The 118,279-nt window shown below is 33.2% G+C and overlaps 13 protein-coding genes and 1 long non-coding RNA gene across 19 annotated transcripts; 12 read left to right on the forward strand and 2 right to left on the reverse strand.

Annotated features, from left to right (window-relative positions):
• Positions 1-1,179: 1,179 nt before the first annotated feature.
• LOC25485080 (pre-mRNA cleavage factor Im 25 kDa subunit 2) lies at positions 1,180-5,977 on the reverse strand. Its single transcript, XM_013614229.3, has 7 exons — positions 5,708-5,977; positions 4,545-4,590; positions 2,679-2,772; positions 2,516-2,589; positions 2,339-2,425; positions 2,135-2,245; positions 1,180-1,767 (listed from the first exon to the last, which is right to left on the reverse strand). The coding sequence occupies exons 1-7, from the start codon at positions 5,824-5,826 to the stop codon at positions 1,696-1,698; spliced, it is 603 nt and encodes a 200-aa protein (XP_013469683.1). The 5' UTR covers positions 5,827-5,977; the 3' UTR covers positions 1,180-1,695.
• A 5,714-nt stretch (positions 5,978-11,691) lies between these two features.
• LOC25485081 (DNA mismatch repair protein MSH3) lies at positions 11,692-21,427 on the forward strand. 3 transcript variants are annotated; one of them, XM_039829933.1, is made up of 13 exons: positions 11,692-12,828; positions 14,270-14,455; positions 15,779-15,940; positions 16,877-16,975; positions 17,091-17,339; positions 17,620-17,865; positions 17,983-18,114; positions 18,686-18,946; positions 19,019-19,090; positions 19,202-19,351; positions 19,591-20,058; positions 20,589-20,866; positions 21,186-21,427. In XM_039829933.1, exons 1-13 carry the CDS (start codon positions 11,917-11,919, stop codon positions 21,235-21,237), a joined length of 3,267 nt encoding a protein of 1,088 aa, XP_039685867.1. In that variant the 5' UTR covers positions 11,692-11,916; the 3' UTR covers positions 21,238-21,427. The 3 variants fall into 3 exon arrangements, with proteins under 3 accessions (XP_039685867.1, XP_013469685.1, XP_024625263.1); XM_013614231.3 differs by having other exon boundaries at positions 11,693-12,828; positions 21,101-21,427; XM_024769495.2 differs by having other exon boundaries at positions 11,693-12,828; positions 21,294-21,427.
• A 2,042-nt stretch (positions 21,428-23,469) lies between these two features.
• On the forward strand, positions 23,470-26,192 carry LOC112418659 (uncharacterized). Its single transcript, XM_024775119.1, has 4 exons — positions 23,470-24,571; positions 24,758-25,167; positions 25,366-25,665; positions 25,716-26,192. The coding sequence occupies exons 1-4, from the start codon at positions 23,470-23,472 to the stop codon at positions 26,190-26,192; spliced, it is 2,289 nt and encodes a 762-aa protein (XP_024630887.1).
• A 3,244-nt stretch (positions 26,193-29,436) lies between these two features.
• Positions 29,437-31,859, forward strand: LOC25485083 (F-box/LRR-repeat protein At3g48880). Its single transcript, XM_013614233.3, has 3 exons — positions 29,437-29,570; positions 30,294-30,688; positions 31,084-31,859. The coding sequence occupies exons 2-3, from the start codon at positions 30,330-30,332 to the stop codon at positions 31,640-31,642; spliced, it is 918 nt and encodes a 305-aa protein (XP_013469687.1). The 5' UTR covers positions 29,437-29,570; positions 30,294-30,329; the 3' UTR covers positions 31,643-31,859.
• Positions 31,860-35,342: 3,483 nt separating this feature from the next.
• Positions 35,343-36,704, forward strand: LOC25485084 (F-box/LRR-repeat protein At3g48880). Its single transcript, XM_013614234.3, has 2 exons — positions 35,343-35,701; positions 36,103-36,704. The coding sequence occupies exons 1-2, from the start codon at positions 35,343-35,345 to the stop codon at positions 36,659-36,661; spliced, it is 918 nt and encodes a 305-aa protein (XP_013469688.1). The 3' UTR covers positions 36,662-36,704.
• Positions 36,705-38,591: 1,887 nt separating this feature from the next.
• On the forward strand, positions 38,592-44,785 carry LOC25485085 (F-box/LRR-repeat protein At3g48880). The gene is made up of 4 exons (XM_013614235.3): positions 38,592-38,712; positions 38,814-38,876; positions 40,952-41,350; positions 44,069-44,785. The coding sequence occupies exons 3-4, from the start codon at positions 40,965-40,967 to the stop codon at positions 44,637-44,639; spliced, it is 957 nt and encodes a 318-aa protein (XP_013469689.1). The 5' UTR covers positions 38,592-38,712; positions 38,814-38,876; positions 40,952-40,964; the 3' UTR covers positions 44,640-44,785.
• A 3,131-nt stretch (positions 44,786-47,916) lies between these two features.
• On the forward strand, positions 47,917-50,583 carry LOC25485086 (membrane steroid-binding protein 1). Its single transcript, XM_013614236.3, has 2 exons — positions 47,917-48,320; positions 49,891-50,583. The coding sequence occupies exons 1-2, from the start codon at positions 48,004-48,006 to the stop codon at positions 50,234-50,236; spliced, it is 663 nt and encodes a 220-aa protein (XP_013469690.1). The 5' UTR covers positions 47,917-48,003; the 3' UTR covers positions 50,237-50,583.
• Positions 50,584-63,490: 12,907 nt separating this feature from the next.
• Positions 63,491-64,516, forward strand: LOC112418660 (uncharacterized). The gene has a single exon (XM_024775120.1). The coding sequence runs from the start codon at positions 63,491-63,493 to the stop codon at positions 64,514-64,516; it is 1,026 nt and encodes a 341-aa protein (XP_024630888.1).
• A 4,811-nt stretch (positions 64,517-69,327) lies between these two features.
• On the forward strand, positions 69,328-72,463 carry LOC25485089 (protein phosphatase inhibitor 2). Of its 4 annotated transcripts, none has more exons than XM_024769528.2 (6): positions 69,384-69,435; positions 69,606-69,666; positions 70,347-70,425; positions 71,039-71,151; positions 71,525-71,707; positions 72,102-72,463. In XM_024769528.2, exons 3-6 carry the CDS (start codon positions 70,421-70,423, stop codon positions 72,278-72,280), a joined length of 480 nt encoding a protein of 159 aa, XP_024625296.1. In that variant the 5' UTR covers positions 69,384-69,435; positions 69,606-69,666; positions 70,347-70,420; the 3' UTR covers positions 72,281-72,463. The 4 variants fall into 4 exon arrangements, with proteins under 4 accessions (XP_013469693.1, XP_024625296.1, XP_024625300.1 ...); XM_024769532.2 differs by having other exon boundaries at positions 69,418-69,435; positions 69,609-69,666; XM_013614239.3 differs by lacking the exon at positions 69,606-69,666 and having other exon boundaries at positions 69,328-69,435.
• Positions 72,464-73,162: 699 nt separating this feature from the next.
• On the forward strand, positions 73,163-73,953 carry LOC25485090 (3-hexulose-6-phosphate isomerase). Its single transcript, XM_013614241.3, has one exon. The coding sequence runs from the start codon at positions 73,236-73,238 to the stop codon at positions 73,854-73,856; it is 621 nt and encodes a 206-aa protein (XP_013469695.1). The 5' UTR covers positions 73,163-73,235; the 3' UTR covers positions 73,857-73,953.
• Positions 73,954-84,408: 10,455 nt separating this feature from the next.
• LOC25485092 (uncharacterized) lies at positions 84,409-86,102 on the forward strand. Its single transcript, XM_013614243.3, has one exon. The coding sequence runs from the start codon at positions 84,467-84,469 to the stop codon at positions 85,826-85,828; it is 1,362 nt and encodes a 453-aa protein (XP_013469697.1). The 5' UTR covers positions 84,409-84,466; the 3' UTR covers positions 85,829-86,102.
• Positions 86,103-92,234: 6,132 nt separating this feature from the next.
• On the forward strand, positions 92,235-93,570 carry LOC25485094 (heat stress transcription factor B-2b). Its single transcript, XM_013614245.3, has 2 exons — positions 92,235-92,671; positions 92,764-93,570. Exons 1-2 carry the CDS (start codon positions 92,441-92,443, stop codon positions 93,442-93,444), a joined length of 912 nt encoding a protein of 303 aa, XP_013469699.1. The 5' UTR covers positions 92,235-92,440; the 3' UTR covers positions 93,445-93,570.
• Positions 93,571-93,853: 283 nt separating this feature from the next.
• LOC120577922 (uncharacterized) lies at positions 93,854-95,257 on the forward strand. The gene is made up of 2 exons (XR_005643865.1): positions 93,854-94,687; positions 94,769-95,257. It is a non-coding gene; the product is annotated as an uncharacterized lncRNA (long non-coding RNA).
• A 4,933-nt stretch (positions 95,258-100,190) lies between these two features.
• On the reverse strand, positions 100,191-104,366 carry LOC25485096 (leucine-rich repeat receptor protein kinase EMS1). The gene has a single exon (XM_013614247.3). The coding sequence runs from the start codon at positions 104,151-104,153 to the stop codon at positions 100,338-100,340; it is 3,816 nt and encodes a 1,271-aa protein (XP_013469701.1). The 5' UTR covers positions 104,154-104,366; the 3' UTR covers positions 100,191-100,337.
• Positions 104,367-118,279: the final 13,913 nt, after the last annotated feature.

Here is a 118,279-nt window from a genome sequence, read left to right on the forward strand (position 1 = left end):
GACTTGTAAGTTGTAACTTAATTACCCAACAAAATTGTAGGCGTGCCAGAATCACAAAAGGACGTATACGCAAAAACTTGAAGCACGCTGTGCACGTATAATTTTTTTATAAAATACTATTTAATTTCTGCCTAAACTCTAAAACTCATGGAACGAATGAAGAATCATTATTTGCCGACTATTATTTTATAGAGAAAAATGGAATCTTACGGTATCTGGAATGTTACTTGTTACTAATGACTTACCGTGACACTTTGGTTTTTGTTTATTTTGTATCAAAATTGGTTTTAGTTAAATGTGTGTTGAATATAAAGTGTTTTATTTTTAAATACATGCTCGTGAATGTGAGTAAAGTGATAAATTTAAGTGTCAAAATCACGTTTGGCGTAAAAAAAACTACAAATTATAGTTTCAAATTGAAATCAATTTTAAAGAAAAAATCAATTCCACTTTAAAACATTCAAAATGTCAAAAATCAATTTTACATCGTAAACCCTTAAAAAAAATCAATTTTGTCCCATTCTAAAGTGAAATCAAACATACACACACGAATAAAAGTTTTGAAGACTTGAATTGAACAGAAAATATTTTTCCAAATAAAAAGATAGCAACATATACCGTTTTGTTTGTCTATCATGATTTATCTTTTGCATCAACAATTTGTATCTAGTAGATATACGTATTGTGCCACTCTAATGTTATGAACTTTTCTAAAAAGTCTTCCCATTTTCAAGGTGAAGCCTGAAACAAGTGCAGTTGTGTTTAGAAACACGTCTGGATCTTATTTTTGCATCCCCATGATGTTTTTGACGTTAAAGCGATATAACAAGGCTTCCACATCAACTCGGTTTTTTGCCTCAATTTTGCTAAACATAGCACATATCAAACAAGTATACTATATGCCATCCCGTCATGAATGTAACCAACGCATGGCCATGTAGAAGCTGAGCCTTGGCTTCCACGTTGGAGTGCTTTGGACGCAGTTCCAAACAATTCCGATGTCTTAGCTTTCTTTTTGTCAGATACAAAGAATGGTGGTAGCCAAAAATATCACAGGAAGGAGAGGGGCTGATGGGTGTGATGGTGTGAAGGGGTGTGTTTGATGGGTGCAAGTAAAGGTAATTTAGACATTTAAGCAAAATATAAAAGACATGTTATAGAAAAGTTAAAAGTGAATGGTATAGGTGTATGTCCCATTACCCCTTTAAATTGTTGGCAAGGGAATCATACAATGTCTTTGGACTAGCAACAGCTTCCTAAGTATTGGACACGCAAAATTGTGTCTTACATTTGCTTTATACATTTTGTCATGATTAATCCATGTTCATTTCTTCATCTTACAATTCTGATGGAGTATTTGGCAACTTGAGCGGGGCAGAGAAACAGACCATGGGATCGCTATACTCATCCATCGTATTGGTTTCAACTTCAGCCTTTTCAGATCTAGCCTACAAGTTGTTTCCCATCTAGGGTTGATAACCGCAACAAATCAAACCCATAATCCAATGAATTAATACAAACAGTGTCACAAATTACAAATCTTTTTAGGAACACACTTCAAAATTCAGTTCTCTAACCAGTCTATGCAATGATAAATAGGGTTTAGGATAATGCATCAAATCAGTCCTAATTCTTAAAATAACAAATGGAAGTAGTAGTATTCTATCAGCATCTACGCTTCCAATTACGGTCAGGTCAGTTAGTGATCATTTTGAACTGGAATCTGGAAAGTTGCTGAGGAATAGTGGATATGACTGGTCCATATCTCTGCAATTAATTGATACAAAAAAATCATAAGATGGCATAAAATTACTATCATATTTTGACTGGCAAGCATAATAATGTGAATAATTTTTAAAACTAAAATCTAGACCAATCATAGGATGAAAAGTTCTAATAATCGCCAAAAGAACATTTTTTTACATTAAAAAAATGAGATTTTAGATGAGCCCAATAATCTCTCTAATCAAACTTTCTACGATTCCCTTACTTGAAAGAAAATAGTTTCCCAGTTGACGGTCACGTTTTTCCATTAATTAATGATAACCATTTTAAATCTCTACATCATAAAGAAGTTTGTTTATAATTGAGTAACATAAGACAAAAATCATAGTAATTATTACTGTAACTGTACCTGGACATTGTCATAGAGTTCGAACAATGGAACAGCAAGCAGTTTCAAGTTTTTGGGTACAGCAAAGTATTCCCTTTCAGATAAGTGAACGAGGAAAAGCTTCTTGCACTCCTGCATAAAATATATTAATGGATGTCGTAAGCATACACCAAGAGAGCTAGAAGTACAAGAATTTCAATCAATGATATTCCCATCACAAATTACCTTGGGTTTTGTTATATGCGGAGGACAGTATGGATACATTATAGTTTCAAAATTTGGCCTCCACCAGATTGCAACACATTCACCTATCTGCAAGATACCAGGGATAAGTGCATACAAACAATAAGCTTGCTAGTAAACTTTCAAGAGTTCAAACATCTAAAAGTCATGTGATCATACCTGCCAGTCAGGTACAAGGCCGGGTGAATTAGCACCAAGCTTGCTAGTCAATTTTCTCTTCAAGCCCTCAATTTCTGTAAACGTACAAAAAAGGTACATTTAGCATAATCACTAGTTGCTATTTTCAGACTATCATATTCGGAGCAATGAAGTAAGATCTTACCATTCTCCCCTGGCTTGAGACGGCCGCCTGGGAGTTTGCAAAATGTGTTCCCAATTTGCAGAAGAAGGATATGAGGATGATTGTGTTCTTGTACCTACAAAATTGAAGCATAAAGCTGAGAAATGGCAATAAACAGAGTCTTGATGGAAAGTATTCCTCTACAGAAATAGGACAGGACAGGACATTATGGGAGCAGGTAAATAAAAAGGGTAAAAAAAACTAAATGTCCAGGACAAGTTTAGCAAGAAACTGGTAGGGTGTGTTTAAAGGGGAGTTTTCCATTATGGTGGACCCACTCTCGACAGATGGGGCTGTTTTGGTCTCGTGCAACTGGGTTCTGTTGGCATATTCTTAAAAAAGGGTGTGGGAGGGTAGTCGAGTACTAAGACTCCCATTGTTTTGGGCTGGGGGAAGATCTTATTGCTGCACCAAGACTCTCGCTCTCAAAATGAGCGGCACAGTACATAAGGCTCCCGCTACTAAGATTTGTGGAGGATTAAAGGTACTACAGTCTAACACCATCCAATCTAAATAAAGAATTATAGATGCCCATACCATCAAACTCTTCATTACTAACCAAAACAAGAACCAACGGCCAATCATAATGCCTTGTAGAATTTAACTGCAAGCCATATTTGCTCCAAAAATTTCACACAGCTCCCTTCGACAAACTAAAATATAACTCTACTAAATTTATCAATTTACCTTGTTGTGAAGGTTACCTTAAGAAATGGACTAGATGCGGTGAATGCAAATTTTAAAGATCTAGTTAACTAAGTACTACTCCGTCCGTCTCATATTATGTGTCTCATTTGCAATATTTATTTGTCTCTTTATATTACAAATGAAACATTAATAACTTTTTTATCTACTCCACTAACTACTATTAATAAGGGAATTTTAGTAAATGAAACTCCTTTTATAATTAAAATTAACACAGCTAATCATTTTCTTAAGAACTGGGCACAAATCAAATGAGACACTTGTAATATACGGAGAACATATACATTAAAGTTGCATGGTGGGAGAGGACTGGACAACAATGCAACATATGCTATGATAAAGTCGGGCATATATCATGAGCCCTTCAATTCAGACAAGTGAAGAAACCAAATACATAATACAGTATGCAAGTTTTGCAAGAGGAAGACAAATGCTAGTTTGGAGGTGAAGATTGGAGAATATAATATACCACAGCATTATGGTTTAAGAACCTTGGGTCAAATTGTACAAATGGATAGAGAGATAGAGGGAGATGTCAACCATAGGATTTAAACTTGTGGGTGAAATAGAGGAATATTTTGGATGTAATTTGTGATTCAAATTAACGTACAAACCTATAGATAAACTTTAGTGCACAGCTATAAGATTTGTCATGTATGAAATTGAATGTTGGGCAGTAAAAAGCCAACAAGAAAATAAGATCAACATTGCAGAGATAATAATGCTACAATGGATGAGTGATCACACTAGACAATATAGGATTAAGAATTATATCATTAAAAAAAGTAGAGGCAACTCATTATGTAGAAAATATGGTAAAATTTTGTATTGGGCGGCTTGAGCATATGTGGAGAAAGCCCATAGAAACATGTGTAGATCATATGGATGATATCACTTTAGTTGGAAGTAGAGGAAAACTAAAAGTTTAAACCATCAAGAAAGATCTGGAGTTAAATGATCTATCTTTATATATGACTCGTGACAAGATAATACGACATTATTGCATGTACCCGATTTAATGTGAAAAGACATTGATGGTTGTGTATCAGGAACAAAATTAAAGAATGAGTATAATTATATGTGATAAAGTTACATTTGAAGTTTGGGGGGAGGGGAGTGAAAGAGAGCAATCAGTTAACATACCAGTAAAATTCCTTCCACGCTGGTCCTCATTCCTTCTTTCATATAACTGAAGTTTGGAAACAAAGGAAATTGTTATATTTCAGAACCATTTGAGTATATAATGAATTTGAGCATCACATGGGACAAGGAACAAGTAAAAAGATTCTATAAGAGGAAATCATGGTCTACACAGTTTTCCCTTTTCACTATTTAATTTTGGTCCTACATTCAATCAAAAGAGTACTTGAAATTCAAAACCATGTCTATGAGACAAATTAGCATTCAAATTCAAACTAACCATTTTCATGTCTTTTGGTTGTGTTGTCATAAAAAATGTGTATATTGGCCGTTTGAGTATAACAGACAAACTCAATCTATATATGATGTACAAAAAATAAAGTCATATAACTTTTGGGGTACTTTGAACATGAAATCTACTCATTTTGAACCAGGATGAACAGAGGTTGTGTAAGAAGTGGAATGGTTGGCTGGCTAATTTGAGGGAGATCAGAGTTAATTTCAAGGAACTAAATCTGTTGATGGAAGTTTGAGGAACGACAACTGGGTGACAGTGATAGCGAAACCAGCCATGGCTAAAAGCCTAAACCAGCTGCTTCATTGAAACAAGAAAATTTCTGAATACCTATGATTGATGAATGAGTAAGAGGGAACCACAGTTTTTTCTAAGCTTGAAGGAGGAAGATATCATCAAAACAGGTTTTAGGGGCATTATGAGTTCATAGTAACACCTTGTTTTGTCAAACACATTTCTTCAAAAAAATTGCCCAACTACAACAACAACAACACATTTGAGCAGCAATTGGATCTGTTAAATGAAGGTACTGAGAAAGATAATGGAAGACTAAAAAATGAAGTTTTTAATATGTATGTATGCTACCCATATCAATTCAATTTCAAGGGTGCAAGCTTTCATTCTTGCAATTCTTGATCAGCTCATAGCAGTGAATAAAATCAATATTTCTATTAATTTTGAGGTAAACAGTATAATTTAGGAGAAAATCTATTGAAAAATCTGAACTTTAATTACGAACAGTAGAGTATAAATAAAATAGGGATTTGGGGTTTTCTAGGGTTTTAGGGTTGATTGCGATCCAATAAAATTAATCACAATGGTGATAATGAAAAACGATAAGAGAAGTAAAAGAGAGAAGAAAGATACTGACTTGACTTTCATACGAGCAAGACGATCAGCGACAGAGGTGTCTTTCTCCATCTTAGGCTCCTTAGTACCGAAGGTGTAGCTCGATAATGGGTATGTGTTTACTACCTGAGAGGGTATCATCTTTCTCTTCTCTTCTGTTCTATTCTATAGTGTTGTTTTTGAGGGAAGTGAACAAAGAAGAGAACAAGAAGAAGAAAGAGGAGGGAGGAGAGGTTGATTTGAGTTGAAGTGAATGAAAACGAATCAATGTCTGTGTGTCTGTCAACTTCGATTTTTTGTTTTGAGTCTTATGACTTACTGCTACAAACCCAACACCCAAATACGGGCCCCGACCCGGTCCACCGATTTTTTTTTTTTTAAGTGATACTAAAATGAATAATATTTGATTGTAAAAAAAGTTTAATATAAATTTTAATGGATTTGAAATTAAACAATATAGTATTTAATAGAGAGTATGTTTTCATTCAACAACCAAATATTTTCAATGTAATTGAATGGAATGATCATGGCTCTTGATCCCTTTCAATTCTTCAACATTCTCGTTATTCAATTGGTATTTATTTGTTAACTACATTTTGGAGAGTGAGGCTTCAAGACAGTTTAGTGTAGGATGATCTATGATGTTGTTTTATGATAAAGTTTTGATCATCATATAACAAACACTTTTTTTTTTTTGCATTGTAGCCTTCATTAAAGGTCGTTTTGAGAGTTTTATGAATCACACATGTAGTTGTTCCTAGATAAAAGACAATTGTAGATCCTCAAAATGGCTGTAATTGCTTAGGGGGCAGCTGCAAACATTTAAATGCTTCCCATCTTGGGCTCCCTTGGTCAACCATAACTCATTCCATGTTGAAGTTTGACATTACACCGTTATCACTGTCATATCATCCTCGTGAGGGAGAAGATCCACTCAAAACCCATAGTTGAACAAACTATGGACCGAGTCTAAATTAATGTTTGGAGGGTCTTGTATGTTCATCACATATATCACGTAACTCCTTCTTGGTGGATTGGTTTCTTCACCTTTAAAAAAACCTTCGTCAGTGGTGTTTGGAATGTGGTGCACGTCCCCAAAACACTATTGTTTACCTTTATTCTTTTCATTTATTTGTAGGGAATTTTAAACTAAGGATACAACTATTGCTGATTTGAACAGTGCTCAAAACCATGTATGTACTTCTTTAGATAATAGTTCTGAATGAATTTTTCAATTTTCAGTTTGAGCACGCGCCAAATTTTTGTTTTTGTGGCCAGATATTTTGTGGTATTCACACCATAAATTTGAGTATAGCTACATCATTCCATAAGATGGAGGGTGAAATGGGAGGAGTTTCACATTTATGGTTTCTATGTGTATGTGTTTCCTCTTAAACTCAAAAGGGTGATATCTGATAAGTGCTAGAAAGTGTTAATTTCATGATTCATATTAAGCCCTTTTGATTACTTGTTTCACAAGTTAATTGAGGAAAGGCTATGAAAAAGTAAGAAAATGCCTTATTATACTTTTTATATCTTACTTAACCCATTTGTGCAGGAAAAGAAGTGATTAAGACTTGAACCAATGAAAGATACATAAAAAGGAGCAAAAACAACAAATGTCGCCACGGCGGGAATGAAATTCCAGAACCTATATTTTTCAAGATCAAATGTCGCCATGGCCGCAGAATGTCGCGACGGCAGGAACGGATTTCCAGGGGCTATATTTTTCAGAGACCAGATGGCGCCATGGCGACAAATGTCCTGCCTGGCGAGGTAAGGCGGTTTGAGGCAAGTGGATGATGACGTGGCAGAAACCCACTGGCAAAGAAAGCTGATGTCGCCATAGCGACAAAAATCCTGTCGGGCGAGAATGTCAAATTGTGCAGAAAGTATGAAAGCTTATTTCATTCATTTCAGACAGAATTCTATTACATTTTTAGATAGACAATAGGGCGAAATTCTTCTGTTTTCATAGAGCAAGGGTGTTTGAGTGTGGATTCATCGAGATTATTTGAGAAATCAAGTTCTTGACATGGATTCTCAACCTTCCTTCCACTTTTGTAATGTTCACATGACAATGATGAACTAAATCTCCTTAGTTTGGATTAGAGGTACTTGTTTAAACTTAGAATGTAATCTTTTGATCTTGTAATATATGATTCTAGCAATTTACATGATATTGAAGTTAATTTTGCAATTCATTTCTTATCTTTGATTTAATTGTTATTGAAAAGTACTTTTGAATATAGGTTTAAAATATTCATCTATCAAAACAATGATTCTAGACATAGGATCAATGTTTTGATAATCACACAAAGTATCGGAACTTAAAGCTTTCGGATCGTTTAATAGATTGAGAAATCGTTGATTAAACGATACAATGGACTATTGGATTGTTTAATAGTCTGGGAAATCAACGATTGAACAATACAATTGATCTCACAAGATTATTTGGACACGAATAATCTTGTCGAGCGATACGTGATAATATCGGTAAAACGCTAGAATCCATATATGTGATTATTAGGTTATGTTTGAAGCTTAATCAAGGAACTCTAATTCCAACGTTTCTATGTCTTATTACTCTCAACTTTAAACTTTGCAAGTTAGTTCTTGTAGTTTTAAACAAACAACCAATTAATCTTTTAACTTAGAACGATATCAATTGTTGAACGGCTTAGAATATCGCATCAGTCCCGTGGAGATGATAACAAAAATACTTACTTTTAATACTACATCAATATCATACAAAAATGGTACTCATATTGGGGAGCAAAAATGTTCATTTCTCTAAGATGGATGACATTTTGGTTGATTATGATGTCCAGACAAGCTATCATTTCCTCTCTCGGTTGCGTCATGAAACCATTTCTAGATAATATTTTCTTCTTTTTTTATGTAACAATTTTCTCAATTGAGGATCTCTTGCATCTTCACAATCGATTTATGACTAAAGACTCATTAAAATTACCAACATTGAGCAGTTCTCAAAAGCTCCTACAAACACAGGGTTGGGGTTCAAGATAACCATGTCATTGAAACAACTCGAATATTATCGCATTATTGACGAGAGTTTATGACAAAAATTGAATAGGTTGGACTCGATCGCTTTCCAGTGTTTTCTTCTTGAGAATTGTTAAAAGAAAAATTGGGAAAAATCTGATATTGAGTGACTCAGAAGATTCATGTAGCAACACAATATATTTTTCTTGAACGTTATTGGAACCAACTTGCACTTAAAGATTCATTGGACCAATGATGGACATCTGTCTATTAAAGGTAGTGAGATGTTCACGGGGATCAAACATTTTTGGGAAAGACCCTAAGGGAGGTGATTTGAAGTTTTCAAGCACCATAACGTTTATGATCTCCAACACCAGCAATTAAGGATTATCTATTTCAATGGCATGATCGTTGTCTGGATGTTGATGAAGAGTTTTGTTTTGGCTTTGAAGCTTATCGACCATATCCTGGATTGTGGCAAGCATTGCATTCTCTCAATCTACTACTGTACTTCTAGCGGTTATCATTCTTAAAAAGGTTGATTTAATGCATGCTTGGAAATATTTTTACCTCAATCTCACAGTGGGCAGCAAATGTTCCATACAATAACTTTAAGGATTTATAGGGTCTACGACATAGCCTATGATATGTCATACTTTTTCTTAGATAGAGAATGCTTAAGTTTTTCTTTAATCTTATTTAGCTAAAAAGGCTGGACCGCATGCCATAACAAAAGTATTTTATACTTATCAGACTGACCTACTTATTTAAATAACACGCACAATATTATTTATTACTGATATATTATATTATACTTTGCATATAAATTTAACCTTATTAGTATCCATTAATTCTTTGCATATTTAAATGTATTATTACAAACTATAATTGAAATACGATCAAATATATAGTAAAATTATCTAAAAAAAATCATGTTAACTATCAAAAGGGAGTTTAATCACATTAATCTATTCGTTCGCTAGTCTATTTAAACTCATATCACACTACTTGTTTAAAGATTTAATATGAAAATATATTTTTTAAGAGGCCAAGAGACCACATATGACTTTCAAAAGGTCAGTCAGACTCAAGCCTAAAAAATAAGCTTATGACATATCGCATGCCAAACACAGACCTTAATTTTTTTTGGTAAATCAAACTTAGACCTTGCAAAACCTACCTCGACCTAGTATATTTTCACCCCTAACCACGGTGTACCTGCGACTTAATTTCTAATGAAATGCTTTAAGCAAGTTCCATATAAAAAAAGTTTAAAAATTTGATATATTTATGGACATCAACATCTTATTTAACTTTAATTTTTTTTGACAAACACATTAACGGAGAATTTTTCTTTCTTTATTTTATAAAAAAAGACTACATTATTTTTTTCACTAGAAATGAATTGATTTTAAATAAATAAATTATGTAAAATATATTCTAATTAGAAATGAATTGAAAGTAATTTATACTTGGTTGTATCAATGTATAAAAGAGTTAAATTGTAAATTTTTATATAGAAATCAATTCTATAGTCAAAGTTTTTTTTTGTTTTTGTCTGAGAGGTCTAAAATCAAAAGTTACGAATTTTAATTTCAAAGCAGTATTATCAGTTTGATCGATCATGTTTTAGATTTGGTCTTACATCATATATTTCGAGAAGCTAATCTCAATGCTGATTGGTTGGCAAAATACGGAAACTCTTCCACTATGGGTGTCACGACATGGTCATCTCCGCCTTCTGGGCTCCTAGATCAGTTGTCTAGGGTTTCTTTGGAGGGAACTTATACGTTACACTCACAAAATGAGGTGTACCGGTACTCCTACTTCTTAATTTTATAAATGAACGATCATTTTTTATATAGTAAATACCTATTTGTCAATATTTATATTTTATAGAACAACATTTCATAAGAAAAAACATCATTTAATTGTTTATAAGAATCATAGTAACTTTTTTTTTTACATATTATCGTAAAAAATAATGAATGTTCTCAATTATGAGTGATAAAAATTTAAAAAAATAAAAAATTATTTCGTTGATACTTTTGATGAATAAGATTTAGTTATTATAATTATAAATGACAAAAAAATAATATTTTTCTTCAAAAAATAACTTATTTAACTATGAATTTAAAGAGTGAGTGTACTGGTACACTCAAATATAGTGGATGTACCATAGAATTTGCCTTCTTTGGACACTTAGACCATTTACAATGGCATGTTAAATTTGCCATTCAAGATGTTGAACCCTTGTTGAACCATTGTAGGTGGGGGGTGTTGAAATGGGGAAAAAGTGAGTTGGAGGAGGGAAGTGTTGAAACAATTCAACATGTTGAATGCCTGGCCCACGGAGACACTTGGCGCGCGCTGATTGGCTGCTCGGATTTTTATCTTCTTAATAATTTGGACCCAATTATTTCATTGCAAATAATTTTTTATTTATTTATTTTTTTACCAAAATTCGTAATTTTTTTTTCTCTATAAATAGAGACTTGGATCATTTGATTTGGACACAGAAAAAAAATCAAGTTTTTCACTCTCTTAATCTTATTATTAGCTTTGTATTAGCCTTTCTTTTGAAGTTTTAGTGTTTATTTAGTTTGTTGCATTGCATTTTATTTATGTTAAGAAAATAAAAATAAATTATTTAAATAAATTTTGTTTTTACAAAAAAAATAAAATTGTTAAGTGTTTCTTCATTTTAATTTAATTATAATCGATAATTGTAATTTTATGTAATTATAAAAACAAAAATATAAAATTAAATAAGAATAAGAAATAAAATGTGGTGGGATAGGGTGTTGAATGAAAAAACCATAGGAGAGATAAAAATTAAATGAGTGTTGAATTAAGAGAGAGAAAATGATGTGGAGTGTTAGGAATTGAAAAAGTAGATGTTGAGAGTTGTTGAATATATTTTGCCATTGTAAATGGTCTTAGTTTGTCTTTTGTTCTTTTCCTTTTGATTTTTTTCAATTCACCACAAAAAAAAAAAAAGCAGAATCAATTGGTGAGGAAAATCAATTATACTCGAAAAAGTGGGAACTATAGACAAAAGTGATTTTTACCCTTCCTCAAAAAAGTACTGCATTTAGCTTTACCGACGCATTTCTTCGAACACGTTTCCGACAAAAATCGAAGCGCGCCAAAACTTCGTAACTTCACAAACCCACCACCATCGGAGTAACCCCGACCATCACCACCACCACCACCGCCACTAACATGGGTAAGCAAAAGCAACAAGTACTTTCCCGTTTCTTCGCTCCAAAACCCAAAACCCCTTCATCAACCACCGACCCACCACCACCGCCACCATCTTCCTCTCCCAAAATCACCACCACCGTCAATTTCTCACCATCCAAACGCCGCTTAATCTCTCAACTCACAGCATCCCCTAACAAACAACCCAAACTCTCTTCACCTATTCCCTCTCTCCACCAACGCTTCCTCCAGAAGCTTCTAGAACCTTCTAATCCAACCCCACAACCTCCTTCATCTTCCAAACCTGTAAAATTTACTCCTTTAGAGCATCAGGTAGTGGAACTCAAAGCTAAGTACCCTGATGTTCTTTTAATGATTGAAGTTGGTTACAAGTATCGATTTTTCGGCGAAGATGCTGAGAATGCTGCAAGGGTTTTGGGTATTTATGCTCATATGGATCATAATTTTTTAACTGCTAGCATACCAACTTTTCGATTAAATGTCCATGTGAGGAGGCTTGTTAGTGCAGGGTATAAAGTTGGCGTTGTTAAGCAGACTGAAACTGCTGCTATTAAGTCCCATGGTTTGAATCGGGCCGGTCCATTTTGTCGAGGTTTGTCAGGGTTGTATACGAAGGCCACACTTGAGGCGGCGCATGATATGGGGGGAGGCGAAGATGGGGGTGGGACCGTGAATAATTATTTGCTGTGTGTTGTGGAAAAGAGTATTTTGGGAGAGAAAAAATTTAATTGTGGTGTGGAAGGTGGTTTTGATGTGAGGATTGGGATTGTTGGTGTGGAGATATCGACGGGAGATGTTGTTTATGGAGAGTTTGATGATAATTTTTTGAGGAGTGAACTTGAGGCTGTTGTTGTTAGCTTGTCTCCTGCTGAGTTGCTTCTTGGAGACCCTCTTTCAAAACAAACTGAGAAGGTAGTTTTTTTATCTGCCAAGGTGTTACTTATCTAACAAGTGATCAATCATTTAAATTTTTCTCCACACATTTCAAGAATTGTATACTTGTTTTGTTTCTTTTCTATTTTCATTGTGATTGTTGGAGTTGGATTGTTGATGCTTGATTCTGCAATTGATGATGTATCTATCATACTATATACATAGGCCATGTAAGATTGGATTTGCAGTCCAGGTTATTTCATGGCCTTAATTTAGGGTTTGCTTATTGTATGAGGAGACAATTTAGAGGACTGCGGTCAAATATGACAAGGATGTTCATTGATAATATCTTTGTTGTTGGGCCACCGACAATTTTCCACAATTCAGATGTTCAGTCCTGAGTGTGAGGCGTGTTAAATCTTATATTGACGAGATATGGGCATACAAGCATTTTAGTCCTTACAAGGCTTGACCAATCTTTCCTCACCTTTCGAGCTAAGTCAGCTAACTTTTGGGGTTGAGAGTTAAAGCTTAAATCCCATATTGTAAGATTTCTTATAAAAGGAGTGAGTAATAAAACATTATGATTATTTTTTTTTTTTTTAGAACGGCAAAACATTATGATTATCAAATGTTAAAATTGGAAGATGGTGATATATACAAATCCCTGATAGTTGGTGTGAAATTCTGAATTAGCTTGGTAAATGCTGATACAATGTAAAACTTTTCAAATAGCTGGTGTAACATTCTGATTTAGATTCACATTTGAATACAATAGATGGAATTTCAAACTATATGAAAAGAGGACAAAATTGCTAGAAAATTGAAATGGATGCTTTGATTGGAACAGCTTATGAACACAATTTAATGCACGGGTGTTTTCATTATAGTAGGTATGAATTAATCCAAACTTTGATTTAATACTTAAATTGGTCCTCCAATAATTTTGAACATCAATTTTAATCCTTCATAGTATAAATAAGCATAAGCTTAGGACTAAGCTGATGTATAAAGATCCATTTAGATTTTAAATACTAAATTAACCAACTTGTTGTCTGAAATCATTGAAGGACCAACACGATATCCCATGTATTTTTGATTACCAAATTTAGTATTTATTCCTACCTTTTATGCACTGCATATTTGTCCTCACAGCATGATTTTTCCATCTCATTTTTCTTGTAATTCAATACATATCTATTTAAATTCTTATAATTCAATACATATCTATTTAAATACTGTTGAAATTATTTAATTCTTGGAAAGCTTATTTCTTAATCCATAAGATATTCTGTTCATTTTAATTAATATTAGAAGACAAATTTATGCTCATGTTAAATCATGAAATAATCCTTACCAGCGGGCATGCTCTCATAAACACCTGATGGTTTACTTACAGTGATCAAAAGCTCAAGCTGATCAATTATCAAACTGATTTTCTAACCCTAAGATCCAATTGTGTGATTTGATCTATTATTAGTTATTACTGGCTTTTGCTGGACCCTCCTCAAATGCTCGTGTGGAGCGTGCCTCACGAGATTGCTTCACCAACGGAGGCGCTTTTGCTGAAGTTATGACATTGTATGAGAACACGCATGCTGACAGTCCAGATTCAATGCAAAACAATGAATTGGCTGAGCTTGGAAGTCAGCAGATGGTAGTGAAGGTACCATCCACCGATATTTAGCAAGCCTTAAAAAGTCTTATTATTTTGCTATTTTGAATATGCATTTTTCTACCTGTCAAAATCTGTCTTGTGCTTATAAAGCAGGTAATTGGAATTTGTTATTACAGTTCCTTGTAGTTTATAGAAAACAATACAGCGATAGGAATATGCTTAAAGACATGATCAAAATCGAAAAGCAATAAGTCTATCAAGAAGAATGTGAAAGGCAGAAAGAAATTGAGATTAGAAAGAAGTGCTTGAGATGAGTAGTGGTGCAGAGTCGTAAAGGGTTTATAGAAGAAATTGGAATCCAGAAGCATTGAACCCGTAAAGGATTTATTGCTAGAAAATGATAGGAGAAATTCCCAAGTTGGGAAGCTATTACTTACTATTACTCTATTAAAATTGCATGAGTCCCACAAAAAAAGGTTACCGTTTAGCGTTTCCCTCTTTTGCGGTCATGAAAATTGCACCACAAACTGGGTCTAAAAACCTTCGCCACCGGCGCAAGAGAAGAGTGTCGTTGCTGTGCTTTCACGATCTTCTTCGTTGTACCGGCTGTGCCGACATATTCGGCGAGTTCTCTACCGCGCCGCCACGTCGTAGGAAGATAGACGCGTTATCTCAAGTTATCGCGTGATTTTGGAAACCATGCTTGTACTATTGAATCATCACTCAAGCTTAAAGATTTTTTTTACTGCGCTACTATTAAACACACAATTCTGTATGAGACTTAATGTTAGGTGGTAAAAACATAGGCCTGCAAAGATGACAATGTTAAAATGGATAAGTGGTTCCACAAGGCATGATTAGAATTTAAATCATTAGAGAAAAAGTAAGGGTAGCTCCCATTGTAGAGGAGATGGTGAGTCTCATCTTAAGTGATTTGAGCACGTGTTACGAAAACATGTAAAAACCTTGGTATGTAATTGGCATGGATGGTTGGCTAGATGGATGATAGTATGATATTCCATTAGTCAGAGGTAGAGACGGACCAAAGAATATTATGCCAAACCATTGAGAGATTTAGAGGTAAATGATCTATCTCAAACTTAATTGACAAGTCTCTTGATCCATGTATCAGCTCCAAAAAGGGTTGGATGCTGTTATTGTTGTAGTGGATTTTAGTTTATGATAATGTAATCAAATCCTAAATTTTGAAATTCTTCTCTTTTCTAGTTAAGCTTTAGTAGGTAAATTTTTGTTCCCAAGAAATCATATGACTTCAAATTTATTTTGCTTTACAGATTATAGATATACATTTATTTTTGTTGCAATTTCTATTGATAACATACTTTGTTCTGTCTCTACTGTTTTATAAAGGAGGTGATGAACCTGCCTGAGTTGGCTGTCGAAGCTTTGGCCTTAACTATTCGCCATTTGAAGGGATTCGGTTTTGAAAGAATTCTGTGCTCAGGTGCTTTAAGGCCCTTCGTAAGCAATACAGAAATGACTCTCTCAGCTAATACACTTCAACAACTGGAGGTAATTATAAGCTGCACTTTTGTTTCTTGACAGTGGTTAGTAAAGGCAAAGCATACTTAAAAAAAATAAAAATTAAAGAGAAGCATACTATACACCTCCATGCTGGATGTGTAATTTTTTTTTTTTGTCGTCTGAAAGTGTGAAAGTTGTAACTATCACATGTGTAGTGGATGGAAATGGTTCACACGATCATTTTGTGATGAAATAAACTGCAAAGAGTTTTATCTAAAGATTATCAGAAAGGCGGTCATAACCAAGATAAGCTTAAATATCCTGTGAATTTACTCAGTGTGACAAGAGTCTCCACTAATTACTAAACTTGTTAACATGACTTGGACCAACGTATTCATTTTGACATTGTCGTGGAACATGGATAAATTTCACTACTGATCAATCTAATCATACATTTAAACTCCCTTTCCTTTTCTGGTTTAGGTATTAGTTCTTGTAGATTCATATAAAACAATTAAAGTATAGTAAATAAATATCGTGAGTTCTTGTTGATCAATCTAATCATACATTTAAACTGCCCTTTCCTTTTCTGGTTTAGGTATTAGTTCTTGTAGATTCATATAAAACAATTAAAGTATAGTAAATAAATATCGTGATTTCTTGTTGGCTGGTGAATGCAGCATGTATAAATCTCCCCCTTTTTTTCCTGGTTCAGGTATTAGTTCTTATAGATTCATATGAAAGTAGTTATAGTTTATAAATACAGCATGTTGGCTTCTTGCTGACCCGTGACAACAACATACATAGCTCTATTCTTTTACATGGGTCACAAGATCATTATATGCTATTTTATTTTTTTATAACCTATTATAATATTTATTTGATCCATGTTCTTGTTTGTATACACTATTATTAATTTGTTTTTCCTCATACCAAATTGTTTAGCATATTCTTGCAGCTAACGAATATTTCCTATGTTTTCAGGTTTTACAAAATAACAGTGATGGATCTGCGAGTGGTTCCTTGCTGCAAGTTATGAATCACACTCTTACTATATTCGGTTCCAGGCTTCTTAAGCATTGGGTATGGGATGCTTCCATTCCTGATATACCATCACTGAATGTTAAATTCTTGATTATCTTCCCTAAACCAGCCGAAAAAGTTCTCTGTTTAATTGTTTTTCATGTGCATGATACAGGTATCACACCCATTGTGTGATCAAACCTTGATTGCTGCTCGTCTTAATGCTGTATCTGAAATCGCAGAGTCCATGGGAACCTGTAATGGTATGAAGAATCTTGGACGCTTTGAGGAAGATTCTGATGTAGCAATTGTGCAGCCTGAGTTAGCACACATACTTTCATTGGTTTTGACATCCCTGGGCCGGGCACCTGATATACAGCGTGGGATTACAAGAATTTTCCATCGCACTGCTACCCCATCTGAGGTGATGAATAGCTTTTTATTGGATGTTAATGTATTTCACTATATTATGTAACTTAAATTATTTAATCAATGTTCCTATCTAGTGATATCTGTTCACATTTCACTATAGAGTTTCAATGCAGTGTGAAGCATTGGTTAAGAGTATTGCTATTTCTGAATAGTTATAGTCATTCAGATTCTTGATATATCATATTTGATTGGTATAATTCCACTTAGATATTTTTGAATTGACCATGAAGCTTCTAGCTATTGATTGTTTCAATCATGCTGTCTTTTCACAGTTTATTGCCATTATTCAAGCTATTTTATCTGCTGGAAAACGGCTTCAGCAACTTAACATAGGAGAGGGTGATAATAATAACAATAATAAATTGCGCTCTGATTTGTTAAAGAAGTTAATTTCAACTGCGTCCTCTACAAGTGTTATTGGTAATGCTGCAAAAATGCTGTCATCTTTAAATGAAGACTCTGCTTACCAAGGAGATTGGACTAATATGATCATTGCAACTGAGGAGCAATTTCCAGAGGTTTGTCTGTGTATCCTGTGTGAAAAAATTACACTTTATAATTGGCTTCCTTTTGGGCTTCATTTTATTCTCCGTTTTATTTCTGATCTATGTTGAAAATAATATTACTATGAATAGGTAATTACAGCTCGAAAGGCTTTTCAGATGGCAGTGGAACACTTAGATTCATTGATTGACTTGTACCGCAAACGGCTCGGAATGCGGAAATTGGAATATATGTCTGTTTCTGGTGTAACCCACTTGATAGAGGTAGTTTGGCCGAGACACCTAAGTTTTTCAATATTTAGACATTATAGATGCTGGAAAGATGTTTACAAATGGCCTTCTACTATTCCAGTTCTTTTTGCATTGCTGCTCTTATTTTAGTTGTTGCCTTATCGGCATTTTTTACTTTCCTATTTGATCTGAAACATCTGCTCAGATTGCATGTATGCTGTATGATATTTTTTAATGCTCCAAATGTGTGCAAATTATAAATTGAAGGATTAGTTTTAAGGGAAATTATGGTCATACTTATCTTTCCCATGCCCCACCTTTACCCCTCAAAAAAGGGGAATAAGGATGAATGGTAAATGTTTATTGTCTGTTGTCAATATCCGTCTGGTTCTTGATTGTTTGACTGCTTCTAAATATTAAGTTACTACCAAGTGTCTCAATTTTGTTTTCCTTTTGACAGTGAACTCAAAATAAATTCCAATTATTTGTTTCTTCTTGTTCACCAGTCAGGAACTCTAATTTAACAATTGAGTTAAAACGCATGCTACATTGAATTAATGGTTGGTTGCGAATAAGTTATAATTGTTATTCATTTTGGCTGCAGTTATCAACTGATGTAAAAGTGCCTTTAAATTGGGTTAAAGTAAATAGCACAAAGAAAACAATTCGGTATCACCCTCCTGAAGTAGTGACAGCATTGGATGAGTTATCATTAGCGAAAGAGAAGCTTACTGTTGCCTGCCGAGCTGCATGGGATAGCTTTCTGAGGGACTTCAGTAAACACTATGCTGAGTTCCAAGCTTCTGTTCAAGCACTAGCTTCTCTAGATTGCCTGCACTCACTTGCCATTCTTTCAAGAAATAAGGTTTATTCTTGAAGGATTTTTAAGTGTCTCCAAATTATTTGTCGCATTTCGTAACATAGTTTTCTGTGACAGGGTTATGTCCGCCCTGTTTTTGTAGATGATCATGAGCCTGTTCAGATGCAAATTTGTTCTGGTAGACATCCAGTATGTATTTAATGGTTTGAAATTTTGTATGTATTGACTTCGACTGAGTTGATTCAATTTTCTCACTGATTGGTAACAAAAGGCTCATTATCGTAAGTCATTTCTCACCAGGTTTTGGAGTCTATCTTACAAAATAATTTTGTCCCAAATGATACAAGCATGCACGCCGATAGAGAGTACTGTCAGATTGTCACTGGACCCAATATGGGGGGAAAAAGTTGCTATGTTCGCCAAGCATCTCTGATCGCTCTCATGGCTCAGGTAGGATCAATGCACTGTCTGCTACATTTATGCTTAGTCTGAAGGGAAATTATTTTTTCTGGGAAAGGTTTCTTATGCTTCAAATGTCTTGAAATTGAGTTAGATTTTTCTTCCAAATTATTTACCATACTAAATTATCGAACTATTTCCACCTCCATAATATTTAACTGACCGGTTTTATTTGACAACTGTGTCCCTTACGGCTGTTGCTTTATTGAAACATTCCCCAATCTTTCTAGGTTGGTTCCTTTGTACCAGCATCATCAGCAAAACTGCATGTACTGGACGGAATTTACACCCGGATGGGCGCTTCTGACAGTATTCAGCAAGGGAGAAGCACCTTCCTAGAAGAATTGAGCGAGACTTCACACATACTTCATAGATGTACAGGACGTTCGCTGGTTATACTTGATGAGCTTGGGAGAGGTACAAGTACGCATGATGGCATGGCAATTGCTTATGCGACATTACATTATCTTCTGAAGCAGAAGAAAAGTTTGGTCCTATTTGTCACTCATTATCCAAAGATTGCAAGCCTGGAAACTGAATTTCCAGGCTCTGTAGCAGCATATCACATGTCACATCTGACCTCACACGATGATGTGAGTAAAAACTCCAACGATCATGAAGACATCACTTATTTATATAAACTCGTACCTGGTGTTTCTGAGAGAAGTTTTGGTTTTAAGGTTGCCCAGCTTGCACAGGTAAATTGACATCATTATATATTACTTCCTCTGATTCATAAGAAGAGTCGTTTAAAGTTTTTTCACATAGCTTGAGAAAATTGATAAATGAATAACAATCTTACAAAATTAACCTTGTTTCCTATTGGTTATTAAATATTGTCATAAATTCATAGTGAAGTTAATGATTTGGAAGCGATGCACACGATACCAATTTTGGATCGAAATTGAATTAAAATAATTCATACTAACAATCTTCTTCCAAAAAATATTACATTTGAGACAAATTTCTCTATGAAAAAGACATTTATTTTGGGATGGAGGTAGTACTTTGCATTGCTCCTAAAGCAATTGGTTGATTTTGTCGGAGTTGATTTCTCTCCTAGAGCTACTTCATTCATTACAAACAAACATTATGGCAAAGAAGTTTGATGATTGTCTCGATATCTGGGTTTTACAACTGATGTCTCAACTCACTACTGATATAACTGTTCAATTTTCTAATATATTGAATCTCATTTAAGATTTATTGTAAACATCATGTTTTTCAGTTACCGTCGCATTGCATTAGCCGAGCTATTGTCATGGCTTCCAAATTAGAAGCACTAGTAAACAGCAGAATACATGGTAGATCAGGAAAAGAGTTGTTGGATGAACCTGTTATCCATCAAGAGCAAGAATTACACCACTGTCCTCATCAAGAATTTGGTAGAGCATATAAAGAATTCTATTCAAACTTAAAAGCTACAATATTAGATGATGATGACCATGCAAAAAGCTTTCAACTTTTAGAGAATGCAAGAAGCATTGCAAAGACATTAGTTAGCAGGTGAAGCACTTTTCCCTTTTTTCTTTTCTTTCCTTGTTCTTTAAAGAACCAACATTCTTCTCTAAGTTCCTATCTTACTAGTAATTACTTTCTTGCTCCCTTCATCATTACTAATATATCAGTCATTTTCCTATTATGGTGATACGCAATCTAAACCATCAACTCATTTTTTACTTGTGAGATACTATTATCTGCATAATATATTTGCCAACAAAATTATTGTCCTGGCTGCAGATGAGGGTATAATGAAGCAGTTTTTTTTTAAAAATTATGTTCTGCGCAATTGACAAGCTGGTTTGTTTGTTGATGCTGATAGCAGTTGCTTCAAAAATTTTGTCACAACTCTTGTGTTTTTGAAGAAGTCAAACTAGCCCACACCGAAATTGGCACTCATCACAACTTGTTGATTTTTCATGTGCTTTAACAGGTCAATTCGGTTTGTATAAGTGAGGTCAGATGCAGGGTTCATAAGGTCTCCTCTAGTGTGTATATTGTAGATAAAATTTTGATCAATATTCTTATATATTGTTATAGTTGAGCCTTCCAGTTTTTGCCTCTTTACCTCCTCCCTTCTGCCTTCTTTATGCTTTTTTTTTTTTTCTTTCTTCCAACGGAAATGAAATTAGTCCCGAAAAACTAAGCTCAAGAAAGCATTGCAATGGAATAACTGATAATGTGGCACCGCATTCGAGTCATTCACCCATCATGTTTTCCGGCCAACAGATTTTACTTAATCGGTTAGCTGAAATTTGCAAGTCCTTCACGAAAACATTTGTCGTGATATTTAGCACCATATGCTTCAAAACTGATTATATTTTACGCAATGCAAATGGATGTCCTAATTTGAGGCAACGAGGGTAAAAGTTTCCCAAGTATGACAGTATGGTGATCCGTACGTTTGGTAATAAACAAGAGTGACCGGAAGTTACACTATCAGTTTTTTTTTTTTAAAGCAATACAATATCAAATTATCAATCAATCTTTTTTATTTTTATTTTTTGCTTTATATTTCCTTTTAAGTGTGAAAAAGATCACGTTTTATTTGGGTTGGAAACGAAAGTGAGGGGGAAAGAAAGTAAAAGGAAAGAAAGATGACTATAAAGTGAGATATGTATTAAGTGTAAAATAATTTACTTTATCAATTAATCATTTGGTTAAATTGTCTAACTATGTATTTAATTTATATATGCTTTATCGGCATACAATTTTTATATGCATCAATCATTTGGTTTGAGGTGAAAAGTTGTGTAATTCTTTCCCAAATGTCATGTCTAGTTACATTCCTTTGCAATTTTTTTCCATGATGTTTCGTCCCAAAATAAAGAAAATATTTCTACAAGCGGATTTTTCACGTTTAATTCCTTTTCGCGTCACTTTGTATGCTATGCTATACAAGAACGTGTCATGGGATCTGTAGAAATAAATGATTGTGAAAAAGGCCTTTGGAGTTTAACAGGATTTTATGGTTATCCAAACGGTAGTCGTAGGCGTGCGTCATGGGATCTGCTTTGTCATTTATCTAGTCAATCCATGCTACCGTGGTGCATTTTTGGTGATTTCAATGATATCATGGATGCAAGTGAAAAAAGGGGACGAAATATTCGCTCGAATTGGCTTATTAACGGCTTCAGGCAAGCTGTTTTAGATTTCGGTTTATCTGATGTTCCGATCGAAGGCTATCCGTTTACTTGGTTCAAAAGCCTTGGCACCCCACGTGCGGTTGAGGAACGTCTTGATCGAGCTTTAGCAACGACTGCTTGGTTTGATTTTTTTTTTCTTCCAAATTCTTCCCTTGTAAATTTGGCTGCCCCTGCCTCCGATCACTACCCCATCTTGCTGGACTGTGTTCCTACTGCTAGAGCTACCAGAACTCGCCGTAGTTTCAAGTTTGAGAACGCCTGGAAATTGGAACCGTGTTTTAATGATGTTGTGAAAGAGAGTTGGTCCGCATACAAAACTGATCCAATTTTGGAACGTCTTCACCGTTGTGGAGAGGACATGTTTCATTGGAGTCGCGCCAATGGTGGACGGTTTCGAAAGGATTTGGAGGACTGCCGTAAACAGCTAGAATTGATGCGTAGCAGTCATGTGGGGGAATCTTAGGATCAGCTGCTGCATTTGCGCAAAAAAATGAACCAATACCTTCTGCAAGATGAAGCATACTGGTGACAACGTGCTAAAAAACATTGGTACAAAGATGGAGACAAAAACACCAAATTTTTCCATGCTTCCGCCTCCGCTAGAAAGAAGGTTAATCGTATCCTTTCTCTAGAGAATGATCAGGGTGTTAAAGTGACAAATAATTCAGATATGTGTGTTGTGGCTAAAGAGTATTTTGATGATTTGTTTCAACGGAAAGATAGTATTCTTGCCCCGGTTCTTGATTTTATTCCGCAGAACATAACACCGGAGGATAACACGCAACTTACATCTCCTTTTACACGAGAAGAGTTTCGCGTGGCTTTACTTACCAGCATTTTTGGCAACTTTGCAGCGATGATATCATTAAAGATTGCAGTGCTTGGCTAGAATCCGGACATTTCCCTCCTACTCTTAACACTACTAATATTTCCCTTATTCCCAAGGGGAATAGTCAGACAACAATGCGTGATTGGAGACCCATATCTCTCTGCAATGTTCTTTATAAATTGATTTCAAAAGTCCTCGCCAACCGTCTGCAAGTTGTTCTTCCTAAATGCATATTTGACAGTCAGTTAGCTTTTGTTTCGGGCAGGTCAATTCTAGATAATGCTTTGGTTGCAATCGAAGTTATTAATTCCATGAATACTAATACGAGAATTGTCGATGGTAGTGTGGCCTTGAAACTTGATATAAGTAAAGCTTACGATCGCATTGATTGGGATTATCTGAAAGGTGTAATGGTTAGGATGGGATTTAATTCTCAACGGGTTCAGTGGATGACGATATGTGTCGAAACGGTGGACTATTCTGTGTTGGTTAATAATGAGTTGATTGGTCCAATCATTCCGGGACGGGGATTGCGTCAAGGGGACCCCCTGTCTCCCTATTTGTTCATTATTTGCGCGGAGGGCCTTTCTTCTCTTATTAGGCGTGCAGAAGCTAGGGGTGACCTTCGTGGTACTTCCGTTTGTCGAGGGGCACCACCAGTCACCCATTTGCTTTTTGCGGATGATTGCTTCTTATTTTTTAAAACCACTGAGAACCAGGCACAAGTTATGCAGTCTATTCTAACCACTTATGAAGCAGCGTTTGGTCAGTCTATCAGTTTACCGAAATCCGAGACTTTCTATAGTCGAAAAGTTCCTGAAAACATGAAGTACTCTATAACTAACATTATGGGCGTTCGGGCTGTTTTAGGCACGGGCAAGTATTTGGGTTTACCATCGATGATTGGCAGAAACCACACGGCTGTTTTCTCTTACGTTAAAGATCGCGTGTGGCAGAAAATCAATACTTGGAGCAGCAAATGCCTCTCTAAAGCGGGTCGTGAGGTTATGATAAAATCCGTTTTGCAAGCCATTCCGTCTTATATCATGATTATCTTTATGCTGTCGTCGAATATTATTTTTACTATTGAGAAGATGATGAATGCTTTTTGGTGGGGTCACGGTGGGTCTAATAATCGAGGCATTCACTGGTTATCTTGGGAGAAGCTCTCGATGCACAAGACAAATGGAGGTATGGGTTTCAAAGACCTTACCGCTTTCAACCTAGCAATGCTTGGTAAACAAGCATGGAAGTTTATGACCGAACCTCATACTTTGGCTTCCCGCATCTTTAAGGCACGCTATTTTCCTAATAATACTTTTCCGACAACATCTTTGGGACATAATCCAAGCTACGCGTGGTGAAGTATTTTGAAAGCTCATTTCATTGTTAGAGGAGGATCCCATTGGTGTATCGAGTCAGGCAGTTCCATCCCTATTATTGATGAACCGTGGTTAAGGAATGGAACTAAACTTGCTAGTAATATTGCCAATGTGCATCTGTTGAGGAACTTTGGAGTAGATAGCTTAATTCACACTCATTCTAAGACGTGGAACGTGGAGGTCATTCATCAAGTGTTTGATGATGCATCGGCTGCATCCATTTTACAAACTTCCTTGTTTGAGCAAGTGACTGATGATGCTTTGATTTGGAAGGCGGAGAGGAATGGACTATATTCAGTCAAAAGTGCTTATAGACTTTGTGTGGAGGAGTTGATCGATACTGCTCATCTGCGGAGAGATGAATATTGGTCTGGGATTTGGCGGTTAAAAGTTCCTCAAAAGATTAAAAATCTAATCTGGCGAATGTGTAGAGGGTTCTTTCCTACCCGTGTTCGTTTACAGGATAAATGAGTTCAATGCCCCCTGAGTTGTGTTGTTTGTGATAGACCTTCTGAAGATATGCACCATATTTTCTTTGATTGTTCCTTTGCGGTGCATGTGTGGCTTAAAGCTGGGCTGTGGGAGAAAGTACAACATGCCTGTTCTAATTCTAATTGTGCAGCATACTTGATTTTCCGTTTGGTGCAGGACCTTTCACGCGATGAGAGCCAACGTTTTGCTGCCCTTTTGTGGAGCACGTGGAAACATAGAAATTTAAAGCTCTGGCAAGGCGTGTCGAAAACAGTGGCGCAGGCCGTGGACATGGCTATTCACCTTGTAGAGGACTGGAGCATGGCTAATATGCCTGCTGCAGCAGTGCAGAGCAGCAACAACATTCCTGCAGTTGCAATCAGCAGCAGTGGTATGTCAGCAGAAGCTAATGGCAGCAGACCTTTACGTGCGGCAGCGAATAACAACAACAACAACTCTGGTATGAACAGTCGTAATGTGCAGCAGCTGTGCGTGTTGTTTATGGTTCATCCTCTTTGTCATGGCAGAGGCCTAACCAAGGTAGATTCAAGTGTAACATTGATGTCGCATTTTCAAATGAGCTGAACATCACAGGTTTGGGCATGTGCATCCGCGATGAAGGGGGAGTTTTCGTGCTTGCAAAGGCTATTCCTTTACAGGTTATACATTCTGTTCATGTAGGGGAAGTTTTGGGCCTTTATTATGCTTTGGAGTGGTTAAGTGATATGAGATTCGATAATGTGGATTTTGCCTTGGATTCTAAAACTACAGTGGATGCGTTTAACAAGTCTCGCCCGGATGTTTATGAATTTGGGCTCATTATCTCCGCTTGTAGAAGTCTATTCGACTTGCATTTCACCAACTCAAAGGTTGAGTTTAATCGGAGACAAGCGAATGAGGTAGCTCACACGATAGCTGGGGTTGCCATATTATTAGCTAGTCCCATTACTTATTCTTATGTACCTCGTTGTATTGAACATCTGATTTTTAATGAAATGTTATAAGTATCTTTTATTAAAAAAATAAAAAAAAAGAATGTGTCAACCTTTACATAGTTGATTAGGGAGCAACTACAATTATTTAACACTTACATAATAAATCGAAGTGCTTGGGTGACTAAAGGCATGCAGACAATATTTTTCTTGTTCAAATAGACAACATATAATGTAAAATAATTTTACATTGTTGTCCAATAAAAAATGGTCATATTATTATGTATGTTTGTTTATTTTATAGTTTAATTTATACGCCGTCAATATACAAAAGTCTTAGTCTTATTCTTAAAAAAAAGTCTTACACTTACATATGCATCAAATTGTGTTTTACCATATCATTTAACGAGTTAAAAATATATGATTTATCATTCTTTATTAATTGATTGGCTAAAATATGGTTTTGGTCCCTGCAAATATGCTTCGTTTTGGTTTTAGTCCCTGCAAAAAAAATTTGTTGTTTTTGGTCCCTGCAAATATGTCTCATTTTGGTTTTGGTCCCTGGCTCCACTTTTGTGATAATTTGTACACGTGTCACATGATGACTGAACCATTTATTAGAGAAATAGTCCCTGCAAAATCTTTTGATTTTGAAAAAGGTCCCTGCAAAATATTTTGCAGGGACCAAAAACAACAATTTTTTTTTATAGGAATTAAAACCAAAACGAGACATATTTGCAGGGACCAAAACCATATTTTAGCCTAATTGATTTGACAACATATCATTGAATATATATGTAAAATTTTGCACACCAACAATGTATATAAATTAAATTCTATTTGATGATTGTTTCTTAAAAATAATCATCAAACTTTACATTCTTATTGAATGTCAGCGTAAAAGTTTTATACACCGACAATGCACATTTCATTTTTCTTTTATAATAATAGTAATATGCAAATGAATGAAGCCTTTATGAGGAAAATGTTATGGAACATGACCAATAGACCTGATGATAGGTGGATGTATGACAATCACTCATGAATTTTGCTATTCAGAAGTCCGTTGACATGAATTTGACCGTGAAGGATGCTCGAACAAGTTATGCAATCAGGGCATCAACTTTCTCACTCTCTATCAGAGTATATAGAGGAAAAAGGAAAGAAAGCAAAGGAACAAGATAACTTGCAGAACAAACCACCTTAGTTCTCTAGTTGCTAGACTTACTATGCACCTTCAGTTTTGTATATATAGCTATTGTAAACACCTTTTTCATCAATATTTTCCTAATACTCACACTCATCTCATCTGCCACAGCTCTTAAGGAAACCGGTGACCTTGATTCCATTGGTTGGGACGGCACCAACACTCGTCACTTTACAGTTCAAAGTACTTATAATCTTCAGCGGAAATAATTCATTAAATTAATGATGTATATGATCTTTATTATAGACCACATACAACATTTGATGAAAGAATCTATAATGCTAATTTTTGTTTATAATATGAGTGGTGATACATGTACACCCCCTTGTGGCAATACACCTCTTACACCCACACAAAATCCTAACATGTGGCAAGGAAAAGGGAGAGGAGATGAAAGAGAAAGTATGATTGTGAGATGAATTTACCAAAATATCCTTAATGTATGGGGTGTACAATAGGATGTATGATTAAAGAGTGTTCATGTAACATTTTCCTTATAATAGTGACTAGAGAGTGTATTTCTGAGGCTTATGTGTTTCAAAATGTTGGATTAATTTTGTGGGTTTTTTCCTTTTGCTTTGCCATCTTTTAATTTAAAAAAAAAAAAAGGAAGTAAATATACTTTATACTACCTGATAAGACTTTTTTCAGGGAAATAAACGTAATAGTAGTAGTGGTCGGTATGTGAATATATTTGTATAGCAAACCGTTAAGAAAATTATAACAAAAATAGAAGCAAAGCATATTCCCCTAAAAAAAGAAAGAAGCAAAGTACACTAATGTGAATATTTTAGGCTGGCGTTCCCTTAAAATGAGCAGCCAACATCAAAACCGCTTTTGTCAAAATATCTTTCTAATCCAAACCGGTAACACAGTTTGGTAACGAACGGTATCACTTTGCAGTCTTAAATAATTCGTAGCCTCGTTTCGAAATTCCCAAACGCCCCTTGTTATCCGCATCTTTGTCTTTGTTGTTTTTCACGATTTTTAATAACTTTTATGACAACTTTCTCTCTCATACTCACATTATTTTTTTTGCTTTATCTCTCTATTGCTTTGATTTTTGTGCCAATATCTCATTTCTTTGTAAAATTTTGGTTGCAACAAAAGTTGTCACATATATAGATGTTCAAATAACACAACTCTTTTTCCACACACCTCATTTGACTTACATCGAGTCTCGTTAACGAGTGTCTCCGGGACACTTTTAAAGCATCCCAAATTTAAGAACTATTCTTTCAAAAAGTCAATTATTATAATTTTCAATGCATTCATTACACAATTTTCATCAAAAACTTACTATTTAAAATGCTTAAAGAGTGTCTCGGGGACACTCGTTAACATTTCCCAATAATTAATTAATTAATTGTTAGTTATCCTTTTTTTAATTATAGAATCTTTTTAAAAAGTTTGTTTTTCCATAAATATATTCATCTCGCTGTCTATTATAAATTTACTTTTTTAGATTAATTGAATAACAAATGTATCTAATCTATAATATACACTAGATACATTACTTCTTTAATTAATCAAACATGCGATTTTTTTTTTTATATAATAATGAGTAGAGAAAGTAATATATGGTAACCAATGAAATAGGAAGAATAATGATTTTACCAATGTTTTTTTTTTGTTGTCAAGATGTTGCCGAATTATTAATTTTTTTTAAACACGATGTTACCAAATTATTTATTTTTTAAAAAGAATATTACCAAATTATTCTTATTAACTAGTATTCTTGTATTCTAATCATCATAAATTCAAAATCAGAAAATAATAAATTGAGAATGATGTTTAAAAAAGGTGAAATTAAAATTTCATGGAAAATTATAAGTGACAGTTATTTGTTGAAGGAAAAAGTAAACTTATTTTGCACAAACTATCTCTTCAAATGTGACACAAACTTTAAAATGAAAATAGTTGATATTAAATACATTATAAATAAAAAATAATAATTTAGTAATGGAGAACATTTCAAACAAATTTAATATTTTAAAATGTTTTTTTTTTATCAATTATCTAATTTAATTTGTGTAAAATGATTCAAATAATTTATTATTTAGGATAGAAGAAATATTAAATTAATTAATTAAATAATTGAATAAGAAATGAACGAAAGTACCAAACACATCAAAACCTCTGCATTTTGTGTTTCATTCATTCATTCATCAACAACTCTGTTCCTGAACAAGGACAACCACATCATTTTCCACCCCGCACTCTTCTCGTGTTTGTCTTCTAAGGTCGACTCTCTCTCTCTCTCTCTCTCGTACTGTACACACATGAATAATTACAAGACACAATCATGCATGTACTTTCATATCTTGTTTCATCTCTAATTCCTTAAAGATAGAAAATTTATGTCATAGGTATTAGATCTTCGTTTGAATTGACCAATCCATGATTTTTTTAGTCCCCAAGAGTTGTTTTGTTTGATTTTTCATTTCTTGGTTTCTTGAATTTGGTTGATCAGAGGAAGTTGGTGGTAATTGAACAAACCAGTTATTGTTTTTTTATTTTTTTTGGATATGACACTTTCAAGATCTGATGCGAGAAAATTAGAATTTTTTGTATTAGGAAGGATAATGGAATTTGGCACAAGTTACTTAGTGAAGTTAATTCTTCATTTTTCACTCATTCCAAATCCAAAATTTCATTTTTGATAATCATGTTTTGATTTTTCACTCATGATGAAATTGTCTAATCAAAGATCGATCTGAACTTTAACAGTGTTTTTTTTTTTCCTTCTTTTTCTGAGTTTATGGTTATGGAACAAAGATGTTGCTTCAGTGATATTAGATGTATCTAATTTCTTAGTTTAAATTGATCATTTGTTCATTTCTTTGGCACAAAGATGTGGAACTTTGGTGATGTTTTTAATTGATTTACCCCTTGTTAATTTCAGAAAATGTTTTCTTCTTTTTATGTTTAAACTTACTTTTTTGTTTTAAATTTGGTTTCTGTAGGCGTTCCTTTGCGCTGAAATTCTGAAAACAGGCGTAATGGAAGACGTTGTTTCGAACACGAGGAGATGGGAGGATCTGGACACAGATATTTTGGTGAAGATTTTTCAGTTGCTTGACATATTCGAGTTAACTTCTGGCATTGCTCATGTTTGTAGCGCATGGCGCATGGCTTGTTGTGATCCACTTCTTTGGAAGACACTTGATTTGTCAATGTTGAGAAGTAACTTCATCAAGATTCCATTAGAGCCTTTTGTTTACGTTGATGAACGGTCTGATAAGAAATTAACCCGATTATTGAAGATTTCCTTGAATCTGAGCAGAATGAGTATAGTGACATTAATCTTCCATTTCAACTTGTACGTGAGTGATGATCAGTTGACATACACTGCTGAAAGGTAATTTCAACTTTAAAATATATTTAGAGAGATTAATGGATATGCACCGTCAGTGGAATGTTGTTTTACACTGACAACCAATTAGAACTCACCAACATAACAAATAACTGCGTAACGACCTTTTATTTAAAAACCATCAAACATGATTCGCTAGATTGAAGAATTGTAATCGGTTCATTGGATGTCAGTATAAAATAACTTTACTCTTACAATGCATATTCAATTAATTTCCTAACTTGAATTGAACCACCTTTTCATAAGATGTTTGGTAGGATAAGTTGCTTGTATTTTTATTTTTGAAAAGAGAATGCGGCACTCCTTGCTAGTTATTAACACTTCCAAATGGAGATTGCAACGTGGATTACTTAAATAACTAATCTCGCCCCTTGTTGTAGGTGCCCACATCTCAAACGACTGGTTCTGCCGGCTTGGAACAGAATTAAAAGAACAGGAATGTGCAAGGCAATCCGTTGCTGGAAAGAGCTAGAGTCTCTAACAATGCCTAGTATAGCAAACCCGCCATATTTTCTAGAGGAAATTGCAACAAACTGCAAGAACTTCAGTGAACTCAAGATTATGGGGCCATGTGACATCTTCTTTGCTTCAACTCTTGCTGCATTTGTTCCAAAATTGAGATTCTTGAGCCTTCGGTGTTCAACGCTATATAGGGATGTTCTCATTCTCATCCTAGACAGCTTAGAACATTTAGAAGTGCTCAATATATCACATTGCATTCTAATGGAATGTCTCCCCCCTCCTCAACATAAAAAAATTATCAATGAAATTGATTCTACTATCCGCCAGAAGGCTTCTCGATTGCGCGAATTTATCACATGCATGGATGACTCGTGTATCATGTGCCAACGTACAAGAACTGATGAAGGGATAGTTAGGTGGTACAAGTATGAGGAAGGATTTTGGAAAGAAGATGAGGTGAAGTCTCTTGCACTCTAAGCAGACAATAACTGCGATCTGGTTGTTGAACATTTTCGGTTGTTAAGTTTTTCTTTTAATTGTAGATTCAAATAACAAATTTGAATGATTACAAATTGGTGTTGTTGTGCCCTTTAAAAGGAGTTTGTTAAATCTTGTAACTGTGCATAAGAATAAGTTCTATTTTGTGCTCTAAGTTTAGTTGGCTTCATTTTATAAGACTGTTTGTTTTCTTTCACCGAAAATTTATAGCAACATTTTTGAAAATTAAAGGCATAACATGCAAAGTGAGGACCGAATATTTGTGCTTGAAACTTGTATTAGTGGCACTGCTCTCAAGTTTGATTGATTTGAGGTGCTACCTTCACATACAATCCTTCTTGAGTTTTAGCATTTACAATAATCTGTGGTAAGTACATCATGTTTAAAACAAGTATTCACAATATGATTAAGTTTGCTACTGTCTTGTATAACATTGTTATTGAAGGGGTTCGTGTTTTAGGAGCATAATTGGAGTTTGTCAGTGTTGTGAATTCGGACTCAAAATCACACAAATACAAACTATGATGTGTGGAGCAAAGGAAAGTAGTAACCAATATCAAAGCAAACAACAAGCAACAACAATAATAACAACATCTAGATCTAATCTAGCAATCAAAGTGAAAAGCTCAAAACCACAAACAAAAGATAAAGAGAGAAGAGAAACAAGCACACCAAAGATTGTTGACCCAGTTCGGTCCAACTTGACCTAATCTGGGGGAGATATTGATCTCTCCAATCCACTATCAATGAGTTCTTACAAAGAGATACAAATGAGTTGCAAGAAATTAGCTTTGACAAGCTCACAAAGAACAAAACTTAATTTCTATCCATTTTCTCAATCTCACCAATGAACAAGACACTTAATGATTTTCACTCACCCAAGATGTTTACAATGTTTTCCAACCTAAGAGAACCCTAATCAAAGACCCTCAACCCTAAAGTTATCTCCTTTGATTTCCCTAGTTTTTCTCTCTTGAAGCTCTTCCCAAAAAATGAAGAATAAAGCCTTAAATAGTGTTCAGGAATACGCAACATCGTGCCACGTTTCGAGCCCATCGTGCTACGATGGAGTTGGCAGCAGTACAGTACTTACTCTTATCTCCTGCATCGTGCCACGTTTCTCCTGCATCGAGCCACGTTCCTCCTGGATCGTGCCACGTTGCCCTGCAAACGTGCCACGATTTTTCCAGGCTTCAACTTCAATTTTGAGACACATTTCAACAGTCACCAAAATGGTGGAAGGGGTGGACACGTTGAAATGCCTTTCTTTGTAAACAAGCATGGAGAATGCTTTCAACAGGGGTCAAAAGTTGCGCAATTCATCCCAAAGATTTTCATTTCTGAACTATGAGGCATGACGTATAGAGACAAACACTGGACATGGATACTAGGCAGACATTGGACATAATATGAACACAAAATATGTTACACTTCTAATGTAAAAAATAATGTAGGTCTGGCAATATATATAAATAATAGATAAAATAATATTTGACCAATTTTTTTATGGTAAATAATATATGAACATCGTTTATAAAAGATTTTTAAGAGATATAATTTGATGGTTGATATAGATAAAACAATATAAATATCTAGAACGAGTTGTTTGAGAGGAGTATGTGTTGAAACACATGCGTAAAATTATAGAGATCTATTTTTTAGATTCATTGAATAGTTGAATTATTTGGTCAATAATATAGACCATATTTCTAATTATTCAATGAATTTAAAAAATGATTTTTCACTTATAAGTTATAATAGAGGGAGTATGTTGCAATTGAGTCTTCCTACAAACCTTATTTACCATAATCACCATACCACTTTAGATGCCTCTTGCTCCAGATGTGGTGCCCCTCAAGAGTCTATTCGATCTTCATTGTCTTGGAAATATTGTTGAGTTCAAACACCTTTCTTAAAACCTGTCTTATTCTCATACTCTGCGTGAAGGCAACTCTAGTGCAAACTGATTAGCCAAATTGGATGCATGGACATTTCTTAGGCTTGTGTTGTATCATGTATTCGTCTCTTTAAAATTGCAGACTTCACTGCTAAGGAGCATTAGGATGCTTCTCCCCTTCTCATACACGCCCCTTTTTGATAATTTTTATTTATTTTTACTTTTTACATTTTTAATAAAGAAAATAATACGTGTCATATCTTGTTTGGTCGAACGGAGGTATATGCACACTAAAAATCACTATATAGTGTATAAAATATTTAATTTGGAATTCTATTTACACTTTTTCATTGAGTGCCTGAATCAATTATGGTAATAATTTTTTTGGGTCAAAGTTATGATAATGGATTTTAACTACTCATATTGACCGCATTTATTCATATCGCTTATAGGGATATCAACAAAGGTTTGACGTTCTTATCGAGTCTCTGAGAATTTAGTATTTAACCATTACTCCAAAATTTCTTCATATCAAAGTAAGCATTTATATTTGATATCTCATTCTCATTTTTGAGGTATAAATCTTTTTCTCATTGATTTATCATATCGATACATTGAATGATCAATTTGGTTTGATTTTTTTAAAGTAATTTATGTATACGTCTATTATTTTGTAGTTTTGTTAGTGATTTCATACATTTGTATTTGGTTGTTGCTTTAAACTCATTCACTGCTATACGGTAAAGAATATCCCTCTATAAATTTTTTTTTTCTTTTTCTTTCCAGCCTTGACTGAGTGTTACAAAAATCTTAATATTTCATCTTTTATGAATTATATGGAACGTTTGTGTTCCAGTTATCCCACAATTGTTCATGTGAGATTTAAATACTATAAAAACTCTTTAAAAAAAATTAGATTTTTTTAACAAAATATCAAATATATATGATTTTTTTTAAGCTCAAAAAACATAAGAATTCATATTTAATTCACCCCTTGTTAAAAAAAATTAAACTTTTGCGAGGGAGATTTCTATAATGTACTAAATATTACTTCAAAAATAAATTCAAAATTTTGAAAGATAATGATAAGTTGACTTAAAACAAAACTTTAGAGGGACTAAAAACAACTTGATATCTTTATAAAGATCAGAAACTTATTTAACCCTTAAAACTATTTTATTTTAGTTAAATCTCGTGTAAGCTTGCAGTTTAAAATGGTCAAACAAAATCAATGCATACATTTTTAAGAATTAATTCAATTAGTATAATTTTGAAGCAATGAGATAATTGTTTATCGATACAAGCATAGGAAATCAAATTGCCATGATTTTAAGAAGTTCCTTAAAAAAAAATGTTTTTAAGAAGTAAAAATAAGATAAATTGAAGCGTATAGCTATCTACAAGTAAAAAAAAAGGTGCATACTTACTTATTTGGACTCGTTAGTTATGTCAATGAGCAGAAAATTAATTTTATTTGCAAGACATTTTGTGCAATATAAGCATAGAAAATCTTTCATGTTAAGAATGATGTGACCGTGTGACCAAAACAACATTTTTGAAATTCTTCAAAACAAAGTTTCACACGAATGATTCGAACACAACTCCTAATGAAATTTAAGTTGATTTCTTAAAATCTAGACCAATCTATGTTCGCTATACTGTTGTATTTATTTTATCAACTACTCGAATATGCATACTTTAAACTTATTTATGTTTTAAATTTGGGTTTCTCCTAGTGAAATGCTCTGACGAGCTTCTTAAGAATTTCAGAAAATCGGCATAATGGAAGGCATTGTTTCGAACACGAGGAGATGGGAGGATCTGGACACAGATATTTTGGTGAAGATTTTTCTGTTGCTTGACATCTTCGAGTTAACTTCTGGCATTGCTCATGTTTGTAGCGCATGGCGCATGGCTTGCTGTGATCAACTTCTTTGGAAGACACTTGATTTGTCAATGTTGAGAAGTAACTTCATCAAGATTCCAATGGAGCCTTTTGTTTACGTTGCTGAACAATCTGATAAGAAATTAACCCGATTATTGAAGATTTCCTTGAACCTCAGCAGGCAGAGTATAGTGACATTAATCTTCCATTTCAACTTGTATGTAAGTGATGATCAGTTGACATACACTGCTGAAAGGTAATTTGAATAATTTCAACTTTAAAATTTGTATATATAGAGATTAATGGATATGCACCGTTGGTGGAAAAGTGTTTTACACTTAAAAACAAATTAGAACCCACCGACATAACAAATAATTGTGTAACTTCCTTTTTTTAAACCGTCAAACATGATTCGCAAGATTGAAGATTTGTGATTGGTTCATTGGATGTCAGTGTAAAATAACTTTACAGTTACGGTGCATATTCCATTAATCTCATAACTTACATTGAACCACCTTTTTATGCATATTTTGTAGGATAAGTTGCTTGTATTTTTATTTTTGAAAAGAGAATGCGGCATTCTAGTTATTAGTACTCCTTCAAAATGGAGAGTACAATGTGAATTGCCTAAGTAACTAATCTTGTCCCTTGTTGCAGGTGCCCACGGCTCAAACGCCTTGTTCTGCCGGCTTGGAACAGAATTAAAAGTACAGGAATGTGCAAGGCAATCCGTTCCTGGAAAGAGCTGGAGTCTTTGACAATGCCTACTATAGAAAACGCGCCATATTTTCTAGATGAAATTGCAACAAACTGCAAGAACTTCAGTGAACTCAAGATTATGGGGCCATGTAACATCTTCTTTGCTTCAATTCTTGCTACATATTTTCCAAAATTGAGAGTCTTGAGCCTTCGGTGCTCAACCCTATACAGAGATGTTCTCATTTTCATCCTAGACAGCTTAGAACATTTAGAAGTGCTCAACATATCACATTGCATTCTAATGGAAGGTCTCCCCCCTCCTCACTATAAAAAAATTATCAATGAAATTGATTCTACTATTCGCCAAAAGGCTTCTCGATTGCGCGAATTTATCACATGCATGGATGACTCGTGCATCATGTGCCAACGTACAAGAACTGATGAAGGGATAATTAGGTGGTACAAGTACGAGGAAGGATTTTGGAAAGTAGATGAGGTGAAGTCTCTTGCACTTTAAGCAGACGATAATGGCGGTTTGGTATGATCTGGTTGTTGATCATTTTCGGTTGTTAATTTTTCTCTTTTAACTGTAGATTCAAATAACAAATTTGAATGATTACAAATTGGTATTGTTGTGCCCTTTAAAAGGAGTTTGTTAAATCTTGTAACTGTGCTTAAGAATAATCTTTGTATTAGCGGTACTGTTCTTAAGTTTGATTGATTTGAGGTGCAACCTCACATACAATCCTTCTTGAGTTTTAGCATTTACAATAATCTTTGTGGTTAGTTTATCATGAATAAAACAAGTATTCACAATATATATGATTAAGTTTGCTACATTTTGTGCATTGCTTCTATGAGTTGTTCTTGCCACTATATTGTATAGGGGCTCAAAATTGGGCAATTGTTGCCAAAGATTTTTCGTTTTTGAACTACTAAGCACAAGACTCGGACACATACATGAGTACATAGACAGACACTGGACTTATTAAAACTACGGATATGTAGACATTGCTAATACAAAAAACGTATGACTGACAAAAAAAATATAAATATAGACAATAATACATCAACAATTATCATTTATAAAAGATTCGAAAGAGATACAATTTGATGATTAACATAATCAAAGCTAGAAGTAAAACAATAATACAGAAATAGACAAAACAATATAAATATGTAAACTCTTCATAATATCTCTCTAGATAAATAGCAATGTTCATATGTAAAACAAGTTTTAAGTTATTTGATGGGTGTATTTATTGGACACAAACTCCTTAAATTATAGGTGTGCACATTTTTCTCGTTTTGTAACAATGTTAACAAGTGTCTTAATGGAATTGGTTAAGAAATACAAAAACAACAACCATCAAACTTTATCGCGAGGTCGGCTACATACTACTAAAAAAAAAAATTTTTTTAGTGTGTCTTTCCATCGATTATAAGGCTTGTTTGTTGGTCTAGTGTTTCTTGTTTGATTATCTTTGTTATAAGTTGTGAATTTGACTCTCAGACCGCCTTCTCTATCTCATTTTCTCCCTCCCTCCCTCCATCCGGACTAATGTTGTGGGAAGGGTGTATTTGAGAATATAGTTATTTCTTTGTTTTTGGCTTTGTTTTCCCCTTGATAAAAAAAAACACAATTTATATCTCATAATACGTGGACATTTGTGTTGAAGCTATCTCTTTAAAATTGTAGACTTCGCTGCTAAGGAACATTGATATGCGTTTTTTCCGTTTCGTCCACACCCTCTTTGGTAATTTTGATTTATTGTTACTTTTTACATTTTTAATAAAGAAAATAACACGTGTCATTTTTTTACGGGGTATTTGCACACACAAAATCACTAGGCAAATTCTATGGTACATTAAAAAATTTGAGTGTACCGGTACACCAAATCATCAAATTTATATTGAAACGAGTTATTTTTTCGAAGAAAAAGAATTGTTTTCTATCATCAACAATTATAATAATTAAATTTTAGTTACCGAAAGTGTCGGTGAAATAAAATTTTATATTTTTTGAATTTTTGTTACATATAACAAAGAATATTTATTATTTTTTATGAGAAAATGTTAAAAATTTAATTTGATTCTTATAAACAATGAAATGATGTTTATTCTTATAAAATGATGTCTTATAAAATATAAATATTGATAAATAACTCTTTATTTCATAAAATAATCGTTAAATTGTAAATATTTGAAGCTGGAGTACCGGTACATCTCAATTTGTGAGGTATACCGTAGAAGTTCCCAAATCACTATATAGTGAATAAAATACTTATTTTCAAAATTCTTTTTACGCTTTTTATTGTTTAGGGTGACTGAATTAATTTTTTGGGTCAAAGTATGTTAATGTATTTCAACAGCTCCTTTTGACTACATTTATTTATTTTTCGTAAAAAAAATTGACTACATTTATTCATATCGCATCTATTGATGCCAAAAAAGGTTTGGCGTTCTTTCACGGTCTTTGAGGATTTGGTATTTAACCATTACTCCATGCCCTCACTTCTTCATTACATAGTAGGCATTTTCACTTAATACCCCGTTCTCGATTTTGAGGTTTGAATCTTTATCTCTTCATTTTCCCATATTGATGCACCGAATGATTGATTTGGTTTGGTTTTTTTAAGCGATTTATATTTTTGTTTATTATTTTACAGTTTCATTAGTGATTTCGTACATCTGGATTCGGTTATTCTTTCAAACTCATTCACTGTTATACGGTAAGAACATCTCTCCATCCCTCTATCTCTTTTACGGTTTTTTTTTCTTCCACATGGAAATCAAATATATATTTTTTCGGCCATAATTGTGTGTTACGAAAGTCATAATATTTCATGTTTGGCTTGAGACCTTAAAATGTGCTCCTCTTCAAGGTCTCAAGTTTGATGTTCCTTGATTAGTTTCATGTTTTATGAATTATAAGCAAAATTTATGTTTTAGTTGTTCCATAATTGTTTATGTGAGTTTTAAATTAGATCTATGGATTCAAATCCAATCAGATCTACATAAAAACTGTAAATTGACACAAAAAATAATAAAATTTGTACAAAATTGAATTGGATGGTTTCAGATATCTTTTTATGAAAACAATTTAAATCAAATCAGATTTTAGATTCTCTTTTTCAAAACCAAACCATATCACGTATATGAATTCAAATATTTATTTAATTTTTGCAAGAGATTTATTTGATGCAATAAACATGATTGTAAAAATAATTTAAAATTTTGAAGGATACACATGAGTTGATATAAAATATACTGACCGAAGACATTTCGAGGGCCATTATTTGAAGAATTTTTTTAGAAGGATTAAAAACGAAATTTAATATTTTAATGGGATCGAAAACTTATTTAAATCCCAAAATTGTTTTATTTTATTCAAACTCTTGTTAGCTTGTAGATTAAAATGTCAAACAAATCATTCATGTATCTTTATTAACTAAAAGGAATGTGTTAAAATAAAAGATGGCTAAAAATTAAGTTAAAATATTCTACATATAAATGGTTGTTTAATGTTATTTTCTTCTATTTCAAATCAGAAAAATCACATAAACATACGCACAATCACAAGTACACATCATTTCACTTTAGAGAGAGAAAAAAATAAGGAAAGAAGATCAACAGAGAAAATCAAGAGAAAAGGTATACAAACATCATGGAAGGAAGGAAAAGGAGAGAGTGATTTCAAGGAGAGGCTCTAATTTGAGTAATCTGTTGGACTCCAAATTAATTTATTTAAATGTCGTATAGAGATGTGTAGTACCGACAAAAATGTAGGGATCGATGAGTGCCCTTGATGACAAAAAAAACAACAATTATTGATTTTTGTTGCCGAATATTATTTGAAGCACAATTCTTCTCTATTTTGTCTTTGTTTATTATCAATGAATATAGTTTCTACTAAAATACTATTGTGCTAAATTTATACACTTTTGTTTTGGTGTTGTCTGAGGTTCGAACCTCGGACCTTACATATATTATGCATTTGTCCTTATTAATTGAACTAAGCTCACAAAAACGTGCATCTTAATTTATTTATTTTAATTTCTAACAGTTTTTTATATAAAACATATGTGATGGAATGAATATAAAAAAATAGCTCCAGCAAAACAATGTATAATTCCACTATTGAGGGTCCCATATGAAGCAAGAAATATCTATTTCTAACTCGATTACTCATATTCCTCTATTTTTTTTTTCATCAAAGAAGGCTCATAAAATCTAATACTCTTTTAGTGTTGATTAATCAAATACAATAGTGAATTACTATAACATATTGAAAGTGGACATCTATGTATCATCTTATCATTTTTATCCAGAAAAACCAACATTAAGATTGAAAAACATATTGTTTGTGAGTTACATGCGTTAGCGCAGTAGAAAGAGCAGACAAACGGGTACGGAAGTGCCCATCTAGACGCTAGTTTTCAAGAATGAGTTTAATCAAGGACATATATTCAATACAACAGTACAACCAACATAGGTTGATCGGTAATATGCAAGGTCCCTTTTTTTTGGTTACACATATGCAAGGTCCCTTTGATTTAACTTTATAGATTCAAGAAGATATTATAATTAATATAATTTTAAAGCATCCAAATCATTGATTATCGATACACACGCATATGAAATCAAATTGTCCTTGTCAAAAAAAAAAAAAAAAGAAATCAAATTGTCATGTTTTTAAGAAGTAGAAATGACATGAAGTGTATGCTTATTTACATGTTTAAAAATGGGTATAGCTATTTAGACTCATTAATAATGTGAATAAGCATAAAATTAATTTTATTTGCAGGAATCTTTGTGCAATGGAATCCAAAAAGAGTAGTGCAGTGGAAAATGGCGTGATCATGTGGAACTTTCTTTTGAAGGAATTGGACAATGGTGTTTTGGTTCAGATTTTTAAGCACTTGGATATCTTTGAATCAACTTCAGCTATTCAACGTTTTACTGAAGCATTGACGAAAGCTAGCACTGTCCAACCGGTTTGGGAAACACTTGATTTCTCCATGTTGAAATCTGAATTTGTGAAGACTCCATCTGAGCCATTTGTTTGGGTCAATTCTGGCTCTGACAACACTTTGTACAATTTGTTGTTTGGTGCACTCAAACTCAGTCAAGGGAAAATCAAGACCTTGATTTTCCATTACAACTTGTATCTCACCAATGATCAATTCATCCACATGGCTGTTAGGTATGTAATAATATATAATTTCTAATCTTAATATATACTACACTATAGTGAACTATACTATATTGTTTCAAGGGCTAACAATGAACCGACCAACTCGAAAATAGTTCAAAACTCGATTCGACAATTATTTCGTTGAACTTGGTTCATGAACCAAATGAGCCGAACTTGAGCTAAAAGTTAAGTTCGTTAGCTAAATGAACTGAACATGAACTATATATAGTTCGACTCGTTTGATTCATATATATATATATATATATATATACACACACTTTAAATTTATACCTTAGACTTTACTTATTTTATTTTAAAAAAAAATTATGCATCGTTATTTTTTCCATCGTATTTTAAACATATACCTTCTTGACCTTTTCACTTCCCTTTAAAAAATTAAAATTTTAAATTATTATACCATACACCTCTTTCCAATTCCAACGTGTAGGCATTGTAGTCTCCAACATTGAACCTTTAATTTACTCTCTTTTCCAAAATATTAATTTACCTTCCTTTCCACTATGAATGAAAAGATAACCTCATATCCTTGAACTTTCCAAATCTTTCCTTCATTTTCTCCAAATTTAGATACCCTATCTTCCAAAAACATTAACATTGTTTCCTTTTCATTTTCTGGTTTCACTAGTCACTTGAAATCATAGGTAAACTTTTGCTCTACCATTAATTTATAATCTCTTCATAATATTTTCTTTTCATTTCATTACTTTCTTCATTATGTTTTGAGTGATCTAAGTTAATCAACGATAATGGATAAAAAGAAGGCAGCAATGAATGTTGGTGGAAATAAATAATGGTTTTTTGTAGAAATTGAATCCGTGTGAATAAATTGATCTAAACATGATAATATGGCTTTGTAGAAATTGATCTAAACATGACAATATTGGTGAAAATAAGCAATTTTTTAGCAGAAATTGATCCAAAGAATTTTTTTTTGACTTTTGAGTAATGTGATCAAGCAAACAAACTGAACCTAACGAGCCGAACCGAACTATTCATAAACTTTAAACGAGTCGAACCCGAGCTGAAAAAATAATTCGTGTCGAACTCGAGCCGAATTTCAAGCTGAACCAATTCTTATCGAGTCGAGTCGAGCTCAGGCAGGTTCGACTCGACTCGACTCATTTCCAACCCTAGTTTCAAGTGGTCTATGATGGGCCACTTTTTTTTTTTATCACGGTACCCTCTACAAACAATACCACTCTCTCACCCACTCACTTAGTAGTGTAGGAACCAAACCAATGATCCGTGATCAACTCAAAGATTCAATCTAAATCAATTAAATTAGTTTGATTTGTTCCTTTGTTTAGGTCTAAACCAAATAAACAATCAAATCCAACATTTATTGATTTCGGTATCAACTTCACATCTAGGATAATTTCTCTTAAACTGATATATCTTGTGACACTTAAAACACTTATACTTCGACTTGTTATCACTCGTTGAGTTTTCTCGTTTATCTCTACCTCCACTATTCCTTCTTGAAACACTAAAGCTTTCACCATTATCATCGGCTCTCATGTCCTAGACTTGATTAACTCCTTGGTTCTCAAAGCCTTTTGAACTTCTTCCAATTTGACAATGTCTTTTTTGCCATAGAGCATGATATCCTTGAAGAATTCAAATAATATAGGTAAGCAAGGGTACAATTTTGTCTTCATCCTCAAGATGTACCTCATTGTTCATCAAATCATCTAGGATTTTGTTGAATTCCGTTAATCGCTAAATGAGTAGAGTTGTTATTTTAGGATTTGCCTGTGAGCTATATGACTTGATCATATACAAAGACTTCAATCTTGCCTACACAGCTACCGTAGATGTCTCATTCGCGACATCTCTCAAAAATTTGTCCTGAGGCATAGGACAATGGTAGTCTTGGCCTTGTCCATCATTTCGGTCTTCTCTGCTTGTGACTTGGCGACCGACAATGCAACTTCACCCTTAAGCTTGTGCACACTTTTGTTGTATCAAAGTCGCTTCCATCTTGACCTTCCATAATCCAAAATTGTTACTTATGGTGAACTTCTTGATATCCCACTTTAAACTCATGATACCCATTTAACCAATTCACCCTGTGTCCCATGGTGGGCATCAATTGTTGCGAATTCGGACTTAAAATCACATCAATAAACTTAGATGTGTGGAGCAAAAAAAAAAAGTAGTAACCAATATTAAAATAACCTTAAGAAACAACAACATAATCTCATGAACAAGACACCACACTGCACCACACCGCACCGGTGTAAGTATTAGAGTCTAAGTATATTAATGTATGGACTCTGTTTTTTTCCAATACACACCGCACCGCACACATCCAACAATATTATTGGACATAGTATTTGGATAATATAGTAGCCGGTTCGAATCTCTATCTATATAATTTTTAAGATAAGATGTGTCATTATTTATAACTTTTCTTGATTTTATCTCTTTTCATTGCGACACTTAGACTTGTTTCAAAACTATACATCTCTCACTTAGAGTATTACAACAGTTATCAATAAAAATATCGACTCTACAAAACTTACACCATTAGCCTAAAACTTTATATTATATAGAATATCGCTATATACATTTTTTTGCATACATCAAATATTAATTGATACAACCTTTAGATATTGATCTCTCTTTCAATAATATACATCTCACGACTAAAATTGGATTATAGAATTAGAAGATAATTGCATTTTATTGTATACCTTGTGGCAGGTGTCCACTTGTAAGACGACTAGTCTTTGTATCGTGGAACCGAATAAAAAGAATGGGAATTCGAAAGGCAATTAGAGGCTGGAAAGATCTTGAGTCTATGACAATGCCAGGCATATATAATCCCCGATATGTTTTTGAAGAAATCTCAAAGCATTGCAAGAACTTTAGAGAACTCAAGGTTATGGGTTGCATTGGCATACAATTTGCTTATGCACTCACAAGATGTCTTCCAAACCTAAAAGTATTGAGTCTGCGATGTTCAGGATTGTCAAAGAGAGCTCTCATTTTAATTCTAAATAAGCTAAAACATTTGGAAGTGCTCAACATTTCACATTCTTGTCATGTGGAACTCGTTCCAGATCCTTATTATGAGATTGAAGAGTATAAGTTTACCGGTGATATTGACCCTATTATCATTGAGAAAGCTTCTAGGTTACGTGAGTTTCACACATGCATCAAGGAATCGTGCATCATGTGTAAGAGGACAAGAGATGATGATGGGCTTGTTAGGTGGTTCAAGTATGAGGAAGGGATTTGGAAACATGATGAAGTTAGCTCTCTTGCACTTTGAGAAAACAAAATATCGTATTTTATATGCATGCAATAAGCTATTACATCTTATGTAATATTTGCACTTTGTTAATCATTTGAGATATTGTTTTGGCCTTATAGGCAAGGAACAATTTTATTTTATGTACTGTATGTTATTTACCTGAGATGTTATGAACAAATATCTTTGTTGTTTATTTTTATCTTTTTTATTTTATTTTATAGAATTACTTCATAGATCTTATAATTTAATTTAAAGTTTCGGGTTCACTATTTATTCTTCTTCTCTCATGTTAAGTTTTTAACTTTTACAATAAAAAATACCTTTTGACTTTTAAAAAATCAAGTTAGTTCCCTAAATATTACTTTCACAATAGAATATGTAGTATTGTACCTTCTTTTAAAATAAAAAAAAAAAAAGTACTATTGTACCTAAAAAAAATGCTTAAATAAAAGATTTATGGAGTTTTTTTTTTATGAACATAAGTGGATTTATGCTTATGTGTATATTATCGAATTTACTAATAGGTTTTTCCATTGCTTCCTTATTAGTTTTTTTTATTTTATTTTTAATTTAGCTTAACTCATCAATTAAAAACTAGTTTGTAAGATAATTAATGAGTGTCACTCTTTATAAACTCTCATTTGTTTAGATCTTTATATACCCGTTCTCTTTTGACATATTTTTTTTTTCAATGTGCGACTTAGATATTTTCGAATATACTTTCTCTCAATCATCACTATTAAACTTGATCTGTGGATAATTGGTGATTGATCCGATATAATAGGCTTTGTTACCATTTTTTTATAGTTAAAGATGCTTTTCACCGTGCCATAAGAATGAGTTCCGATTTTATCCCCTATAAAAAATGATTATATACGTGACATATAAGATTCTTCAATTTTAGTGCATCATAGGGTCTAACCGTGTAAGTATGATGATTTGACATACTTAGTTGAATTTTAATTATTTTCCTTAGGAATAAGAGCGATAAATGTTGAATTTATTCCTTTCGATAACTTCCCATTCTGACGAAATTTAGACAGAAACCGCATAAAGTCGACTTTAAGTTCACTCCAAAATTCTTTAATAAATCCAAAGCTAATACCGTCCGGCCCCGGACTCTTAAAGTTGTAACAATCCCAAACTACCTGTTTCACGTCCTCCAAGAAAAATGGTCGAGTTAAATTCCCAAGTCAGCATAAAACTCAATATGCGAAAATTCAAGTCCTCCACCCCCGGGCCTCACGCCACGCCTTGCTTTAAAAGGCGCAGAAAAATGGTAAAAAAAATAACCACTCTAACATTTTGAACCCCTTCCACTTGAATACCGTTGACTTGCACCATCTGAATCGCATTACAACGCTGCCTACTTGACATAATTTCAATATTATTTTTTTCTTCGAATTTACGTTGCCTTCTTTCAACCAATTCAACCGCACCTTTTGTCAACACATGCTAATCTGAACTTGAGCCATAGAGTGCAAATTGACAGAGTGTGTATACTTCCCCCTTGGAGTATAGGGAATTTTACGGTCCTTCGCCACCCTCATCTTACCCTCCATATTTTTAGAATGAGATTGATGCAACTCTTTAAGACTACCTTTGATCAACTTGAGCTTCTCTTTCAAAACATAACCCCGTTGTTTTTTTTTTTAAGGAATAACCCCGGTTGTTATTATTTTTTGCTTACAAAAAAGTGTTATCTTTATTGTTTTGAATAGATTTGTCTTCTTTTTTGTTACAAGAGCATCATTGAATAGTTTTTCTTTCGACAAAATTGAATAGGATTTTCTTGACAATATTGAGTTTTTTTTTTATACTAAAGATTTTTTAATTATTAATAGATAATGTTGTTCTTTTACTCGTAATTTTTTCCACCCTCTTTCGTTGGGTTTCCCCTTATCTTTAATCAATCCCCTTTCCGTAAAAAAAAAAAATAAATAATATCGATCCCCTACAAAAATTAATATTAATCCGATAGTAAGATATAAGTTTTCCCGTATATTTTTTCCCTTTTTCTCTTGTGAGCCATCATAAAAACCCTAGTTTCTTCTCTTTCATCCATCAAAGAGGGGTGATTTAGGGTGCGTTTGATTTGCAAAACGGTAAGTACTGGACATAACAGCACAACACAAGACAGAATAGCACATGACAAATTTTTATGGCTTTGAATAATTTTTTGTTTTATATGATTTTTGGGGGACGAAATGCTATTTTGGTATTTAAAACAACTTGTAGGTGGGACAAAAAGTTGTGTTGTGGTTTGGTGAGCGACAAAAATATCAGTTTTTGTCTTGTCCTTTGTCTCCAGTTTGTCCTGTACTTGAAACAGTTTTACAAATCAGACACTAGACAACTGGAGTTGTTTTGTCCTGTCCTTCATTTTCTAGCAAATCAAACGCACCCTTAGGGTCAATTTTTGACCCAAAATCACTGCTCTAACTCGTTTTTCTCTTTACCTTTTATTGAAATAAGTGATTTTCACATCTATTTCATTTTTTATTTTGTGATTTCGTCGTCTTTGTGCGACGTTGGTTGTTTTTCTTGTTTCTCTTAGGTATTTGATCGGTTCAGATTGTCAGATCAGCTTCGATCCAGTGCAGATCCAATCAATGACTTTGACGTCATCTACGTTGTAGATCCGAAAACATGGTTATTCCAAAGATTTAAGTATAGTCATATGTGTAGGCATTTGTACTTTGGTGTTTTATACTATTAACATGGATGTTGTGAGCCTGTTCACAGATTCATCCCTTTTGTTTTTAGCAAATTTGCATTATATCGATGTACTCTATCGATTTAAATGAATGAATATCAGTGAAGGAGGAGGCGCCTGTGAACTTCCTGGCCCGCTAGAAAGAAGATCAACACTCAGGCATGCACATGTTATAGTGTACAGATGGGTAGGAGGAAAACATGCATGCGTAGACTTGACTGGGGTTTCACCACTTGTGGGATTAGGTATCGGGCCTTTTACCGTAGGACATGCAGCCCTTAAAAGCTGCGTCAAGTAAGGTGGCCAAACACGAGAAAGCGTGTTCTGACAATCAACATGCTTTTATACCATTTGCTTTTGACACTTTCGATTTCCTATCACCAGAGGCTGTTGACCTTCTATAGAGTTCAAAAGATCATGCATAGCAATGTCATGTCTCCTAGGTCAATAAATGTCGTGTTTACGAGGACCGGTTTTGTCACCCAAAAAGGTCTAGCTGCGCAAATTGTTGCCGGTGTAAATAATATCTTTTATTTTGTCAAAAAAAGTTTTCCCGTATATAACATGCACCACACGAGTACCACGCCAGTGTGCAGTCTACAAATTCCTCCTAGTTCAGTCTCTCTCTCTCTCTCTCTCTCTCTCTCTAACACAAAACAACGAGCGATGGCCGGCGTTCAGCTATGGGAAACCCTAAAGGAGTCCATCGTCGCCTACACCGGTCTATCTCCGACCACTTTCTTCACCATCTTGGCTCTTCTATTTGCCGTTTACTACGTTCTTTCTGGTCTCTTTGGCTACTCTTCTTCTGACCTTCACCCCCAAACCCGCAACTTCCAAGAGGAGGAGCTTCCACCTCTCCGACCACCTGTTCAGCTAGGTGAAATCACTGAAGAAGAGCTCAAGGCTTATGATGGCAACGATCATGATAAACCCTTGCTTATGGCTATTAAGGGTCAGATCTATGATGTCTCTCAGAGCAGGTTTAACATAACCCTTTATTCTTAGTTTCTGTTTTATTGATTTTTCTTATACCCTTTTGCAGAATTGATAATTAATTTTGATATTCTTATCTAAAGTTCGGATTTTTCCACTAAGTTGACTCTTAGGGCCAATGAGAATTAGTTTTTCGTACTAATCTGTGTATGTTTGGTTTTGAGCTGATGAGAATTAGTTTTGAGGGAATTGATTCTGTAAAATTGATTTTGACTAAAAGTGAGTTAAAGTAGAGTGATTTATGTTTGGATAAACTCATGTAAAAGTAAGTTGAATTGTAGATTTGTGTGTAAAAATCAATTTAGAACCAAAAGCTAGGTAGGATCAATTCTTGAGGAAAAATTAATTATACTCGAAAGGTATGAAGCATAGACACTCCTTGGATTATGTGTCCTGGTGATGGACCCGCCTCGGTGTCTGACATTGACTGATACCTATGATTACATTCAATTATGACATATTCTCAAATTATTATTGGTGTCGATGTCGTGTCTGTGTCCGTGCTTCATAGCTAGAAAGCAACCAAACATGTCAGAATCAATTCTTCACCTCCAAATCAATTTTGGCCCCTCCAGAAGTGGAACGAAACATACACTAAGTTTATGATATAAGGATCGAGTGTATATTACTTTATTCTGATATAAGGATTTTGAAAATTATGTGTCCATGGCCAATAAGTATTATGTGAATATTTGCATGTTTGTATTTACTTATTTGAACTTATCTAGTGACATAAATTGAGACTGTTTGGTAAACTTTTGAAAACAGCTTATGAATATGACAATTTTCAACTTATTTTCATCAGTTTTCTAATATAACTTATAAAGAAAACTTATAGTACAAAAACAATTTAATGTTATTTTATCTTTTGCTATAAAAATGACTTAAGCAAGCTTATTACGATAAGAGCTTGTGCTCTAAGCTGCAAATAATCTGTTTATCCCAACAGGCCCCAAGTAGATACAAAGTCTTATACTGTGCCCCATTAAGCATATGCACATCTTTTGTCCCTTTGGCGTTTCATTTGTTTTTGTTGTAATGTTGTCTGCTTGGTCTGTTCTAACCACTTTAGATCAGCTAGACTGTATGCTTTTTAAGTGTATGTTTGGTTCTACTTTTGAGACTAGTCAAAATAGATTATTGAGGTGTAGAATTGATGATTTTAACATGTTTGGATGTTAATCTATTTTGTCTTGAGAATTGATTCTAACTTGAAGTTAAAATTTGGAGCTTTTGGTCTCTACAATTTAGTTTGAACCTTGAATTTGTTGTTCAACCCACTTTTATACGAAAGTATTCAAACATCAGTCACTTTTCTCGCCAGAATCAATCTTACAAATCAACTATTATCGCCACAGAACCAGACACACACACTCAATGCCAATTTCCAAGAAACTGAAGTGGTACATCACACATGATTTTGCTTGAGAACTCAATCACCCTCTCTCTATTGTGCAACAGTGATTTATATACATGTGCATTTATTTTTTCCAATGTAACTTAATAGAGTGCCTATACCATTTATTATTGTTATGATCTGTAATTGTGTCGTTCCAGGATGTTTTATGGACCGGGTGGACCGTATGCTTTATTTGCTGGCAAGGATGCTAGTCGAGCATTAGCAAAGATGTCTTTTGATGAGAAAGATTTGACCGGTGATATTTCTGGTCTTGGCCCATTTGAGCTTGACGCGTTACAGGACTGGGAATACAAGTTTATGGAGAAGTATGTTAAGGTCGGAACTATTAAAAAGGAAGCTACTGAAGCTGAATCCACGGGTGAACCGTCAGGATCTACTCCTCGTGATGTTGATGTTATTAATCCAACTGAAGATGGCAGATCAAAACCTGCAGCTGTTAAAAGTGAGGAAACCCCTTCAAATGTTGAGGCAGATAAAGAGTAATCTCACAAATACATTGCAAAAAAACCACAGTAGTTGCTGAAAAAACTGAGCAAAAATGTCAGGCAAGTTTTCATAGTTAGTCTTGGCCTGCCACTTATGCACTGTTGATTTGCTTGAAGTCGAACATTCAGTCTGATAAGTAATGAAATGTAGTGGTGGAAAATTGAAGTTATATTTTCATTTTTAATTGTGTAAAATGTTTATTACATAAATCATGGTAACGGACAAATGACATTCGGGGTCATATCTTTGGCTGAGTAGTGGTCTTTTTCATAATCCTTGATCGAATAACGCAATGCTTTGTAGCAAGAATAAATGAAGTATTCATTCTTTTGAATAGATCCTAATGAATTGTGCATTGCTTTAGAATAGAGTTAGGAGGGAAAGTAAGGGCTTGGTGGTGACTTGAAAATTTAGTGGATTTCTTCTCCCTGGAATTATTTTCTATTTGAAATTTGCATCTGGTATCAAATATGTTAGTAAGACTATTTAATTGATAGTACAGGATGCAATGTTTCTTTCTCTGTGCTTACTATGCTTGAATGCAATCTAGAACAGAAAACCAGTGGGAAGAAATAGTTTATCATCAGTGGTATAGGATGAAGACAGACAGTGGCTTAATCTTTTGTTAACAAAAAAACCTCATATAAAGCCAAACAAGCGGCAAAAATGGTTTCATCGACCCAAAAGTCAGACAAAAAAAGCTTAACCAAATTATTTGGTGTATGTCCTTTTCTATATGGTACTAATAAAGTTGAGTACGATAAGTGTCCATGTGGAAAGTATGCCAAATACGTGAATATAATATGGAGAGTTTTCAATAATATGAGTATATTCAATAAAGGTTAAAGGGTCAATGTCAACCAAGTTTCCCATCCTTCATATCATACGTGTTGATATAGAATATGAACCTAAGCCCCTAGGAAGCAGATCTCAATGGGAGGTGCAAATTGAATGATGTGAAGATTGGCACCGCCTAGGTATAGAAGAACTTAGTGCTTGTTTGGTATGGCAGGGAGTTCGGCAAAATTATATTAAGTTGCCGAATCACGGGTATATATTTCTCTGGAGAAATAGCATTGCTCTTTTGCAAAAGCTACACTTTGTAACTTAAGCAATATCATGGTGTCACCAAAGATACCAAACATGTAATCAATTGAATCAAGGACTCCTCACTTCAAGTATACAGTACGATTACCAACGCATATGTAGCTAACTCTTTGAGCTTCATTGCAAAGTTAACATATCCTTTGATGCTCTGGGGATAAATTCAAGTTGTTAAAAAATAGAACGGACTTCATAATCATATGGGTTGTGGGAAGGAGAAAATTGACCTTTAAAGTTGTGGAAAGATAATGGAGTCATTTGTAATTTTAAAACTAAAAAAAACTTGATTGGATGAACAAATATCAAGTTGTTGTATATCACAACCATCTATTTAAAAAGAAATTTGGTCTAAAATATCTATTGCCAGACACAAACTGACCCCTAAATTTTATCACTGCTAACCGAGTAAAAAAAAAAATCACTGCTAACTTTCTTACCAGAATATCCCCTACTCTTGACATAGTTTTCACTTTCTTATCAGAATTCCCCCTACTCTTTGCATAGAAGTTTACACGAAAGGATTGGCTGTTCTATGTTCAATTCCTTAGAGCAACTCCACTCGTTGCCCTTTACCTGTGTCCCCCTACTCTTTGCTTTTTAATTTCACACACAGTTTTGATCTCGTAATTTAATTTCTTTAGTCTTCATTTGACAATATTTTTATGCCATTTTTCATCTTTTTATTTCAATTTTTTTTTTTTTTTTTTTTTTAAGTTGTGGACTCGATATGAGTTCTTAAAAGTTGCACCATGGAAACAAAAAATTAGCGAGTTGCTTCAAGATGATGTGTGGTTAAATATTAGGTTTAATTGCATTTTTGGACCCCTATCTTTTTAAAAGTTGCGGTTATGGCCCTCTAACTAATTTAAATACAAAACAACCCCCTATGTTTTGATTCTTTGACAGTTTTGGATCCCTAGTCCATTAGTGAGGTGCCACGTGTATTATTTAGGGGGCCACGTGGCACCTCACTAATGGACTGGGGGTCCAAAACTGCCAAAAAATCAAAACATAGGGGACTGTTTTGTATTTAAATTAGTTAGGGGGCCATAACCGCAACTTTTGGAAAGATAGGGGTCCAAAAGTGCAATTAAGCCTAAATATTATAGATCCCCATTTCAAATGTAAATATTGGATTGCACCATTAGAAATGTTCTTAAATTAAAGAGAATGATAAAGAGTGTCCCAGAGATTTTGGCTAAACATCTAAAACAAGTATGTTCTTATAAAAAAAATGATGTAATAATTACTTGATCAAAATCAACTTTTTATCTATAGATTCTTTAACCAATGTCACGAGAACAATGGTTAGGAAGACCATTAAATTAAGGGTTAAATATGTTTTTAGTCCCTACATTTTACGCTCATTTGAAGAATAGTCTCTACATTTTAATAAATGTTTTTAAAATCCCCACATTTTTACTCCGTTATCAAAAATAGTCTCTACCGTCAATTATCTAATAATGTGGCAGTTAGTGGGTCCCAATTAATTTATGATGTGGCAAAAATCAAATACATATGGATGTATACGTGGCAGTGACGGGTCCCACATATTAAATAAGTGTACATTAATAAAATGATTAATGCTAAATTATTGTTAATTTGATTAATTAACACAAAAGACAAAATTAAAATTAGTAAAGAAGAAAATTGGAGACTAAAACAATTGCAGCAACAGTTTTGATCTTCGTCTTCTCCTCTTCATCTATTAATCTTTTCTCTCTTCCTTCTAAATTCATCTTCATCTTCATCTTTCCCTCTCTAAAACCAAAAAAATCATAAATCCAACAAAATAATGATCCAAAAACAACACCAGGATAACAACAACAATAACCTCATTCTAGCTACATAAAGAAGCAAATGTTTCCAGGTAAAGGTAGATCCGAGTCATCACAAATAGCAACAATAGAATCCTTGAGAGTGATACAGTTAGTAACATTATTAGGAAAATACTTAGTATATTGAAGTGAAAGAGATTTATCACAAACAACAAGCTCCCAAATTTTCTTTCCTCTAACATCAAGAATTAGTCTAGAACAAAATCCAACTCCCAGCTTAATATGCTATTAGCATCGGCTTTTGGGTTAAAATAACATGTTTCAGCATTTAGGTCTTCTTTCTCTTGCTCTTCTTCAAGTTGTTTTTGTGTTGTTGTTGCTGCTGCTGAGATTTATGAGCGATGGTTTTGGCACATGTACGTACACCGACGACGATGGCGTGGGAGGGTGAATCCATGATTACGGCGGCGACGTCACCCGCTGAGAGGAGAAGCAGGAAGAGAGAGAGAGAGAGAGGAGGAAATGGAGGGAATGTGAATGACTAAATTTTATGGTCGGTGGCGAGCAGGGGTGGTGGCCGGAGGATGGTGGCGGCAGAAAACAGCAAGCTGAAGAGAGAAATAACTTAACGACACAATGAAGAAGAAGATGAAATTTGAGTTGGATCCTTGGGCCGGGTCATATTACCCATTTTATTAAGCCCGATCCATTAAAAAACTGTAACAAAAAGAATATATTTGCCACATCATTATTGTGTCTCATGACTGGGTAGAATTTAAGAGAGAGACTATTTATGCTAACGGAGTAAAACAGTAGGGATTTTAAAAATATTTATTGAAACGTAAGAACTATTTTTTAAAGGAGCACAAAATGTAGGGACCAATAACATATTTAATCCTTAAATTAATAATGAAGTTCCTATCAAGGAATTGGGACCGTATAAAGGTTGGAAAAATTATGTAAAGTGCCGTGTACATATTTGTACTTGCATTTACTGATATACATATCTTTAATAAACAATTTTGAATCTCAAACTGTTGCTTGATGTTGTTATAGGATAGGATATTAGCCAATAATCTAGTCTGTGTTTATACTCAGGGAATTGGGAGTATACTCTTCTCAATTAAATTATATTTTTTTTATGTAATGTTTGATTGGGTCAAGCATTTTGCGTGTATATCATATTAGCTTTAGTCAATGACATATGTATAAAATATGCACCAAATAGAAATTTCTGTCAAGAATTTTGGAAGTTTTTTCCCCTAAAATAATATTAATGTCAATTTCCTATTTATTTAACGAAGCAGCCTGCATACCAGCTGGCTTCTCTTAGTCCTATATAGTATTAGACTACAATTATTATTTTGACAAAATAGACTACAATTATTAAAAATATAGAGCATGTTATTACTTAAACGTATAGTATAAAATACGTTTAGAGGATTATGGAAATTGTGTACAAGAAAAAAATTCTAGCTTAGTTACATTGAACTTAACATGATAAAATTGAAGTTTCAAAGCAATCTTGCAATACAAGTTGACTAATATTTTTAAAGAAAAATTTATGAAAGATAACTAACAGTTTAGCATGAATAAGTCTCGGATCCTCCCTGCGGTACAACAGTGCAATAAATTTTCTATGAAGAATTATTCATTGTATTGTTGTACTGTGAGAGGGGATGCAAATGACTAGCTAATTAGACCGCCACTTGTCACTTTTAAAAAAGTCTAACTTTTGACATGCCACATGAGTCACAGAAAGTGGCAATGTGCTCTCATCACTAATGGTCTATTTATATTTTAAATTGGCTAGGGAAGACTCACCAGTCACCAGCATGCCTTGGTGAAACATTTGAGAACAATTATTTTCTTCTTCCAATTTTCTTGTTCCTTCCATCATAGCTATGAGAGTTCTAAAATCCTCAACTATTTTATTGCTTCTCACAATTCTGTTGTCTGTAATGCAAGCTACCACGTCTCGAAATTCGGTCACTCATGTTACACTTGTTGACATGGAAAGGAGATCAGAAACAAAGCTATCTTCCATGTTTGTACATAGTTATTCTGCTATTCTCACCTCTTTGAATAATAAGAAGGGTAAGTTTCATGCAGTTTCTCGCCATGTAGTTCCTTCTGGACCAAATCCTCTGCATAATTAATCAGATATGGGAGTTTTTGTGCTCATGATATTTAATATTTGGTTAGTTTTCGTGCATACTGTATTCAGACTTGAAGACTTGTAGAAGTTCTTAGTTGATTACATGTATATAATAGATAAATAAATAGAAGATCGAAGCTTGCAAGTATATATTGTGTTTTTGTTATGGTTTCTGATTAAATACAAGACTAAAAGTTTGAAGTTTCCAATCATATTTTAGTTTTACATATCTTGGTGCCAGATAGTTCAATAACAATGGTGTGATATAGATGATTGTAAATTAATTAGTGTTTGTAGTGTCAACCTAGTTAGAATCACTCACTCATGTAAAAAATGTTTCCCTTGATAGATAGGAGGGGCTAGAGCCCTGACCTGCTTTTACCTAGGGCATGTTTGAATTAACTTATTTGAGTTTACATACTAATAAATACTTGAGACATTCTTTGAAAGAACTTATAAAAGTAGCATATCCCATATTTAAAAGTTGATCTCAACTTATTTTCATAAGCTCTCCAGGATAGCTTAAGAAAATATCTTATAACTTGACTTTATCTTGTGTAATAAAAATAACTTATTCATAAGCATTTATATAACAAGCGCTTATGCTATAAATTACAAAATAATTTGTTTATCCAAACAGAGCCTTAGATTAGTGACCGCAAGTTTTGGTATATTATTTATTCTCTGTCTACCCTCTCTGTTTTTTCCAAGTACAAAAAGTAAGCATGATTTTTCATCAAATAAGATGGACAATTTTTTTGCATGTAATAAACATTAGGTTACTTAGCCGCTATTGGTGCTCCTTAATACGGTACATCTTATTTACCTAACTTGTGCATATTTGGTCTAATAGTATAATTTTAATCAACTATTAAACAATTCAGAAATTTATAATTTTGCTCAAAGAGGGTGGTAGGTGCTTATTTACACTTCGATTTTGTAGGATTGAGTTATAGGCTATTTGGAACCCCATGCAACTCACATTTGGTAAATGCAACAGTATTTAGCTTCTTAAAATTCACGTTGAATTACACATTACACTCTTGTCTTTTCTCTTGAAGAACTATTTACAAGCCATGTAATGGAACAAACTTTCATTCCAACAACGTTAGAAATTTACAAGAAGCACTTAAAACAATTTCTAAGATTAAGAACATAGAAGCATTATGAAACTTTTGGCTGCTGCAGTACTGCTGAAGGGCATCATAACTATTACAGAATAATAGAACTAATAGTGCTTTTGGTTTCTCCAATATAGGACGAATATGCGGTATTGAAGATCATTTTCACTAATCAAACAATAAAAGATCATAGTTGCGACAATAACACTTTATAACTTAATTCCAATATTCTTTAAAAAAGAAAGAACTTTACTTCAATACGATGTATTGAAGATTTGAAGATGAAGAATTTAATAAAAGTGATCATATTTCAGTATATTTTGATTAATCGCAGAGAAGAGAAAATAGTAATGAAGATGTGAGTTTATATAATCCAAGAAAATTACAAGATGGATGCTATATGGAATGAGCTCGAAATTAAATATCTATGTTTCTATGAATTATTTACTAAAGTCTTTTAATGTTACTAAACTCTCTTTAGATGATTTCTCTTTGATAAAATATTTTGAGAAATCCTTTTTAAATGATAATTTATAGTTGTCTTATATTGTTGAAATATCCATTCATTTATATGATTCTTTGTCTAAAGTCTAAGGTTTTAAAATATATTTTACCAAATAACTTTGGAGCTAAAAAAACCAATTGTCAAAAAACTTCAACATTTTATCCAAAGCTCTTATTCTTACTTTTAACTTTCAAATAACCTTTAAGACCTGAAAAAAGTTTAACATGATATAACCTTAGTTTATGTAAAAAAAAAAAAAATTACACTATACTCCTGTTATTTTAAATTTCTTCATTTTTTGTCCTTTATTCTGCTCTGACTCGTTTCAACTTCCTTATTTGTTCTCTCTTTCAACACTAGTAGAAAAGTGTTTGAAGACACAAAGTACCTAATCTTTAGATTTCAAAACACATAAAGTCCACAACTTTGCAGGATTATCATCGATAAAAGTAACAAAATATGATGCATCACCATGAGATTTGGGAGTAGATTTTCTCCGGTGTAATGTTTCAGCAGTTAAATCACAACCATTAATTTGGTGCCACCACACGTGGTCAAAACCAATTGAATGGCTAGGATATCCACTGGACAGTCTCTAATGAAAAGCCAACTGGAGAGGATCCATCATGCAAAAATCAATGTGAAATAAATCTAAAATATTTTGCCTACTATGAGGATCAAAATTATGAAAGAAAACTCTGTGTTGCTTGCTTAAAAAACAATAAGTGCTAGTTTTGAGTGGTGTACCGCTCACTTTATTCTTTGCATCATGTGACCAAGGTTTGTCTGCCAAAATCAGTTAGTATTTGCATCTTCACCTGCATTCACCTCCATCTTGCATGCATAGCTTCATAGACACCAGTAATAGAGAGTAATGAGACTTTTTCCCTTAGCTATCACTAATGACTCTTTGGTGATCTTACCACCCCCATCAAAGTAAGTGCGATAACTCCCAATATTGAAGGCTTTCACAAAAATCAAGTTGAGACGAATATCAGGAACATGTCTAAAATTCTCTAGCTTGCATCCAATACCAGTTTTAACCAAGCATCTTTCATACCAACAAAATGTGTTGGAAAGTTTGGATTGAAAAAGGAAAGCTCTACCTACATTAAGGAGATGCTGGTGTTCAGGGTCGTCTCTTGGAGAGTGCAAACAACTCCATAGAGCTGAACCTCAAACTTTTAAGACCCAAAATATCTTTCTTTTTTTATATATAATGCACATAAAAAAGGAATAGATATACTAATAACATAACTAAAATATAATCTCCGCGTACGTGGTTGAGTGGTTTTATTTGGTGTCGGGACCCCAATGGACTTGGGTTCAATTCGCAGTTTTTCTTTTTGATTAACTTTTTTTTATAAATAATTACTATATTTTTAATAAAAACATATATAATATAACTTTTTTTCCGTCTCGTTTTTGTTAGAGCGTTCTTGTAATTTTTTGTTCATAGTTATAGGATAAAATAGGTCAAATGCATCTAAAGATCCTTTAAGTTTTTCGTTTTTTCCAAAGTGGTCCTTTAAGTTTCAAAAGTCCCAAATAAGTCCTTTTAGTTTTTGAATCGTTTCAAACAAGTCCTATTGTAGATAACATAGTTTGGTAATTGCTTCCTTGAACTCATCTTTGGTACCAAATCTGATTCCTAACACCACTTAAAATTAGTCATCTTTTTAGGCATGACAAATGGTGGATAATGTTCTTTGTTGCTATCATCTGAATCATCACCATCATCCTCTAAAATGACTTGTTTGAAACGATTCAAAAACTAAAAGGACTTGTTTGAGACTTTTGAAACTTAAATGACCACTTTAGAAAAAACGAAAAACTTAAAGGACCTTTAGATGCATTTGTCCTATAAAATAACAAAGTTCTAACAACACACATTATAATTATTCTCTAAAAAAATATTATAATTTTTTTTTTGTATTTATACTAAAAAAAGAAATAACAATATCTAGTTAAATACCATCAAAATTTACTAATAAATATTCCAGTTATATGGAAACTAAGTAACATTATAATTTGTTAGTGTCGGAATAAGAACTTTCCAGTTATCATGCAAGGAACTGAGCAAATAATCATCTTTTTTTGGTAGTGATGCAATTCATCATCTAGTTAAGTACCAATAGCTTCCAATTGATTTACAATATTTTGAAAAACCCGCGTATGCTCTGCCATTGAGGGAATAAGATTTGGTGTTGTAACGGCTAGAGAAATAACCAAACAAACACAGTTCAACTGCTCTTTTTTCATCTTGTCAAAAAAAAAAAAAGAGTACTCTTTTTCATCCTCTAAAAAAATAAAAACTACTCTTTTTCATTGCAATTAGGAATTAAAAAACTCTTAGATAGATGTGCAAAATACACAGCAGTACTTGTTTACATGGTTTGTCTCATAACGTGCGATTATCGAGATTTTCTCTCCGTCTTCTAAGACGTGGTCTAAATATTTACTGATGATTTATTTTAAGGAGACTCTCTTTATCCGTTTAATTAACTTGCATTTTTTTTTTTGGGCTCAAAGCACCTCCATGTGCCAAAAAAAAAAAACATCGTAATTAAAATTTCTCTTTTCATCTTTTTTATTAAAATCTCCCCCTTTTTTACTCTCAGGTCAAACCAATGATAATTGAAAAATTCTGCCTAAACTTTTACATTGAAATAAAGTTTAGGCCAAATGTTACCATCCTTCTCTTTTCTGTCATTTTCAACGCACACTACATACACATAGTACTCAACACACCATCAAGAGTTTAAAGACAAAGGGTCAACCATGTTTAGGCTCCGTTCCTTCTCATTCAAGACAAGCTGTACCAGAAGACACGAGAAGTTTATAGACAAACACATTTGTTCTTATTCTTCATAACGCAGACAAAAACCCATCTAAATACGTGTCATTTATCCAAATCTGTAATCTTTGCAGCCACATAATTCATGGTGTGGACACCACCAAAGCATCAACTGTGACTGATTTTGATTCTTGTGTGTATCAGTGTACATACCAGTTTGCTTACAAATCATTGATCAAAGTAGTCACACATTAAACAATTTTCATTAAATCATATTAAAAATCTTGATTGACCTTTTGAAACTGCATTTCAAATGTAATTCTTGCATTTCAATGGTATTTGGCCGTGGTTTTATTCGAGCTAAATGTTGTAGCTTTGAGTTAAACGTGCAATGGCGTTTTAAATGTAATTCAACGCAATGATCGCATTCTATGGCCGTGGTTTTCCAGAAGCTACATGTTGTAGTTCCGAGTTAAACATGCCGTAACATTTTTTCAATTGAGAAACAAAATTGATGATTTAGATATGCATAGATTTGTAACTCAATGGTAAACATTCATTAATATATTAATCTCTTCCATTTCGCCCAGACCAAAAAGCAACACAACTAATTAGCAAAAAAATCTAAGGAAAAACCTCATTATTATTTTTGCTTAATACAAATACATTTAGTCCAATGAATATCAATTCACTATGAATTGTTCTAGAAAAATAAGTAAGATAAATCAATAATCAATCTAGATTGGACTCTCTCATGTAACCGACATGCGATCCTTGATATTGCGGAGAATCAGCACATAGATCAACAATCATGATGTTAGGCCTTTATTGTATCCTTTGACTTCCACATTCACCGTTGTTTTGTACGTCAATGGAAACGGAAAAATGACAGGAACATTGATGATTGAGGTTTGTTCGACAAACAGGACAAGTAATATGTGAAGAAAGCCAAGCATCAATACATGGAGGATGAAAAACATGATTACATTGAGGTAGCACACGAACTTTGTCATTGTTGTTGAAATCACCGAGACAAACAGCACATTGTAGAGGATCTTCAATACTTTCATTAAAATGTTTGATGATGGTAGAGTAAAGTAAGATTGGGAAAGTTTTGAGAAGTTGAGGGTTGATACCTTTGTCACTTTCACATTTTGATGAGTCTGCCCTTAACGAGTTTGTGAAGCCGCGTATTAACGTTATGAAGAGAAAAAGTAAGATAAGCGTTGCAATGATGGTTCCTATGATAACACCAATGGAAGATACGTCCCATAAAGTTGTTTGTGGAGCAAAAGGAGACACTGGTTGTACTGGAGGTTGTGCTTTTGCACTATAGTGATGGTTACAAAGAAGAAGAAGGAGGAGGATGAAAATGGGACTCAAATTTGAGTGTGTAATAGAGTTAACCATTTTTGACTCAATTGTACTTTCAAAGGAGAGAATAAACATGAATGAATGAAAATGAATGGTGTTATAAATACTACAAGAGAAAAGAGAAAAGGGATTGGGAATTCAGTCTCACAATTCACAAGGAAGGTGGACGCGTTTAGCTGTTTTGGAAAACTGGTGTATGTGTATCATCATCATAATATAAATAGAAGAAAACTGGTTTATGTCTTCTATGGTACACCCAACAATTTGAGTGTATTGATACATCAAATCCTTAAATGAGTTATTTTTTGTAGGAAAAAATTATTTTCTATCACCTATAATTATAATAACTAAATCTTATTTACCAAAAACGTCAACACAATAAAATTTGATTTTTCTGAATTCTTATTACTCATAATAGAGAATTTTGTGTATTTTTTACAATAAAATGTAAAAAATTAGTATGATTTTTATAAAAAATGAAATGATGTTTTTTTTTTCATATAAAATAATATTTTCTAAAATATATTTGTCAACAAACACCTATTTTCTTCATAAAAAATGATAGTTAACTTATAAAAATTGTAAGCGAGAGTACCGGTACACCGTAATTTACGGATGTACCATAGAAGTCCCTAATAAATTTTGGAATATACTTTGATATCCTAGATTTTATTTTTTTTTTTCCCAAATTTTGTAAATACCAGGGTTCATCATTTTTTTGTGTGAATACCTTCAAAATTTAAATTTATTTTTAAATAATTAAATTAAGAAAATAAAATAACATGATATTAACGATTGAGTGATGAGTATGTATCTAACAAAATTTTAGAGGAGTGTTCACTTAGGTGCATTTGATTTGTTAAATAATATGTATTTGACGGAACAACATAGATAAATTTTAGGGTATTGAATAATTTTTGCTCTTATACGATTTTGTATTTTAGATAACTTGTACGTAGGATAATAATTTGTGTTATAATCTAGTGAGGGACTACAAAACAAACACTTTACGACTGAAATTGTTTTGTCCTTGATTTTTTTAGTAGACCAAACACACCCTTAAATAACTACTCCATATATTGGGTTTGACATTTGACACATGGGTATTTTTGTCTGTTGATGTGTAAGTAGAAAAAAAAAACTCTGTGGGTCTCATTGTCATGGTATGATTTCTCTGGTTTCTACATTAAATGAAAGATGGATTTTATACACGAAAAGAATACTGGGAAGGATGTAGAAGAAATCGCACGTCTGTTTTTTCTTAATTACATAGGACAAAATTAGGTATATTTTTTATATTTATAAATATAGTAACATTTTAAAAAAGGTATATTAAGATAAAAGATCTCTATGGTATAAGGATTAAGGGAGAAACACATAATTAATTTAAATCAAGTTTTGAATATAAAAATACGTGTGTGAGAAAAGGAATATGGATGCAACACAGGACGGTAAGGATGGTTTGGTGGCTATGACAATGGGGTTAAAAAATGTTAAAAATTCGTGTACCCAAAAAAAATGTTAAAAATTTGAACTTCCAACGTAATGTTGGAGCTTAGGAACCAAATTGATTAATGAGAGTATAATTTGCTAATAATTTGTGAATTTGATCCTCTCTCCCCTCTTCTTTTTTGCCTTGCAGAAGATGTCCTCAGTAGAGGAATATCTAAGTTGGTAGAAGATGGTAGACTGGAGCTTGTTAGAGGTCCTAGAAATACTTTGCTTCCTTCTCATGTTCTTTATGCAGATGATATCATGGTTTTTTGCAATGGAAAAGTTTCTGGTCTTCAAGCTCTTCAAGATCTTTTCAAGGAGTATGCTTTATCTTCAGGTCAGATGATTAGTTCCAACAAATCAACAATCTATTCAGGCTCCATTTCCCCTGCTAGAGTTCTTAATATCGCTAACAGGCTTGGCTTTAGAATTGGTTCCCTCCCTTTCACTTACTTGGGGGATCCAATTTTCAAAGGAAAGCCTAAAAAGATCCACTTCCAACCTATAGCCGACAAAATAAAGCTAAAATTGTCAGCTTGGAAAGCCTCTCTTCTTTCTATGGCAGGAAGAGTCCAATTAGTTAAATCAGTCATTCAGGGCATGCTCATTCATACAATCTCAATTTATGCTTGGCATGTTTCCCTTCTCAAAGACTTAGAGAAATGCATCAAGAACTTTATTTGGAGTGGAGACATTGATAAAAGAAAGCTTGTGACTGTTTCTTGGTAGAAGGTTTGCAGACCTTTTGATGAGGGGGGGTGGGTCTTAGATCTCTTGTTCATCTCAATGAAGCTAGTAACCTTAGAATGTGTTGGGAGTTGTTGACTTCAGATAAGGAATGGACCAACTTTCTTAGAGCTAGAATTTTGAAGAATGGTAAGTTTATTTCTTACCATATATATTCCTCTTTGTGGAGTAGTATGAAGTCTGAACTTTCTATCTCTAGTGCTAATTCCACTTGGTTAATTGGTGATGGAGCTTTTGTTAATTTTTGGAATGATTCTTGGTGTGGGGAACCTTTATCCCATCAACTTCATCTTAATCCGCAAATCTCTGGTCACCTTTCTGCCAAGGTTTGTGATTTCATCCGTAATGGTAAATGGGAGGTTCCACAGTTTCTGCTAGCTTACTTTCCCACTTTGGCTAATCTTGTGTCTCAAGTAACTCTTCCAATGCATCCGACTTCTGATAGATGGATATGGAAACACTCTAACAATGGTGAATTATCTCTTAAAGAAGCTTATGTGTTCAAAGCCTATCAATCTCAGAAGGTTAATTGGTCAAAAGCTATTTGGTCTTCTGACATTCCTCCCTCTAAATCTTTGGTAGCATGGAGATTTATGCATGGAAAGACTCCCACCGATGATCAACTTGCTTTGAGGGGAGTGTCTTTAGCCTCTATGTGTAGTTGTTGCTATAAGGCTCATGAAACTGCCACCCATCTTTTCTTTCATTGCAGTTTTGCCTTTAATTTATGGAGTTGGCTAGCTTCTGTTCTCAATAGGAGGCTTCAATTCAACACTTTTGAGGATGTTTGGCAATTGACGAATGGAAGATGGTCCCCACGGTGTAAAATTGTTATTCAAGCCATTCTTGTCAATATCTTTCATGTTATTTGGTTTGTGAGAAATCAATCAAGATTCTCAAACAAGAAAATTCACTGGAGAGTTGCTATTAATTTGATTATTGCTAATGTTTCTTTGTCTGGTAACAATACAAGCAAAGCTTCTTGTAATAGTATAACTGAGTTTAGTATTCTTAAAACTTTTAATATTGCTATTCATCCACCTAAGGCACTAAAGATCATTGAAGTCTTATGGCATCCACCTATCTTTGACTGGATTAAATGTAACACAGATGGTGCAGCCGGTGGTATTCCATCGAAGGCTGCGTGTGGTGGTATCTTAAGAAACAACGAAGCTGAATGTATAGGTTGTTTTGCTTAAAACTTGGGTTTAGGATCCTCTTTATTTGCTGAATTATCAGGAGCCATGCAGGCTATTGAGATTGCTCATAGTAAAGGCTGGTTTAATTTTTGGTTAGAGACTGATTCTATGTTAGTCCTGCTGGCCTTCAAATCTATCTCTTTAGTTCCCTGGAGAATCAGAACTAGATGGGATAATTGTCTTTCTCTATCAAGGCAGATGAACTTTTTGGTCACACATATTTTTAGGGAAGGTAATTGTTGTGCTGATAAATTAGCAAATATTGGTATGTCGTGTAATTCTATTTTATGGATGAATGAGATTCACTTACAAGTTAGAGCTGATTACATTAGGGATAGGTTAGGCTTACCCTGTTACAGGTTTGTAAATGGTTGAAAGATTAAGGTTTTATGTCCCCCTTTCTTTTTGGTTTTTTTTTTTTTAATATATAGTTGATGCCTTTTGCATCAACAACCTTATATAAAAAAAATTGATGAGAGATTTTTAAGACTAAATTGTCTGTTTATTTTTTTTTCTTCTTCTTTTTAACTCATTGTAATTACTAATTATCATCTTCAATTCTACTATGAGACTAATCCCCGTCACTTAAGTCCGCACAAAGACTAATGCTAGAGTATATCGTGAAACATCCGATTTATTTTTTAAAATAGGTTGGATTATCTCTCAAATAAACAATTTTAAAAAAATCAGTTATTTTTATGAAGAAGAAAAAAAAAACATATTACCAACTTTCTAATTGTGATGTTGGTGTCATCGTGAGCTTATCTCAATTGCTAAGGATAATGCATAACATATGTAAGGTTTGGAGTTCAAACCCCGGCCACCACTAAAAAAAATTGTCATGCTGGTGCATTCTTGACATACATTTTTTTCTTTTCGTTTTTCCATTCTTAATGGACGTTTTTTATTTTTATTTACTGAGATGGTTTAGTGGACGTTATATTGTCTAATGGAGTATAATTATTTAAAATCTAAAAAAACAAACTTTTTTTAGAAAAAAAAATAAATATGCTTTTTTTTTTTAATTTTAAATAAACTAATATAGCCCTAATTAAGAACTTAAACGAATGTCCTGTAAACTTAATTCAGTTGATAGGGACAATGCATGATATATATAGGGATCAAGTTCAAACTCAGATACCCTACTTTACATTAAAACAAAATTGCTTAAAAGTTGAAAATAAAAAAATACATTCTAAGTGTGTAACCAACAAAGGTATAAGTGTCATCAACTATTTTTTATAGGAAACAATTATTACAGCGGAATGGTGTTTCAGACTAAGGTGGATTATATTTTGGTGCTTTTCATTTCTTTCTGGAAAAATATAAAACATTCAAAATGTTCAAAACAAAAGAAAAATTATATATATGTTTATTATTAAATAGTTTACTCAATATGCTAATAAATTTATTAATTTATTTTTGTTTGGTGTGTAGTTATTACACACATTAATTTAAAACAAATTTCCTTAAAAATTGAAAATAGAAATATATAATATAAGTGTGAAACCAAAAAAAAGTATAAGTGTCATAAAATAGGATTGTTGACTTAGAAAGTTATTTAAATTTATTTAATGATAAAAATCCTTAAAAGTAGAAAATAAAAAAGTTAATATTACAAGTATAAAACCAAAAACAATATAAGGGTCATTTGAATAGGATAGTTGTTATGGAAGTTATTTGATTAAGTTTCTGGAAGTCTAGAACCATGATTCATTAAACAAGAGGTTTTATGTTTTTTTTTTTAAAATAGAAAATTATTTGATTGGAAGGTGTTTATGTGATGACAAATGACGTTTTATTCGTGTGAGAACAATAATTTTCGTCCCTCTTTGAAAATTAGGCTTAAATGCTCTTTTGATCCCTTAACTATTTAATTGGTATCGCTTTGGTCCCTTAACTAAAAAAAAGATTGTTTAAGGATTTTAAGTTTTTTTTTAGTCTCGTTTTGGTCATTTCTGTTAGGTTTCCGCAAGGGTTTTAAAAAAAAGTTAACTCCTAGACACGTGTCACCTTGTCATTGGCTCTGAGTTTTTTTTTTTACAAAAAAAAATTATTATTATTTTTAAAATATATTTTTTTTTAAAAAAAATCCCACAGCCAATGACAAAGTGACACGTGTCCCAGAGTTAACACATGTCACCTTGTCATTGGTTATGAGAATTTTTTTTTAAAAATAAAAGGCTTAAATGCTCTTTTGGTCCCTTAACTATTTAATTGGTATCGCTTTGGTCCCTTAACTAAAAAAAAGATTGTCTGAGGATTTTAAATTTTTTTTTAGTCTTGTTTTGGTCCCTTCTGTTAGGTTTCCGTTAGGGTTTTAAAAAAAAGTTAACTCCTGGACACGTGTCACCTTGTCATTGGCTCTGAGTTTTCTTTTTTACAAAAAAAAAAATTATTATTATTTTTAAAATATATATTTTTTATAAAAAATCCCACAGTCAATGACAAAGTGACACGTGTCCCAGAGTTAACACGTGTCACCTTGTCATTGGTTATGGGAATTTTTTTAAAAAAATAAAATATATATATTAAAAAAAATTAATTTAATTTTGTTATAAAAAAAATAATATTTTTTTTTGTAAAAAAAAAAAAAAACTCAGAGCCAATAACAAGGTGACACGTGTCCACACTTAACTTTTTTTTAAAACCCTGACGGAAACTTAACAGAAGGGACCAAAACGAGACTAAAAAAAAACTTAAAATCCTCAAACAATCTTTTTTTTAGTTAAGGGACCAAAGCGATACCAATTAAATAGTTAAAGAACAAAAGAGCATTTAAACCTTGAAAAATATAAGCAGATTTTTTTTTTATCTAAGCAGAATTTTTTTTGTCTTTGTCAAAACTATTCGTTGAATTGGTGATTTAGTTGATTTGTGCAAGCGGTGCTTGGTTGGTTGTTTGCTACGGATTGGAATTTGTGGTTCTCTATCCTTCACCTTTAGGGTTGTTGTGTGTTGCCCATTTGAGTTGTTGTTTTCACTTTGGTCTCTGAATGTGTAACGAGTAGTCACAATAATCCATCAACGTATTAAAATTTTAAAATAGTTTTTGATTGTGCACTCTATTAGTCAAAATGGTCTCTGACGCTGAAATAATATCTCAATACTCACAATAACTCTTTTCATATAAGGACTAAAATGACAATAAGTAAGTACTTATAAGGATGAATATAACAATTTTAATAAAATATTTTAACATTAGGGACTATTTTGACTAACGAATTGCACAATCATGAACTATTTTAAAATTTTTATACATTAGAGAATTATTATTACTTATTACATTAGGCCAAGTTTTTTTATCCTCCTAGTTTTTTTGTACTCTTTTACATGATTTTATTCCACTTAGGACGTCACAGATCAATCTACAGTCCAAAAAAAAATATTGTGGGTTCGGCATGGACAATATATTTTAAGATATTCTTTATCTTTGAGTTGAATTAAAAAACATTTTTTTATTTTGGTTCTATTATTTGGTATTGTACTTGTTCTTTGTCTAATTTTAATTTAAATTCATCGGTAGAGTTTATTACAAGACAAGTGATGTTGTAGTTTTTAGACTTAATTGCACTTTTGGATCCCTATCTTTTCAAAAGTTGCGGTTATGGACCCCTAACTAATTTAAATACAAAACAGACCCTTATGTTTTGATTCTTTGGCAGTTTTGGACCCCCAAGGTAAAAAAAATAAAAAAATTGACACGTGGCACAACACATAGGGTGGCACGTCAGCGTTGATCGAGTCAACAATGGACTGAAGGTCCAAAACTGCCAAAGAATCAAAACATAGGAGACTGTTTTGTATTTAAATTAGTTAGGGGTCCATAACCGCAACTTTTGAAAAAATAGGGATCCAAAAGTGCAACTAAACCTAATTTTTATACACCAAAAGTAAGTATTTGAGTCATCGTATCCGTATAGACTTGTGTGATACCCTAATGCATTCAACAATTAATATGAATCCATGTACATATTAATTTAGTTTGTGGATGCTAGTCGCTAAACATGCTTTAAGAAGTGTTTCAAATAAATGTAAGTGTTGGCCTTTTAAATATTAAAATTTAATTTAAGTATTAGATTTTTTGTGTGAAATAGAATGTTATTTTATTATTATTATTATTTTATTTTTTTGAATTTTTTTTAGAAAAATATGTTTAGTAAACTGTTGACCCAATCTAAACCCATCCGCTCATTATCAAGTTAGTTCGGTTCGAGTTTGACACAAAAATATGGGTCATTCCAAATCAATTAAATTTGATCAAAATAACCCAATCCAATTCTTGAACACCCATAGTTTCAATAATATGAAAATTATGGGATCTTTTTTTTTTTAAAGATGAAAATTATGGTATCTGTTTTCGTGTCTTATGGTATCTCTACTCGTGTTACCTATCCGGACTTGGTAAATAGACACGCAATGTATATAATCATTGAAAACTCGTACACAATACACATGACTAGAGGAGTTGGGTTCGAATCTTAGCTCGGTAATTTTGTAATTTTTTGTTGTTCGGTGACCATTTTTCTACTTTTATATGTTTATATTTATGGGTTAATTAAGTTTTTAGTCCCTATAAATATACACAGTTTTGTTTTTAGTCCCTACAAAATAAAATCGCAATTTTTAGTCCCTGCGACATTTTCCTTAAGCATTTTAGGGATCAAAATTGTTGATGGAAATTTTTTACAGGGAACAAAAGTGCTGATGGAAAATTTTATAGGGACTAAAAATGATGATGGAAAATTTTATAAGGACTAAATAGTGTGATTTTATTTTGTAGGGACTAAAAACAAAATTGTAAATATTTATAGGGATTAAAAATTTAATTAACCCTATATTTATTTATTTATTTACACGCATTTTAGCACTCTGTAACAGATCCCAGTTAAACATCGCCATTCAATTTCAATTTCAAGGTACAACTCTTTCTCTCTCTAAAGTCTAATCATCGCTTCCTCTTTCAATTTTCAATTCGTTCATCTTAGCTTTTTGTTTACCGATAAAATGCACGAAAAATGCTCACTCGTGCATACTTTCATGTTTTTTTTTGCACTGGATCATGATTTTTTGTCTTGTTTTATTGAAGAAGAATCACAGGTTTGGATTTAGCATTCTGTGATTGACATGGTTTCTGATGTTCGATTCCGGTATTTTGCATTTCTTATCGTGTAATGCAAATGCTTTCCTATTGCTAATGTTATCTTTGTGGAATCTGTTGATTTTGCATTTTTACAAGAATTTGTTACAAATCAGAGTTTTGGATATTATAACTGCATGATGCAATATATTATTCAGGTTGATTAGGATGATGATGAATATAGTACAGTTTTAAGCTCATATAGAAGAAGTAGGATCAAATGTAATCATATATGTAGGAAAATAGTTAATTGGTCACAAATATTTGGACACATTCGAGAAAAGAATAAAATATGTATATTTTTAAAATAATTAAAAGATATGAATATGTATGTATATATATGTTTTCAAATGCTTGTGACCATGCAAGAGTTGCTCTCATGTGTAATAGAATAAAATCATCATACTATTAGTGTTGGTATAGTATGTACCAAAAGACGATTCTATCAATGTTACTAGTTGATAGTGCTGGCCATTTCTTTTTGGAATGGTTATCTTGTGAAATTCCCTTTCACGCTTCATTGAATTTTCCGTTCACATTCATATTTGTAATTGCTTTGTCATTCTAAGTTAATTTCTGCATGGATTTTGATCGACCTTTTCTTCCGTTTTCTTTCTTGTTTTTTTCTTTTCATAGCTTGTGTTTTTGAAGCTCAAGGACTTACAATGTGAACTTTTATGTTTTTCCCAGTTGACAGTGTGACTTGGAACTAGCTTTGCATACATTTGGTGTTTGTACTTTGAAGAGCTCTTCCTTCCACCAAAATGAAGTAATACTACCACTCTGCTTTTCGCAAACCTTTAACTTTATTTCAGATAATGGTTTAGTCTTTTATCCTTTTTCAACTCATTTGGTCCTATTGATCCGTTGGCATATGAATTTTCAAGCTTTAAATATAAGATTCATATGCAAACATGGATGAAAGACCATAGATTTGAAGCTTGAAATTCCATATGCACATGGACCAAAAGGACGTGAAAAAATTATAAATGACCAAATTGTTACCTGAAATTAAGTTAAGAGACCACAAGAGTAATGTTGCCTCTGCTTTTTTTATTTGTTTTATTTTTTATTTATTTATTTTTGTAGGGGTAGGGGTGCGTAAAAGGGTAACTTGGTCTTGTAATAATCCCATCATGAATGAATCTGGGGAAGGGTTGCACCCATTATGGATCTATGTTAGGTTTCCTTTACATCTAGAAAAAGCTAATTCCACTACTCAAACCTTTAGATGAATTAAATTTGACTTAAGTTTGAACTCCCAGTATTTTGTATATTTTATATAATATATCGTAATAAGTTAAACCAAGGAATCTGTTCCTTTTGGATGAACTGAGAAGCAATTGTAGTATTATGAACCTTCGTTTGTTTTATCATTACAGGGGACGTGTGAGATGGGATGAAGTTAATATTGAAAACATTGAAGCAAACAAGCCTGTGAGGCAAAAAATTACCGAGCCTAAGACTCCTTACCATCCTATGCTGGAAGATGACAGTATGTACAGAAGATTAGTTAAACTTCATGTCCTTTAAATTTTCTTTTGTTTATCAGAATGAGTCTGTATGGATATCATACGACTATCTATTGAATAACATTAGCAGGAAAATCATAATATTTTTACATCCTTGAACTGTAATGTTGAATTTATCTTCTCATAGTGGGTATTAAATTCAAAACTTCAGTTTGTGTTCCGCGCACTTAAGTTTATAAATGAAAAAACTGCTTTACTGGTATAATGCAAGTTTCTGTTCATGGAGTTTGATGAAAATCTTTTTTTGTAATATTATTGTCAAGCCTGTTATTTACTTCTAGATTAAAAGCTACTTCATGTGCAGCTACTTTTCATCTGAGTAGCTTCATTTTTTAGGCTCTCAATCTCCTGGAAGAGGAGGGTATGATGATGAATGTGACGGTCAGAAAACCGACCCAGCAAATGCTGAAGAAACTGCTTTTGATAAAGCGGACTCTTGCAGAAGGAAAAAAACTAGGCAATCTGATGGCTGGACATCATCTGAGGATGAGGCAGATGCAGTAGAACAAAGTGATGAAGGTACTATTATTCATTTAGTGTGTCTAACAAAGATCATTATTGCCATTACCGCCATAAAGTGGATACACATCAAAGCATTGCTAAGCTTAGAATTATGTATGTTTATAGGAACATCTTAGCTATCAAATATCAACAATGTATTGAGTTATATTTATCACTTTAAGGCTGCTTCAGACTTCAAGAATGCTTGTATAGCGGCGGTGAGTTTAGAAAATATTAAACAAGTTGGTTTTGCATCTGAATAAATTAGGATAGAACATGCATATTTGACCCTCACTGCGACCTTTTTCTGAAAATTACCAAAACCGAAGGGTATATGTAATTCTAGTATATGTAATGAGTCTGGCTTTTTCAATAATGAATTACCAAACCTGATGTTTTGATTCTAAAACAGATGCAAGTTGTAGATTTAAAGAGCACCGAAGGGCCCACTATGATGAATTCCTTCAAGTTAAAGAACTGAGAAAGCAGGCTGCTCTTCTAGAGAATGGAAGTGACAAGGAGAATAATCGTAATACCGTGCTTGCTGAGGAGAAGAAATCCGACTCATCTTCTCCAGTGAGTGCTAAGTAAAGGAGATTGACATCGGGGGGAAATGGCTTCTGTTCAATTCCTCCAACTAAGTGTTTATTAAATACTGTTTGATGAATAAAACCCACTTGGTGGTTTCATTACTTTTTGTATTTATGGAAAGGAAATAGCTGACCAATTAACTGATTTATTGTGTCATTCATGTATAAAAAGCTTCTTTTTCCACTTGGTATGTTCGTCGAAACTTACATGATCCATTTAGACTTGGGTGATTTGCTGCATTAGATTCTGTTGAGCGCCAAGTAGACAATGGAACTTTCTGCTGCAAGATTTTTCCTGCAGTGACTGGTGTCTTCTAAAATGGGTTAGAATTGGATGCTTTCAAGAATGAATTTAAAAAAATGATACTAGTTTGGCATCCTCTAGTGTGTATAATATATCCAAGAGAGTTGAGATCCGAAGAAACAGAGGAAATAAGGTGTTACAGTACAGCTCAGAGTTGAATCTATTGTTTTCTTTGACAGAAAGCTGAAGTTAGTTAGACAGTTAATTCCCAGCTATATTAGTTAGTGTCTGATATATTCTCGATAGCTAGTTAAGTGGTAAATAATAATTAAGATGCGATAATCATTTGAAGTTATAAGTTAATTTCACAATTCAGAAGATCTATTGAATAAAATATGTACAGAAATTTATCAACGACACAAGTGGTAGATATATGGATCCCTTAACCATTTGTCAACCCCTAAAACAAATCTCAATTATCTTGCAATTATGTAATCTTACAACTTTAGTTTGCCCATAAAAATATGTACAGAAGTTTGATATCTTGTATTAGTTTAGTTTTTATCCTATTCAAAAATGTATATATCCATGTATTTTTTGAAGTGTCACAAAAATAAATCAATTTTCTGTGGCCCTCAGACATAGACAGAATGGAATAAAAACAAAACACAGTCACAGATAAAACGTCATAGTGTGGGGAGTGAAGAAAGTAATGGCTTCTTCTAGTTCTGTTTCTCAAGAAGATATGGCTTCAGTGGCCACACAAATCTGCAACCAAATATCCTCCATATTTTCAACCCCCACTCATCCATACCCACCACCACTTGACCTCTTACTAACCGAACTCTCCACCATCTCCTCTCAAAACGGCCGCGTTTTCCTCTACGGTGTTGGCCGCGAAGGCCTAATGCTCAAAGCCTTCTGCATGCGCTTAGCCCATCTGGGCCTCTCAGCCCACCTAGTCTTCGACATGACCACTCCTCCAATCACCACCAATGATCTCCTCATTGCCTCCGCTGGTCCAGGCGGCTTCTCCACTGTCGATGCTATATGCTCAGTAGCACGATCCAACGGTGGAAGAGTGCTTCTTCTGACTGCTCAGCCAGAGACAGGGTCCTGTGTGAAGCATGCTAGTGTGGTGGCTTACGTGCCTGCAAAGACTATGGCGAATGATAAAGATGAAGAGGATGTGAAATCAAGACCGTTGCTTCCTATGGGGAGTGTGTATGAAGGTGCACTGTTTGTGTTGTTTGAGATGGCTGTGTATAAGTTAGGGGATATTTTAGGTGAGAGTCCTGAAGCCGTTCGATCACGTCATACTAATCTGGAATGAAATTGTATTAGTCTATTAGCTGTTTGATTTTGCTGTGTAAATGCATGATTATAAATGAAAATAAATTGGAGAAAAATTAGTCTATCCATCCTTGAAATTTTATGAATAGCATATTCCTCGTAACAAATAAGTTAATTATAGATGAGTTTCTTTTCTTTTTAACAATTATAAATTTTCAGAGTACAAAAGAGGTTGAAATCCAAAAAAAAAGAAGAAACTAAAGCAAAATCAGGCGAGAAGTAGGGCACTGAGAAATTCAAAGATGAAAACATCTTTGGAGACTCCATTGATAGTGCTATTATGGGTTTCTGTCATGATTCAAATAACCAAGAGGTGAGGAATTTGAAAGATTGACATTTATAATTTCGCACCTTGATGATGATGATGAGAACAAGGTGAAGATGAGAACAATGTCGTGGTGACAGAATCATAAGAGACTCCTGCCAAAATTGAGGTGATGGAAGGTGTCGAGATGCAACTTGCAAGTGAATTTTGCTGCAAAGATTCCTACAGATTTTGAAGCGGCATTGTGACCAAATGTACACCATAAACAATGCGGTCGCCATTTTTTATGACTTTGCTCGTTTTGAAAAGATGAGTAAGACTTAAAGAAAGCATTTAAAGCCTTTGCATATAAAGACACTATGATTGAAGGGAAATCAACCAACATAGTTCTGATATATGGTGTTGCCTCGGTCAATCTTATTCCAAAGGGAAATGCTCAAGAAACTTGGAAAGATGAATCAATTTGATGCAAACCATCATGATAATAACATACTTTAATGGGAAAACAATTCTCTCAGATGGAGTGGTAAACTAGATCTACAAGTTGGAACTTTGAATAGAGATACCATGTTTGTGGAGATACCCTCGAAATCTAGTTTCAATGCTTTACTTGGAAGAGATTGATATCATGCTGTGGGGGCAATACCGTCGACCCTCCATTAATTTTTTTCTTCCTGGAATGATGCTTATGAAATAGAAACTTGGAATGAGGCTTATAAAGTAGAAGCTGTCAAAGCAGATGACAATCCTAGCAAATTGCAACATTATGCGTCGTATTTGGTTTTTGAAACACGTTGCTTTTGACAATTAATAAATTCTTTAGTCATTGAAACATATTACGAATTGTTCTTGAATTTGTTGTACATTATGAAATGCTCCCTGCTCACATCATTTCTTCAATCAAAATTACTGCAACTCAGGGGACTTATTGGCCTGACTCATCATCAATTTGATAAGGTCATGGGATCATATGGTCATTGGTCGAACTAACGGATCATTGATTGAAATGTATGACTAAACTGAATGAATGACTCGGTTATATAATTCGGTCTCTATAAAAAATATGTATGCATTAGACCTTATAATTTGCACAGCACTTCAACGGACATTTATGAACACGACAAATAAAACATGAGAATTACACACTGTCCAACGGACGTTTCATTTCATCAGTATGTTATATATATGTTTAGCACGTATCATTAAAATCAGAGAAAAATACATAATGGTAACAAAACATAGCCACCATGATGGAAAGACAAGTTTCAAATACTCATACAGAGAAGGCAAACTCCAATATGCATTATGTCAGGATCTACAAGTTATAATCTGTTAATTCTCATGTGATTGTATTATTTATTTTATACACAGGCATCATTGCCTTTGTTGATCCTCATGTGTTGAATATACACTACACAAAGGAGGTATGCTAGAAACAAAGAGTAATATATTGTATTCTAGGAGTGTTAACACAAGTCCTGGATTACAAGTAACAGCTCTTGCTTGTTCAGAAAGAAAAAAATAATAATTCTTGCAGATTCATTATTTTAAAAAACCTGCAGCTTCCTGAAGAAATACAATAATAAAAAGTGATAATGGAAGGGTTCTACAAATAACAAGCACACCAATTTTTGAGTTCTTTTCCACATTACAGCAATGAAAATCGTATCAATTTACAACTGTTCTCTGCAGAATCAGGACAAATCAAATAAACTTGTCTTAAAAATTTAATGAACTATGCTACAAACAAGATTGAAGAGGCTCTTCCTCCAACAAGCACACCAATTTTTGAGTTCTTTCCACAAACATTACAACTAGTGTTGACACACTGCCTGCAGTTGCCAATTTTGAGTACTTTGGCATAGTTTTTGGTTTTTGCTGTTTAATTTTTATTGGGTGAAATCATTGTTGTTGAACTATATATTTATGTGCTGTGATGAAATATTTTACTTGAATAGGAAATGCACTGCCTTGAACATAGGTAAAATAGGTTATGAAACTATTGTTACATGAATAATGTTACATGAATAATGATAAACACACACTCTCCAGGACACACATCCTAACACACATAATTTAGTGGGACCGTATGAATTTGAACCAATAGAAGAGGGTGTCTTGAAATGTGTGTTACAGAAAGCCCACATTTGGAAGAATTCCGCTCATTATCCAAATGGTTCTGCTCATTCCCAAAGTAAAAGTTCAAAATGCCCCTACGCATGTTAACATGCCCCTACGCATGTTAACATGCGTAGCTGACTTAAGCTGCGCTAGTTATAATAGAAACGTAACTTAAGTCACGCTATGTGCTGTAATTAGCCCAAATAGAACCTCATTCTGCCTCATTTTCAAACAACACACACACAAATCTCATTTTTCTCTCAAATTATCCAACTCCAAAATTCCTTCAACTTCAAATCAAACAACACTCCAACAACAAGAACAAGTAAGTTTTCACTTAAATTATGTTGGTATGATAGATTTTTTCACTTAATCTATAATTTTTTAGGTTTATTGTTTTGTTAAAATTTTAATTTTTTTTTGCAAGAAATAATAGAATGTTACATGTAAATGACTTCTTAATTGTTATGATGTTTAGATACTATGTTAGATTTTTTACACTTAGATTAGATTTTTTTAGATATAGGGTTTGTTTAATTTTTATTTTTTTTGCAAGATATGAGCCAATGTTACATGCAAATGAGTAATATTGCTTAATTATTTAGATGTTTGCATGTTTATGTTGTAGTTATCATTTTTAGGGTTTATGTTGGAATGAGTTTTTCATTGATTGTGTTTAATTTCTTATTGTGTAGATTTGAAGCAATGGCAGGGGTGATCGACGTTCATGCAGAATTCAACGGCGGAGAACCTCAGAGGTTGAAGTTCGGTGCCTTGATGTAACGTTAAGAGGTCTCAAGGATCAACTGAATGAACTCAACCAAAGAGTCAACCCCAAAGACACAAGGAGGGTGGAATATGTTTGGTTAACGTCCAACGCTCGACGGGGGGAGAATATCATTCACTTGGGTGGAATTAACGAACGACGAAAACGTGACGAGCATGTTTTGGGAGCACAACATGTTCCAGTGGATGGATATGCGGGTGACGTTGCTGAGATCAACTGAAGATATCATCAACAGCTTGATTCCGCCAAAAGATCGTCATTAGTTAGGGTAAGGTGCATTCCAACTACAACAATTGTCTTACCTCTGAAATTGGATAATTCAAACTTGCCAAACGGCCATGACTCAAGCATTTCGCCCAACGTTCATGTTTTTCCTTCGAAAAGATTAAATTCTTGTTATGCTGGTTTAGATGAAGGTATTAAGTGTCAAGGAATGAACCTCATTTCGTTGGCACTTGAATATCATCATCTAAAGCAAACCGAACAAAAATTTATTTTTTTCAAAGGAAAAACATGAATGCGGGGCGAAATGCTTGAGTCCTGTTGTTTAGCAAGTTTGAATTTACCCCATTCAAAGGTAAGACAATTGTTGTAGTAGGAATGCACATTCCAACTACAACAATTGTCTTACTCTAGATGGGGCAATTCAAACTTGTTAATCGGCAAGACTCCAACATTAGTAAGCATCTTGAACGATGATATTCAAGTGTCAAGGAATGCACCTCATTCTTTTGACACTTGAATATCATCATTCAAGATGTTGATCGTATGTTGGAGTCCTGCTGCTTAGCAAGTTCGAATTTGCCCCATTCAGAGGCAAGATAATTATTGTAGTTGGAAGGTGCATGTAATGTAATGTAATTGCTAACATACATGTCGTTTATGTGATGTAACGAAACCTTAATTAGACTTTTTTATTCGAATTCACACTGTCGCAATTTTTATTCAAATTCGCTGAATTTATTCTAATTTATTTATTGACTTTACTCGAATTTTTAATTCAATACGCACGCAATCAATCATAAAATAAATGCAACAATTAACAAAAATAAAGAAACAAAAATAATAGATATAAAATATCATTTTATTAATATAATTCTTATTACATTTACAATGGGGTAAAACTAAATCTGCGAAAAAATAAAAACCACCAGAAAACCTACCTAAAATAAAACCACCAGAAAACCTAGCTTCTTGAGGTAAAACTAAATTTGCACATTTAGTTTTACCCAATCATGTTCTTTTTCCAAGAAAGCTGCTCACTACTTATCTTTTCCCCATCATTCCCACTACTTATCATTCTTTCTCTTTTTACACCAAAATAAAGAAGGAAAAAAAGAAGGAAATGAACGAGATTCATGGGGGGAGAGAGTGAGGAGGAGAGTGAGAATGTGAGATGATGTGAGGAAATGGGGAAGTTTAGAGGTGTATTTATAGGGGGGAGATTGTAACATAGGTTATATCTACCATAAATAGGGTCAAAAAACGTGTAAAAACTTAACAAAAACGTGTAAAAACAATTAAAATGCATTGAACAAAGTCAAAAAAAACGTGTGTTCTTGAGCCAAGAATTAACACTCGCGTGAGTTAACTCACGCCAGTTTGGCAGGTGGTCAAGAACACGTTTTTTGGACTTTGGTCGGTTATTCAACACTTTTATTGAGTTTTTTGACTGCATTTAGTGCATATGAAACCTATGCACTAAATAATTTTCAATTAGGCCTTTATTCTTATTTTTTGGTTACATTTAGGCCTTTATTCTAATTTTTTTTATTAACTTTATTCTAATTTTTTTTATTAACTTTATTCTAAAAAATGTGTAAAATAGTGTTAAAAACGTGTGGATTGAATGTTGAAAAACTGACCACGGGTCAAAAAAACGTTTTATTCTTCAGTTCTGCACCGGCCAACTAGCGTGAGTCAGAATACACTAGCGCATGTTAAGTCACGTAGCTAGACTTAACATAAGTACACATTATAACTAGCTCATGTTAACATGTGTAGGGGCATTTTGGACTTTTACTTTGGGAATGAGCGAAACCATTTGAGTAATGAGCAAAATTCCATTTGAAATATGTTTAGTTATTATTTAAGGTTGATAAACTCATTCACTTGTTTTATATCCCATTCAACTTAACATGTGTAGGGGCATTTTGGACTTTTACTTTGGGAATGAGCGAAACCATTTGAGTAATGAGCAAAATTCCATTTGAAATATGTTTAGTTATTATTTAAGGTTGATAAACTCATTCACTTGTTTTATATCCCATTCAACTTAACATGCACCTCTATGCTGCGTTTTCTTCCTTTTATATTATACTCCCTCCGATCTTTTTTATAAGAAGAGAAATCAAAAATCATCAAAACCAAGACAATTATTAGTTGTTGTAATTTTTTGAATATTTTTACAAATATACCCTCATAAAAATTTGTGAAGTAATAATTTAATCATTAGAAAGATCTCTAAGTATGAATGAAAGTTTAAGAAAACGAACCTGCAATCTCTCACTTTTGAGGAAGAGTGATGTTCAATGTAGGGGCGTTTGCGGTGCGGTTTGATTCAGTTTTGAGCAAAAATGTCATCCAAACCGCGAAATAAAAAAAACATGCGGTTTGGTTTGGTTCGGTTGATTTTTAAAAAGTCATCCAAACTAAACCAAACTAATGCGGTTTGGATTGGTTCGGTTTGTGCGGTTTATCGTGAGATAAAAAATATTACATTAACTCTAATATTGGCAACTTGTTACAAAATAAACATAGGACATTTTATTTTGATGTTTATATGATAAAATATTAGGTAAAACTTATATCAAAATAGGTAAAATTAAGAAGAAACATAAGCATGAAGCAAATTATTAGGAAGTAAAGGATATAAATTCATCTCTGTAAATGAATTGAAAGAGATGGAAAGGAATTAGAATCGAACCTAATGGTGCAACAATGAAAAAATTGAATCAAAAGAGATTATTCTTGAGTTATGTAATTGGACTAGTACATATTTAAGTAATATTTATTATTCTTGCGGTTTGTTTTGGTTCGGTTGCTGAGATGCAAACCGCAAACCGAACCGAACCGTGCGGTTCAGTGCAAAAGTCATCCAAATTCATCCGAACCAAGTGCAGTTTTTTGCCGTTTCGATTTGGATTGGTTTGATTTGTGATTTTTCTATTTGGTTGGTTTGATTTTAAACACCCCTAATTCAATGTTCTAAATCTTTATTTCTATAAACTGATCCTAGTCCATCTAATTATAATACAAATGAAAATAACAAAGCAATTTCTCAAGCTGCAAATTTCATTCACTATTAATTAACAATGATCCATGAACTGCCAACACTTAAAACAAACATAACATCAAATAAAATAACATCAACATGCTCAAAACAAACATAACTTCAAATAATATAACATAAACAAAAATCAAGATAAAAATTTGGATTGAAACATGTTCAATGTTCTACATCTTAATATTATAATTAAGGTGATATCAAACTTTGAATGTAGACTTTTGAATCTACCCAACTCAAGTCTTGAAATTCTTTATATATCATTTTTGGAATCATAAACAACCCACTTCAAATTCTCTTTCTCTTTGAAGACAAGCAGCACATGCTTGTCGTCCTCCGAAGTATATAATATCTTTGTAAAAAAGTAACCAGAATCACCAAAGTAAGAAAGACAAATCAATTTAATACAAGACTCCTCCTTATATCCGTATTCCTTCATAAGCCAAACATCAAGAGAAGAATGAGAACTTTTTCTAGAAAATATGCACAAGCATTCCCTCATTACACCCAAGGTCAACATATCAAAATTTCCATAATCAGGCAACGGTATTTCTTGATAAGATTCCTTCCCCAAATGAAGAGAAACAATGGTAGACAAGTCATTTGAATCGTAATATGTCAACCAATTAACTGTGCCACTTATGAATATTCCCATGTGACCATAATAAGGAGTCATAGCAGGGAGGTCCTTAATCCTACTCCAAGAGTCTGTGCCCAAAGTATGAACTTTAACTTGAGTTTTGCTGAAAGAATGCCAATCATAACAGAACACACTAACAACCTTGTAATTGTCGATGAAAGGGTCATAACCAAAAGCATTTCTAGTTAAACCATCTTCTTATGGAATTTCTAAAGAGGGTAAATTCTTTACTTTTCTTTCTAATGCAAGGGTTCCACAGAACAGTTTGACGTTTATTGATTGCGGAAAAAAGGAGACCATCGCAAGAAGCAATTCGGGCATCCCAATAACTTGGAATACTGGGAGAGTAATCAAGTTGTGTGGCTTTAGATGTGAAAATAGATTGGATTGGAACAGAATCAAGTGGATAAGACATAACCCTTAACTCTTTTGGGGGGGTCCATGACGTTGTGATGAGATGGCGGTGTTTGGTTGACATGCGAAGGTGATTCTTAGCAAATTTGGGATCAATTGAGATTAGAGAATTCCACGACTTGCATATGCAGCGGAGTTGTAGAAGAAACTTGACCGGGAGTCTACACAATATTTCGACAATGATATCGAAAGGAATATAGGTCAGCAGAGGTGGTGTTTGAAGGAATATAAGTCGCTGCTTCTTCTTGATCACGGTTGTTTCCTCTCATACGTTTCTTTTTCTCCTTCAAAAGAATATTTGCATAAAAAATATATTATTCTCTTTCAAAATATATTTGCATCAAATCGTTCTTCATACGGTACAAAAATATATTTATTGTCCATAAATATATTTTTAGCACAAAATATATTTGAAACAAATCTTTTATATTTTTAGCAACAATATTCTCCATCCATCAAATTTTGAATCATAGTACAACACACATGAAATTGGAACGTGACCAAAAAAATTGGGAAAAAGCCGCGTCTTTACAGGAAAAAAAACCTATTAAATTTCATGGGTTTGATATAGTGGTAGGTTGATAAAGAGTTCACGTAAGGATTTAGGTTTAACTCTTGTTGTCGATATGATGACCCGATAGATGATATATTATAAGTGTTTGCAGAGTTTTGATGTCTGTTTTGATCTTATGAGCCCTTAAGCTCAACTCACATAAACTTTATATCTTTAAAAAAGTCTTGAACTAAAGAGTTTCTGGGTTTGAATGTAAATATTTTTACAAATGTTCGTTGAGCCCTAAGGTTCGTAACCCTTTACCCTAAATATATATTTTTTAATAAATAGAAGACTGGCTATATTGATTACAAAAAAATAGTGACTTTTATCTTTTTTTTAGTCTCTTAATAAAATAGATGATTCTTTTAAGTTCGATTATTGGATTTCAAACAATGTGTGTGATAGAAAGACTAACTTTTTTTTACAAAGGTTTAGAAATTAATTTGATTGATCCTCGTGAGCATAGCTTATTTTTTTTAAGATAACTTAGTTGGTATAGATATTACAATATGTAGGAACTAATGTTCAAATCCTAATACCATACTTATTAACCTTAAGCGGTAACATTTTGGTCACTAGTCTATTTGACAAAAAAACTAACTTGATCGATTAAAAAATGTGTATAACCTATCTATTACATTTGTATAGTCCATGGTTCAAATATGAGAGAAAGAAAGTTTAGAAACCAAAGAGTTTGAGTTTTTGATTGATCCCTGTGAGTATAGCTCAGTTTTTTTTAAGATAAATTAGTTGGTAGAGATATTGTAATATGTACGAATTGAGGTTCAAATCATAGATACCTTGCTTATTCACTTTAAAGGGTAAAGTTATGGTCAATAGGTTACTTGACAAAAAATAAAACTAAGAAATTCAATGAATTTGAAGAATAAGGATTTAAATTTATACACATGTATATATATATATATATAATCTAACTCTTCTTTTCAATAAATAAAGTGTGATTAAGAGGGATGTAGAGAAAAGTTAGCTCACTTGGTTAAAGATCTAAGATTCGAATCTTGGTAAGAGACAAAATATTAACATTCTAACATTTGTCATTAAAAAAATATTGGAGTTGTGTGCATTTAGAAGGTATGGCTATATTACAACCGATCACATATGGATTGTCCGATCAAGATCAGATGACTCATATTTAAAGTTCGAATTGAAAATCTAAACTCTCCAATCAAGATCGAATGATCCATACGTGTCGACCACATGCAGTTAAACTACACTCAATTCAAATCCCTATGCATTTGGATGTCAGTTGGGTGGGATTTGAACGTGAAAGCAAACATGTGCTAATTAATTTAGTTTGGGGAAGCAATTTGGTGTTTTGATTTTTAGAGGTAAATTAGTCCCTCTTATTTATTTATTTTTTAAAATTTTGAATCATTTTAGAAAAAGCTCAAATTTGTCCCTCCAAGGATATTCTATTCCCACTTACTCCATTAAATCCTAATTTTTTCCATCAACATTTACAATTCATTTTGAGACTATGGGAGAAAACACATGGAAACCGAACCACTACCTTGTATGACTTACCCACCGTCCTTTCCCTTTCATCTGATGTTGGGACTATTGAATGCAATTCTTTCCATTAAAGGAACAAAATCAAAACTAACCTTAAATGGAAGGAATTGAAATTCAGCAATATTAACCTTAGATGGAGGAAGATCAACTTTGAACGACGACGGATAGGTCAAATAAGATGGTGGTTCGGTTTCTATGCCATGATTTCTCTCATTTTATCAATCGGAGTAATTAAGTTTGATGTGATTAGAAGATTAGGATGTAACGAAATAATTAAGGATAAAATATTTTAAGAGGGACTTATTTGACACAACTTACTAAGGGACTAATACAAGCCTTTTAAAAAATAATTCAAAATTAAAAAAAGTATGAGAGATTAACTAATTTAGCCTAAGAAATTGACACAACAATGTTTTCCACATTGGCATTTGTAATCACCATTTCATCTCTTTAACCTTACACACGGATAATCAACCAATCAAATTGGACTTAAAATCAACAGAGGGACCAATTTATCTATCTATAAAAAAAATTGCAAGAGACTATCTCTTTTATAGAGATTAAACATATATTTAATATAGCACGTCTGTATGTTATAATCGCGGTAACTCAACGGGATTTTCTAAAACTTAACTCCAAGGTGGTCTGTGTATCAAACATACAATAAATTGAGTTGCTTGAAAATTTTGAAGATAAAAATGAGTCTTTAATTTTTTTACATTTTTGGTTTATGAAAAGAAGACAAACGAATAAGACCTTTTTTGGTGGTTGTCGGGATTCAAACAGCAGATCTTGAGTTAAGTTCACGACCGCACAACCGAACAAGACCAATAATATGAGACAATACTCTTATTAACTAAGCACAAGACCAATAATATGAGACAATACTCCTATTAACTAAGCACACTTGTCTTCATATAAGTAACAAAGCCTCCAAGTAACGCCATTTCACCAGCTCTGTTAACAACAAAACAAAAGAGCAGTCACAATGCTTGAGTTCGTTCTATTCTACAAGAACCCATTACTCCACGCATCACTCTCCATAATCCTCGCTTTAACCCTATCCTTCTTCAGAATCCCAATCCTCTTTCTCTACGCTCTTCAAACCTACATCCACCCCGATTCTCAACCCCAATCCAATGGCCTCAAAGCCGCCATTCGCCGCCCCGGCACCGACGGAACCACCACCGAGCTCCGAAAGAGGAACAAGTCAAAGGAAAAACCCGATTTCGACGAAAACAATGCTCAGATCTTTAGAATCAGGCTTGATCAAAGTCACCTTCAATCTCGTCTTTATATTGATCAGTATTGTGTTGCTTTTACTGTTTCTTTTGTTACCCTTTTCGCTATTTTGCTTCAGAAGTTTTTGGATTGTGATGACAATAATGGGTTGTTGGCAAATGGGGTTTTTGTTCCGATTTTGTTATCAATTTTGAGTCTTTATACTTGGGGAATGTTGTTTGTTAAGGTTACTTTTGAGAGATCTGCGTCGAGGAGGTCAGAGAAACAATTAAGCGTTGTTTTTGGGGTTTTAGGGGTTTTTTTAGGATTGTTTTTTGTTCCTGAAGTTGCTTCTTTGGTTTTGGATTTTGATTTTGGGGTTTCTGTTGATGGGTTTTGGAGGGTTTTGATATCTGTGATGATGGGTTGTCTTGCTTGTTTTATGTTCATTCCTGCTATACGAAGTGCAAGATCTTTTTGGCTTGGAACTGATCAGATTCGTTGTAATTTGTCGATGATAACTTGTGGGTTTTTTAACCGAACGATCTTGTATGTGAATCAAATCTTGCTTATTTTTGTTGCTTTGATGTGGATTACGCCGCTGGCTGAGATTTTTGTAAACAAAAACTACAATAACAGTAATGGAAATAGTGCAACAAGGAGTGGAGTTGGTAATGTTGAGAGAGTGGTAGGGAATGTAGGGTTCTCGCCATCTGATTTTGACAACTTTAGGCGCTGGTGCTTGTTGGGATCAAGTTTGTTGCAGATTGTGGCTTTAAGGGCGAACCTGCAAATGTATCTCAATGAAGCTTTGTTGTCTTGGTACCAAAGACTTCATGGTGGCAAAGTTCCTGAATTGGATTACAGTAGAGCAAAGATGTTCCTGCATAATCACTACTTGTGTCTTGTGGTTTTGCAATTTCTTGGCCCTCCTGTGTTGGTACTCACCTTTCTTGGCTTGTCTCAGATTGATGGTCCTTCCTTTGAAAATTTCCCATTGGCATTGCCTGGCTCTGCTTTTTTCAAGGAGGTTGCATTGTTTTTGGCTTGGTGGGTGACCTTTCTATGGGCGATATTCTCTTCAGTGATCCTTTTGCTACATCGCCACTGTATTTTGTATGTTTCTTGAACCTTTGTTTTCTACGGCACGGTTTTATTGGGTTAGCCTTTTGTTGTAAGTTGAACACGTTTTTTTTTAGAATTTTGAGAAGAGTGAGAAAATTATTGGATTTATAGCATAAGTTTTGCAGGTTAGTCTGCTCATTATGATTCTTTAGTTAACTTCAATACATTCAATTATGACTGACTTGTATGTTATAGTTATTATTGGACATGAGAATCATATACATTAAACTGATTATAGAAAGACCAAAATTATATGGTATTTCACATTCCCTCCAAAATTTCGTGCAAAACTACACAATTATAATTCGTAAGTAAGAGTTAGATATGATGTATGACTCTATGCTAGAAATAGAATCAATTGCCGGCTCATCATGCTATTAATGGGCAAGCCTAGCAACCTGTATAAGCCATTTGTGTACTTTCCTTTAACTAAACCTTGTCATGTTTATGCTGGAAACAATTTAGATGGTATTATTTTAGTTATTTCGTGTCCAATTATGGCATTGCTACATCTGTGCCGTCGGCTGCTTTCTTTCTTCGCCTACACGACAACAGTGTATGAAAAATGGAAATAAAGTTAAATCTGGGCATGAGTGTTAAATTGTTTCAAGATCTATGTTTGTTGCACTTATATACAATATATATCGCATGCATGATAGATTCATTGCGGTTCATTTAAGTATAATTATGAACACTAGAAGTGTAGGTAACATATTATCTAGTTTTGGAATTGTGTTGAATATATAAACAAATAATAACTATTATATTCCGGTGTAAACTTATTGGCCCATCATTTTCTGCGATAAGAATAGCCGGTGTGTAAACGGAGACTTGAAACCTATGTATTTTGAGGTCTTAATTTTGCAATATGATTTCCGTTCATAATAATAATTGATTCTTTGTGTCTGCATAGCGTATCACATGTCTGTTGGTATGATAATGTGTGTACACATGACGCACTACTTCTGTGTTGCACATTGGTGCCACTCAATTGCTGAAATCAACTCACTATTGTAGAATTATTATTGAGAGGCTGTCTTCAATTGTTATGGTACTATATATTTATGCTTGCATGTTCATCAAGTCATTAGAGAGCTATTTTCATTTAGAGTAGTGCTATTTTGGCCAACATGTTCTATGAAAAATGTAGCATCGTTTGTTTTAGCTTCAACTACTTCGGATTGCTTTGAGAATACATAAGGCTTTAAGCTTAAGCATGTAATGTCATGGTAGCCCAATTTCAGATTCTAGGATAGCGGTAACATGGATTATTGCAGTTAACATGTAAGTTTTATGCAGCTCCTTGCAGCATTTCAGATGTGACTATTTACATATAAAATCACATTTTCGGGCAGTGCATTTACTAATGTCTTGACATCAGTGTTGCAATTCCTATACAAGTATGACAGATGTGCTATGTTACATTGTTAGCAATATATTAGTTAATAATGATCTCTAAAGGTTATAGACCATTTTCAATCAAATTCCAACACTAATGCTGGAGTTTGAAGGGAGTTAAAGTATGCTTTCTCGTATTCATTATGTCACCAGACTGTAAACAGTTCTGTACACAATTGTTTATTCCTAATGGGAAAAAAACTATGCATGTGTGAGGACTTGTGCAATGTGTTGTTTGAAAATATATTGTTTGAAACTATGCCTGTTTCCCATGATCTTTCTTGGTTGAAAGTGTATATTTCAACCTTGAAGCTCTTGGTTCAAAACTGGAGTCTACCGAATTCAGAAATATATTGGTCTACCGAATTCAGAAATATATTGTTTATATCTATATATTGTTTATGCTTCAAGTAAACTTGTTTGAAAATAACTCTAGAATATGATACAACACATCCCACATTTATCAAGAGTCACTTTTGTAAGTGTTTTTTTGAAAGTAGAGAAACCTCATCTACTGATAACATATGTAGTCTGTTCATTGTGGATGTACTGAAGTTATGATTGACTTTTCTTTTGGTTTTATTAGTATTGCAAATAAGACGGTACAATGGTCAATAATGTATCGATCTTTCTGATTTGTAGTACCTTTAAGCCCAAGTCAATTTCCATTCTCTATTCTCTATAGTGGAATGGAACTTTTGGTGTGGTAATGGTATTAAATGGTATTAATTGCTTCTGAGGATGAAAGAGTGCTAATGAGACTTATTTGAGGTTGTCTGACGTTATACTCTAGATTTTAGGTGTCTGTTCCATTTCCTGTTGTATGGAAATTTTTACTTGCAGTGTCATATAGCCATAGGAGGAGGTACTAGGAAGATATGTAATCTGAACCAACTATTATGAAACTCTGATTCTAACTCGTTTTAGATAGGCATTTATTGACGATAATTACCATCAAATTTTAAAAATATACAAATAAATGTTGGTCCTTTGGGATAGAAGCCATGAAATTCCCTGGAAATAGAAAAAAAAAACTAAGAAACCGGACAGAGCACAGAAAACATAACAAACATTTGCAGCTAGTGAATTGACCTGTAACGATTTGTCTTAATTTTCATTTTATCTTTTCTTTTTGATACACTATCATATAAATGATGGATAGTAGTGTGTTCTTGGTTCTACTTGGGAAAATAAGTTAAAAAATGGATAGAGTGCAAGACCGAGACAGAGATGGTTAGAGTGTAGTACTAGTACCTAGCAAGGGAACACGATGGAGTGTTACCTAGGTGTTTTGCTTCTTTTTTTTGTAAGTATTTTTGGACTCACAAATAATGCAGTCTTCCGTTGATCTCTACTTATGTTTTGAGCGATCAGAGATAAAGAATGAGCCATCAGTGAAAGTGGACATGTCATATGTGTTTTTCTTATGCCATCTTTGTTGTTCACTCTTCGTTGGCATGTTTATGGTCAAAGAAGCTTATGTGTTGATATCTAATTTTAAATCAATAGCATATTCTCCTTTGGATAACATAATAACATAACTTGGAATAATTTGGTTACTTTGAAATAGTTATCAAATGTTTGCTTGAGGATTGTTAGATGATCGACTTTCAACTAAAGATAATTTGATTCGTACAAGGATAGAGGCGGGCTAGGTGGGGACTGGAGAGGGCCATGGCAAAATACAGGGAACTGGTTTTGAAGAGATAAACTACAAAAAAAATTATAAAAAGGAAAACAAAGGGATAAACTAAAATCAAAGAAAATCGAATAAGAAGGAGAATAAAAAGATAAACTATAATAATTTGTTATTTTTAAATATGGGAAATTAATTTTAAATTTTACAATATGACTATTAAACACATACAACTTTTCCTCTCAAAAGAAAAACTTTCACAATAGAATTTAATTTTGAGATGGAAAAAGATTCATGTTGGTCTTAATGTTTTCGTGAGTTTAGCTCAGTTGGTATGAACAATGCATAAAATATGTAAGGTCTGGAGTTCGAATTCCGACCACCACAAAAAAAAATGATTATCTTTTTTTAAAAGTAGTTATTGAACGATTTGAAATATAAAAAAAAAATTAAAAGGTGAACGGTTTGGAATAATTGTATGTAATGGATTATAAAATTTTCATTTAATTTATAATGAAAAACATAAAGATACCTATAATATTTAATTTAAAATAAAATTAGATAAGGATTAATTTCCTAATTATTTTGACAGCGTGAATACGGTATAATTATTATTGAGAACATTCTAGATCTTACGGTTACCCTTATAAAATAACACAACCTATTCAATCATCAAACCAAACATAGTGTAAGTTTGCGATTACCTTCAAAGATCTATTTCACTTTTTTCTTTAGTCAAAAATTAAGTGAAACAACATGGTTCCAACACTCTGTCTCAATGGTTGCGGCTTTTATGGTTCTCCTTCAAAAAATAACCTTTGTTCAAAGTGTTACAACGATTATCTCAAAGAAAACATCAAAAAATCAAACGAGGAAAGCTTTGTTCATGAGTCATCATCTACTTGTCCTTCAAAGAATCCTATTAATGATTTTTGTGATGTTGTGGAAGCTATTTCTCTCATTGACAATGAGAACATGAAGAAGAAGAAAAATAGGTGCAAGAGTTGCAACAAGAAGGTTGGACCATTAGGGTTCGAGTGTCGTTGTGGCGACGTGTTTTGTGGAATGCATAGATACCCAGAAGAACATGACTGCACAGTGAATTTAAAGGAGATTGGTCGCCAAATATTGGATAAACAAAATCCTTTATGTATGGGTGATAAGTTAGAACACCGAATCTAAAGATAGTCAATATTTCTATTTCTTTTAGTTTCTTCTTTTTTTGAAGAAAGTTTTTTCTTTTTCATAGGAAGTTTTTTTTATTTTAGTTTTTTATAACAAGAATTGTAAACATTTCAATTCTTTATGATTTTTTTTGGGGTCAAATGAATATATATTTGTTATTATTAATCATTCATTGTTTCTTAACTATGACATATTTTAAGGTATTAGCATTGTTGCAATTTGAATTATAATTAGTAACTATACCTTCGAATTATTTTTATTTGAATTATAATTTATATTTGTAACTATGACCGTTGAATCGTTGGATACATGTAATCATAATTATCTTTTTATTGATGCAATTTGAATTATGCTTATTTTATATATCTTGTCTATTGAGCGAATTTACCTTGTGAATCTGCTAACCCTAGGTTTCATAACGAAATGTAATTTATCGAGAAATCAGGAGATAATTAGTATGACATAGTCTGCCACACTTTTATGCCTTTGGATTTTGATAACATAAGTCCGCTACTAACCCTTTGGGGGCAATATTACATAAATTATACCTTGAGGTGTAACTAGGATTGCTCTACTTTGTTATGCGTTATGACCATAAACCTCAAACCGTAGCAGTTGAATTAGGAACTTGATTTACCCAACGAGGAGATAGGGGATCAGAGGAATCCTTATTGTTTCACCATTTTCGTTCATTCTCTTTTATTTATTCTCGTTATTTTGCAAGCAACAAATCTTATGCGGAAAAAAAAAAAAAAAAAAAAAACATTACCGAGTAGGAAACTCACAATCTCTATGGAGACTATATCTACTTACTATTTTATTGCTCGTGCGATGTGGTACAATTATCGAATTTCATCATTAAGTATTGTTGATTTTTCAATAAGTCGGTTGTATTTTACTTATCTTTATTTTTCTCCTAAATATTCAAAAAATTCCAAAAATATTTGTTTTTATTATTTTGCTTTGTTTTAATTTTCAGCAAGGTATTCTAAAATACTTATTTGTATTTTATGTTGTTATATTTAGTCAAATATTCTAAAAAAAGATTTACAAAAACCATAAACCCTAACAAGAAGCAATTCTCTATCGTACACAATGCAAATATTTATCAATTATACAAAAGTGAAATATGCCTTTTATTATTAATGCATTTCACCTTCAATAAAATTATTAAAGTATATCTTGAATATTTTCTAAATAAAACTGAAGAAATTTATAATATAAAAAAGCGTAAATACCTTCCTTAGTTTTTTAAGTTAGATGTCTATACTTTAACCTTTTTTTTTTAAAGAATGTCTATACTTTAACTTGGATAGTCTATGTCATGTTAGTTTTTATATTTTCATTCCAATACCATTTTATACCACTACTCTTATTTTAAATGAAATGTATTAAATTATCGTAAATTTATGGTATCGATAAGATATTTTTTGAGCGGTATACAACTATGAATTTAATTGTGGTGCACTGACTGTGTAAAGACACTTTAGACCGTCAACCAATAGAATGCTGTCATTTCATTTTCTCATTTAATATAATTAATTGAATTAAAAAATAAAATTAATTCCATTGATTGCAATGACATGATATTCTATTTCGACGCCGTTGTCCACAGCTTAAACCCACAAGCCCAACATCCTTAAAAGACAATTGAAGGATGAGAATACCATTTTAACGCACAACCAAGATGGTATTGTTTCCTTCAGGAAAATACCACATCACACTGCCCTTTTTCTTTAACGAAAACAAAAAAATAATACTCTTGGTTGGTTGAGTCTGAATAAAAACATCTGATTATAAAAATTGGAGGGCCAGAATCTAGTATCACAATGCAATGATACAATTTATTAGTTTTGATGTTGCCGCAGATGTTGTATGTGCAAACATGCTGCTATCATGAATCTGCTAAACCTCAGCACATCCGTTTGTTAATCAATAGTGTTTGTAAAAACTCCACCATGATTGCCACCGTTGCTGCGCTATAACTGGCATGGAAGATAAATTGGAAGTTTTCGTTGAGGATTAATTAGTATTAATCTCATTAAAAGAGAAAATGAAATGGCAGCGTTCTATTGGTTGATTGTGTAAAGTGTACCACAATTAAACTCGTTCAACTATTGAGTTACATGAAGCCACTTTTAATTCTATTTTGTTTGTTTCCAAAAAATGATAAGTGTAGAAGTTTCTTCCTTATCCTTATGTTAACGAAAAATCCGGTAATCAATCTCCACATGGGAACGAAGTTTCGCGATAAAAAAGACGTAACATAATTATTCCTTCTCTCCATCAATACATATCTACTATCTTTCCATCTCCATTATCTTTCTTCTTCATTCTCCTTTATACTCCTTCGTGAACCTTCTAGAACTATCACCATAAAACAACTCCTCCTCCGCCATGGCTCCGTCGGTGGAACACAACGGCGAGTCTCAGAAATCCACTCCGACGCCGTTTCTCACCAAGACATACCACCTTGTGGATGAAATCGCCACCGACGATGTGATTTCGTGGAATGATACTGGAACTTCCTTCATCGTTTGGAATCCAACCATTTTCGCTAGGGATTTGCTTCCTAAATATTTTAAGCACAACAATTTCTCTAGCTTCGTTCGCCAACTCAATACTTATGTAATTCATTCATCATCATCGTAGCTGTTTGATTATTTCAAATTTTTATTTGAATTTATTTTTTAATTTGTGTTAGTTTTGGTTATTTTCAGGGATTTAAAAAAGTTGTACCTGATCGGTGGGAATTTTCGAATGAATCTTTCCGAAGAGGTGAGGAACGGCTTCTCGGTGATATTCAGCGACGGAAAATCGTTTCAGCATCACTGGCGGCAGCTTCCAATGCCGGTGTGACCGCGACAAAAACGGTTCCGACAGCAAAGCCTATCGCGTCGCCGTCAATTTCAGGAGAGGAGCAGGTTATTTCTTCGAATTCCTCGCCGTCGATTTCTACGGCGGCGCTTTTAGACGAGAATGAGAGATTGAAAAAGGAGAACATGCAGTTAGCGAAGGAAATGGAGGACATGAAATCGCTCTACAGCAATATATTCAATCTTCTGTCGAATTACGTGAATTCTCAAACGGAAGGCGGTGCGGAAGGAAAAGAGTCTTGCTCAACGGCGTCGCCGGTGAAGACGCTTCGTTTGTTACCGGAGAAGCGGTGCAACGGCGAAGATGCAGCGGTGGAAGATAGAAACCCGAAGCTGTTTGGAATAGCGATTGATGCGAAGCGAGAGAGAGAAGGACGGTGTATTGAGGATGATGTGGTGTTGAGCCTGAATCATTCTGTTCATGTGGACTTGAAATCAGAGCCGTTTGATTCAAGGAAGGGTGAAAAGAGGAAAATGATGCGGCTAAATCAGTGCTATAGAGCAAATCAGAGTGTTTGCAATTGACATACGAAGTTGTATCAGATAGGGAAAACGTTAGGCTAAGTAAGGGGTAGTGGATGACGTACACACGATTGGAACTGGTTTACCAGAAGCTTCTCAGAAGATAACGATACTTTTATTTCTTTTTCAACTGTTTTTTTTTTTTTTTACTTTAGAGTTTTTTTGCCGATGAATGGAATTGAATTTTCTTTTTTTGATAAAATATTGCCATTGATATTAGTATTTAGGAAAATGTTATATGAACACCCTTTAATCATACATTCTATTGTACACTCCATGCATTATGGACATTTTGATAAATTCATCTCACAACCATACTTTCTCTTTCATCTCCTCTCCCTTTTCCTTGCCACATGTCAGGATTTTGTGTGGGTGTAAGAGGTGTATTGCCACATGGAGGTGTACATGTATCACCACTCGTCTTCCGAAAAAATTATCAACATAGCAGAATAGAAACGGTTCCATTGAAAATGTACCCAAGTTTTACTGTTGTTTTGTTCCTATACCAGTTAGAGATAACATTAGTTATAAATCCTATGAATCTCACGCACACAATCAACTACTCTCCCATTTTTCTCAAAAACCTTTGCACCATATTCCCATCCTTAATCCCTGAAATTTCTTACTAATCTTCATCTCTACTTGAAAACAATAATAAACACCACCATTCTCAAACCTTTGATTTTTGCAAGTTCATTTAGAACCTCAGTCTCAAACACATCCTTTCATCTATTCCATTCACACTAATTCCTAATTTTAAAACTATAACTTTGTTTCCTTCAATCCATGCCATTGAACTATTAAAGAAACCCTCATCAGTTCTTCATAACCCCTAACCATGAGAAATTCTTTAATGATCAAGATCGTTAAACACCATGCCTTTTCTATGTCACTTCCCCCATTGGTAGGATTCTTCTCTTCCTTTTAATGTTGAATCTTAAATGATATTTTCCTTTTTACTAAAACAATGGCTATCATCAGTGGATATTTTACCATTCTTGAGGCTGGTAGTGTACCCAAGAAACTCGATCCATCCACCAACACATCATTTTGTCTTTGGTTATTCATGACTTAAGTAAGACTCTTATTTTCTTTTTATGGATTTCGATTTCCTTTTCAACTAGTGTTCCTAACTTCGTTGACTAGATACTTGTTTGAAAGTTCTGTTTTCTATGTTGTCAAAATATAACTAGGAGGCTCAATCCTTGCCAAAAGCCATCTTGTGTCATTGATCTACCTTTCTTAGGTAAAAATCAAATGTATTGTTCTAGCATATAATTATAAATTATGTTTTAGACTTAAAGTGACAAATGTTTATGATTTATAGACATGTTAGTAGTTATGAAGAAACAAAGCCGTGGTGGGAGGAGCCAGTCAAAGGAACCAAGGATTTTGCCAGTCAAGCATGCCAAGGTAAGGGGGTGAGCGATATCGATCTGAAATCATAGACATAGTGTTTGCAGGACGAGCAGGGACAGTTTAATTGCCTATTTTGTCCGGGGCAAAGCTAATTATCAAATCCCATTGAAAGTAATTAATGAACTAAATGATTAAACAACTAAGTGAGCTTAAAATAAAATTAGAAATGATATTAAGGTGATGTGTGCTTTACTTTTTCCCTCACTATGCAATTAAATTTTATTCTCGAATACATGGATATGTGAATTACCTGAAGTCCTTGCTAAGTGAGGCAAATCAAATGTTTTGTTGTTAGTTATGATTTCGCTGTGAGTTTCTAATTAATGCATTTGTGACTATTTGTTACGAATTGTCTCCAGTTATCAGTAAACCGTTGTGTACTTTTTCATGTCACTTAGATGGATTTCGGTGCAAGTCAAGCGATCTTATGAGAATTTGAAAGTATCCTCCTCCGCAAGATCATAAACTATTCATAGTAGAGGTTCTAGTGAGTCAGAGTTATTACATATGTTTTTTAGAAATTGCAAAATTTATTCACATCAAGAGCGTACAAGAAGCACTGCTAACTCGTGGACAGAAAAACCAGTGATACAAAGGTCACTGACATACCAGAAAAACCCCAAAACAGTCCTACACCCATCCTATTCCTAGAACCGAACACATCACAGGTAGGAAAACAGGAAGCAGAAAGCAGAAATTATAGCTAAAAACAGAAGCTGATGCTGTTTTATGCAAAAACTGACAGCAAACCAAACCAAAAACCGCATACCCCAGCCTCAGCCTCAAAAACTCAGCCTAACACAGCTCCTCTACCTTAACAAGCACTGCTGTTACATATGTTGTTTTCATAAAGAGTGGCATTGTGAAGAATCAAGTGTATATGTTTGGGGGAAGTTATATCATGAAAATTGTCGCTGAAAAAACAATAGCATGCATCATTATGGGTGTGTTTGGTTTGGAAGAGAAGTTGTGAAGAGAGAAATATGTGAGAAATAGAGTAGATCTGATGTGTTGTTTGGTATAAGAGAGAGATGAGAGAAATAGAAGAGAGAGAAGTGTTGATTATTTATAAAAGTACTAAGATACCCCTACATTAAAAAATCCATTAAAATTATTTAATCTTTTATTCAAATTTATTTTCTTTAATTAAATTATTTATTTAAAATTTATATCAATTAAATTAATTAGTTTTTTTTTTCTAATTTAAATTAATTAGTTTAATTGAATTAAGTTAAATTAATTATAGCTTTTATGTATTTTAATCAATTATTAAGTCAATTTTAAAAATTTACTTACTCACTATATTCCGTACTACTCGGCATATGGAAATATTAGGAAAGCAACACTTTATCACCACTAATCACAGGTAAAATACTCTTTATAGGCTACCATAACGAACTAAGAGGTAAAAAGAAGAAAAAAAAACATTAATTCATAGGCTACCAAAACCATGTAACAATGGAGGGGCAAATATGAAAGTTAGAAAGAAAAAAAAAAACCTTTCTTAGCTCTTTCATCGCTCATGTGGAGAGATATAAAAACATGTGTGTCCCACATGTTTTAACTCTCTCTCCTCTATTTCTTTGGTCTGTCAAACAAGAGAAATAGCCACCTTCTCTTCTACTTCTCTCCCCTTAACTTTTCTCTCCTCTAATTCTCCTCTACCAAACACAGTGTATATGTAAGTTAGTCATACTGGAATTTACCTAGGGGAAGACAAACTGATAGCTTTGCAGCTAGGATTCAATGCAAATGATATTGTTTCTTTGTTAGGGAGGCCTCTTGCTGCCATATTCTCACTGTTTCCTCGTATTCTCTGTCAGAAAGTGAAAACTCTGCGAACGTGAAGATGAAGCATTCGTGGTTGACTCTTTCTCCCCATCCGTTTGAGGTTGGTTTGGGTTGTTGTTGATATGATGGTGTTGAAGTTGTTGTTGGTAGAATTATATCCCAACATGGCTGTATCGTTGCAAGGATTTCTCAGATGGACTATCCTTCGCTTCATTTGGACCATCCACCAAGGAAACACTATGTATGTGTTTGGCATCACTTTTTCAGCAGCCAAAACTGAGTTTACTTTTTCAAACGTGGTTTCCAGATTTTTTTCTTGTTTGGGTGAATGAAAAGTGCTTTCAGGAAACTCAGTTTTGATCTCAAAAGGCCAGTACAACAGAAGCTGGTATTCCTAGCTTCTGCTTTTGTGAAACTCAGTTTTGATTACAATGACATGTATAGTTACCAATATACCCATGTTTTCTTCCCCAATTTCCCATGAATAAACATCTTTCTTCTTCTTCTTCCTCAAAAAGAACATCTTTCTTCTTCTTTATTTTTGCAGATCTATCCTAATTTTGTTGGATTTGCAGATGAAAAAGGAAAACAGTGATGAGTGATGGAGAGATCTGCTCTTAATTGATGAGTTATGTAATGGAGAAATGGTATGAGAGAAAAATGGTGAAATTGGAAAGAAGAAAGGTTAGAAGAAGATGGAAAAGGAAAATGTAGAGTATTGAGAGGTGGAGAAAAAGATGGAAATGGGTAGTGGGTAGAAGTGGAAGCTTATGGAGAAATGAAGAAGGGAGAGTGGGGGAGACGTGAGGGAGTTATTAAAAATAACTCAATTGATCTATTTTTTTTTTTTTTTTATGAAAAAACTCATTTTTTTTTTTAAAAAAAAAAAACTCTTATAATATGAAAGAGCAATGCTATTTCCTACGAAAGGAAATCCACGAAAACCACGATTATGTGTAAATGCCCTGCACAAGTAGTAGTATTTCTTTATTATAAAATAATAACAAAAAATTGGGTGATTAGTTGAAAACGCGGTGGTGGTGGTGTATTCTTGAATTTCGTGGATTCAGTAGTCGTGGTAAAAGGCATTTCCCAATGTGAAATTATTATTTTTAAATCAATTTGTGAACCAATCAAAATCCATTTATGATTTTAGATAAATTTAAATAATTATTTTAATTAAGATTGAAATATTTAGTTTTAATTATAAGGATAATTTAGTCATTAGACATTCAAAATCAATTTTGATTCAAACTATCCAAACAACATCAACTCATAAGAATCACTTCTAGTAAAGTGTATTCAAACATAATCAATTCACATACAACTCACTTTTAATCAAAATCAATTCACTCAAACTCAATTCTATCAAAATCAATTATCGCCACCGCTATACCAAACATACATTATGTCTTGACTAATCTATCTTTAACGAGTTTGATTATTAATGCTTATGTAAATGTTTTTATGGTTGCTATGTTATGTTTCTTTCCCCATGTGTTTGTTGAAATGATTGAGAAGAATATGTTTCACGGATACTATATTCGGATGAAGAAGAAGTTTCTCGAAATGATCATCAAATTATCCATCTTCCCAATCTTACAAATGACTTGCCAACTTGCGATTGGATTGGTCATCTCAAAGATCATTGGTAATCGATTTGAGAAAACACCCGTAAATACTTTTTTTAAAGTTGGATGAAATTAAAGATCGTGGATCTCGAATTATTACCCACCTTTGGCCATTGATGGAAAAAAATAATTTGGTCCTTAGAAATAAAATTTTGATTTGTTAACACCCTATTGAGTATTGACTTATGAATTTTCTACATGTATCATTAGTGTGTATCTAGCTATCTTAATCACTTGTAATGGTCTTAAATTGTGGATGAGAAATGCCCCAATTCATGATCTTTCGATTGTAATTCCTATTCTAGCATTAGAGTGAATGCACATATAAATATTGTAATTCCTATTCAGTTTCTCGAACAATATTCTGTTCTCACTTGTAATGGTCTTAAAATTAGCAAAGATCATATTTAAAACAGTAAGTAATTTTAATGTGTATCAATAGTAAATTAATATTTACTCAAATATGTCACTTGATCAAATTTTGAAAGATTTTTTTATGGTTAGAAAATGTTGTTGTTAAAACAGGTTAGTGGTGGGTAAATCATGTCTGGTCAAAAAAAAATCTTGGGTTGGAGCCGTCGAACTATTCATACAAATCATCTTGCATAATACGTTCTTTTATTATATTTCACTTAAACATGAGTTAACTAAGTTCAACTTGACTTGGACAAGCTAATGTATATGTTTCTTAACAGTTAACACCCTTAATCCTACATTCTCAATTGACTATTAACCAGAAAACAAGAAAAACAACTTTTATATCCCTAAGCCTACGTTCTCACTTACCACCCGTATATAGGTTATACTAAGAAACTCAAATATGAAGCATGATGACCACCCTAACCACCCCATCGTTGGTCAACCTATCTAACCTCTAGTAGGGCACGTCTGATTATAGTAAACTTTAGGAGAAGATTTTTTTATAAGTTTTAGGTAATTGAGTATTTTTGTTATATGAAGTTCGTGAGCCTAAAACAATGATTTTTGTCTCACTTTGAGCCAGTACACACACAAATATAATGGTTTGGCTTATTGACGTTTAACCAAAAAAACTAATCCAAATAGTTTAGTAAATATGACTGATATATAAAGTATATAATACATCCAAACTTTTCTATGTTGTCAAAAATAAATATAATTGTGAGTCTTTGTAAATACAATTCAGATAGTAGTTGAAGAGATGTTAATACACAAGAGCTTGAATTTGTATTCAGCATTTTTTATTTCTCTATATTTAAAATGTGCGAGTCTAACCACTAAACAACCTAATATTAAAAATAAAAAAACATACAAAATTGTGATTTGCACAAATGATTTAGCCTTTCATTAGATGTGCCTTCTCAAGCCTAAGTGTTTTTGTACCCAAAAAAAAAAGGAATAATAACTCATAAGTTTTGAATTTTTTTTATTTGTAAACAAAGTGAAAATTTTGCAGATAACTATGAAAGTATAATCTATTTAATAAATTAGACTAAAATTTAAATAATAAATTTTGTTACGTTACTATCTTTAATCTTCTACTCCAATTTAACATATATACTTCAAAATTACTTTTCAAAATTTTGCTAATGAAAGGATACTTGCTAGTTGTTTCAAAATTTAACATCATGCAGTTTGAGATACTAGACTTGCATCTCAGGTAATTCTTGAATAGTGAAAAATCACAGAAATTCTTGAGAATAATATTGTTTGGACAAAGCCAACATGAAAAAAATGCATTCTTTTATACTGAAAACAGAACATATAAAGAGATAATAATCTGATTACACTTCTTCAGTATTCTTTTTTCTATGTAGCTCATACCATGCTCAAATCATTATATTTCACTTCAATCTTCATTAGGGTGAGTAACAAGATATTCCTCAGTTTAAGCAAGAGTTTCATCTTTGTAAACATATAGAATAAGAATTATTTTGCAAACAAGAACTTCAAATAAGCATACAGTCTAGATTAGATTATTCAACTCTGAGCTTTTGTTTGGAGAAGTTTGCAGTTACATAACTAACTATTAATACTACATCAGCTACAATGACATAATTTAAAACTAGTTAATCACTAATCTCCTTTCATCCCCTTCAAGAATTTGTGCACTTGAAACATGGTAGGCCTGTTAGCGGGATTATCAGAGAGGCATACACAAGCAATCTGCAGCATTTGAAGCATCATCTGCTTAGAGTCCGCGTCGAGAACTGTTGGATCAAGAACATCAGCAGCTTGACCCTTCTTGATCTTCTGACCAACCCATCCAACCAAGTTTCCACCTTCAATCTCTTTGAAATCTGGTCCTGTCGGCTCTTTTCCAGTCACCAATTCAAGTAAAATGACCCCGAAACTGTAGACATCGCCTCTTGTTGTTGATCTTCCACTCTGTCCATACTCTGGTGGAATGTAACCAAATGTTCCAGCAATATCAGTGCTGATATGAGTCTCACATGCACTGATCAATCTTGCTAGTCCAAAATCGGCGACTTTCGGCTCAAAATCTACATTTAGTAAAATGTTGCTAGCTTTAACATCCCTGTGAATGATGTGAGGTATGAAACCGTGATGAAGGAAAGCTAGTCCTTTTGCTGCACCCGTCGCAATTTTGTAACGTTTGTTCCAATTGAGGATTTCGAGTCCCCCGGTTCTGTTTCTCAACCAGAGATCTAAGCTTCCATTTACCATGTATTCATAAACAAGGAGTTTCTCCTCACCCATTGAGCAATAACCAAGCAATCCAACTAGGTTTTGATGCTTTATCTTGCCTAAGGTTTCCATTTCAGCCATGAACTCACGATGACCCTGCGTTTTAGCTTCGCTAAGCTTCTTCACAGCAACTGTTCTTCCATTTGGTAAAGTGGCCTTGTACACAGTTCCGAAACCTCCATCTCCAATTATGTTTGTCTTGCTGAAATTCTCAGTAGCTTTGAGGATATCAACTAAAGTTAATTTCAGAAGAGGCTGCTCAAACATTGCTACATTGATACTCAAAGGTTCCTTTGATCTGCTACTGCTCAAGAAGTAAAGATTCTGATCAACATAACTGTTAAGTTTCCGATCCTCCAGGTCCTCAGGATCATTTTGCTTCCTGCTGATCCATCTATGCAGCACAAAAGCAAAGATCAAGGTTACTAATATGACTGCGATGGCAATTCCACCAAGCCTCCATACATTAAACAATGAATATCTACCAATGCTTTTGACCTCACAATTTGTACCCAACATCTGCCCACAAAGGTTTCTGTTTCCCAAAAATCTAACTTCGGATAGGTTTTGGCAAATACCAGTTATTGGAATAGGCCCTTCCAATCTGTTTTGAGAGAAATCAAGGTAATTTAGATTAACTAGGCTGCATAACTTCTCTGGAATCTTTCCAGATAATTGATTGCCTGAAACATCAAAATAAACAAGTTGTATTAGATTCCCAAGGTCCAAAGGAATCTCTCCAGTCAACAGATTTCGGTGAAGATCCAAAATCGTCAAGTAGGAAAGATTTCCTAAAGACCATGGCAAGTTTCCATCAAAGCAATTGCAACTTAGATTCATTGTCTCAATCCTCCATGTCATGGAATTTGAGAAAAGCTCCCCAACATGGCCTGAAAGCTTGTTATTCTGCACGTAAAGCCCAACAAGGCTTTGCACACCCGACATAATGGACGGTAGCTCACCGCTGAGTTCATTATAGCTCAAGTCCAAGTGAGTCAATTCCTTCATGTTCCCAAAACTAGTTGGAATAGGACCATACAGCATGTTTCCTGTTAAATTCAGCTTCACCAAAGCAGTCAATTTTCCAAAATTTCCAGGGATGGTACCTGAGAGTTGATTCTGTCCCAAATAGAAACCTTGGAGTGTGACAGCATCTCCAAGCTCCGGTGGAATGGAACCTGACAACAAGTTTCCAGACAAATCCAAAGTTGTTAGATTTGTCAAGCGCGAGAGTGATCTTGGAATGCTCCCTGAAAGCATGTTGTTGCTAAGCAATAGATCCACAACCACTACACAGCTCCCCAATTCATCAGGTATGGTGCCAGACAATCTATTATGAGAAAGATCAAACACACCAAGGTGTTGAACAAAGCTCAAATCAGGTACAGTAAGTTGTCGAAAATACGAAGATTCCTTGGAAGGAATAGTCCCAGACAGATTATTGTGAGAAAGAACTAAGCACTGTAATTCACTTAGTTCCACCAATTTTTCAGGAATTGAGCCATTGAGTTGATTGTTTCCAAGGTCCAATGTAGTGAGTGAAATACAATCACCAAGCTCAGCTGGAATGTTTCCTTCAAGCATATTTCCATTCAAATTGAAAACTGAAAGACTTAAAAGACTTCCAATTTCCTTAGGAATAGTACCTGTCAAACGATTGTTGCTAAGAACAAGCCTTTGTAGAATAACTGCATTTCCAATCTCCACAGGAAGAGAACCCTCCAAGTGGTTATTAGCAGCAGAAAATTCCATCAGTGTTGATAAATTCCACAAACTACAAGGTATCTGTCCACTGAAATTGTTGTTGTCCAAGTCCAGCACCATCAAAGGAAGCTCAGAAAGGTACTGTGGTATAGAACCAACAATCTGATTATTCATCAAAACCAATTGAGTAAGGTTCTTACAATTCACAAAAGCTTTCTCAATTGTACCACTAAGGTTGTTATCATCAAGATCAATCTCCGACATCGATGCGGCGTTACAAAGCTCCTCAGGTATAGAGCCTGTCAACAAATTACTACTCAAACTGAGATGCTCCATCACAGAACAATTCCCAAGCTCAGGTGGAATCACACCTGAAAACCGGTTTGCCGAAAGCAAAAGAGAATCAATATTACTCCACTTCCCAAGCCAAGAAGGCAAAGGACCATGAAGAAGATTCTTTTCAGCTGAAAATGTCTTAATAGGAAGCATAGAAAGCTCTTGAGGCAATGACCCAGATAATGAATTAAAAGAAAGCATCACATTAGTCAAATTTGAACAATTTCCAAGCTCGGATGGAACTGACCCATTAAGCTCAGAAAAAACAAGGTTCAAAATTTCCAAATTTTTCAACTTCCCAATAAACTTTGGAATAGAACACCTTAAAGGGTTATAAGAAAGATCGAGCTTTGTCAACAATTCAAGGTTTTCCATTTCTTCAGGTAATGGACCCTCAATCAAACAAGAAGGCGAATACAGAACTTCAAGCTTTGTAAGCTCTCCAATTTCCTTAGGCAATGTACCAGACAACTTGTTCATCCCAACGTAAAGTGCAGTCAAATTCTTCCAATTCCCAATCTCCGGTGGAATTTCGCCGGAAAACGAGTTGTTTGAAATATCAATAGAAATCAAATTCACAGTTCCGGTAAAAAGACTTAACGGAAGAGAACCTGAAAGTATGTTATTGCTAAGGTCTAAAAACTGAAGCTTTGTCAAGTTTCCAAAACTCTCCGGTATATCTCCGGCGAGTGCATTACCGGAAAGATCAAGTGTACGTAGTTTATTTAAAAAACCAAAATCCGGTGGAATTTTTCCGGCGAAAGAGTTTGAACCGAGGCTTAGAGTTTCTAGCTGAAACAACCCACCAAGCTCACCGGGGAGTTCACCGGAAAACTGATTATCTTCAAGGTTGAGTAAGGTGAGAGAGGTGAGAGAGGAAAGAGTGGAAAGAGAAGAAGAGATATTGCTTCTGAGGGAACAAGAAGGAAGAGAGAGTGCGGTAACTCGACCGAGTTGACACGTTACACCAACCCATTTACAGTGTGAAGTAGTATTGTGCCATGAAGAAAGAAAGTGTGAATTTTGAAGTGACCCTTTGAAAGAAAGGAGGGAAAGTTTTTCTGGGTTTTGGTCGTTAATGGCGTAAGAAAGGTGGAAAATGAGAAGGTATGAGAGTAGAAGAATATTGAAAGGAAAAGCCATTGAAGAGAGTGAAGAGAAGAGCGTGTTATTGGTGTTTGATTTAAAGGGATTTGGAGAGAGTAGTTGAGGATGAAAATAGTGAAGAGAGATGAAGAAGGGTGGTGAAGTGTGGTAGTGGTTGAAGAAGAAGAAGCACGAAAGCCATTGTTAGTATGAGAAAGAGAAATGGTTACATACAGTACAATGCTAAAAGAAGAAGGATGTGTCAGAAGGTAGCACGCATCGCACGTGATTACAACATTCATAACGGCAAATAAACCCTTTCTTACACCAAAACCCTCAACACATTTTTATATTTTTTGGACATAGAATTATTTATTGAGTAGTAGCAATTGCTAACAATGAATTGATTTAAGAGAACTAAAAGATTTTGCATATTTTAACATATATTATGAGTTTGATTAATGATTCTAGGTTAATTAAGTTTTTATTCTCTATATTTATATGCAGTTTTGTTTTTACTCTCTATAAAAACAAATCGCATTTTTTAGTCCCTACAAAAATTTTTGTTAGTGTTTTTAAACCATGTTAAATTAAATGTTGTTTAATTATTCTTAAAATTTTAAATTTTTTAATGATTTTTTACATACTTGTTTAAAACATTATAAAATGTTCCTCCGCAATAAGTTAGCTCAAAATTTTATTCTTAAGTCCAAATTTTCGTTAGGTTTATTTTGAATTTTTGGCGTTTAAAAAAATTATATTTAATTCATTACATGTTAAAAAATTCTAATTTTTTATGAAAAAGATTATTATAATGTTCTTAATATGTCTGTTAAAAATCATTTAAAAATATAAAAGTTTAAGTACAATTAAACAAATTTTAATTTAAGATGGACAAACACATACTTTTAGTCCTTGTAAAATTAAAATTTGCTTAATTGTGCTTAAACTTTTAAATTTTCAACATATTTTTTACATACTTATTTAGAACATTATACAAAGTTTCTCCGCAAAAATGTAGTTCAAAATTTTATTATTAGGTCCAAATTTTCATTAATATAATCTTGAAAATTTGGCTTTTAGAAAAAATCATATTTAATTCATTACATGCTAAAAAAAAAACTAAAAGATTTTATAAAATAGTGTCTTACGATGTTATCAACATGTCAGTAAAAAATCTTTCAAAAATTTAGAAGTTTAAGCATAATTAAAAAAAAATTAATTTAACAGGGACTAAAAACACTAACGGAAAATTTTGTAGAGACTAAAAAGTGTGATTTATTTTTATAGGGACTAAAAACAAAACTGCAGGTATTTATAGGGACCAAAAACTTAATTAACCCATGATTCTATTAAAAGAAAATTGATATAGATATTCACCCTAAACTCATATACAAACCATTCTCGAAGGTAGAAAATTGATATTTTCGTTATATGTTGATATGTCATGTTATAAAAACAATCATTGATATTTAAAGAAGCAATCAAGTCATTTGGTTAGGGAAATATTAAAGTAAACATATTTTTAGATAATGCATTACAACATTGTCTTCAAGGCTGGAAAAAAAAAAAAGTTATTTTTTTATTAAAAAAATTGATCACTACAAGGACGAGGATGTGGTGGGATACCTGAACCCGTGTGGACAGGGAAGAAATTCTATTTCTCATCTTCGTTAAATATGGGTAGAGTGATAGGTAAATAAATATATATAAGAGTCGGGGATGGGAACGGTGAAGGTAAAACTCATTCCCACCACTCTAATTCGGCATTTGTGGAGGGGATGGGTAGGGTGATGCTCAAATTTGTGTCGGTGGTTGTGGACTTATCGAAACATCCACTCATTTATTTTTACATTGTAATCTATTTGGTTTGGTTTGGAATCACATTTTTCAATGGCTTGGTGTAGTCACGACATTGCCTTAGGATGTAACATGGTTTTTTAATCAATTCAGTCACTTAGGCCGTGTTACTAAGTCGAGGCAATCAATTTTACAGGTGATCTGGTTTGCGACAATGTTGGAAATTTGGAAGGAAAGGAACAACAGAATTTTTAATGCAAAGGATAGCTCAATTATGCAGGTGGTGGACAAGATTAAGTTGTTAACTTTGAAGTGGCTGAAGATGAAATTTGCCACTCTTCCCTTTAATTATCATGGTTGGTGGCTTAGCCGTTTACTTTACTAGGCATAGACTAATTTCTGTAATGTTATGGGTTGATTTGTGGTACTGGCTCACGCCTTGTAAATAGTGTTTTTACTTTGTATCGACTTTGAGGTTTTTATTCCTTGACACACCTTATGCTAAGAAGGCATTTGTTGTGTTAATATATTTCATTTTAGTCTTTTAAAAAAAAATCTGCATTTATTAGTTTGGTCTTCAAATTTATTACAACGACAATGTTCACTTAGAAATCAAAATTGTGTACTCCGTTTTAAAATATAAGTTTGAAGGACATACATTTTCGATGTAATTTTATTTTATATTAAGGATAATCATCGACGGTACACACTATTTTGTTACTTCATCTCACTTATTTAAGTATAAAGTTATAATGAGGGCCTTTAACTAAACAAAATATTTTCATCACAATTCTTCTTGGTCTTAAAAGAGTTTAGTTTTGAAACTCACATACAAAGTATAACCGATTTACTTTGTTAAATGAATGGTGGGTTGGATAGATCAATTTATTTGATTTAAAGGATAAGTTGTTTGAGGTCATATTCAAACCCCGAACAAAGAAGAAAAAATAATCTAACATCTAGTTATTAATATTTCTCTTTTGGAAAAATTAAAATCAATAAATGAATCACACATGATATATTTTTTTTAAATTACTATAGTAAACTAATATTCTTTATCAACACCATGAAAATATTGTTCACTTAGTAGTATTTTTTATATTAATTCTCTGTCAAAAAAATGTGATAAATCTTCTTTGAATTGAGGGATACAATGTAACCATAAAAAAAATAAAAACTGAGGGATACAATTGATATAAACTGCAACTCTAATGATTAGTTGAATAGTTAATGAGTACAGTTGTGATAAATGAGAGTATGTAGAGGAATAGTCATTTAAAAAAAAGTTTAATTGCAGTTTTGATCTCTTATGTTTTTAGAAATTGCGATTTTGGCCCCTAACTAAATAAACTATAAAACCGCCTCCTAAGTATTGATTTTTTAGCAGTTTTGGCCCCCCATGCCAATTTTGACCAAGTCAAAGCTGACGTGGACGCCACATATATATTTATTTATTTTTTAATTATTAAAAAATAAAAATATATATAATTTTTTATTTTTTAATTAAAATATATATATATATATATATAAATATTTAAAAATAAATAAATACACACATGGCGTCCTGTGTGCATTGACTTTGTCAAAATTGGTCTGGGGCCAAAACTGTAAAAAAGTTAATACTTAGGAGGCGGTTTTGTAGTTTATTTAGTTAGGGGCTAAAATCGCAACTTCTTAAAACATAGGAGGTCAAAACTGCAATTAAGTCTTAAAAAAAATGTACAATACTACGTGTACACGTTTAGCAAATGATCAAATTCAGTACAATTTTTATAATTCCTTTAATAAAAAAGGTACGATTTTTATAATTTTCCAAACTAAGCAAATTTACTGGTTAAAGTATTTTCAGAAAACACGGATTTGGTCCAGCTCTTTTTCATTGATTTGGGGAAACTTGTCTCCTCTCACTTTGGTAACTTTGGTTTCATCATGTTCTTCCCCAACCCCTCAAATAAATAATCTGGTTTAGGAGTAATTTAGAATAGTTGTAGGACTAGCTAGACTTGTGGGATTAGCACATTGCATGGCTATGGTTACATTCATCATACAAAGTAGTAGTCTACAAATTAATTAATATTCAAACTTTTCTTTAAATTATATATATAGTCTACTTTCTTTAATTGTCTTTGCTTTGTATGCACTCTTTAAGTTTGTTTTCCACCTCTGCATGGCATGTTAGTCAAATGTCCTTTAATTTTAGATTTCTTAATGATTTAGGCAGCGGTAACACTAGCTATTTGATGTAAATCTCCTTTTGATTTTGTTTTGGTATGATAATTGCTAATAGTCAATTGATAATGGCTATAATTTTGTGAAATTCTTACGGTTATTTGCGATCTCTCTTCTTTTTTCCTTCAAAAAAAATAGTGATAAACTTACCCCCACTAAGTACAAAAAAGATGAATATGGGCTATAACAAACCTTAAGATAATTATTGACTTGGAGTTAATCATGTACAATAGTTGTCAATATTTTTTCCCTCAAAAAAAAAAAGTTGTCAATATTTTAACCTAAGCACCAAAAACTTCTATAGAAATACACTTGAATTTTGTCCTATCTATATAAATTACTCTTTAAGATCCGTGTTTGGTTATCTAATTTTTGTTGACGCTATAGTCTAAGTGAAAGGTCAAATAAAAAACGACATCAGTTATTAACATCATGTTAATTATCTTTGGGGAAAGTTTGAAGTTTGAACACTATTTTATCATTTTCATTCCTTTCATATTTTTTTGTTTTTTAGTATTAGTAATTTTTTTTTTTTGTAGTCACAAGAACTAATACTTTTTTATTAAATATAAAACAAAACGATTCAAGTTGCCATAAACGTCATGAGAATATTTGTTAACATTTTTCCTACAATGTTTTAAAAAACTTATATCATTGACACTTATATTATTATCACATAATTTTTAATACACTTTAGTCGTCGATTGATTAAAATTTATATGGATCTCTTCAAATTCATATGAGATGTATTAATAAATAATATAGATTCCTAGGTAGAGAGAGATAGAGAGAACAAGAAATTAGAACTTGCATGACTTGGTGAACTCCACAATTATTTCAAGGTCAAATACCTTCCCGGGTCCTTTAAGTTTCATGTTTGTTTCAGGTAGATCTTTTAAGTTTCTAAGGTTTCAGATATGTCCTTTAAGTTTCGAGCTTGTTTCGGATAGATCATTTAAGTTTCTAAGGTTTCAGATAGGTCCTTTAAGTTTCGAGTTTGTTTCAGATAAGTCTTTTCTATTAACCTCCGTTAAGCCAAAGTTGATATGTCCGTTAAGTCAAAGTTGATCTGGTTGGGGAAAAAATTGATGTCAAGTGTCAAAGAGAACCACCTCACCACTTACGGACATATCAACTTTGGCTTAAAGGACATAACAACTTTGGCTTAACGGAGGTTGACATAAAGGGCCTATACGAAACAAACTCGAAACTTAAAGGACCTATATGAAACCTTAGAAACTTAAAAGACATATCTGAAACAAACGTGAAACTTAAAGGATCCAGGAAGGTATTTAGCCTAATTTTAACAAATAGAAATGTTTGTTGTGAAGTTTGATAGTTTTGGATGGACCGCAAACACTTTCTAATTTTTAACAAATAAAATATTATATTATTAATTGTATTTTGTTTTAAAAAAAAGGTTCTTGCTGACCATTTACCTTATGGCAATGGTTAAGGAAATCAAAAGTAGCATGTTTGCATTGATTTTAACATTTTGATTTTTAAAAAGTTAAATTTATCAGTTTTTACCATTTTCCAATGTTATATTTTTATTTTTATCACCTTATCCAATGCTCCAAGGCAATGGTTAGCCTTCTCCTTAAAAAAATTACCATAAAAATGATATAAATTAAGTCTTAATTTGTTGCAACTGTAACTTTTAATTTGCATTAATAACTTTTGTATTTTTACGCTTATTTAGAAAAATGATTTTATAACCAGAGATTTACTGTATATAACAATTGCAGAAATTATATCATGGGTATTGGGTAATGAATGTTTGATTATTGATATGATAATTAGTGACCTGACATAACAGCCCTGGAAGTGATTAAGGTTGGGATTTGGGCTAGTTTTTACTTAAGCCAATTGACTTTTCAGTGCAAGGACTAGAGTATGAAGGGACGTGGATGAGTGACCCATGACAAAGGGGTCATTTGGGGCATCAAATTCCAAATACACTAGTTGTGCTTTTGTCTCAGGCTAAGCTGTCTCTTCCCTAGAAGCAAGCCAAGTTTTGGAATATTTTGGAACCACCCCAACCTTTATTTTTTTCTACTCCCTTCAATTATTCCATTTTTGTCCTATACTCTAGACTCCTTGCCACTTTGGTCTTTAATGATACAGTAAATTAGAATGGAGGAGATGCACTTGAAAATTTAGGAGAATTGCTTTTCTAACATATATTATTTCCTAAAAACACATACCGCTGGGTTTTTTTGTCATTTTCATTTGTTTCTAAAAAACTCTTGTTGTGAGAATGGCAACACTCAAATATAGAGTCCAGATCTATCTTAGTCTTTTACAAAAATTACAGAGTCGAATTGAAAAAAAATCATATAATTGGTGTTAAATGTGTTGTCTGTATTTATGTATTTTGATTTTTAAATAATACAAATCCTCTCCTGATGGGGTTTGATTTTGGGTAGCAGCAAATCGGTTAGAGTTACAATGAGTATCTTGACTAGTTAGGTCCTTTGAGTACATACATACATTTGTCTCATTGAAGAAGATTTGAAAGACAAAATAGTGAAAATATCAAAAGATATGAAGTTGAACATAAAATCTACACTTTACTCATTGTTTGTTGAACTTGGACCGTACCACAAATATCATGTGTTGCCCCGGCCCATGCCTATGTAAGTGGTCCCTTTATTTACTAAAAAGTTACCTTCTCTATCTGTTGCATCATAAAGCAATGCTGCCTCAATCCTTTTCTTTTCCATGACTCACCGTTTGCTTGTGAGCCAACATAACACACAATCGCAACCACATATTACCTTGGTGCAAACAAGCTAAAGTAGGGTCATTTTTCTTGGTTGTTAAGAAATAACATTATTTTCAATGGAAAAGTTGCTGAATCTTAGTCTACGTATTTCAAATTAAGATTGGATTGGTTGTTGCATAATAAAAGGGAATTATTTCTTTCTTTCTTTTTTTTGCATAAAAAATATTGTTAACATTTAAGTTTACTTTTGGTGTACAATATAATTCCTGCACATATATAAGATGATAAAGAAGATTAAAGTAAACGAAAATAAAAGATAATGGACATGCATGATCGATCTTTGCTAACCCAGTTCGGTCAATAATGTCTAGCTATACGACTAAATATATAACTGCTATGGTTCCGTTTTAATTCTGTAATGAATTAGATTTTAGTGTTTCATTGCTCTAAACAATGTGAGTCATATTCAACAAAATTTTGGTTCATTATAGTGTGACTTGTGATGTTATGAGACACTAGCTCAACCTACCCTGATTGTCAATTATTTAGGTTTAAAGATTACTAATTTGTCAAACTGAATTATAAGATCGGAATTAAATTCATAGTCAGTGATCCCAATCTTCAAAATAAAACAAAATATATTACAAATGTAAATATGGTTCAAAACCTTAGGAAAAATACAATAACATGAAACTAAGTAAGAGCTTTAGAGGTGGTCCTGATTGTGGCAACTCATCCAAGTATCCAACGAAGGACTATAGGCAGAAACATGAACAATCATGTATCGTTGTCAATGCTAATATATTCAGAACCCAAATAGTTTCTTGTATCGATAACGATCAAGCTTAATATAAACATTATATTCTTCTCACCAATGCAAACTCATACCAACATGGACACCTTGATCCATCACCATCCCACTTCACTTTTTCAATAAAATAAAAATAAAATTCCCTTTATTTATTTCCATGTCTATTCTGCCTTCAATATAGTGGCCATGTTTCCCATGTATACATAAGATTAATGCAACATCATATAGTATATTTCAGATGGTATTGTTTATATACTTACATGTCACTATCTCCACATTGTTTCTATTAATTATATAGATGTTTTGATTGTCCCAATGGAATTATAATTAAAGAATTAATAGTGTCACATTTTGTTATTCCTTGTAAAAGTAAATAATGTTGAGCGTTTCTGGATTTATTTTGTCAAATGAACAATGCCAAGGAGTAATATAGAAGCAATAAATTGTAAAGTTATAACTGAATGTGGGATATTGCTGTCGTGCTTTAAATTAACATACCGTGATTCTATATTTATTTTATTTTCATTTTTAGTTTATAATAGCTAAAATATACTAGTATTCTTAAATTAAATTTTTTAGCTTAAGAAAATGTTGTTGAAATTTCAAATTAATTATGCAATCAATTTGTGCGTGTTTCCGTTTGCAAATTTTAAATAGCACTTGGTAGATATTTATTTTTCTTGTTGACCCTATTCATTGCCCCAACCCTATCTAGCTCTAGATTTTATTAATCCACTCACACACATATACTACAATTGACCCGTGACATATCATCATCATAAATCATTTATAGTATATACATACGTTATACGATACCATCCAATCCACACAGACACATACGTAAAATTATTTCATGAGCACTTTATGTGATTGACATTTATTTATTTAAAATTATTAATTAGTACAACTAATGATAGCATTAGACCACGACCAAAAGAGAATTCCCATGAGTGGGTAATTTTCTAGGGAAAAGAAATTAACAGAGTTGTATCACTGCCATGGCAAAAAAGAAAGAAAGAAAGAAAGAAAGGCATGCAGTGCAGTGCACCGATTCATGCAGTAAAAATTAACCAATCAGGTCCCTATAAACATAAGCTCCAACCACTCACACAGTCCCACACTAACTCTGCATGCACTGTGGGTGAATGATATTTGCATTCGTCACCTAAACGTAGTAGCTAAACAAGATAATTAATTAAATAACCAAAAGTATATAAAATCAAATTAAATGCATTCTCAACAATTTTGGGGATTGAGGAGAGGGACTCATGACTCATGACTCATGCATAGTATTCATGGAAGCGTGTACGCTTAAATTATTAGGTCTAATTAAAGCATAGAAAATATTTTGCCTCAGTTTGATCACTGATGATTATTACACTGTAAGAAAATTTGTTCCAAAAATGGAATTTTGAGAAAGATTGTGATATGACCTTGCGTGACCATGGCCAAGTGGATGGAAGCCAAATCAAGTTCATGATTTTGACTGCTCTTATCTCCTTTATTGCAAAGAGAGATTCTCTTTCTATTTTTTTCTTTTGTTCAGTGGATTCTTATCCATTTCATTTACCCAAGTATTTAAATTTTACGTAACAATAAATTAGCAACACTATTATAGTATCATCACTTTTTTGCTACTACATTTGCAATTGTTTTATGCTTATGGGATCTATTTAACTTGAAGTGCAATAAAAATGTACTATAGTTAGATGGGTACAGTGTAATACTCAAGTGATGCCAATGCAATGATCGAAGTACGAGTTGTAAATAAGATCAATTTGTGCAGATAGATATGTGTTGGGGCCCTTTTTTTATGCTTGGAATCTTTTTCGTTTGTTTCTGATTTTCTATCATAAACCATTTTATCTATTTTCTGAAATTCGAAACCAATTGACAGTATCATTTTCTGACACCTTGTAGGTGTGCAATAGATATCATAAATCAGAATATTGAATTAAAGTTGTCAGCAGCGGTAGACCCATAATTCAACTTTGCCCACTGTTGTTGTGAGTATTAATTAAGTAAGAGCATATCCATAAGCAACCTTTAAGCAAATTTATTTTGGTTTTTTTTTTTATCAAATATTGAGTTTCTTTGCGTGCCATATTTCAATTGTTCCTACTTAATGTGATCTTAAATAAAAAATAACTGATTAATTTGTTGTCTTGCATGTGTAAGTAATTTTAAACCACAATAAAAAAGGATTGCGAAGAGTATTAATCGGTTCTTTTTGGTTTCAAAGAGTTTAACGAAGAACACACATTAATATTGATAAATTTCATTATCATATTGGAAGGTGGGAAAAAAAATAATTTGAGAGTGATTTATATAGTTATATAATAATCGATGAATTTGATGATTTCACATTCGCAAAAATTAAATAAAATGTATAAATGAATCATGCATGAGAGGGGGAGTAGTATTTTTACTACATTACTATGTATCAAGTATTGACGTATTAATTATTATCATAAGTGAAAGTTTTTTTTTAATAAAAAATAGAAGATACTAGTATTAAATTGAGAGTGGTGCATATAATATTAATTAGATGGTATAATTGAGGAATCTTAATTAATATAACCTTCAAAATTCAAAGTGGCAATTTTTTTTCTTTCGCACCAGTCTCCGATCCACCAAAGGTGAACGACTAATCCGGCTCATGCGTAGAGACATACGCACTGGCCAAATGTTATTCCTCCTGAGAATCGAACCAGGTATTCCTCGGGTACGTCCTTGGAGGGAGGTCTTTGCAACTGGAGCCCAAGCAACTTGGTCCAAAGTGGCAATTTCTTTCAACAATTTTTTTACAAATAGGTTAATTATTATGAAATTAAAATATATTTATTAAATAGTACAATTAAAAAATAACTAAAATTATAGGAGTATCATAATCTAAATGTACCCTTTTTTTAGATTCTTTTACCAGTGCGACTAGTACTTGGAGAGAAAGAGGGTTTTATTTTTGGGTCATGCTAACTAGTATTAACGGAACACTCGTTAAGGATAACAAGAAAAGAAAAAGTTGTATTAAAAAGAGTATTTTTTACACTTTTAAAAGTTTGATTACATAAATTCATTTTTTTTTACTATATTAATCTTCGTAATTGACGTCCCAGAGGATACTAGCTAGCATTTTCCTTTATTTTTCAATCTTATACCAAAATAAAAAAATGCTAGTAAACTATATTCCGATCTTAAGGTGTTTTTTGTTTTGTTTTGGGAGGACAGCTCTAAAGAGATTTTTTTATTTTTTTTGAGGTAACAGCTCTAAAGAGATGATGCCCCTATTATCGAATATTTAATGTCACGGCACCTCGCATCGCATTATCGTTATGCTGCCGAATCGTCGATGAGACATGCACACCAACTAGTTCTAATAATCACCCACCTAATGTAATTTGTCAAAAAACCTAGTAATGCAATCATCATTTTCTTCAGTACACAAAATTGGTTTTTGTTTGCAGCTTTATCAAAAAGCTGTATTATTTATTTAAACAATTTTATACCGTAAGATAATCTATAAAGAAATTTTAATTTTTGCCACATGCATTTCTAGAGTCTAGACCGATCTTCACAAACAACTATGTTTAAGACAATATATTTAGAACCCCTTAATTTTCTATAACTCTTTAATCACATCTATGATGTTATCTTCTTTATTTATTTCTCTCTTTCAAGATGTACATCAAATGTATGTGTGTCAAAATAAAAAAATTCTTATATTTAATGTAAACAAACAATCAATCAATGTTTGAACCTCTTCTAACAAAGATTGAAATTGTTGTAATTTTACTAACATTGTAAATAGCTGGACTGTTAGAAAATGTTTAACAGCAATTTGTAGTTTTAGAACATTTAAAAAATAATTAATTTACCGTAGAATCATAATATAGATAAATACATAAAAAGTAAAATTACAAAGTTTAAATGAATAGTGTGATAATTTTCAGTAAATAAAAATATTTACTTCTGTTGTGCTTAAAATCAAACCAAGACAGAGTGTGAGGATGAAAAAAAATTGGGCAACCACAATGGTTGAGCAAAAGGCACAAAGAAAATTTATCAGTCAATGCCTGAAAATGAAATGCTTATCATTGTTTAAAAGTTGATTATTAAATCTACTTGCAATAACATGTGTTTTTAAATGAAGCTTTTGTATGAGGCGTAGCAAGTAAAAATAAAGTTTACTTGTTGTGAATAATGATGTTTATGCATGCATTTTAAGTTGATAAAATTTTGTATGAGAACAAAATTTATGAGATTTATGAGAGAGTGAGGACAAACTTCAAGATTTATAAAATGTTCACAAATATATTGCATATTATCTAGTAATGAGTTTCTTACGTTAGTGCCGAAGTTGAATTTGATTCTTAATAAGTGATCAACATTTGTTAGCAAGGTGGTAATTATTTAATATATAAGAAAAAGAAGCAAGTTGATAATTATTAATGCTGGGATAACACTTTGGAGTCATAGAGTTGGGTGATATTGGTGATATTGACCAATCACAATATCACAATGCTTGTGTTTCTCTCTCTTTCACAAGCATTATGACATTGTGATTGACCAATGTCGAATTTTTTTTTTCTCTGACCCTAATGCCAACAAAAATGAAACATTTGACCCCCTTTAAAAATTATATACCAAAATGACCCACTTTAAGAAAGTTTTTTTTTTTTGTTTTGTCGTTTTCCCCATTACGGCCATTTCATTTGGCCGTAACGGGCTGCTTTTTCTGACGCGCCTCAGGTTTGTACATAACCATCACTTCTTGTCTTTTTTTTTATTTTTTTTATTCATTACCGCCATTTGGTTTGGCCGTAATGGATTTTTAATTTTTATTTCCGATTTTCTTTGTTTTGGCACAATATATGTATTTTAAATGAAATGTAAATAATAATAATACATAATAATAAATATATAAATATTAATGATAATTTATTAATTTAAAAATACTAATTATATTATTCATAGCGGTAGAAATAAAAATGAAAACTATTTTCTCCGCGGTATCCATTTACGCCAACCTAAATTTAAATTATGACTTCCCGTAGCACATAATTTATCTTTTTTTCTTCGTACGGGTCGTTGGTCTTGCTCTTCCTCTTCCTCTTCCTCTTGTTGTTCCTCTTCCACCGCCGCATTTTGAATTTCAACATCATTAGTTTCTATAGTGACCTCGTTTTGCACTTGTGGAACAGAGTTCGTCCAAATTTCATTAACGAATTCATCTTCGTTAAACCCTGCAGCCAGATTTTCTATGGTACTGGTATGTGGTTGTGGTTGTGGCCATTCGGGTACGTAGTTTGTTTGGGGATAATGTATATTGTTTGGAGGGGGTTGGTAGGTTGAAAGAGGAGTATCGTGATTGGTCTGGGAAACTAGTTTGTGGGGTGTTTTGAGTTTGATTAAAGTCATCAAATGAATAGTTTGAAATTTGGGAGCTTTCTCCATGATGACTATGTTGAGAGGAGGTGGAAGAAAGGACACCGAGACTGTGTGGGTTGTGTCGGCATCCCGGTCATATCAGGAGAAATTGTCCAACCAATAAAAAACGCTAGTTAATATCGTTATGTATTATGTGTTCAACCAATCTTTTATAAATATATATGACTTGTTTTTCACCTTTAATCAAATTTCGTCGTTTAAAGAAATTAAGCAGTTTTGTGATTTTAATTTTGACTTTGTTATATTAATTAAACAAAATAAGTGGAATTGTATGAAAAAATGATTGTGAAATTGAATGAATGGTATGATGAATTTATAGTGCCAAAAAAAAAAGGAAAACGGAAAAAAAACATTAAAAATCCATTACGGCCAAACCAAATGGCTGTAATGAATAAAAAAAATTTTTAAAAAAAAGATAAGAAGTGATGGTTTTGCACAAATATGCCGGACGTAAGAAAAAGCAGTCCATTACGGCCAAATGAAATGGCCGTAATGAGGGAAACGACAAAACAAAAAAAAAACTTTTTTAAAGTGGGTTATTTTGGTATATAATTTTTAAAGGGGATCAAATGTTTCATTTTTTTGACAATAGGTTAGAGAAAAAAAAAATCATCAATGTCACCCAACTCTATGTTACCCTTAATGATAAGGCTATGTAGATGGTGCACATATAGCACAATGAGAAATAATAGGTATCATAACAAATGATAGGTGCGGTGGAATTAATTTTACAATTGTGCAGCATAGCTTCTTGTTAGGGTTGCTGTACCTGAAGAGGTATCAAAGTCAAAATGGCTGGACCATCGGAGAAAATGTTGGCAATGCTAACGTGACACTTTGGTTTTGACCCTAATAAACAAACATCATAGAATCGTACTATCCTATCTATTATTTTTAGAATTTAATAATGTACATTTTTTCGTGTGTTATTCTTAAAAGATTGTTAAAGGATTATTTTTAGATGTTAGAGGGTTGCTCTCTTGGTCGCTATATTTGCTCAAAAAAACCTATAAAACAACGTTCAATGACTTAAAACCATAAAAAAAAATGTTCGGAAATTACAAACCAAGTGGCATTATGGGTCAAAAGAGCAAAATTCTTATATCTATTCTGCCCATTTTATTTTCATTGCGGTTGTCACATAGAACTAACAGAAGCATCTTATTA

This window comes from Medicago truncatula, chromosome 1, assembly GCF_003473485.1.
Source record: "Medicago truncatula cultivar Jemalong A17 chromosome 1, MtrunA17r5.0-ANR, whole genome shotgun sequence".
Lineage (NCBI taxonomy): Eukaryota > Viridiplantae > Streptophyta > Magnoliopsida > Fabales > Fabaceae > Medicago > Medicago truncatula.

Coding starts and splice junctions, on each gene's coding strand:
- LOC25485080 (XM_013614229.3), bottom strand. CDS start 5,826: ATGATACCCTCTCAGGTAGTAAACACATACCCATTATCGAGCTACACC. Junction 4,591..5,707: donor CTTGCTCGTATGAAAGTCAA/GTCAGTATCTTT, acceptor TCCAAACTTCAG/TTATATGAAAGAAGGAATGA. Junction 2,426..2,515: donor GCCTTGTACCTGACTGGCAG/GTATGATCACAT, acceptor GGTATCTTGCAG/ATAGGTGAATGTGTTGCAAT.
- LOC25485081 (XM_039829933.1), top strand. CDS start 11,917: ATGGGTAAGCAAAAGCAACAAGTACTTTCCCGTTTCTTCGCTCCAAAA. Junction 17,866..17,982: donor CTGAGGAGCAATTTCCAGAG/GTTTGTCTGTGT, acceptor TACTATGAATAG/GTAATTACAGCTCGAAAGGC. Junction 19,091..19,201: donor TTTGTTCTGGTAGACATCCA/GTATGTATTTAA, acceptor ATTTCTCACCAG/GTTTTGGAGTCTATCTTACA.
- LOC112418659 (XM_024775119.1), top strand. CDS start 23,470: ATGCGTGATTGGAGACCCATATCTCTCTGCAATGTTCTTTATAAATTG. Junction 24,572..24,757: donor TTTCAACCTAGCAATGCTTG/GTAAACAAGCAT, acceptor GTATCGAGTCAG/GCAGTTCCATCCCTATTATT. Junction 25,168..25,365: donor GAGGGTTCTTTCCTACCCGT/GTTCGTTTACAG, acceptor CGTTTGGTGCAG/GACCTTTCACGCGATGAGAG.
- LOC25485083 (XM_013614233.3), top strand. CDS start 30,330: ATGGAAGACGTTGTTTCGAACACGAGGAGATGGGAGGATCTGGACACA. Junction 30,689..31,083: donor TTGACATACACTGCTGAAAG/GTAATTTCAACT, acceptor CCCTTGTTGTAG/GTGCCCACATCTCAAACGAC.
- LOC25485084 (XM_013614234.3), top strand. CDS start 35,343: ATGGAAGGCATTGTTTCGAACACGAGGAGATGGGAGGATCTGGACACA. Junction 35,702..36,102: donor TTGACATACACTGCTGAAAG/GTAATTTGAATA, acceptor CCCTTGTTGCAG/GTGCCCACGGCTCAAACGCC.
- LOC25485085 (XM_013614235.3), top strand. CDS start 40,965: ATGGAATCCAAAAAGAGTAGTGCAGTGGAAAATGGCGTGATCATGTGG. Junction 41,351..44,068: donor TTCATCCACATGGCTGTTAG/GTATGTAATAAT, acceptor ACCTTGTGGCAG/GTGTCCACTTGTAAGACGAC.
- LOC25485086 (XM_013614236.3), top strand. CDS start 48,004: ATGGCCGGCGTTCAGCTATGGGAAACCCTAAAGGAGTCCATCGTCGCC. Junction 48,321..49,890: donor TATGATGTCTCTCAGAGCAG/GTTTAACATAAC, acceptor GTGTCGTTCCAG/GATGTTTTATGGACCGGGTG.
- LOC112418660 (XM_024775120.1), top strand. CDS start 63,491: ATGAAGTCTGAACTTTCTATCTCTAGTGCTAATTCCACTTGGTTAATT.
- LOC25485089 (XM_013614239.3), top strand. Junction 71,152..71,524: donor TCCTATGCTGGAAGATGACA/GTATGTACAGAA, acceptor TTCATTTTTTAG/GCTCTCAATCTCCTGGAAGA. Junction 71,708..72,101: donor AGTAGAACAAAGTGATGAAG/GTACTATTATTC, acceptor ATTCTAAAACAG/ATGCAAGTTGTAGATTTAAA.
- LOC25485090 (XM_013614241.3), top strand. CDS start 73,236: ATGGCTTCTTCTAGTTCTGTTTCTCAAGAAGATATGGCTTCAGTGGCC.
- LOC25485092 (XM_013614243.3), top strand. CDS start 84,467: ATGCTTGAGTTCGTTCTATTCTACAAGAACCCATTACTCCACGCATCA.
- LOC25485094 (XM_013614245.3), top strand. CDS start 92,441: ATGGCTCCGTCGGTGGAACACAACGGCGAGTCTCAGAAATCCACTCCG. Junction 92,672..92,763: donor TTCGCCAACTCAATACTTAT/GTAATTCATTCA, acceptor GGTTATTTTCAG/GGATTTAAAAAAGTTGTACC.
- LOC25485096 (XM_013614247.3), bottom strand. CDS start 104,153: ATGGCTTTTCCTTTCAATATTCTTCTACTCTCATACCTTCTCATTTTC.